The sequence below is a fragment of the Oncorhynchus mykiss genome, chromosome 2 (assembly GCF_057628025.1).
Source record: "Oncorhynchus mykiss isolate SJ-2025 chromosome 2, ASM5762802v1, whole genome shotgun sequence".
NCBI classification, from domain to species: Eukaryota; Metazoa; Chordata; class Actinopteri; order Salmoniformes; family Salmonidae; genus Oncorhynchus; species Oncorhynchus mykiss.
The window spans coordinates 76176323-76313745 of NC_143023.1; the positions used below are offsets into that span (position 1 = coordinate 76176323).

Here is a 137423-nt window from a genome sequence, read left to right on the forward strand (position 1 = left end):
TGGGAGCAATTATTAGGAAATGGAAGACATACAAGACCACTGACAATCTCCCTCGATCTGGGGCTCCACGCAAGATCTCACCCCGTGGGGTCAAAATGATCACAAGAACGGTGAGCAAAAATCCCAGAACCACACGGGTGGACCTAGTGAATGACCTGCAGAGAGCTGGGACCAAAGTAACAAAGCCTACCATCAGTAACACACTACGCCGCCAGGGACTCAAATCCTGCAGTGCCAGACGTGTCCCCCTGCTTAAGCCAGTACATGTCCATGCTAGAGAGCATTTGGCCTGGAAACAAGGCAGATACAGTGCCTTGCGAAAGTATTCGGCCCCCTTGAACTTTGCGACCTTTTGCCACATTTCAGGCTTCAAACATAAAGATATAGAACTGTATTTTTTTGTGAAGAATCAACAACAAGTGGGACACAATCATGAAGTGGAACGACACTTATTGGATATTTCAAACTTTTTTAACAAATCAAAAACTGAAAAATTGGGCGTGCAAAATTATTCAACCCATTACTTTCAGTGCAGCAAACTCTCTCCAGAAGTTCAGTGAGGATCTCTGAATGATCCAATGTTGACCTAAATGACTAATGATGATAAATACAATCCACCTGTGTGTAATCAAGTCTCCGTATAAATGCACCTGCACTGTGATAGTCTCAGAGGTCCGTTAAAAGCGCAGAGAGCATCATGAAGAACAAGGAACACACCAGGCAGGTCCGAGATACTGTTGTGAAGAAGTTTAAAGCCGGATTTGGATACAAAAAGATTTCCCAAGCTTTAAACATCCCAAGGAGCACTGTGCAAGCGATAATATTGAAATGGAAGGAGTATCAGACCACTGCAAATCTACCAAAACCTGGCCATCCCTCTAAACTTTCAGCTCATACAAGGAGAAGACTGATCAGAGATGCAGCCAAGAGGCCCATGATCACTCTGGATGAACTGCAGAGATCTACAGCTGAGGTGGGAGACTCTGTCCATAGGACAACAATCAGTCGTATATTGCACAAATCTGGCCTTTATGGAAGAGTGGCAAGAAGAAAGATATCCATAAAAAGTGCCGTTTAAAGTTTACCACAAGCCACCTGGGAGACACACCAAACATGTGGAAGAAGGTGCTCTGGTCAGATGAAACCAAAATGGAACTTTTTGGCAACAATGCAAGACGTTATGTTTGGCGTAAAAGCAACACAGCTCATCACCCTGAACACACCATCCCCACTGTCAAACATGGTGGTGGCAGCATCATGGTTTGGGCCTGCTTTTCTTCAACAGGGACAGGGAAGATGGTTAACATTGATGGGAAGATGGATGGAGCCAAATACAGGACCATTCTGGAAGAAAACCTGATGGAGTCTGCAAAAGACTTGAGACTGGGACGGAGATTTGTCTTCCAACAAGACAATGATCCAAAACATAAAGCAAAATCTACAATGGAATGGTTTAAAAATAAACATATCCGGGTGTTAGAATGGCCAAGTCAAAGTCCAGACCTGAATCCAATCGAGAATCTGTGGAAAGAACTGAAAACTGCTGTTCACAAATGCTCTCCATCCAACCTCACTGAGCTCGAGCTGTTTTGCAAGGAGGAATGGGAAAAAATGTCAGTCTCTCGATGTGCAAAACTGATAGAGACATACCCCAAGCGACTTACAGCTGTAATCGCAGCAAAAGGTGGCGCTACAAAGTATTAACTTAAGGGGGCTGAATAATTTTGCACGCCCAATTTTTCAGTTTTTGATTTGTTAAAAAAAGTTTGAAATATCCAATAAATGTAGTTCCACTTCATGATTGTGTCCCACTTGTTGTTGATTCTTCACAAAAAAATACAGTTTTATATCTTTATGTTTGAAGCCTGAAATGTGGCAAAAGGTCGCAAAGTTCAAGGGGGCCGAATACTTTCGCAAGGCACTGTATATGAAATTGACACAGTAAAGTCAGAGACTTATTCCCATTGTGGTTGCCATGAAGGCCTCACCATGTCTCCCAGTCCTGTCTGGCTGCCAGCAAGCAGTGCACCATGGGACAGTTTCTCCCTCTGAGCACTGATGGTGGCCAGGCTGGTGTACAGACCCATCAGCCGCAGGGTCTCCCTGTCCAGCCTGCAGGGGCAGAGGGACACATTCTCACAGTCAAGGTTGTGATTGGCAAAATGTTTTTGCCTCTTGGTAAGGGCAGTTATTGTGGATTTGAGGTGTGCGTGTTTCGTTGTGTGTACCTCTTGGCCAGGGCAGTGAGTGTATTTGTCTGGTGCTCAAGGCTGGTGTGTATCCGAGTGAGGAGGGAGATGGCTGACCAAGATTCCTCACTGGGTTTCTCCCAATCAGGACAGCCCCTCAGAGACACGCCCTCATTTGCGCCTGTTAATCATGTCATCACATGATCAGAGAGGTAGCCATCTGCTGCACCCACACTGGCTCATCCATAGGTTTCCCACTCAATTAAATTACTCCTCTATATCAACTCATTGTGTATAATTGTTATGCACAGCCTAAAACCACCTTAAGCGTGTGTGTTACCTGTATATCTTGAAGGCTCCAGGTAGGTCAGACTGATTCAGCATGTCACCTGACTCCTGACTTTCCTCCCATCGCAAACCTAGCTCCACCCTCCCACGGCAACAGCGTCTCCCAGGCAACCAGCCCTGGGATATCAGAAACATGATGGGATCTTCTGCGTATACACATGTGATGTACTGTGTTTGTGTGTGTGTGTTTGTCTCACCATGGTGTTCATGCAGCATCTCTGTGTAGAGTGTGTGTGTGACGGCGTCATACTTTACTCCCACCAATAGGAGGCGCTCTGAAAGAGCAACCCAACACCTGACCTCTTACCCACGTCTGACCACAGCTCATAGATGGCAGGGCTCCGCACACACCCTCCTGCACCAGCCTGGACACACACACACACACACACACACACACACAGTGTGTGATTATGGGTGAGAGAGGGATAGAGAGAGAGGGAGACAGTCTTACAAACTGTTACGGATACAGGTATTTTGTGTGTATCCTGTGTATGTATTTATTTTCTCTCCTTCTCCCCTCCCAGGTGGCAATCATCATTCCCCCATCAGTCATCAATCAGTCGCTAATCAGAAGACACACCTCCTCCTGTTTTCATTACCCTATCACACTCCCTTTCCCTTGGTTTAAAACCCTGTCTGTTGTTTGCTCTAGAGCTCAATTTCTCTGTCAATGCCATCTGTCTGTAGATCTCTCTGTCAATGCCATCTGTCTGTAGATCTCTCTGTCAATGCCATCTGCCTGTAGAGCTCTTGTTTGGTTTTTGCAACTACATGTCACTTTGTCCCCACCTGTGAGTATTGGTTTTGTTATGGTGTTTGTATGACGGTGGGAAAAGGGGGTACCAAGATAAGTCACTCATGGGCATACATTACCCGTAGGAATACTTTGTATAAAAACACTAGTTAGAACTGGGCGGACCACCCACTGTATTTTTGGTTAGTTAGTTAGCTGTTGGTGAAGTAGGCTAGTCTAGCTTAGGGGTGTTTTGGATACTTATTATTTCTTTCCTTGGGTCCAGCTCAGCCCCATTACTGTGTGTTTTCAAATAAACCATGAGTGTTTGACTGTAATTTAGTTGTCTGTGGTTATTTTGTCTCACTCCTACTTTTTCACTATTATAATTAGCATGAATTATGTTACGGGTCTTGTTACCTGTACCCCCTGTATATAGCCTCGTTATTGTTATTTTGTTTACTTTTTATAATTTGTTACTTTATTTGATCAAATATTTAACTCTTTCTTGAACTGCACTGTTTGTTAATGTGACCATAATAGGTGTCAAATATACAAGTGAGTGAGCTAACATGTGCTTTATTGACATTTTAAGTTTAATAAGCTATATGAACTTAAGAAAACGGGATGGACAGTTATACTTTTCTTATTTACTGGCCTATGTGAGACCTAGCTAGCTAACTCTATTTTATGATTAAACATTGAGGTAGTGTTCTGCTTAGTCAGCTAGTTCAGTTTAGCGTAGCCTTATGTTTCTGCCCCCAGGAAAGGATAACAGTCCATTACAATTTATTTTTTTTGCTCATATAGCTTATCAACAAAAGAGGGAGGGGAGGTTTTTACAATACAGCTGGGCAATAATAACAGATTTGCCTGTCAAACCTATTGAATTGAAACGAGTAGAGTAGACTATACACAAACACAACCTAACTTTATACCTTTTTGTGTGTTTCAAATTCTGTATAGCTGTGTGTGTCCTCCATGCCAGTGTGTTTGTGGAACAGAACACACACATCCTGAGAAAGCTGTCCCAGAGAACAACCTATAAACTGGTGAAGCCTACCTACTCACTGCTCCATAACACCCTGGAGAGAACACACTGGCTTACACATCAAACATTGCACACATGGATACACACACACACAATACGAATAAGACAGTACTGAGGAAAATAAACATTCTCAGCCAGTGTCTTAGCTGTTCCATGTTTACGCCATTGACTGATGAATTATACACACTCTTGGCATGGTTACATCAGTCGCCCCGACAACAGATGGATTTGTTTACCAGGAAACAACAGTGAAAGTTGTCTGTCAGCCTCAGACAGGTGACACCTGACCATGTTACTGGTCTCACCTAGGAGCAATTAGTTCCCCTGGCCTTTACAATGAGGTAAAACACACCCAAAAACCACATGTTGGATAGTTATCTTTATTTGTTGTGAAATGGCAGAGGGAATGTGTCCAATATTGTCTTTGTAATCTGGCATAACACATACCTACATTAAGGGACAAAGAAACATAATATATTCAAATAATTCCCTGTGGATACAACCGAGAATGAGGTTTATACAGTAAAAGCACCTGGGATGTAGTGGAGTGTAACAACATGCTAACATTGTTACCCACCTTTTTATTTTCTCAACAGTGTTTTCCCACTACATCCCTGCAGAGCACAATAGTGTATCAGCAGCCCTATCCTGAGCGTTAGAGGCACAGAGTGGTCACATCACAAACACAACAGTAGAGTCATAAAATACAGAGCATTCATTACAATGTTGATAAAAATGAATTCAACTTCACAGAATGTTAATATAAAACAAAGTCCACAGGTGAGTGAGACACCTCCTCAGACAGTTCATTCACACTGTCAGAGTTGGGAGAGGTCCATGCAGTCCTTAGGAATTTGTGTGGGTGTGTGTTAGGACTTGCCATGTATGATCTTGGGGCATGTCTCTGGTGGTACACAGTGGTTGTTGTGTAATACCAGTCCAGCAGGACACTGGCAGCCGGGCACACAGGGTTTAAAACAGTGACTCTCTATCACCCCTAGTGGCACGTCACGGTTAACACAGGTCACTGGACATGGGGGACCACATTCATCAAACACGAAACCACGCTCCACTGGACAGCCCACCGCTAGATCGAGAGAAAGAAATGGGCAGGGAGAGAGGGAGAGATTGTCAACACAGAGAGATGGGGCCCTTTACTGTGGTAAAATAATGTTTTATACTGTGGTTTTGTGTTTGTATTTACCACACAGTGAGGAGCTCCTCCAGGACAGTCTAGCCCCAGCCTCTCTGCACTGCGCTGCGTAGGCCTCCAGGGCATCACACAGACACTCGTCAGCGTTGGCTCCGCAGGCACACAGGTCATAGACACATGCTGCATACCAGGGCTCTGGAGCCACCAAGTGGTGGCAGGTATGGAACACTGCAGACTTTAGAACCCTGAGGAACAAAGGTCAATCAATCAATCTAGCAAGCTCAAGCGCAGCTAATGTTTTTGAAAAGTCTGGTGTGTGTGTTACCTGCAGCGTGCATTAGCCGACTTCCTGGCCTGGTAGCCTGCTGCCTTACAGGGGTCAATATCTTCCCCAGGCTGACATGACAGGCTGCTGTTACCACTACCCACCTACAGGGGGAGATAGCGATACTAGGGTCTGTGTATGGCTGCTCTGACAAATCAAATCAAATTTTGTGCCGAATACAACATACCTTACAGTGAAATGCTTACCTAAGAGCCCCTAACCAACAATGCAGTTTAAAAAATACAGATAAGAATAAGAAATAAAACTAACAAGTAATTAAGAACCGCAGTAAAATAACAATAGCGAGACTATATACAGGGGGGTACCGGTGCAGAGTCAATGTGCGGGGGCACCGGTTAGTTGAGGTAGTATGCACATGTAGGTAGAGTTATTAAAGTGACTACATAGATGATAACAGAGTAGCAGCGTTGAAAAAAGGGGGGTGGCAATGCAAATAGTCTGGGTAGCCATTTGATTAGATGTTCAGGAGTCTTCTGGCTTAGAGGTAGAAGCTATTAAGAAGCCTTTTTGACCTAGACTTGGCGCTCCAGTACCGCTTGCCTCTGCGGTAGCAGACAAAACAGTCTATGACTAGGGTGGTTGGAGTCTGACAATTTTTAGGGCCTTCCTCTGACACCGCCTGGTATAGAGGTCCTGGATGGCAGGAAGCTTGGCCCCAGTGATGTACTGGGCTGTTCGCACAACCCTCTGTAGTGCCTTGCGGTCGGAGGCCGAGCAGTTGCCATACCAGGCAGTGATGCAACCAGGATGCTCTCGATGGTGCAGCTGTATAACTTTTTCAGGATCTGAGGACCCATGCCAAATCTTTTCAGTCTCCTGATGTGGAATAGGCATTGTCGTGCCCTCTTCACGACTGCCTTGGTGTGCTTGGACCATGTTAGTTTGTTGGTGATGTGGACACCAAGGAACTTGAAGCTCCCAACCTTCTCCACTGCAGCCCCGTCGATGAGAATGGGGGCATGCTCGGTCCTCTTTTTCCTGTAGGCCACAATCATCTCATTGTCTTGATCAAGTTGAGGGAGAGGTACTGGCACCACACGGCCAGGTCTCTGACCTCCTCCCTATAGGTTGTCTTGTTGTTGATCAGGCCTACCACTGTTGTGTCATCGGCAAAATGAATGATGGTGTTGGAGTTGTGCCTGACCGTGAACAGGGAGTACAGGAGGGGACTGAGCACGCACCCCTAAGGGGCCTGTGTTGAGGATCAGAGTGGCAGATGTGTTGTTACCTACCCTTACCACCTGGGGGCGGCCTGTCAGGAGGTCCAGGATCCAGTTGCAGAAGGAAGTGTTTTAGTCCCAGGGTCCTTAGCTTATTGATGAGCTTTGAGGGCACTATGGTGTTGAACGCTGAGCTGTAGTCAATGAATAGCATTCTCACATAGGTGTTCCTTTTGTCCAGGTGGGAAAGGACAGTGTGGAGTGCAATAGAGATGACATCATCTGTGGATCTGTTGGGGCGGTATGCAAATTGGAGTGGGTCTAGGGTATCTGGTATGATTGTGTTGATGTGAGCCATGACCAGCCTTTCAAAGACCTTCATAGCTACAGACATGAGTGCTACGGGCCTGTAGTCATTTAGGCAGGTTACCTTAGTGTTCGTGGGCACAGGCACTATGGTGGTCTGCTTAAAACATTGGTATTACAGAATCAAACAGGGAGAGGTTGAAAATGTCAGTGAAGACACATGTCAGTTGGTCAGCGCATGCTCGCAGTACACGTCCTGGTAATCCATCTGGCCCCGCGGCCTTGTGAATGTTGACCTGTTTAAAGGTCTTACTCACATCGGCTGCGGAGAGCGTGATCACACAGTCTCCCGGAACAGATGGTGCTCCCATGCATGTTTCAGTGTTATTTGCCTCAAAGCGATCATCAAAGTAGTTTAGCTCGTCTGGTAGGCTTGTGTCACTGGGCAGCTCTCGGCTGTGCTTCCTTTTGTAGTCTGTAATGGTTTGCAAGCTCTGCCACATCCAATGAATGTCAGAGCCGGTGTAGTATGATTCAATCTTTGTCCTGTATTGACGCTTTGTTTGTTTGATGGTTCGTCGGAAGGCATAGCGGGAATTCTTATAAGCTTCCGGGTTAGAGTCCCGCTCCTTGAAAGCGGCAGCTCTAGCCTTACTACTCAATGTCATCGGAGGAATCCCGGAACATATTCCAGTCTGTAGCTTAGCATCTGCTTCATTTGACCACTTTTTTATTGATCTAGTCACTGGTGCTTCCTGCTTGTAATTTGTAAGCAGGAATCAGAAAGATAGAATTATGGTCAGATTTTCCAAATGGAGGGAGAGCTTTGTATGCGTCTCTGTGTGTGGAGTAAAGGTGGTCCAGAATTTTTCCCCCTCTGGTTGCACATTTAACATGCAGATAGAAATTTGGCAAAACAGATTTAAGTTTCCGTGTATTAAAGTCCCCGGCTACTAGGATTTCTTGTTTGCTTATGGCGGAATACAGCTCATTAAATGCTGTCTTAGTGCCAGTCTCTGACTGTGGTGGCATGTAAACAGCTACGAAAAATACAGATGACAACTCTCTAGGTAGGTAGTGTGGTCTACAGCTTATCATGAGATACTCTACCTCAGGCGAGCAATAGCTCGAAACTTCCTTAGATATCGTGCACCGGCCCCTTGTCTTACCAGACACCGCTGTTCTATCCTGCTGGTACAGCGTATAACCAGCCAGCTGTATGTTGATAGTGTTGTCGTTCAGCCACGACTCCGTGAAGCATTACAGTTTTTAATGTCCCGTTGGTAGTTTAATCTTCCGCGTAGGTCATCGATTTTATTCTTGAAAGATTGCATGTTTGCTAGCAGAATGTAAGGAAGCGGGGTTTATTCGATCGCCTACCAATCAGAAGGCAGCCTGCCCTTTGGCCCCTTTTTCTCTACCTCCTCTTCACGCAGATCACAGGGATTGGGGCCTGTTCCCGAAAAAGCAGTATATCCTTCTCGTTGGGCTCTTCAGACTCGTGAAAGGAAAAAAAAGGATTCTGCTAGTCCATGGTGAATATTCACAGTCCTGATGTCTAGAAGTTATTTTCGGTTGTAAGAGACGGTAGCGGCAACATTATGTACAAAATAAGTAAAAAATAAGTTACAAACAAAAAAACACAATCGGTTGGGGACACGTAAAACGTCTGCCTTCCTCTCCGGCGTCATTTTACACAACTACAGGAGTTTTGGTTAACACTCTACCTACAAAGGAGACAGACGCACACTCACCTTCCAGCTGTTTCCAAAGTCGGCCTCTGATTGACTGACTTTTCCTGCAGGGGTTCGTAGGTCGTCCTGGGGGTAGTTGTTGAAGTTGCCACAGAGACCACAGGTGTGACCTTTATACGACCCCGGAATACTCACTTCCAGGTGTGACCGCCCACTCCACAACACCTGAGGAGTTCAGACATGTAAGAGTTAACACAGGTAAGGGTTTAGACAACTTAGAGTAAATAGATAGTAGTTTTAGTACCTTTAGTCCTATATTAGTGTTGAGTAGGATGGTATTTGTCTGGCGCTCCAGGTAGATGTATGGTTCTTTGAGGAAAGGCAGGGTGACAACCTTGTAGTCCACCTGGAATAAAAACACACCTCCGCTAAGATTGGCTCTCACCTCTTATACACATGTTTTGATTGGCTCGCGGCTAGAACATCCAGAACCAGAAACCCACTCACCCTAACAACCCAGTCCTGGAGTAGCTGCACTACCACATCTCCTATGAAAACAGTTACTTCTTTGGTCCAGGACACTCCCTTTCGACCACGGTCATCATTGGTCGCATGGATACTGGACACGCACAGGTGTAGACAAATTAGTTCAAATCAACCAAATACCAAACCTTGCATGAATCTTGTTAACAGAAAAAGCATTGCTTTGTACCTGAAGTCCCCTCCGTCACAGTCCTGGGACAGTATGTAAGTGCAGGCCCCCTGGAAGTGGAGCATGCGGCCATCGAAGGTCCTGTAGTGGGGATCCCCAAACGCTACGCAGGTGGCTGGCCGTGGTATGCAGTGGGGACAACACACACCTGGGATCACAGCAGGAGTCTCATCCTGTTACACACAAGAGTCAAACGGAACACATAGTTAGACAGAACACAGAGTCAGACGGAACACTGACAGACCAGACAGAACACTAAGGCCAGACAGAACACTAAAAGCCAAAAAGAACACTAAGAGACCAGACGGAACACCGAAAAAACATACGGAACACAGAAAGAACATATGGAACACTGAGTCAGACACAACACTGAGAGACCAGACGGAACACCGAAAGAACATATGGAACACTGAGTCAGACACAACACTGAGAGACCAGACCGAACACTGAGAGACTTGACAGAACACTGAGAGACAAGTGTGTGTTATATTGACCGCTGCACAGCCTAGTGGAGGACAGCGTTGGCTGTAACAGTGTACGTCTCCAAACACACAGGTACAGCTGGTACACTCATCCACTTCCCACTGTTCATTAGACTGGTACACAGAGCCCTGGTAGACACACTGCGCCCCCGAGTCTGAAACACACACACACACACATTATATAGTGGTATATTAACAGTTTAGCTGTGTAGTGGTGATATTGCATTTTTTTTTTTACCCCTTTTTCTCCACAATTTTGTGGTATCCAATTGGTAGTTACAGTCTTGTCTCATCGCTGCAACTCCCGTATGGACTTGGGAGAAGCGAATGTCGGGAGCCGTGCGTCCTCAGAAACACAACCCAACCAAGCCGCACTGTTTCTTCACATAATGCCCACTTAACCCGGAAGCGTCTGAGAAAACACCGTACACCTGGCGACCGTGTCAGCATGCACTGTGCCCGGCCCGCCACAGGAGTCGCTAGTGCGTGATGAGAAAAGGACATCCCTGCCGGCCAAACCCTCCCCTAACCCAGACGACGCTAGGCCAAATGTGTCTCCCGGGCGCAGCCGGTTGCAACAGGCCCTGGAATCAAACCCAGAATCTCTAGCAGCACAGCTAGCAATGCAATGCAGTGCTTTAGACCACTGCGCCACTTGGGAGGCCATTGCATAGTTATATATATTAGTGGTTAGTGAGAACTGTAGAAGTGGTACCTTGGCACTCGTAACAGCATTTTCCAGGAGTCTTCATTCTGACCAGGCCCTGCTCACACTCCACAGGAACACACTCCTCTATACTGCACTCAATGTTACCCAGCTAGAATACACACACATACAACAATGGAAATTTGTGCCATTCGTGCAATTCTGTGAGTGCGTTAGCGTGCATGTGTGTTTGTGTAACTTACATTACAGGTACATGTGACGCACTCATCCTCACTGTCTGTCCAGCTCTCACCATTAGACACATGCCTCTTCTCACCCTCCATAACACACTCTGAAAGAAACACACACACACAGTGATGGAGGTTAAGGTTGGATGTTTAAGAGATGGGGTTTAGGGTGTACAAAAATGGGGTAGGGTTGAGCGTGTACTGTCACAGACGGGGCAGCAGGAATCAGCGGGTGTGTGGTGTTCTTCAGGGCGGCAGCTGAGAGGGGGGCAGCTCTGGTGTAGACACGTCCACGTCAGGTCCTGATCAATAACACACAGGGATACAGGTTATATATCACTAGTCCAACACACAATACACAGCTTTATATTATTATACCACTACTCCTACAGACAATATACAGCTTTATATTATTATACCACTACTCCTACAGACAATATACAGCTTTATATTATTATACCACTACTCCTACAGACAATACACAGCTTTATATTATTATACCACTACTCCTACAGACAATACACAGCTTTATATTATTATACCACTACTCCTACAGACAATACACAGCTTTATATTATTATACCACTACTCCTACAGACAATACACAGCTTTATATTATTATACCACTACTCCTACAGACAATATACAGCTTTATATTATTATACCACTACTCCTACAGACAATACACAGCTTTATATTATTATACCACTACTCCTACAGACAATACACAGCTTTATATTATTATACCACTACTCCTACAGACAATACACAGCTTTATATTATTATACCACTACTCCTACAGACAATACACAGCTTTATATTATTATACCACTACTCCTACAGACAATACACAGCTTTATATTATTATACCACTACTCCTACAGACAATATACAGCTTTATATTATTATACCACTACTCCTACAGACAATACACAGCTTTATATTATTATACCACTACTCCTACAGACAATACACAGCTTTATATTATTATACCACTACTCCTACAGACAATACACAGCTTTATATTATTATACCACTACTCCTACAGACAATATACAGCTTTATATTATTATACCACTACTCCTACAGACAATATACAGCTTTATATTATTATACCACTACTCCTACAGACAATACACAGCTTTATATTATTATACCACTACTCCTACAGACAATACACAGCTTTATATTATTATACCACTACTCCTACAGACAATACACAGCTTTATATTATTATACCACTACTCCTACAGACAATACACAGCTTTATATTATTATACCACTACTCCTACAGACAATATACAGCTTTATATTATTATACCACTACTCCTACAGACAATACACAGCTTTATATTATTATACCACTACTCCTACAGACAATATACAGCTTTATATTATTATACCACTACTCCTACAGACAATATACAGCTTTATATTATTATACCACTACTCCTACAGACAATATACAGCTTTATATTATTATACCACTACTCCTACAGACAATATACAGCTTTATATTATTATACCACTACTCCTACAGACAATATACAGCTTTATATTATTATACCACTACTCCTACAGACAATACACAGCTTTATATTATTATACCACTACTCCTACAGACAATACACAGCTTTATATTATTATACCACTACTCCTACAGACAATACACAGCTTTATATTATTATACCACTACTCCTACAGACAATACACAGCTTTATATTATTATACCACTACTCCTACAGACAATATACAGCTTTATATTATTATACCACTACTCCTACAGACAATACACAGCTTTATATTATTATACCACTACTCCTACAGACAATACACAGCTTTATATTATTATACCACTACTCCTACAGACAATACACAGCTTTATATTATTATACCACTACTCCTACAGACAATATACAGCTTTATATTATTATACCACTACTCCTACAGACAATATACAGCTTTATATTATTATACCACTACTCCTACAGACAATACACAGCTTTATATTATTATACCACTACTCCTACAGACAATACACAGCTTTATATTATTATACCACTACTCCTACAGACAATACACAGCTTTATATTATTATACCACTACTCCTACAGACAATACACAGCTTTATATTATTATACCACTACTCCTACAGACAATATACAGCTTTAAACAGACAAACACAGGTCAGGGGTTGTTGCCATGGTACCTTGCACTGGCAGGTGAAGCAGGGGTCGTCTGTAGCCAGGACCTCGTTACCGATCAGAGTGGCCGTGCAGTTACTGAGGGGCTCTACACACATGCGTGCACAAACACACAGGTTAGTGGTGCGCAGGTCATCTGTTTGTTCACCGGCCCGCAATTGCTAATAACCCATCCGTAACTGCCCAACTATATGTGATAAAGTGAAATTCTGAGGCCCGAACTCAACCCTAACTCGTTAATATGATAGAAACATGTCCTGCAGGCTACAGTCAGACGGCGGAACAATATTTTGACAGAGAGTGGAGGATTTTTTGGGGTTGATTTAGATCTATGACTGCTTATAATTTACAACATATTGGTAGGCTACTTGTTAGTCAACTTAATTAGATACATGCAGCTTCTCTTCTGTCATTATATAAGTATGTTGCCCTTGTAGACTAAATAAACCTTTGCTCACCAGAATAATGTCATGAATTGATAGAATGAATGCTTCAATCTTGACATCGATAAAGTTCTCTATCATTTCTGCTTCTTAAGTGGAGCAAAGACATTTAGGGACCAGGGAGAACATGCAATAACAAAAATATAATTAGGTGGAACATTTCCAAATGACATCAGTTTGACCGGTTGTCAGGAAATAGAAAGCTGTGAAAACAACCCAACATGTTTTGGATAAGATTTCAGTTTGGCTTGGATGCATATTTTCTGTGGTTGAAATTAGCTTTTATGATGCTGATAAAAATAGCATCTCTACAGACGGTATCTAACTGTGCATTCACATTCTCTCGACGCTGAAATAAATAAATCATAATTCTCCACTCCTGTTCCTGAGTAAAAGTTGTCTTGATAGTGTATAATTTTACAGCAAGAAATGCTTAATTCTGCAGAAGTTAATATTAAGGCTATGTGAGAGGTTATAGACCCACAGTCAGTGTCCAGATTTCAGTTTCCATTTAACCCATCAGTAGGCAGTTCCCTTGATGTATGGCACAAGGGCCTATTTAAAGTCCCCTTCTTGAAACTGTCAAATTTGTATATCGCCTCACAATCATCACATATAACATACTGTAGCCCGGCACTGCCATCACCCTCTTTTACCATTTCACTAAATCTTTCTCAAACAATACTTTTCTGGCCCTTCCTTCTCTTTATTTTCATCTCTTCATTTCGCAGCTTTTCTCTTATTGAACTCTGACATTGTCCTTTGGCTCTCGTACAGTTAGGCCTAAAGCTTAGGCTTACGTCCTAATGCCAGAAGCCTAAAATAATGAAAGAAAAACCTCAATGTAGTCTATACAGTATATACATTTGATAAATGTTTAGATTTTTAAAATATATTGTTTCTCTTTATTCAACCAGCCATCCACCCTTCATCCACACAATATTTCATGATCCTAAATCCATTATAAGTCAACCCCCACCTCATTAACACAGGTTACTGGAAGTTTTAGAGTGAGGGAGAGAGAGAGAGAGAAAAAGAGTGTGTTTGTGTGCGTGTGTTAAATTGGTGTGTATGTGTACTGACGTGCGCAGACAGGGCAGCAGGAGTCTGGTCCAGAGAACAGGATGTTGCTTTTAACACAGTCCACCAGGCTGGGACACTGCTTACGGTAACACTTCAGGTGCTGCTCTCCATCTGGCATCACCTGGACACAGGAAACAATGACATCACCTGCTACAGTACTGTATCTAGACATGCTGTGTGTGTGTGTGTGTGTGTGTGTGTGTGTGTGTGTGTGTGTGTGTGTGTGTGTGTGTGTGTGTGTGTGTGTGTGTGTGTGTGTGTGTGTGTGTGTGTGTAGTACCTCGCAGGTGCAGATGTGACAGGGGTCATCTGCAGGGTGGAAGCTGTCTCCTGGACCGTACACTAAGCCCTCAAACACACAGTCTGACCAAACACAAAGAGAGACACTGATCACAGTCTGACCAAACACACACAGAGATATTGAACTAAACAGAGGAACAGAGAAGGTAAACAGGGTGTCTATTATAGTTACCTGCACACACAGGGCAGCACTCCCCAGGTACAGTGATGGTGTTGATGCAGGGGGACAGACAGCGGACCTCCGAGCAGGTGGTCACTCCGTCCACACACATACAGCTCATACAGGGAGTAGAGTCTGCAAACCAGCTACTGCCCTCAGCATGCTCCTCTCCGTCATACACACACCCTGAGGAACACGCACACACAACATTTTACATCCACAGAGTGTGCTAAATTGTGTAAACCTGACCAATAACTTGTTAAATATATGGGAGGCAAATACAAAGCCCAAGCTGGTGTTTTACCTCTGCAGCGAGGACAGCATGTTCCTGGTTCTGTCAGCTGGTGCATACAGGTCAGCTTAGGACACTCTGGACCCACACACTGCACCTTCCCTGCCTGGAACAAACACACATTATACACACACATACGCCGCAGACACCTGCACACACACGCAAGAAAGAGAGAGGAGATATAGTCTAACCTGACAAGTACATGCTGTGCAGAGGTTGGAGCTGGGATTCCACTGCTGTCTGTCACTGTACTCCTCACCTTGGTATACACACACTGAGAGAAACAAACACACAGGGAGTTTAACAGGAATGTTTTCTAATGCACCGTAACCTGCAAAATAGTTGCATGGTGTAATTGTAACATCATACAGGAACTCAAGTCCTTTTGTTGACCTGACCTAGAATTCCTCACAATCAAATGCAGACCGTATTATCTCCCAAGAGAATTATCCTCTGCTATTGAACCAGCGTGTATATCCCCCCTCAAGCCGATACCACAACGGACCTCAAGGAACTTCACTGGACTTAATGCAAACTGGAAACCATATATCCAGAGGCTGCATTTATTGTAGCTTGGGATTTTAACAAAGCACATTTGAGAACAAGGCTACCTAATTTATATCAGCAAATTGACTGTAGTACTCGTGCTGGCAAAATTCTGGATCACTGCTACTCTAACTTCCGCGATGCATATAAGGCCCTCCCCGCCCTCCTTTTGGCAAATCTGACCATGACTCCATTTTGATCCTCCTTCCTATAGGCAGAAACTCAAACAGGATGTACCCGTGTTAAGAACTATTCAACATGCGGTGGAACTATCCACCGCATTTAACCATGTTAAGGTGACTGGGAATATGGCTGAATACAAACAGTGTAGTTATTCCCTCTTCAAGGCAATCAAACAAGCGAAATGTCAGTATAGAGACCAAGTGGAGTCGCAATTCAACGGCTCAGACATGAGACGTATGTGGCAGGGTCTACAGGAAATCACAGACTACAAAAAGAAAACCAGCCACGTCACGGACACTGACGTCTTGCTTCCAGACAAACTAAACACCTTCTTTGCCTGCTTTGAGGATAATAGTGCCACCGACGCGGCCAGCTACCAAGGACTGCTGGCCCCCCCTCTCCTTCTCCGTGGACAACGTGAGTAAGACATTTAAACGTGTTAACCCTCGCAAGGCTGCTGGCCCAGACGGCATCCCTAGCCATGTCCTCAGAGCATGTGCAGACCAGTTGGATGATGTGTTTATGGACATATTCAATCCCTCCCTATCCAAGACTGCTGTCCCCACATGCTACTAGATGGCCACCATTGTTCCTGTACCCAAGAAGGCAAATGTAACTGAACTAAATAACTTTCGCCCAGTAGCACTCACATCTGTCATCATGAAGTGCTTTGAGAGACTAGTCAAGGATCATATCACCTCCACCTTACCTGTCACCCTAGGCCCACTTCAATTTGTTTACTGCCCCGTCCACAGATGATGCAATCGCCATAACACTGCACACTGCACTATCCCATCTGGACAGGAGGAATACCTATGTAAGAATGCTGTTCATTGACAGCACTCAGCATTCAACACCATGGTACCCTCCAAGCTCATCATTAAGCTTGAGGCCCTGGGTCTCAACCCCGCCCTGTGCAATTGGGTCCTGGCCTTCCTGACGGGCCGCCCCCAGGTGGTGAAGGTAGGAAACAACATCTCCACTTCACTGATCCTCATCACTGTGGCCCCACAAGGTTGCGTGCTCAGCCCCCTCCAGTACTTCCTGTTCCCCATGACTGCGTGGCCATGCACTCCTCCAGCTCAATCATCAAGCTTGCAGACGACACAACAGTAGTAGGCTTGATTACCAACAACGACGAGATAGCCTACAGGGAGGAGGTGAGGGCACTCGGAGTGTGGTGTCAGGAAACAACCTCTCACTCAACATCAACAAAACAATGGAGATTATTGTGGACTTCAGGAAACAGCAGAGGGAGCACCTCCCTATCCACATCAACGGGGCAGTAGAGGAGAAGGTGGAAAGTTTTAAGTTCCTCGTGGTACACATTACGGACAAACTGAAATGGTCCACCCACACAGACAGTGTGGTGAAGAAAGAGCAACAGCAACAGCGCCTCTTCAACCTCAGGAGGCTGAAGAAATTTGGCTTGTCACCTAAAACCCTCACAAACTTTTACAGATGCACAACAGAGTATCCTGTCGGGCTGCATCACGGCCTGGTACGGCAACTACACCGCCCACAACCGCAAAGCTCTCCAGAGGGTGGTGCAGTCTGCACAATGCATCACCGGGGGCAAACTACCTGCCCTCCAGGACACCCACAGCACCAATGAAATCATTGGCCACTTTAATAAATGGATCACTAGTCACTTTAATAATGCCACTTTAATCATGTTTACATATATTGCATTCCTCATCTCATATGTATTTGCATCTTGCCTATGCCGCTCGGTCATTGCTCATCCATATATTTATATGTATATATTCAATTCCGTTACTTAGATTTGTGTGTATTAGGTAGTTGCTGTGGAATTGTTAGATTACATGTTAGATATTGCTGCACTGTCGGAACTAGAAGCACAAGCATTTCGCTACACTCGCAATAACATCTGTTAACCATGTGTATGTGAACAATAAAATTTGATTTGATTTGATTTTTGGAAAACATGAAATATTCCATGTTTTCATTCAGTTTGTGGGTTTACCTGCACACTGGGGGCAGCAGTCTCCTGGCAGTGTGATTGGTTGGGGGCAGGAGGTGGGGGGGCAGAAGAGAGGCATGCAAGAGACACTCCCCCTCACACAGGTACAGCGCTGACAGGGATTGGCTAGCCCTGGGGTGAGGGGTGTGGCTGCTGGGGTGAAGGTTTGTCTGTTAGGGGAGTGAGGAGAGTGTTTACAGACATCCAGCTTGTCACAGGGCCTAGACATAACAGTGAAGGTGTGTGTGTGTGTGTGTGTGTGTGTGTGTGTGTGTGTGTGTGTGTGTGTGTGTATGTGGAATTAGACCTACCTGTTAGAGTAGACCACACCCCCGTAGAGGCAGGCCTCACAGAGTGGACAGCAGCCATTGGATGATTCAAAGGGGAGGGGGTGGGAACATTGAACAGGACACAGCTTTTTATGACACGTCACCACCTCGTTCTAGAGAGGGGGGGGGGGGGAGCAAGAAAGACGGAGGGAGAAAAATATGGGACAGGGATGTGGGATAGAACAAATATGGAACAGGGAAACAGTGATATAAGAGGATAGACAGACTTCACAGAGATAGAGGGAGGGATAGGGGATGAGATAAAGCTGTCTTCTCACCAGACAGCTGCAGGTGGAGCAGGGGTCAATGGGCGGGGTGAAGGAGGCCCCAGACTGAAACTCCTCCCCCTGGTAAAGGCACACCCCTCTGCAGATGGGGCAGCACTCCCCTGGAGGGACCACAGGACGCGCACACACCACGGGTGGGCACGACCCAGACACACACACCACACCACCGTTCTACACACAGTCACATGGAAAAATTGACCAAAACTAGAGCAAATATAGTAATAACATTGTGTCTCACCAAGGACCTGAAGATTTGTGTTAGCCTCCATTACTGTCTAAGCCTTAAGTTTTATCTCAGTGGAGTATCGAAGGTTGGTCACATACAGATACAGTGTAGGTGTGTATGAAGTGTGTATGTGTGTACCAGGCATGTGCAGCGTTGACAGTGGTCTGAGGGGTGTGGGAAGCGCTCTCCATTGGAACAGTCTCGTCCGTTGAAGCGACAGCCGTCACACACACCGCACGCACAACCGTCCAGCGCAGGGTGTGGACAGGACACAGCAGGACACCTCCGCTTCACACACACTACCTCTCCTCTCTACACACACACATCCACACAAATGTAAACGCACACAAACACAAGAAAACACACCGACATCCGTCACACACAACATATAAATGCAAACATGAACACACAAATACTTCATTGGATCAGATGTCTAACTGACATGGAGCAATTATTTGTCTTTTTTTCACACGGTAACTTGTTGACGCATATGTTACTTTACGCACACATCACCCTCCCTTCACGTTTCTCACGTTTCTCACCCTCTTCTGGATCCTTCCTATAAACCAATTTGATGGACATGATGATGTAGCCCAGGGTTTCCCAAACTCGTCCTAGGACCCCCCCTGGGTGAACGTTTTTGTTTTTGCCCTAGCAATACGGAGCTGATTCAAATAATCAAAGCTTGATGATGAAGGGGTTAATGGAATCAGCTGTGTAGTGCTAGGGCAAAAAACAAAACATGCACCCAGGGGGGGGGGGCCAAGGACCGAGATTGGAAAACCCTGATGTAGTCTACATCTCTGACTCATATTTATGAACAGCCGACATAAAAACCTGCAGCAATTTGAATGAACGTACCAATATATATATATTCTGTAGGCAACCTTCTCTTTCTGTTGTAACTAAGGATACTGCAGTAGCACAATCGGGACGCACACTGTAAACCCCAAGGAATTTTTAACTCAAATACTTCTAGTAAGTTGTACTCAAAAGTCAATGAAAAGTCATTATTACTTCAAATGTTTATGTGGTACTGACTCAAAACTAAATGAGAAGTCACACCAACTACATTTTTTAAAGATATGATAACAAATAAATTTTTTCCCTAGCATGCTCTGCTGGAGGTAGATTCTTTTTGAGTCATTTTTATATCTTTGTTTTTGCATGTATCCAAGCATTACATTTTTGCACCCATTACTGAAATGGTTGATCTAGTTTAAATGGCTTAGGTAGTTTCCTCCCACTGTTCTTAACCCTGGTAGTCATTATGGATGCAGGTTGCAGGTGCATATAACTTATGCATATTACTTACACATCAATTTGCAAACCAGCATAATGTGATTTTTAGGGTTGTAAAATTCTGGTAAATGTCCCAGGTTTTCCAGAAATCCTGATTGGAAGATTACTGGAATTGTTTTTGGGAAAGTTTGTGGAATTTTGCAGGCCTGATGTGCCCTGTGAACTATGAGTTTCAGGCCACTGTATAAGGCCTTATGATATATTGTATGTAATGGTTAAATTATACTGATAATAATTCACCTAGGAACTCACTTGGTGAAGGCTACCAGACTAAATGAACGAATTCAACAACCATGTCTCTGTCAATAACAAATACAGTCATGGGTGGTAACTCTACAATTCAATCGAAAAGGCAAGGCACACTGGGAAATTATTGGAGTCGTGGCTTAGTGAGGGCATTAAATTGAAGTATACCTTAATCAAAAAACGACATTTGTATTACTCATATGAAGGTAGTACTGCTCACTGCTATTCAACTTTCTTACCAAGTCATTTTTTAGATCATCGGTTTCCTAAAAATTTTTGAGTAGCCAGAATGTATCTGGTTTTACAGTGCAGTCTACACATTGCTTTGGGGCAAAAACAATCTCAGTTTTAACCACAAATAACATACAACTGTTAAAAAATGAAAAAAAAGAACACTAATACTCCCTGTCTGCTTCCTGCTTAGCCAATGTTTGCAATGATGATTTTAAAAAAAAGAGCATCACATTGCTATTTAGACTGCCTATCTGAGTCCTGCTTGTGTTTGATATGGGAGGGAGTTGTAAAGTAGAGAAGCTCGCACATGCGCAAAAACAGGATTGCAAACGCAGCCACTTAACCTTGACCCCACCCTGAACTCTGACCCTGATACTTGACCACTCACTGAGCATGTGCAGGTTTCACAGGTTCCTCTGGTTCCAGGGAAGACCTGTCCATCAACGTAAGCCCCGCCCTGGAACACACAGCCTACACACACACACACCCACCCACCCACCCACCCACCCACCCACCCACCCACCCACACACACACACACACACACACACACACACACACACACACACACACACACACACACACACACACACACACACACACACACACACACACACGTCAGTGTCAGACAGAAAGAAATAAAGACAGACAGACAGATATGTTATAGTGGGTAGAGTACCGTCACACAAGGGGCAGCCACAGGGGCTGGTGGCAGGATGAGAGCAGGAGGCTGGAGGACACAACTTCTTCACACACCTCACTGATCCGCCCTACAGACAGGGAGAGAGATATAGAGAGGAGAGAGTGGGAGAGAGAGAAAAATATTTAAATAAAGTTACACATACAAAGTACAAATAGGTGTCTGATGAAGGCGATTACGCTGAAATGTAAGCCTGAATGTATGTCCCGTCAATAAACAATCAGATCTATGCAGAAACAGAGTGATCCTTTTTCTTTATTTCCCTGGGCAGTCACCTGTCGAAGTGTCCTGGGGTAATAATTTTGGGGGGATTTTAAAGTCCCTCAGTTGAGCACCTGATTCCATTTTTGTTCAAGCTTAGCTGATGCTTGTTTGGGTATACTTTCTTTCCATTGTGTATTAAACACTAAATAGTGTGTTACCTGGCAGCTACATTCTGAGCAGGGGTCAGTAGGGTCAAGGATTGACTGGCCACTGATGAGGACCACATTGCCATGGGAACAACCTGTCACAGGAAGAAATTGCCATAGAAACCATGTCTAAAGGAGAAACATTGTAAATATGTTACTTAGAGGAACAATGACATACGGTGTGTGTATGAGGTGTGTGTGTGTACGCACGGTTACACTCTCCGCAGCACTGGCCGGGTGGCTTGAAGGGGTGTGTGCAGTCCTGGTAGCAGGGTAGCTGGCTACACACCACATCACCTACGTAACATGTACACACTCGACACGGGTCCTGTCCACTGAGAAACTCATAGCCATCAGGATACTCCGTACCCCCATACATACAGCCTGCAGAGAGAGAGCGAGAGAAGGGGGAGAGAAGGATTTAGTCCTTCCCCTCTAATCAGGGACTGATTTAGACACACACACAATATCCCACAAGGTGTCTCACCATCACAGGCTAGGCAGCACTCTCTCTGTATTGGGTAGGGACAGCTGACAGCAGGGCAGCGTTTCCTCTCACAGTGGACAGAACCCTCGCGACACACACACACTCCACACGGGTCCGACACATCACCCCACGACTCCCCATTGGCCCGTTCCCGACCCTCATACAGACAGCCTGAAACACACACATGTGGGCTATATGTGTAATATCATGTTATGTAGGCTGTTTGAAGAGTAATGTCATGTTATGCAGGCTGTATGAAGTGCAATGTCATGTTATGTAGGCTGTATGCAGTGTAATGTCATGCCATCCAGGCTGTATGAAGTGTAATGTCATGCCATGCAGGCTGTATGAAGTGTAATGTCATGCCATGCAGGCTGTATGAAGTGTAATGTCATGCCATGCAGGCTGTATGAAGTGTAATGTCATGCAATGCAGGCTGTATGAAGTATAATGTCATGTTATGTAAACTGTATGAAGTGTCGTACCGTCACAGGTCCTGCAGCACTCCTGCTGTATGGGGTGTGAGCAGTGAGCGAGGGGGCAGGGCTTGCGCTGACATCGAGACGTCCCATTGGTGCAGAGGCATGATCGACAGGGGTCAGTGGGGTCGTAGAAACGCTCAGTGTGTCTGTAGGGCCGACCCTCATACACACAGTCAGCAGGGGGGACTGCACAGACACATAGAATAATTTATGACACCAAATAATACATTTACTTTTAATTTCAATTAGTCAATCTTTGTCCCTGGCTGTAGTTGCGTACCTGGGCATTGGGGGCAGCATTCTCCAGGCAGCAGGTTGGGGATGGAGCACGCCAGCGGTGGACACCTCCTCATCAAGCACTGGACGTTACCATTCTACAACACACACAAGGTATGGGCCTAACAGGTTCATGGTTGTAGGCATATGGGATTGTCACTCAAACCTTGAGCTACAGTAGGATGGTCATTTTAGAATGGGCAAAACACGGGATTACAGCTAACCCTCAACATTGGCGCTCATGTGTGTGTTCTTACGATACAGTGGCAGGTCCTGCAGTTGTCAGTGGGATGGAGGAACTCTTGTCCGTTGGGGTACTCTTTCCCAGCGTAGCTACACCCTGCAAAAAGGTGTTCATTACTTAGACATGGTTTGACACTATACATGTGTGTGTGTGTGTGTGTGTGTGTGTGTGTGTGTGTGTGTGTGTGTGTGTGTGTGTGTGTGTGTGTGTGTGTACCGTTACAGTTGTTCTGGCAGCAGGTCCCTGGGAGGGGGGTGGTGCAGTGAGGCCGGGGGCATTCTGATGCGTGGCAGTCAACCCTCCCTGACACACAGACACACTCCTCACACACACTCACCGGGCTGGGGAACACCTCGCCGTCCACAAACACACGGTTCTCAAAGGAACAGTCTGGAACAAACACACAGGCAAAAATACACTTAGAAAACACAGGTTTTGCATTTACAAGGTTAATATATATGTGTGTTAATATATGTGTGTGTGTTTTAGGCGAAGAGTACCTGAGCATTTAGGGCAGCACTCTCCGTGCGGTGTGTGTGTGTTGGAACAGTTCAGGGGGGGACAGGCTCTCCTCACACACTGCACCGTACCCTCCTGGGGAGTGGGGGGTAGGACCATGTTATGCAATTTTATATTGCAGTATGTTATATGTGTGTGTGTATGTTTGGCTGTGTGTGTGTCCTCTCACCAGACAGGTGCAGGTATGACAGGGTTGGTCGGGGTGTGTAAAGGTTTGTCTGTTGCTATAGATACGCTGATCGAAGGTACAGCGCTCACACTCTGCACAGCACAAACCTAGAGAGAAAGGAAAAAGAGAATGGAATGAGAATGGAAAAGAAAGATAGCCATTTCAAATAAATACCCTCAGACAGACATGCACACTCACACTGTCTTACCGGTGGTCTTCGTGGGGTGTGTGCAGGCAGTGGGGGGACAGTGGGTGTGTGTACACACCACTTCTCCGTTTAGACAGGTACAGTTGGTGCAGCCCTTGACCTGCCACTGAGAACCCTCCTCATACTTCAACCCCTCCAACACACACACTATAGAAAAAGAGAGAGAGACAGAGACAGAGAGGGGGGGGGGGGGGTGTAGGATTGATTATGTAAAGATATATTCCTGTCTTTATCTCTGTATGTATAGGATGTTATCATTGTTGCAAAATAATATGTGGTACCTTTGCAGATGGGGCAGCAGAACTGGGGGTTATTGATGGGGTTGGAACATTGGACCGGAGGACACCTCTCCTCTTGGCACCTTACATTTCCATCCTGATACATACACACACACACACACACACACACTCAGCACTTCTGTATTGTTTGTTAGGATGTGCATCAATGTGTGTATGTCTATCTATGTGTGTGAGTTCAGACCCACCTTGCAGCTGCACTGGACACAGGGTCCACTTCCAGCTGGGTTAAAAACATTACCATTAACGTAGACTCTCCTCTCGTATTCACACTCTGCAGAGACAGACACACACACAGAGGTGGGATGGATAGATAGTGGTGAAGGTTAGAAGTTAGAGTGTAAAGACTGCGGCAGGCTGAACTCACGATCACAGGTGGGACAGCACTGTCCTCTAGGCGTCGCAGGGTGGCTACAACGCAGAGGTGGACATGATGCATCCATACGCTCACATGACACCTCTCCATCCTATTGGTAAGAGAGATACACATCACATGACAACTTTCCAGCCTATAGGAGAGAGAGAAACGCATCAAATGACACCTCAACAGCCTATTCATAGACTTCCAATATGTCACTTTTTTGTTGTGGCCATACTGATTCCCGACTTGAACACGTCCACACACATAGTCAGTACTCACAGAGCAATGGCAGCGGAGACAGGGATCTGTCCTGGAGGGGAACATCAACACCTGAGAGTCATACTCACACTGCTCACACCTAGGACACACACACACAGGCGAAAGATGATGCTTATTTAACTACATGTGCTACTACAGCTATGATACTGGTGGTTTTATGTGTGTGTTACCGTGGGCAACAGTCTCCGGGGCGACGGACAGAGTTGGGGCAGGAAACCGCAGGGCAGGGTCTAGGCGAGCAGAGGACATCTCCATTCTGAGGAGAGAGAGGAGAAACACACACACACACGTCAGGGTCTGTTTTAGACACATACTGTATGCACAAATATTTGACATACAGAGACACAGAGCTCTCTCCGAGTCTTACCATACACACACACTCCTGACAGCGGTCTACACTAGGGACCTGGGCTCCATTCAGGATGTCCTGGCCGTTCATTCCGCAACCTGAAACACACATAATCACACACTGTCACTGTATACTCAATTCTACGCACACACACACAGACACGCACACGCAGACACACAGAGACAGACACACGCACGCACACGCAGACAGGGTGTCTCACCATGGCAGACTGGGCAGCAGGTATTGGGTGGTGGGGAGGAAGGGTTCCGACATGGAGGGCTACACCTCTCTGTCTCACATTTAACAACACCCTCCTGGCAAAAGTTAAAGGTCAGGAAATTAATCTACAGTAAAAGTAAATTCCTGTCAGCACATGAAGCCATCTCTAGTGGATTATGAGAAATAGAAAGAACAAAAGAGAGAGAGAAAAAAGGAGAAAGAAAGGAAGCAAGTGAGAGAGAGACTCACCAGACAGTAACAGAGACTACAGGGGTTTTCTGATGGTCTCCATTTAGCTCTGTGGTGGTAATGGATGCCTGTATGGATACAACCTACAGACACCCATCACAAATAAATGCATATGTCAGTAATAAGAACACATGATTGCTTCTGTCAGAGTATGAATTATACAAACCTCTACAGCGAGGGCAGCACTCTCCATGAAGTGTCTCCTGTTCAGAGCAGTCAAGGGGGGGGCAGGAAGGTGGGGAACACACCATACTACCCTCCTAGCACAACCCACAGAAAGAAAGAGCAAAGAATCATAATTCAGTCAATGTATGTAAGTGTTGAAGTGTATGTTGGTACGTAGTGTATGTGTCAGTGTATGGCAGACATATTCACCTTGCAGGTGCAGGTCTGGCAGCCATCGATGGTGTTTACAGAGGAATTATAGGCACGACCGTCCAACTTACACCCTACAGACAGAATGAGAGAGAGGTTAGGGAGGTGTGTATGTTTGTTCTGTGTACTCGTATCTGTCAATGTCCGCATGCTAGCAAGTATGTGTGTGTATATGTTGGACGTGTTTAAGGTATACTGGGGTAGTGGGCTGTGGAGGGGGGGGGGGGGGGGGGTGAGTGTCTAGTTGTCAGCAGTATGCACTCATCTGACAAACAATCAGACCTAAGAATAAATAATACCCTGGTAATTGGAATGTGTGTTTCTGTGTGATATCCCTCCCTCCAACTCACTCTCCCTCTCTCCTTCTCTCTCCCTCTAACTCTCTCTCCGTCTCTCTCCAGAACATCTGGCTTTCCTCTTTAGTAATGACACAACAGCATGCTGCTCATATAACACACACACATACACACATGCGCACAAACACACACACACGCACACACGCACACATGCGCACAAACACACACACACACACCCACAGAGAGAGATGTTTTACAGCTGTAACCATAAACAGAGGTGCCTGCGGTGGTACAGAGTTAGAGACTGCCCCGGTGAGTACATTAACACACAATTGACTTGTCAGAGCAACAGTTTGTGTGTGTGTGTGTGTGTGTGTGTGTGTCTGTGTGTGAGGCTGCCCACCAATGCCAGGAAGCATTTCCGCCACTCATCCGAGCATGCAGGCCAATGCAGAAAGATCAAAGAGTGTATGAGTGCGTGTTTGTGTGTGTGTGTGTATGTGTGTGTGTGTGTGTGTGTGTGTGTGTGTGTGTGTGTGTGTGTCAGCTGGATGCCATCAGAAACAATTAAGAGAGATGGGCAGAAAAGAAAGATGGACATAAAAAAACAAGAGGAGACAAAGACAGTAGACAGAGAGAATGGGGAAAGAGAAAGAAAAACTGATTAAGACAGAAGATAAGAGAGAGTGGTAGGAATGAGAGAGTGTGAGGGATGGAGAGAGAAATTAAGAGAAGACGGAGAGAGAGAGGGGGAGAGGGGGGAGAGAGAGAGAGAGAGAGAGAGAGAGAGAGAGAGAGAGAGAGAGGGAGAACGAGACAGAGAGAGAGAGAGAGAGAGAGAGAGAGAGAGAAAGAGAGAGAGAGAGAGAGATTGAAGGCATAATATCATGTTTACAGTACATTCCAACAGGGTCGTTTCTATAGGGAACATGACAGAACAGAGACCCATTCGACATATACCGGCCTACTGTGTGTATATGTGTGTGTGGAGATGGAACTTGCTTTAAAAATAAGTAACCTTTTCATTTCTATAGGGAACATGACAGAACAAAGACACATTTTACAAATGCCAGGGTGTGTGTGTGTGTGTGTGGTGAATATCATGTGGTGGGTAAACAGCTTAATAGATGAAGAGTAAAAGCAGCAACAAAGAACACTAGAAACATTCACTCCCTTTATCTAATACAGTGTGGTACATTGATTACACCTCCTAATGTCTAAATATCTCCTACTTCAGTTAAATATTCAAAGGAAGTGCTACAGGGTGTGCAGACTTTCATTCCAACCCATCATCAAAGTGTATTCCAGAAAGAGAAAAGTGTCCTATCTCCAGAATTGGTAACCAGCCTTGGTAATGAAAGCTCTGATGTCGAACTGCATACGTTTTTCATGATAAAAAAGCATTTTCTAGTCATCTTCCACTACGCTGAATGACATGGGCGCCGGTCAGCACTGGTTACCAGCCCTGGCAGATGACGTACGCTCCGGTGGTTGGGTCAAGCCACTCAGTAAAGCAGGAGCCACAGTTCCGCAAACGACACTCAGCCATCGGGTTACCAAGACAACGGGCTTCACGGCAGAGGTCAGGGCAGGTCATGGGGGCAGAGCCAAGAGGACAACCGGAAAACCAGTGTAGTTCAAAACAAAACCTACAACATACACACAAACCAATGAGAAGATACAATAACAACTTCTACTCTAAAGAGATATATTCACGACTCACTGGCTACTGTTTACACCCCCTCTCTAATTGACCGATGGTTACCTGCTGTCTGGGGTGATTGGCAGCCAAATGCCCCGTCCCCTCTGTGACATCACCTTGTGGGTGTAGTAGTCATCAGAATGCTTCTGTCCCGCCCACTCCCGCTCCAGCTGACCAATCAGGGCTTGGCTCTCCTCTTGATCCAGAGCCATCCAATCCTGCAAAGGCCAGTGCTGAGGCAGGGCTGTGATTGGAGAGCAGGTTCTTGTAATGTGGTTAAGAGTGTGTTGATTGGTTGAAATTAGCTGCTGTTGGGTGTGGTAATAGAACCGTAGGTAGTGCGGTCCGTTGTAGAACCAGTTACAGCTGTCCTTATCGTAACCGTCTGGTCGAAATCCAAATGCATCAAAACCACCCCGGTCCAAACCAAAGGGGTCGAAACCATAAACATTGTAGCCACTGTCGCTAAAGAGCTCTGACATAACCTTCTCTCTTTCTCTCTCCTCCTCCTCTTTACTCTCCTCTCTCACCTCACTCTCCTTCTCTTTCTCCCCTTGAGTCTCCTCTTCTCTCTCCTCCCCCCTCATAAACAATCCATCCCAGCGCATCCCGAACCATGTAACATTGTGGCGGTTAAACCCATAGCGGTTGTATCCAGAAATGTCATAGCCCTCTCTGTCGATGTGGTCACGGTCCAAACCATCCTTACTGTAACCAAGCAGGTCCCAGCCCATGCGGTTGAAACCTTGTCTGTCATATCCATTGCGATTGTAACCACTGTGGTCAAAGCCATCATAGCTTTGTGCATTGTAATCATAGGTGCTGTGTTTATGGTTGTTTTGTGTATCTTGTCTCTTTCTGTGATAGCTGGCAGTGTCTTTCGCTCCTCTGTGGCGGCCCTTCCCTCTTTCGGCAAGGAGTGATGATGTCACATTGCAGGGAGCTCCGAGGGTTATGGGTACATACACCACACACAGTTGTTCCCGTGAAGACATCACATCATCAGGAGCAATGCCGAACGGCTTCATCTTGACGAGACGCTGCCTCACCGGGTACTTGGTGTGTAGGTGAGTGTGCCCATGAGCTTCTTCATGAGTGTGCACGTCTCTGTGCCTGTCCTGCCAGTGTGTCCAGAGCTTGTCGATGAAAGCGGCGTGTGAGAGGTAGAGGGGGTCATAGGCGGCCAGAGGAGAAGCCATGTGGCCCCCCACCCAGAGCCTAAATAGCCCAGACAGCCCCTGCAGAGCCTGGGAGAACAACAGGAAGTTTCCCTGGGACAGTAGCCTCTGGACGCTCACCGCGTCAGGCACAGACACCTGCTGAGACCAAGGGACAACGTCAGAGGAAAACATGACAGACAAATAAAGATCACTTTATTGACCTTTAGCAATGACATACAGTAATCATTTCATAGTGTATACAGCTTCAAAACATGAGGAAAATTGTAAAATCATGAGGCTAACCGAGGTGTTGAAGCTCCGTCGTAGACAGGGGGACCAGTGAAACCGTGCAGACAAGCCCTGGAAGGAGTGGTGGGGGACACAGCCTGAGACATAGTTGCTCTCTTGCTCTCCATCCCCCTCACTCACTCTATCCCTCTCTTCATCCCTTTCCCTCTCGCCATTCCTCTCTCTCTCTCCGTCCCCTCCAAACATCTCGGGCTGCCAGACAGCTGAGGTCAAAAGATCACCAGAGTCGACCGTCCACTCGAAGTACGGAACACCCAGTTGGCATGACGACACAGCCTGGAGCTCCTGCTCCACCACCCGCAGGAAGTAGCGCTGCCAGGGCAGGAAGTAGGTGTGGTCACCAGCCTGAGGGGAGAACTCAGCTCTCAGCTTGGTGAAACCATCCCATACACCTACACAAAATCCAACATGAAAACAAGACTGATACAAGGTATAATAGAGAACAAATGTCAGTTAGCTATACACTTGGGTAGTAAAGAGTTAGCTGTACATGAGTACCTGGCTAATAGAGTTAGCTGTAAAGGTGTATCTAGCTAGTAGAGTAAGCTGTACAGAGTACCTAGCTAGTAGAGTTAGCTGTACAAGTGTACCTAGCTAGTAGAGTTAGCTGTACAAGTGTACCTAGCTAGTAGAGTTAGCTGTACAAGTGTACCTAGCTTGTAGAGTTAGCTATACATGTGTATCTAGCTACTAGATTAAGCTGTCAGGTGTACCTGGTTCTTAGAGTTAGCATTAGCTGTAAAGGTATACCAGGCTAGTAGGGTGTTAGCTATACATGTGTACCTAGCTAGTAGGGAGTTTGCTATACAGATGTGCCTAGCTAGCTAGGGAGTTAGCTATACAGGTGTACCAGGGTTTCCGTTAGGGACATTTCACTGGCAGCATTTTAAGTTAAAGCTGTAAACGGATAATAGAGTAGTAGGGAGTTAGATATATAAGGTGTACCTCGCTAGTAGGGAGTTAGCTATACAGGTGTCTCTAGCTAGCTAGGGAGTTAGCTGTACAGGTGTAGCTAGCTAGCTAGGGAGTTAGCTGTATAGGTGTATCTAGCTAGGGAGTTAGCTGTACAAGTGTATCTAGCTAGCTAGGGAGTTAGCTGTACAGGTGTATCTAGCTAGCTAGGGAGTTAGCTATACAGGTGTATCTAGCTAGCTAGGGAGTTAGCTGTACAGGTGTATCTAGCTAGCTAGGGAGTTAGCTGTACAGGTGTATCTAGCTAGCTAGGGAGTTAGCTGTACAGGTGTATCTAGCTAGCTAGGGAGTTAGCTGTACAAGTGTATCTAGCTAGCTAGGGAGTTAGCTGTACAGGTGTGTCTAGCTAGCTAGGGAGTTAGCTGTACAGGTATCCAGGGTTTCCGTTACGAAGATGTGGCGCCGGACATTTGACCGTCAGTCTTTTAATTTAACGGACATTTGACACATTAACCTGATTAGGGCGTCCACCCAAGATGCTTAGAATGACAGAAATCACCTTCATGTTTATTCATCTTAACAGAATATGCAACTAGAAGATGCAACGGCGGTGTCCGAATTCGCGTGCGCACTTTGAAGATGTTAGAATAACTGCCACATTTACTTTTCCTCAGCCATCAAGATGGGTAACGAACAGCAAAATCACTAGCCTATGTCAATCTAATATCCCCCATAGGAGAAAAGTGTACCTATTCTATTGGTCAGCTTGTTGTTCTGTGTAAGAAAAAATAGCCTATTCCAAACAGACTCTGGGACAGTTGTGGGACGATAGATCCCAAAATTATGCAACCAGTAGGCCTAGACTACATGAAAAGAAAACTTGAAAAAGCAATGAGGCTGATGCAACAGATCAGATCGTTTAGCTTAAAATGTTGACAAACTATTATTTCTTCATATTTTAAGTGCAGCAACGCACACAAGGCAGTACGTTTACACGCATTATTCTACAATGTAGAAAATAGTAAAAATAAAGAAAAACCCTGGAATGAGTAGGTGTGTCCAAACTTTTGACTGGTAGGTATTGTATATACAGTTGAAGTCGGAAGTTTACATTCACTTAGGTTGGAGTCATTAAAACTCAGTTTTCAACCACTCCACAAATTTGTTGTTAACAAACTACAGTTCTGGCAAGTCAGTTAGGACATCAACTTTGTGCATGACACATGTACTTTTTCCAACAATTGTTTACAGACAGATTATTTCACTGTATCACAATGCCAGTGAGTCAGAAGTTTACATACACTAAATTGACTGTGCCTTTAAACAGCTTGGAAAATTCCAGAAAATTATGTCATGGCTTTAGAAGCTTCTGAGGCTAATTGACACAATTTGAGTCAATTGGAGGTGTGGATGTATTTCAAGGCCTACCTTCAAACTCAGTGCCTCTTTGCTTGACATCATGGGAAAATCAAAAGAAATCAGCCAAGACCTCAGAAAACAAATTGTAGACCTCCACAAGTCTGGTTCATCCTTGGGAGCAATTTTCAAACGCATGAAGGTACCACGTTCATCTGTACAAACAATAGTACGCAAGTATAAACACAATGGGACCACGCAGCCGTCATACTGCTCAGGAAGGAGACACGTTCTGTCTCCTAGAGATTAACGTACTTTGGTGCGAAAAGTGCAAATCAATACCAGAACAACAACAAAGGACCATGTGAAGATTCTGGAGGAAACAGGTACAAAAGTATCTATACCCACAGTAAAACGAGTCCTATATCGACATCACCTGAAAGCAAGGAAGAAGCCACTGCTCCAAAACTGCCATAAAAAAAGCCAGACTACGGTTTGCAACTGCACATGGGGACAAAGATCGTACTTTTTGGAGAAATGTCCTCTTGTCTGATGAAACAAAAATAGAACTGTTTGGCCATAATGACCATCGTTGTGTTTGGAGGAAAAAAGGGGGAGGCCTGCAAGCTGTGGAACACCATCCCAACCGTGAAGCACTGGGGTGGCAGCATCATGTTGTGGGGGTGCTTTGCTGCAGGAGGGACTGGTGCACTTCACAAAATAGATGGGATCACGAGGGAGGAAAAGTACGTGGATATATTGAAGCAACATCTCAGGACATCAGTCAGGAAGTTAAAGCTTGGTCACAAATGGGTCTTCCAAATAGATAATGACCCAAAGCATTCTTCCAAAGTTGTGGCAAAATGGCTTAAGGACAACAAAGTCAAGGTATTGGAGTGGCCATCACAAAGCCCTGACCTCAATCCTATAGAAAATTTGTGGGCAGAACTGAAAAAGCCTGTGCGAGCAAGGAGGCCTACACACCTGACTCAGTTACACCAGCTCTGTCAGGAGGAATGGGACAAAATTCACCCAACGTATTGTGGGAAGCTTGTGGAAGGCTTTCCGAAATGTTTGACTCAAGTTAAACAATTTAAAGGCAATGCTACCGAATACTAATTGAGAATGGGAATGTGATGAAAGAAATAAAATCTGAAATAAGTAATTCTCTCTACTATTATTCTGACATTTCACATTCTTAAAATAAAGTGGTGATCCTAACTGACCTAAATGTCAGGAATTGTGAAAAACTGAGTTTAAATGTGTTTGGCTAAGGTGTATGTAAACTTCCGACTTCAACTGTATATATATATATTATTATATATATATTTAAGTATATTTTCCGTTATTATTTTCCCAGAACCCTACCACCCCTCCCCTAATTGGAGTAAACTAATGGACAACAACACTTAGGCTTTTACTTCCAGCTTCTACTATACATACTATGTACATTTTACAGACACAATGTAGTTTACAATATTCATCTTTTGTTTGTTTTGAATCTCATTCTTCAGCTAGCCTCAACCCCTCCCATCTATCTCTGTTGTTTCACAAAAGTTCTGAACCTACAGTATATACATTTTACAGACACAGTATATTTTACATTAGTTACCTTGTTGTTTTTAGTCGCAAAAGTTCTTTGCATAATGCAATTAGCGGGAACACACTGTTGTCAAAAGCTCGCTGCACATGCGAGAGGTTTTATGTGAGAGAGATGAAAATATCTGTTCGAAATTTAGAAAGAGGGGAGATCTAAAGATGCAACAACTAGCATGGATTGCTAATATGACTAGGATCGTGCCTATGGCTACTGGACAATGAAAGAAAGTTGATTTGAAAACCAATAGAACATGAGACAAATAAGCTCTGGTGTCAATAGCATATGGAAGTATTTTTTTAAGGTCAGATTTTACTTTGAAGCAAAGCAAGACATGCCTCATAATATTCATTAAAATGTTCAGGTTTCAAACAATTAAGTATATGTGTTCAAAATGCATACTGCCTCCAGCTCATTGTAAGTTGGTGTGTGACGTGATGAAGCCTGCCTACCGTTGCCTATGCACTTGAATAGCGAATTGGAAATGTGCTTCAATTATCAGTTGAGAAATTTAAATAGCAGCGCTTTTTAATCGTGGCCATCAAAACAGTTTTTAACATACGATTGAATTTATAATTGTTGCGCAATGATTGGGCTTATAAAACAATGTTTCACTCTTGCAGTAACAAATTCGCTTTTTGAGGAGCTGTAGCAGCAGCTCGCACTGTCTGACAGAATAGGCTCTGTAGCTGTATGCTGTGCATGTGTGATAAACATAACGACTAACAAAAATACACAAGCACCAATTTAATTCCACGAAATTATGTAAATTAACCTATAGACTGATAAGCATGACCAGTTAAATGTATTTCCATCGACTGGTATTTCCATCAATGATTAGGCTAAAAAAGTATTATTTAGTAATGCAACATTTTCTTTCTCCCGGCCAATTGACCGGCGGCAGTTTTATTTAATCGGCTTTTCATTATTTTTTTTGGGGGGGGGCAAAAGACGGCTATTACTAGCTAACGGAAATCCTGAGGTGTTGGGACAGTGAATTTTTGTAGTTGGCTCTGTACTCCAGCACTTTGGATTTGAAATTATACAACGACTAAGAGGTTAAAGTGCAGACTGACAGCTTTAGTTTGAAGGTATTTTCAACCATATCGGTTGAACCGTTTAGAAAAACTTTTAGACCAAAAGTATTAGCACAAATTAATTTACATGTGTATTAAAGAAGTAAAAAGTTAATTATTTGGTCCCATTTTCATAGCACGCAAAGCCACATCAAGCTTGTGACTCTACAAATTTGTTGGATCCATTTGCTTTTTGTTTTGGTCATGTTTCAGATTATTTTGTGCCCTATAGAAGTGAATGATAAATGGTATTGTGTCATTTTGGAGTAACTTTTATTGTAAATAACAATAGAATATGTTTCTAAACACTTCTACATTAATGTGGATGGTACCATGATTACGGATAATCCTACATTAATCGTGGATAATGATGAGTGACGAAGTTAGACACACAAATATCATACTCCCACAAAAATGCTAACCTCCCCTGTTACATGACACTCATCATGACACAAAAAGTGCAGTAATTTCTACACGGTGTACCGACATGGATGAAAATACCCCTCAAATTAAAACTGACAGTCTGCACTTTAACCTCATAGTCATTGTATCACTTCAAATCCAAAGTGATGGAGTACAGAGCCAAAACAACAACAGTTGTGTACCTAGCTAGTTGAGAGTTAGCTGTACACAGGTGTACCTAGCTAGTTGAGAGTTAGTTGTACACAGGTGTACCTAGCTGGTTGGGAGTTAGTTGTACACAGGTGTACCTAGCTGGTTGGGAGTTAGTTGTACACAGGTGTACCTAGCTGGTTGGGAGTTAGCTGTACACAGGTGTACCTAGCTAGTTGAGAGTTAGTTGTACACAGGTGTACCTAGCTAGTTGGGAGTTAGTTGTACACAGGTGTACCTAGCTAGTTGAGAGTTAGTTGTACACAGGTGTACCTAGCTGGTTGGGAGTTAGTTGTACACAGGTGTACCTAGCTAGTTGGGAGTTAGTTGTACACAGGTGTACCTAGCTAGTTGGGAGTTAGTTGTACACAGGTGTACCTAGCTAGTTGAGAGTTAGCTGTACACAGGTGTACCTAGCTAGTTGAGAGTTAGCTGTACACAGGTGTACCTAGCTGGTTGGGAGTTAGTTGTACACAGGTGTACCTAGCTGGTTGGGAGTTAGTTGTACACAGGTGTACCTAGCTGGTTGGGAGTTAGCTGTACACAGGTGTACCTAGCTAGTTGGGAGTTAGTTGTACACAGGTGTACCTAGCTAGTTGGGAGTTAGTTGTACACAGGTGTACCTAGCTGGTTGGGAGTTAGTTGTACACAGGTGTACCTAGCTAGTTGGGAGTTAGCTGTACACAGGTGTACCTAGCTGGTTGGGAGTTAGCTGTACACAGGTGTACCTAGCTGGTTGGGAGTTAGCTGTACACAGGTGTACCTAGCTGGTTGGGAGTTAGTTGTACACAGGTGTACCTAGCTGGTTGGGAGTTAGCTGTACACAGTTGTACCTAGCTAGTTGGGAGTTAGTTGTACACAGGTGTACCTAGCTGGTTGGGAGTTAGTTGTACACAGGTGTACCTAGCTGGTTGGGAGTTAGTTGTACACAGGTGTACCTAGCTGGTTGGGAGTTAGTTGTGCACAGGTGTACCTAGCTGGTTGGGAGTTAGTTGTACACAGGTGTACCTAGCTGGTTGGGAGTTAGTTGTACACAGGTGTACCTAGCTGGTTGGGAGTTAGCTGTACGCAGGTGTACCTAGCTGGTTGGGAGTTAGCTGTACACAGGTGTACCTAGCTGGTTGGGAGTTAGCTGTACGCAGGTGTACCTAGCTGGTTGGGAGTTAGCTGTACACAGGTGTACCTTGCTAGTTGGGAGTTAGCTGTACACAGGTGCAACTATCTAGTTGGGAGTTAGCTGTACACAGGTGTACCTGGCTGTGCGTAGAGCCTCCTGATGGCTCGTTGGTACTGGCGTCTCTCTTTCAGGGTCAGATCTCGTATCTCCTTCCGCTGTGTCAGTTGACTACACCCACACTGCACCGCTCCGCTTTGATCACACAAACACTCTTCACAGCCATGCCTGAACCTCTCCCCGTAGCTCCGAGGCAGGCTATGGTAGAGGCAGCCACAGGCGTGGACGCAACCCACCTCAGAGCAGCGCTGGCCGGGGGAGAAACTCACAGCCTCTCCCTCTCCCTGCAGGTCCCTGACCCTGGCCTGACAGGCTGACACAGACAGGTACTCACAGCTGTAGATGAAATCAGCATCTGTCCCGTCAAACCCACGAGCATTTTTCTCTCTCCCTCTCTCCTCCTTTCTTTCTCTCTGCTGGTCTGGCCTGGTCAGGTTGAACCACTGGTAACCAAAGTGATCAGATCCGTCCTCCTCCAATGTCCTCTTGTCAGTTATTTCTCCAAACCATGCCTCTTCCTCCTTTTGGCCCCTTCCACTCTGCTCCTGGTTGGAGGTTGTGTTGTATCCATGGCGACCGTTGCCCTGGCTGTCGTAGCCAATGAGAGGGCTCGGTTTGGGCAGGCGGAAGCAGCAGGCTCCCATCATGCACTGCTCTTGGCAGGCCTCGAGGGAGAGGAAGTTGTTGTTGCTGTTTCCTGTGCAGAACAGGAAGTGGTCACAGCGGCCATGGGCGGGGCTGAAGGACCAGCGACGCTGAGGCAAACTCTGACCTCTACAGCTGCCCTCTGGACGGGGCTGCCAGCATGCCTACACACACACACACACACACACACACACACACACACACACACACACACACACACACACACACACACACACACACAGCGCCTTTAACCCTCCCTAACTCAGTGCAGCATTCTCCATCAAACATCAGGACAATGCTAGTCTAATGTTAGGCATTAAGTACTACAAAGCAGTGCGAGTTTCCAGAAAACCTCGTAGATAAAGTGGAGTTTTTCTCTCAACAACCTAGCCGCACCAGGCCTGAGAGAGTAACAATTGAGAAATGTATTTTTGACAATGAATGAAGCACTTTGTTTAAAAGACGATTTGTACTTGATCCAGCAATGCGGTCAGGAGGTTTCCGTACGGCGGGTGTGATTGCAATTGCTAAGCCTCAAGAGGATTACAGAGGCCAAATCGAGCTCCATACGGTGACACCGTGCACCTCCCAAATTTAGCAACAATGCGGAGGGCCCTGCATAGCTCCGTATAGTGCCGTATTGAAATGATTGGTTGATGGTTGGTGGGGGTGGTACATCCTGTATAAACACAAACTAACTTCCTTGACAACTTCCTTGACAACAAACATGGATAACTTTTATGAAAGGCTATCAGAACCACAGGAGGTTAGTGGCACCTTAATTGGGAGAACAGGCCCCTGGTAATGGCTGGAGTGGAATCAGTGGAATTGTATCAAACACATGGTTTCCATGTCTTTAATGCCATTCCATTCACACTGTTCCAGACATTATTATGAGCCGTCCTCCTCTCACCACTGTTAAGAACAAGTTCACAAATAAAATACATCTTTATGATACCTCGTGTAGGAATTTAAAAGACACCAACATGAGTTTGAACGCCTGGAAAGAGATCGGGCGAGATAATGGGGATAGATGCGGTAAAGAGGTCAATGGAGAGCAGATAGTGGGGGATAGAAGGATGCTGGATTGGCACACATTCAACAAATCTGATCTAACAAAGTGGATATTTGTCAAATCCGTCATGATTGATATATTGTAACAGGCCCAGTATATGGTTACCAAAATCCCATTTGGATATATTTGGCTGTTTTCACTGCATAACATTTAGAAGTTGTCCCTTTTCAGGTTTGTAAAAAGTGGTGGTGGCAGTCAAAGTCGGTTTTAACAGTAATGCAGTTGATTGATAACGATGACATGAACATGTGTTGGGGTTTACATACAATCAAGCATTATACTCTGATTGTTACCTCAACATAGTGTGAAATACACATATAAACAATAGCCTAAATCTATGCTATTTTTTGCTGGGGGGCAATTGTGAGATTCGGGATGGAGATGCAGGTGGGAAAACTGTGCAGCCTTTAACCCTCATGCTATCTTGGCTGAGCTCCTATGTCAAGTGCTGGGAAACGGACTCCAACATCTCAGAAGAGGTCATGTTTTGTCTTTTCGTTTAGGCAGTTGCTCGTAATTAGCTGGATGGCTAAAGAGATTATATCTGAATCACTACGAGTGGTGTGTTGCAGACCAATTTATTGGATGCGTATGACAGCTCCCCGAAGTGCAAGAAGTATGAATGTTCTGACTTCTGCAGAGGCCGCATTGCTGTAAATGCTATGTGGCCACTGCAGATCTCGGATTGACCATAAATCGACTTTCAGAGTAATTTGGGTCTCAGTCCTTGAGAGAAAAGTACAACTTTAGCTATGAAGGCTTTGGGAAACTCAACCCAGATTGTTTACCAACACAGCACTACCCCACAGCAGACCACTACACGCTATTTACATCTTAGGAAAAATCTACAAAACTAACTACTCAGCATGCAAATCTACAGCAAAGCAAAACTCTAGAAAACACAGCTCTGCAGCTCACACGCAACTCTACAACACAACTCTACAGCAGTGGTTTTTAACTTGTGGTATGCGGAGGTACTGTAGGTGGGCCTCAATTGTTTTAATTTGTTTTTCTTCCAAAAATAATAACTTCGGTCGCCAGCTGTACGACAGATTGGTGCGGCTGGCTTCCGGGTTAAGCAAGCAGTCTGTCAAGAAGCAGGGTGGCTTAGTGGGGTCATGTTTAATCTGTTACATTCGCTGTAAAAATGTACTCTAAATTTGACCGCTAAGATATTTTATGTTAAATAAAAATTGCGACTGTTAATGGTGGTCCTCAAGAGCTTTTGACAGTGATTTCCCCGGAAAGGAAAAAGTCGTGAATCGCTGCTCTACAGTACTCACACACATCTCTAGAAAACACACAGCTCTGCAGGACACAAGAAAACTCTACAACACACAACTCTAGAAAACACAAAACTCTATAAAGTGGTGTCCAAACCTGTCAGAGTTCTGACCCACCTCAAGCCTGTCAAATGTTCTGCTGACCTGTCAGATAAACCAAGCAGCCACAAGGATCACACCAACACACTACACTAGTATGGTCAAGTTTTGTCTAGTCTAATACACTAATCTATAATAGTTTAAATGTCTATTCTATGTGGTAGTACCTGTGTTAGCTGTGTTTCACAGTATGTCCCGGTGGTATAGGGGGGGCAGAGGCAGCGGAACCCAGCAAGGTCAGAGGTCAAAGAGACACACACACCCCCATTACGACACGGGCGGGATTCTGGGGGGGCAGCAATGTATGCCTCTGTTTGTTTCACACATTGGATGCTTGTGTGGGTGAGTGTTGTTTGTGTCTTGTGCATGTGTGTGTGTGTGTGCAGTGTTTACCCATATTCATAAAACGTTGCCGCCACTCCCAAAAATCTGATACTTAAACCAGATATACGGTACAGTGCCTTAGGAAAGTATTCAGACCGCTTGACCTTTTCCACATTATGTTAGGTTACAGCCTTAATCTAAAATTGATTAAATCATTTTTTCCCCTCTTCAATCCAAACACAATACCCCATAATGACAAAGCAAAAACGTTTTTTTTTTATACATTTTTGCTAATTTATAAATAAAAATAAAACTGAAATATCACCATTTACATAAGTATTCAGACCTTTTACTCAGTACTTTGCTTAAGCACCTTTGGCAGCTATTACAGCCTAGAGTCTTCTTGGATATGATGTTTTTACAAGCTTGGCACACCTGTATTTGGAGAGTTTCTCCCATTCTTCTCTGTAGATCCTCTCAAGCTCTGTCAGGTTGGATGGGGAGCATTGCTGCACAGCTATTTTCAGGTCTCTCCAGAGATGTTTGATCGGGTTCAAGTCCGAGCTCTCGCTGGGATACTCAAGGACATTCAGAGACTTGTTCCGAAGCCACTCCTGCGTTGTCTTGGCTGTGTGCTTAGGGTCGTTGTCCTGTTGGAAAGTGAACCTTCACCCCAGTCTAAGGTTCTGAGCGCTCTGGTGCAGGTTTTCATCAAGGATCTCTCTGTACTTTTCTCCTTTAATGTTTGCCTCTGACTAGTACCAGTCCCTGCCACTGAAAAACATATCCACAGAGAGATGCTGACGCCATCATGCTTCCCAGTAGGGATGGTGCCAGGTTTCCTCCAGACGTGACGCTTGGCATTCAGGCCACAGAGTTCTATCTTGGTTTCATCAGACCAGAGAATTTTGTTTCTTATGTTTGAGAGTATTTAGGTGCCTTTTGGGCCTTTTACTGAGGAGTGGCTTCTGTCTGGCCACTCTAACATAAAGGCCTGATTGGTGGAGTGCTGCAGAGATGTTTGTCCTTCTGGAATGTTCTCCCACAGAGGAACTCTAAAGCTCTGACAGAGTGACCATTGGGTTCTTGGTCACCTCCCTGACCAAGTCCTTTCTCCCCCGATTGCTCCAGCTTTAGGAAGAGTGTTGATGGTTCCAAACTTCTTCGATTTAAGAATGATGGAAGCCACTGTGTTCTTGGGAACCTTGGAAAATGTGTTGGTACCCTTTCCCAAATCTGCGCCTCGACACAATACTGTCTCTGAGCTCTACGGACCTTCCTTTGACTTCATAGCTTGGTTTTTGCTCTGACATGCACTTTCCAAGTCATCTCTAATCAATTGAATTTACAACAGGTGGACTGCAATCAACATCTCAAGAATGATCAATGGAAACAGGATGCACCTGCGCCCAATTTCATGTCTCATAAAAAAGGTTCTGAATACTTATGTAAATAAGCTATTTCAGTTTTTATGTTTTTGCCTTTGTCATTATGGGGTATTGTATGTAGATTGCTGAGGACCATTTTATTTTCTATATAATAATATAATATATAATAAGTCTGACACGTAACAAAGTGTGGAAAAAGTCAATGGGTCTGAATACTTTCTGAAGGAACTGTGAAGTATATAATGGAGCTACATATTTTAAATAGGATCATCTTTGAGACCTAACAATCACCAAAATAAAAACAAACCAAAAATGTCCTGGCATGGGGCCCCCATTGATTTTGTTATATGTTTGAGTGACTCAGATAACATAAGAACACGTCAAAATCCACACGGTGATTGAATCAACGTTGATTCCACATAATTTTAATGAAATGACATTGAACCAATGTGGAAATACATTGAATTGATGTCTGTGCCCAGTGTGAAACCATGGCAAAATGTGTAGAATTGCAAGAAATTTGCTTTAAAACAGCATTTTTTTCATCTTAGCCCCATGAAAAATGTGTAGAATTGCAAGAAACTAGCATTAAAACTGTGAAAATGTATCTCTGCCCCATGGCTAAATGTGTATATTCCCCACCACCCGCACTTACTTTGCCACTGCTGCTGAAACAAATCTTAGTGTGAAACACTTGTATGCCTGTGTTTGTGTGTGTGCAGTACGGTACCGACCGTCAGTAGGAGCAGAGCAGGTGACCTGTCCAGAGGTGCAGGTACAGAATGTGTTCCGGTGCGTCTCCCAGCGATGCCCCTCCTCCACCTGTCTCCCCTCCCACACACACCCACGCCTCACACACTCACACCCCTCCAGATACTGCACACGCGCCTGCAGGTCCACATTCTACACACACACACAGAGACACACACACAGAAATACATAGTCAATAGTCAGTCTTGCGTGAATAAGGATGAGTATACCTCAATTGCCCATTGAAATCTTTAAAAAAACATCACATTATATAATACATGACTTTGCTGTGGCTACCTGGGCCTTGACCATGTCCAGCATGCGCTCCAGGCCCTCTAGCCTCTCCTCCAACCCCCTCAGCCAGTCCTCGCCCTGGGACTGAGACACAGGTTTCACCCCATGGGGTGCTGGAGGACCCAGAAGCACCCCACCCCTCTGGGGCTGGTCACCCTGGGGATGATGGGGGTGGAGAGAGGGGTTATGTGGCTGGTAGTTGGCTATATCCTGCTGAGGTTCCAGCCCAGGTCCACTGTCAACCCTGTCTACTGGAGCAGAGTTATTGAGCTGGGCATGGGGAGGGCCATGCAGAGAATCTGAGAAAGAGGGGAAGGGTGAGGGGAGAAGAACAGAGAAAGAGAGTGAGTGAGGGGGGATGAGGGGAAAGGGGAGCGAGAGTGAAAGAGGGAGAGGAGGAAGCCAGTAATCAGTTGATCTAATACAAAAACAGTAGTTAATCCGTCTGAAAATGTGAATTAACAGTTAGACTCTAAACTTAGAACTCATTAATAAACAACCTATAGGAAGTAGCCGGGGGACCACGGATAATATCTACACTAGTCCCCAGAGCCCACAGCGCACACACACGCACGAGCATCTACAAGAGGACACACACACACGAGCACACATGCCCGCATATGTTTTACTATCCTTGTGGAGACCTAACATTTATTTACATTCAAAATACTATTTTCCATAACCCTAACTCCTAACCCTAATTATAACCCTAACTCTAATTGTAACCCTAAACCTAACCCCTAAGCCTAAAATATCCTTTGTCCTTGTGGGAACCTGGTAAATGTCCCACGAGGGAGAATTTTCCTTGTTTTACTATTCTTGTGGGGACTTTTGGGGTTTTCCACAAGGATAGTAATACAAGCCCCCCCCCCCCCACACACACACACACACGTCTTTCTGTGATTGGGTGGTCTGGCCTCAGGGTGGTCCTGTCAGAGTGAGATCAGAGAGGACTAGAGGTCAAAGAGGTCAAAATTCATGACCCTGTTCCAGCCAATCATAATGGCTGGATTATTATATGACAGGGAGTGTGAGGAGCTGAAGGAGGGCTAATACTACAGTAATAGATTAGTACACTCAGTTCCTCATTCGTAGAGAATGACATGGACTTGTCTTAATGGCAAAGTAGCCATAAAACCAATAGCCAGGTTAAAAAACCTGTACCTGTAATGTTGTCACATTGCCACGGACGCCTCTGATACGCTCTGGTAGAGATCTCAGCTATCTGCACATAACCCTACAGAGAGACAGTGATGGAGCAATAGAAGGGGGGAGAGAGAGGGAGAGAGAGAAAGAGAAACAGTTATCGAGTGCATACTTGCATGTGTGTAAATATATGTGTGCAAGTGTGTTTACTCACAGTGAACTTGCTCTCCATGTCACCCTGTGTGCTGGCCAGTGTGATGACTAGGTCTGGGGGCAGCTGTAGTTTGACTCTCTCCTCTTTGTCTCTCTGTATAACCACTGCCTCTCTACAGTCTACAAACAGAGACACACGGCCAGCCTCCAGGGCCAGGGCCAACCGCACCCAGCCTCCCCCAGAGAAGGGACTTCCTCCTGGGAACAGGACACTGGCAAGTCCCTGGCCTTCCAAGCCAGCCTGGTGGTCCAGACGCAGAGATTTGGAGCGGGTAGAGGAGTAGAGTTGGAGGAGGGGCGAGGAAGAGGAAGAGGAGGAGAAAGAGAGCAGAGTGCCACTGGAGTCTGCACCCTGACGTGCCATCAGGTGAATTCCCAGACTGCCTTGCAGTGAGGAAACAAGGTAGTGGGAGTATTGTTCGGGAAGGGTCAGGTGAGGTGAGCGGGGGCGGGGGCGGAGTTTGTAGGCCTGGGTTCCAGGCCACTCCCCCTGGACTTTGGATACACCCTTTAAGGGGCGGGACATGTTGAGAGCCTCCAGTAGGTTGATCACTGAGGGACAGACAAGACAATGAATGAGAATTGACAGAAAGATCAACAAGCGAGCCAATCAAAATATACACAAACACAAACATATATACACACACACACACACACACACACTGTCAGGTTGGCTAATACACACTCATGCATCATAACAAGTCTGATACGACATGATAAACAGATTTCTGGGTCTGAAAGAGACAGAGCCACCAGAAAACATGTGGCGAGACAGATTTTGCCCTTGTACTTTTCAATCTGGTGGGGTACCTCCACACCAATTTCAAAGCAGCATCCCCGAATGCGTTTATCAGACATTAATTAGTTCACATCATAGAAAAACGTTTTGCAATGGAAAAGAAAGAAGTTAACCCCCACGCTCGTTGCGACAGGTGGATTCACAATGGTCTCCTAGCTACACCCTATACAGAGCCTCATCAACTACGCCTTTAAACAGCTGTTTGTTTGCACCAGCACCTCGTTGTTTAACTCTGCACTTGGTTTCTTTCTTCGATCACGCTCCTCTCCGGTCTGTGGAATCAGCTGTGTGTTATCTAGTGGAAGAAACCCTCCTATCCTGCATGCCTGGTTGCCTGCCTTATGAGAGAGCAAACACACATTTTCATGGAAAATTGCAGTTAATAAAAGCAGTTTAATCATCCTCTAAAACTAGCTAGAATGGTCCAGTCTATAGCTAGCTAACACAACTACTAACGTTAGCTTTAGAGGAGCCTAGCTAGATAGCTAGCTAGCTAACATTAGCAGCTAGATTGATACAATCATGCAGCCAGCTGCTAATGTTAATAATTTAGACTCACTGAATAAATGTGTTTGGCACAGGATAAAGAAGATGAAATGATCTGCTGCTGCTACCCAAGGCCAAGGGATACTGAAGTTCCTGAAAAGGTTAGTCAGCCAGTTTGTTAGTCCAGTAATGTTTGTTGGTATATTATTTTATTTTCACTACTTGTCTTTTTTTTTTTCAATTTTACAAATGTTTGTGGTGCAAATTTCACTGTCTTAAAAGTAAAAAACGTAAAACTTCCGCCACAGAGCAGTCTACACAGACAATATAAACGCATTTGTCCAACCATAACAGATTGATGGCTAATGCAGAAAGAGATCATTTATTTTCTAGCACCACCATAACTTTCCCATATATAGAGAGACAGCCATAATGGTGTCAGTCTTTGATCTTCTTGGCCTTCCTGTGACACCAGGTGTTGTAGATGTCATGGAGGGCAAGCCGTGTGCCCCTAATGATGTTGTGGGCTGACCACACCACCCTCTGGAGTGCCCTGTAGTTGTTTATGTGAAGGGACCATTAGGTCATCAGTTATGTGCAAGCAGAGGAACATAAAGCTTTTGACCGTTTCCACTGTGGCACGTCGTTGAGGATGCGGGGGTGCTCTCTCTCTCTCTGCTGTGTCCTGTAGTCCACGATCAGCTCCTTTATTTTGTTAACGTTGAGGTAGAGGTTATTTTCCTGGCACCACTCCACCATGGCTCTCACCTCCTCCCTGTAGGCTGTCTCGTCATTGTTGATAATCAGGCCTACTACTGCTGGGTCATCTGCAAACTTGATGATTGAGTTGGAGACGTGCGTGGCCACGCAGTTATGGATGAACAGGGAGCACAGGAGTGGGCTGAGTACGCACCCCTGTGGGGCACCCGTGTTGAGCATGAGCGTGGTGCAGGTGTTGTTGACCACCTTCACCACTTGGGGTCAGCCCATCAGGATGTTCAGGGCCTAGTTGCACAGGGAGGGGTTATGACCTAGGGCCAAGCTTAGTGATGAACACTACATAGGTATTTGTCTTGTCCAGGTGGGATAGGGCAGTGTGCAGTGCAATGACGATTGCTTCATCCTTGGATCTGTTGGGGTGGTATGCGAATTGTAGTGGGTCTAGGTTGTTGGCTAAGGTGGAGGTGGGTGGGTCCTTAAATATCCTCTCAACGCACATCATGATGACAGATGTGAGTCCTACATGTTTTTTTTTAGATAGTCATTTAGTTCAGTTACCTTAGCTTTCTTGTGTACAGGAACAATGTAGGACATCTTGAAGGAAGTGGGGACAACAGACTGATTAAATATATGGATTTGACAGGCAATCAGTTCCTACAGTGAGCGCCAGGGAATAAACTTCTGGTGGGCCAAATCAGAGAGGAAGAGGTGAAGCGAGAGAGATAACTGGGTCCAAAATCTGTCTACTCCAGCTGTTGGCATTTTATTAATTATTTTCTTTCACCAAGCGAGGAGTTTTTTTGTGATGGTCAATGAGTGTCGAATTTGGTTAACAAAATATGGAATGGCTTATTTGCTATGTGTAATCAAGAGAACCATTGCACTCTCCCAGAAGCTTGAGTGGTGTGTAAATACTGCAAATTCAGACAAAGGAAGTGGCGGAAGTGGCGAACTGGGGAAACCTAGTCAGTTGTACAACGGAATGCCTTCAACTGAAATGTATCTTCCGAATTTAACCCAACCCCTCTGAAGCAGAGAGGTGCTTTTGGAAAGGAACTTTTGACGATACAACTTTGACTATACAAAGAATATATCACATAATCGGCTGCCATAATCGACATCCACGTATTCGGCGCCTGGGGAACAGTGGGTTAACTGCCTAGCTCAGGTGCAGAACGACCTTGTCAGCTCAGGGATTCGATCCAGCAACCTTTCGGTTACTGGCCCAATGCTCTAACCACTTAATGGGTTCGCAATCAAAAAGATGTTGCATAAAGCTTACTTCATTATTCAATGTTTTTAACTATTTTCCCCGCATCAGGGATAGCATTCTCAGACGTTTCGGCTTTACAGCCTTCTTCAGTGTGTGCCTTATTGCTATGCATGCCTTATTTGATCGAATGTAAGTTTTGTAATGTTTAGATTGTTAAGAGTATACTGATATAAATAGGACACACTGGCTAAAATGGTCCCACCTGATCTAGCCTCCTCCTGACTGCCTTCCATTTATTAAGAAATTTATTTTCATTGTTAGAGTGGCCACTAGAGTATCTGGTCAATATAATGGATAATCTGCGGCCAAATGGAGACCAGGACAACAACACAAGGTTAGTGGTTTTATGACTTGCACATACTGTGTGTAGTGTTACATGTAACCCTGCCTTGTTACAGAGTCCACTGTGTAAAGTGTTACATGTAACCCTTTCTCACATAAAGCTTACATAATGAATAATTCCAGAAAAGCACCGTGATCAGATGAACAAAAAATATGTATTCTGACATAAAATTCAATGACGTTTCTGCATTGAAACCTGTCTGTCTTTTTTATTTTTCAAATCTACTGCTTAACATTGTGTGTATGTATAGAGTTAAAGTGACATTATAACCATTATTTGCATAACATTCAGCCCTGCTAAGTAGTTCACTAAACTACAGAGTACTGTATGTTGTCTATTGAAGTGGTTGTCTCTGGCTCTTTTGATATCAGATTCAGAATGAATAATAACAAGGTTTCTGGTAGTTTGAAAGGGTTTCATCCACCTGAGGCCAGGAGTGTTTCCAATTCACTTAACCCAACAAGAAAAACCCCTGTCCTATAGTCATAGCACAGATGAAAAGGGACGCTATCTAAAATAATACTTGTTTTTCATAGCCTACGGATGGGACCCATAGTTTTACCTCACTAAGTCATGAGATCACTTTTAAACCTGTGGTGCCAGATCTGGATAGAGAGGTAGAGAGAGAGAGAGAGAGAGAGAGAGACTGTGCGGTCTACACAGTGTCAATGTTCCAATGATGTAACTGACCCTAAATTAATGCAAAAAGTAGTCTAACATTTCAACACAGTCACTGATTGATGAGATACAATGACTAACAGATCCTGGCAGACATACTTTTAATCTTATCATCAAATCATGTTACACACATACGCACACACACGCACACACATACACCGTGCAACCTAACCATTGTTCTGAGAAACAGTTTTGCGGGAGTCAAAATCGTAAACACATACCGTTCTCATGGTTTTTATCTATAGGGTGGGCTCGAAGGGACGAACACACACTCAACCACACACACAGCAGGGTCTTCAGCCAGCGGACCTCCATTCCCACACGGCTGGTTGTGAGTGTGTGAACACCTCGGCAGAAAGAAAGTTCCCCTTCGATTCACACTTTGCGCGCCTCAAATCCGCATGAAAAGTTACTCCATAGTAGTGACAAGGAATTTAAATAGCCTAGTTAAATGCGATAATTTGACATTCAAATCGATTCATTTGGAACGTTAATTTGACAAACAAAGAAACGCCAACAAGTTATGTCCTTTTTCCAACACGGTCTATCTGAACTGCGTCCACCCGGACTTCAGCTCCTCTTCCCCGATGTCAACGAGCGATGCGCGTCACAGAAACACGAAACATCTGGATGCAGGCAGGCTCTCTATCTCCGGGGAGGCTATACGGACACGCCTGGTGTATACGAGTTGAGTGGGGACGAACGGATTCGGTTTAGTCAGTTTAGTCAGACGTCCTAATGAGCCCTCCACAGCTAGGTAGTTATACTAGTTTATGCTTGAGGCTAGAATTTGAAACTTGTCTGCCGAAGTCAGGACTTGAGTGTTCAGAATCATGTAGATTTCAAAAGCAATAAATGTGCTTTTGCTGTCACACTGGTTTGGTATTATCTATCTAGCTACCCACTGGGCACAGACTTCATATCAATATGTAGTTTTGATTTACATTTGGTTGAGTTGTCAACTAACGTGAATTCAACATAAAAACCAATTTTAAAAATCATCATGTCATTGGATGTAGGTTAAACGTTGGACGAAATTCCCTTAAATTGCTAACTTTTTTCAAATCCATTCAATTTTCCACGTTGGTTCAAGGTGATCACATATTTTGGGGTTGTTGAAATTACGTGCAAACAACGTTGATTGAACCCGTTTTTGCCCAGTGGGTTATTACAGGACAGCAGTGCTCAGCAAGCTCGGGCATAAGGACACACTGTGCACCTTGTTGTGTTTCCGGCAGCGCAAACTCTCCTTATTGACCAGCGGTAGCCAGTAGGCCTACCAACTGGGCACAGACATCATATCAACTTCTATTTGACGTTGGTTCAACATAATTTCAATGTGGAAACAATGTTGATTCAACCAGTGTGTGCCCAGTGGGTAGACTATCAACCCAGTATCACAGATTACTGTGAAATTATAGGAAATTCGTGACAGGCACACTGTAGTATACAGTGAATTTCAATCACAGATCAAATCAAAGTTTATTTGTCACGTGCACCAAATATAGTGAAATGCTTACTTACAGGCTCCAACCAATAGTGCAAAAAAGGTATTAGGTGAACAATAGGTAAGTAAAGAAATAAAACAACAGTAAAAAGACAGGCTATAAACAGTAGGGAGGCTATAAAAGTAGCGAGGCTATATACAGACACCAGTTAGACAAGCTGATTGAGGGAGTATGTACATGAATGTATAGTTAAAGTGACTATGCATATATGATGAACAGAGAGTAGCAGTAGCATAATAGAGGGGTTGGGGGGGGGGGGCACACAATGCAAATAGTCCGGGTAGCTATTTGATTATGGCTTGGGGGTAAAAACTGTCGAGAAGCTTTTTTTCCTAGACTTGGCACTCTGGTAGTGCTTGCCATGCGGTAGTAGAGAGATCAGTCTATGACTGGGGTGGCTGGGATCTTTGACAATTTTTAGGGCCTTCCTCTGACACCGCCTGGTGTAGAGGTCCTGGGTAGCAGGCAGCTTAGCCCCAGTGATGTACTGGGCCGTACGAACTACCCTCTGTTGTGCCTTGCGGTCAGAGGCCGAGCAAGGCAGTGATGCAACCAGTCAAGATGCTCACGATGTTGCAGCTGTAGAACCTTTTGAGGATCTCAGGACCAATGCCCAAACTTTTTAGTTTCCTGAGGGGGAATAGGCTTTGTCGTGCCCTCTTCACAACTGTCTTGGTGTGTTTGAACCATTCTAGTTTGTTGTTGATGTGGACACCAAGGAACTTGAGGCTCTCAACCTACTCCACTACAGCCCTGTCGATGAGAATGGGGGCATGCTCAGTCCTCATTTTCCTGTCGTTGTCACGACTCCCGCCGAAGGCGGCTCCTCTCCTTGTTCGGGTGGCGTTCAGCGATCGACGTCACTGGCTTTCTAGCCATCGCCGCTCCATTTTTCATATATCCATTTGTCTTGTCTTGTTTTCATACACACCTGGTTTTCATTTCCCCAATCAATCTACTTGTATTTAACCCTCTGTTTCTCATCATGTTTTGTGTGTAATTGTTTTCATGTCAAGTGATGTTCCTTTAGCGCTTTACTTTATTGTTCCGTTTTTTGAGCGCGTTTGTTTTGTTGTGCTCCCGGTTTGGAACTATAATAAAGTGTGCTTTATTTAATCATACTCTGCTCTCCTGCACCTGACTTCTTGAGGGATAGGTTGTTATTCTGGCAGGTCTCTGACCTCCTCCCTATAGGCTGTCTCATCGTAGTCGGTGATCAGTGTCGTCTGCAAACTTAATGATGGTGTTGGAGTAGTACCTGGCCATGCAGTCGTGAGTGAACAGGGAGTACAGGAGGGGGCTGAGCACGCACCCCTGGGGAGCTTCAGTGTTGAGGATCAGCGTGGCAGATGTGTTGCTACCTACCCTCACCGCCTGGGGACGGCCCATCAGGAAGTCCAACTGCAGAGGGAGGTGTTCAGTCCCAGGATCCTTAGTTTAGTGATGAACTTTGAGGGTACTATGGTGTGGAACGCTGAGCTGTAGTCAATGAATAGCATTCTCACATAGGTGTTCATAGGGTTTCTGGGACAATGGTGTTGATGTGAGCCATTACCAACCTTTCAAAGCACTTCATGGCTACGGACGTGAGTGATACGCGTCTGTAGTCATTTAGACAGGATGCCTTTGTGTTTTTGGGCACATTGACTATGGTGGTCTGCTTGAAACATGTTGATATTACAGACTCAATCAGGGACATGTTGAAAATGTGTGTATTTTGACCTGTTTAAAGGTCTTACTCACGTCAGCTACGGAGAGCGTGATCACACAGTCGCCCGGAACAGCTGATGTTCTCATGCATGCCTCAGTGTTGCTTGCCTCGAAGTGAGCATAGAAGTGATTTAGCTCATCTGGTAGGTTCGTGTCACTGGGCAGCTCGCAGCTGTGCTTCCCTTTGTAGTCTGTAATAGTTTGCAAACCCTATCACATAAGACGAGCGTCGGAGCCGGTGTAGTAGGATTCAATCTTAGCCCTGTATTGACACTTTGCCTGTTTGATGGTTCGTTGCAGGGCATAGCAGGATTTCTTGTAAGCTTTTGGGTTAGAGTCCCGCACCTTGAAAGTGGCAGCTCTAGATAAAAACAGTAGATGGCTGAAAACCTCTCTGGGATAGTGGGACACCTGTCGACAACTTCCGGAGAAATTTGAATATTTTCAAATAAATTGGAATAAAATTATTCAAATAAATAATCATAAAAACTATGGATATTAAACATCTAGGTACATACAAGTGTCATATCGGTTAAAAGCTTAAATTCTTGTTAATTGAACTGCATTGCCTGATTTACAATAGGCTTTACAGCAAAAGCATGCCATGCGATTGTTTGAGGACGGCACCCCAAATCAACCAGCACAGGCTTCATAAGATCACAGATATTGATTAAATATTTGTCACGTTCTGACCATAGTTCTGTTATTTATTCTTTGTTTTAGTATGGTCAGGGCGTGAGTTGGGGTGGGCAGTCTATGTTTGTTTTTCTATGTTGGTTTTTGTGTTCGGCCTAGTATTGTTCTCAATCAGAGGCAGGTGTCGTTAGTTGTCTCTGATTGAGAATCATACTTAGGTAGCCTGGGTTTCACTTTTGGTTTGTGGGTGTTTGTTTTCCGTGTAAGTGTTTGGTCCACACAGTACTGTTTCGTTTTTCGTTTTGTTCACATCGTTTATTGTTTTGTATTTCAGTGTTCAGTTTGTTTCATTAAATATTACATAATGAACACTTACCACGCTGCGCTTTGGTCCGATCCTTCTTCCACCCATGAATGCCGTTAAAATATTCACTTACTTTTTTGAAAATCTTCCTCTGATTTGCAATCCAAAGGGTCCCAGCTACAACATGCATGGTCGTTTTGTTAGATAAAATCCTTCTTTATATCCCAAAAAGTCAGTTTAGTTGGTGCCATCGATTTGAGTAATCCACTCGTTCAACATGCAGAGAAAGGAATCCAAAAAGGTACAGCTAAACTTTGTTAAAACAAGTAAAAATGTGTTTCTATCTAATCCTCAGGTACTCTAAAATGTAATTAAACTATAATATTTCATACGGAAAGAAGTATGTTCAATAGCAAAGTAAAATTAGCATGTGTATGTCCTCTTCGTCACGCTCGCACAGACTGATTTCCAACTCTGACTCCCAGTACCAAAACTCTAAATTCTTCCTCGTTTGGGAAGAAGCAAGCCTGAAACCTTGAACAATGACTGTTGATATCTAGTGGAAGCCATAGGAATTGCAATCTGGGAGCTGGAATTGCATATGACCCATAGCTTTCCATTGTAAGAGCATGGGCTCTCTCTCAAAAAAAAATACTGGTTGGTATTTCTTTGGATTTTCTCCTAGCATTTCAATTGTGTGATAGTCTCATGTTTTCTATCTAATGGTACCAATTATATGCATATCCTGGCTTCTGGGCCTGAGTAACACGCAGTTTACTTTGGGCACGTCAGTCAGACAGGAAGTGGAGGAAAATAGACCCTAGCCTGAAGAAGTTTAAAACAGAAAAAGGAGGGAGGTTGGTCGGAGGATGGGTAGGCATATAACGCAAACGTCAAGCAACCTAAAGGTTGCGTGTTCGAACATGAACATCTAGCAAACCATTTTAGCTAATTAACAACTTTGCAACGACTTACTACTTTTTAGCAACTTTGCAACTACTTAGCATGTTAGCTAACCCTTCCCCTAACCTTAACTATTTAACCTAACTCCTAACCTTAACCCTAACCTTAACCCTTTAACTACTTAGCTAGCATGTTACCTAAACCTGATCTTAACCCCTAAACCTAACCCTAACCCCTAACAATCCCTTTAGTTTTAGCCACCTAGCTAGCCTAGCTAATAGTAGCCACAACAAATCGTGTAATGTACACGAATGCGTTATGATGAAAGAAAATCGTGCAATACACACAAAATGCGTTGTGATCAAAATCGTGTAAAAATGGACTTTCTGGTGTACCGGTCACACATTTTGAATGAGTAATTTGGGTCTATTTCACAAGACGCTGTGATAGTGTGTTGAGACTGTATCGCAATGACATCCAGATAGTTACTACCATATTACAAGTTATTTCTCGCGTAGGCTGTTAACTTACTCTAAATATAATCACGTTCAATGGAACGAATTGGTGACTTTAGCTACCGCCTGCAACATGTGATACAGCTGCCCAGGGAGAAGCATCAGTGGGAAGCACCTAGATACAACACAGTTGATCTGGTCATTCACACCGGCTTGTCATTAAGTTAGCTAATTGCCATCTCACGGTGTTATCAAGATTCCAGATGTTGACCAATACTGTAAGTTATTTCTCCCTCGCCCATTAAAATAAACATCACTATCTTTTACAAGTTTTGACTTTATGTTCGTATTCTTAAATGGTATTATTTCTTATTGTTGTTGCATTGTTGAGAAGGAACCTGCAAGTAAGCATTTCGTTGGACGGGTATACCATGTGTATCCTGTACATACGACTAATAAAACTTTTAACTAGCGCCACCGCTGTTGTCGTTGCCAGCTAGCCAGCATAAACTAGCTTGCTGGGAATGGCTCATCAGAACAACTGACTGAACTGACTAAATCCATTAGTTTTCACTTGGCTCTCAGACAAACAAGTCATCAATTTAGGCACAAGGCATGTCTGGGTATCCTCTCCCCTCTCTTGCATGCAAGCGCGCGCGCACGCATGCACACACACACACTTTGCCTGAAGGTAAACTCCCTCAAACTTCGAGCCATACCATGAGCACACCGAAAGTCGCAACATTATGCACTGTGTGGGTTAACTTGCACAGAGCTGAAGAATTAGCCCCCTCCAAAAAACATTTTCAATGAGAAAAGTATTTCATAATTGGTGTCTAGCATTTGGCTAGACACATTTGTATGGGCTGTTTTTAGTGTCACAAATAACTCTGAAGCCTTGATGTGGGAGACCGACAGCGCACAACACAGTTTGGGACTTAATGGAGTGGAATAACTCTGCAGCTCAGGGCCTCACTCTGCTCTGGTCTCTATATCCTTCTTTAAATGAACTACCTCTATGTACTCCTTTCTCTGTATGCCTATCTATCCCTCTTTCCATACGTTTATCTGCCCAGGATATTCTATTTTGTTCATAGTGTCAAAGACCCACTTCCGCTGCCCCCGCCCCAGGGACAACTCTTTTCTTCTTTTGTACCTCCCCTCTTTAAAGAAAACATTCAGCTGAGTGTTGTGGATTCCTGCTCTGGTTGACCTAAAACCTGGCTCGGCTTTTTAGACTGGAGGGGAGCCAAGGACTGACGTGTGTGTGTGTGTGTGTGTGTGTGTGTGTGTGTGTGTGTGTGTGTGTGTGTGTGTGTGTGTGTGTGTGTGTGTGTGTGTGTGTGTGTGTGTGTGTGTGTGTGTGTGTGTGTGTGTGTGTGTGTGCATGGGGGAGTGAGAGGGGTGTAAACGGATGTAGTGATTCATGTCATCATGTTTCTTCTCTGAAGTACTGAAACATTGCATCCTCCAACATTCTGCCTGAACAGACTGATCAGCAGACCTTTCTTCTGTCATATATCTCTCTCTCTCTGCCCTCCTTTATCTCTCTCTCACTCTGCCCTCCCTCCCACTCCCACACTCTCTCTCTCTGCCCTCCTTTATCTCTCACTCTGCCCTCCCTCCCGCTCCCACACTCTCTCTTTCTCCCCCTCCCTCTCTTTCCCTCTCTCATTAGTAAAGACAATACTCTGGAGGAGAATGAACCCACATTAGGATCACACAGTGCTGCCAGATACTGCTACAGGCACACACATGCTCTCAGTGAGGTGGGTGTTTCAACATGTTATGTGTTCCAGTGAGGATGTTTGATCAGACAGACACACAAGTCCTGTTATCAGTTGTACCCCTCCAGGGACCAGCATCTGATCTATCTGAAAGCTGTGGGTCTACCTGACTAACCTAGGCAGCCACAACCACATCCTAGACAAGACCTCCATGAGCCACTGGACTAGTTAGCTTTATGCAGGTCATCAGCTCTGGTCTGGGTCTGTGTCGGGTGTCACTGTGTATACTGCAGGAACCCGTGGAACAATTGGAATGTGGGGATTGTTTGTTTGGGGACCTTTTTCAATGTAACACCACACGGAGAGGATAATTAAAGGCGGTGTGACAGATGACACACTCTTTTTCTCCCTCTCTCTCTCTCTCTCTCTTTCTCTCTCTCTCTCTCTCTCTCTCTCTCTCTCTCTCTCTCTCTCTCTCACACACACACACACACAGACTGTTACGGACAGTGATCACACACCAGTTCGTGTGTTCCATAAGGGTTCCATAAAACGGTCACAATAACGACACAACAGATGTGCTGTCACCTTATGACAGCTGACTTTACACTGTCACAGCAGTTTCCTCTGCTACAGGTTATGTGGTTCAGACAGATAATTTATTCTAATGTCCTCTTAATGAGGATAAGTAAACTCCTGTGTAAACACCAGCTGGTGGAGAGGTCACGGAGGAAAGAGAGGGAGCGAGAGAGAGAGTAAGAGAGACGGTTACCTCTGAATACAGCTATAGGTCCGACATCTAGTGGTGACATGTCATAACAGAAGGTAATAAAATCAACACTGACAATGATGCCCAACCCAGACATGGATCATTATGTAATTATGTTAATACTTGAAAGGACTATTTCATTGGTTCCATTATACTGGGCAAGCTAAATTAAGTGCAGCTCAAGTATCTGAAATTATCTGACATGTTTGATCAAAGCCTGGGCTTGATGGACATGGTTATTCATAATCAGAGCAAGAGATCTACATCCAGCCATCACAACAAGTGACTGGTCTGGTGTCCAAACATTATATTAAATTAAACTTAATAATCTCTCTCTCTCTCTCTCTCTCTCTCTCTCTCTCTCTCTCTCTCTCTGGTGTCTGGAGAAGGGGGAGGATGTCAGGGTTAAAAGCCAACATATGATTGGTAATCCCTTGTCAGCCCGATTAGCATGTTCTCTCTAAAGCCTGATAATCAGACGCACTCGCACATGCACACAGACACTGGCTCAAACAACTCCCTTATAAGACGTGTGTCCCTTACCTCCACTGTGACCAGATCATTAATAGGTCTGATCGGTCACATCTTTATATTCACGCCACAACCCAGACCTGTAATGCCTGATGGAAGACACACTCAACCACCAGAGATTCCAGAGAAGTATGTGCAGATAGTCAAAAGGGAATAGTCAGGTGAGTTTTGACCCCTGTCTCTAACCTCCATGCTGTTTTAGTACGTTCTTTCTAGGCACCTCGATTGGCTAGTGCTCTCTAAGTACTCTGATTGGTCATAAATCCCGCCCCCAGGGTTTAGCCTCTGAGCCGAAAGTTATCCTCAGGAAACGCTTCTTAAGCTGCTGTCTAGTTTGTGTGTGATTTTTGTGTTCAAGTGCTGTCTTTGTGAGTGTGTTTGCGTCCCTGTTTCTTTCTGTACGTTTGGTGGTGTCTGCTTGTGTATCTGCGCTTATGTTTCTTAGTTTGTGTTTATTATTGTGAGGACACACACACTCCCTGGGTCTGCGTGGAAGGCTGTGTGTGTTCCCATGGTCCAGCAGGTATGTTGTGTTCTCTAGGCATTAAGAACAGAAACCACTGAGGATCTCACACCTACAGGTCAGTTAACACAGGTAAAGGTGGTGTGTCTGTGCCTGTGTTTGTGTGTGTGTTTACTTTAGAGGCTCTTGTGCGCAGGGTAATATTTGAGCGGCGGGGTGACAGACAGCATGTTTGAGGCCATGTGTGTGTGTGCATGTAGTTGGGTAGTGTGGTGGTATTGCTGGCACGTTGTTAGTGTTTCTAGGTTCTCAGAGGGCAAGTCGACTAAATAATGGGCCCCTATTAAGAGATACTAATGATCTGAATGGAATGCAATGGAACTGTCATGTCACCGTGATTTCAAATTTACACATGGATGATTTATTTGTTGGCATTTTTGTTTCCCGTTTGTTGATTTGGAATGGAGTGTTCCCTAACCCTAACCCTGATAGGCACCAGAATTAGGCCACGTGGAAGGAGGTTTGTTGGAATCAGAGCCAAAAAACAGGATTAGAGGAAGAGTGAGTTAGAGGATGGTTTGATGAAGGGTGAGCGGCAGTTGTCTGTCTCTGAGTCAAGCAAGGGAGGGGTTCAGGGAGGGCTGAGGTGGGGGAGATTAGGGCTGAGGTGGGAGAGGAGAGTGACAGGGGAGGTTAGAGGTGAGGTGGTCTGTCAGAGAGGGAAGCTGAAGAGAAACCCACTTACAGAGCATTTAAAGGAATTACTAAAGAGAAGCCTTCAACCTCGTCAACTGTGTGTGAGAGAGAGTGAATGGAAGAGTGAAACTGCGTGTGTGTGCCTTTTTTTAAAACATTTATTTGACACCACCAGCTACATCTGGTCTCCCATCCAGGGACTGACCAGGACTGGCCCTGCTTACCTTCAGAGGCAAACTAGTAGTAGAATGCAGGCTGCTATGCTGCTGGAATGTGCCAAAACTTGCAACTGATAAAAAGGCATAAAAATTGCATGAAAGAGGGAGATGTATTTAATCACGTTATCATAAAAAAATAGCACAGTGGGCTTCTTGACAATATGATCTGGTAATGAAATTACATGACAAGTACATTATGTTTTCCATGTTAAACCAGCCATTTCAAACAATACAAGGAGCTTGAAGTGGCCTACTTGAATTTGGAGCTCAGAAATTCAAGTACCGAAGTAGGCCTACCTTGAAAACCAGACGTTTCCTCAGTTGGGTGCCTGAAAATATTTATTATTGTATCCATTTTATAGGTTCTCCTGCTCCCTTATAATGTTTCCCAGATTTAAAAAATTGCAGCATCCATCCACCCTTATAATGTTTCCCAGATTTAAAAAATTGCAGCATCCATCCATTTTGCATCATTTGTTACCATATTTCAAAATGATTTCCTTGCAATATTGTTTTTTGCTGTCAATACTTTTGGGTTTATGTTTTGCTTTCAATATCATTATTTCTGTTTGCAATACTAACAATTTTGTTCTTGACTTTTGCTTGAATTTAATTGCACAAAAGTAACTCACTGATAGAGGATTGTGCCATATAATAACACTATTACTCTAGGCCTATTAAAGGTGTTTAAAGCGGCAATCCTGAATTGAAACATTCGTGTTTTCAATGCCTCAGTTTCAGTAAAAAGTTGAGGATTGGGGCTGGAGAAATGCAACCACTTTCATAGACTATGCTATGGATGCAAGGACTGACCATCCATGATATCAAAATGAAAGATTTAACCATGTTTTTAGGCTTTACAGTGGTTGTTTACATTTACTTTGTTTACAAACTTTGGAGTAAAACCTTATATTTTGGGTTCTGACGGACACGACAGTAGAACTAAGCATTTATACGTTATATTCTTCAAGAATCAATAGGCACACATTCTCTGATAGCCTGCAGATTGTACATGTTTTTTTGTAAGTGTGTGTGTGTGCATTGTGTGTTAATAATCACAGTAAAGCCATGTGAGATCAGACTTCTGTAGTGATGTAGCGCTGATCTCCAACTAAACATTATTGTGGGAAGCTCCATGTTACATTCCAATCTCCCTATCATATCTAAGCTGATATGACACCAATGTTGATGAAAAATCAACTTGATTGGAGGTACACAACACACTCCCCACCTCTCGCCATGAGCCATCCGGCCATTACCGAGAGCCACATACCAGATTTTCAACAGGGTCATTAGCATTTGGAAAATAAACATTTATTGCCCCGACCTAGCTCAATATCTAGGAGTCGGATAAGAACAAGACTACAGCGTTCATAAAGTGACCATTAGACATACCACCTTTTGGACTGAATAAGTTTTTGGGGGCAACAGTTTTGATGAAATGTATAATTTATCGCTTTCACACGTGCTACCTTTCTGTAGCATTTCTGGCAATGCTAACATCTTTTCAGCCGAATCTCAGTTCTAAAACCGGACCAAAGCACTTGGGTTGCGCAGCAACAGCGCTATAGGAGCTAGCTAACACCAGTCTGATGAGAGGCAAGCTACAAGCAAAGGAAGATAGTTATATTTAGCTTTGGATGTTTTTTCACATTTCTGAAGTCATCTGTGTAAACTGTTGGCCTGCCTTGACACTTGCGTGTAATCAGAGCATAAACAAATAAGCACAAATAAGATAGTGAACGTCCTTGGCTGCTATTGCCAGTTAGCTAGGCAACTAACGTTAGCCAATAAGCCATCAAGGCTGTAACAATAGTTGTATGGACAGATTGCAATGTACCAGCACAACTCAATGTTAATAATATCTCCTATATTCTTCCACAAAGCACAGCTAGCTAAGTAAAGTTCATAGTCAACATCAAACTTTGGTAACCTGCCACGCTGCTAATGGGTCTTTCTATAAACTAGGGTACCAGTGAGGATTCCTACACTGAACAACTTGTTACAGCAGTTGATAAGTCATTGATAATAATCTGCAATTTTTTTTCAGGTCATTACATTAAGATATAAGGGGGATCATAGCTATATTCAATACAATTCATGAGATTATTTAAAACCTGTTTAGCCCTCTATCATGGTTGGTGGCTTGATGTGAGACATAAAACATTACTTTTCTGTCCTTGCATTTATGGCAATGTAAATTGTCATTATATAACATATTAAGCATTAATCGGTTAAATTAGACATTGAACATGAACCCTGCAAGAATCGTGGATCTTGCTGTCGGACAGTTTTTTAATAGAGATCTCAGAAATGCAGTGTAACTAACTAAATAACATTTCCTGTCTCCTTATGTTACAGGGTGAAAACAGTTTTCATCGGCACAAAAATCCAAAATAATTTATGCATTGCTTCTAACTGAAAGAGTCACATTACCTTAATACTTCAAACCTAAATTGATACTGTAATTAACACGATTCTTCAGTAATTATGCAAAATACTTGTTGGATGCACATTTGGTGTCCAGCTGGTTAGGTATGCCATGATATTTTCACACATCATCATCTGATCCAGGAAGGAATTTTCAAATAACTGTCAAGTGACTAACAGCTGTTGTGATACAGCATGCGATGAAATGACAGCCAAAGTGCTGGGAAAAAGGTGTTTGCGAGGAATATCCAGAATATTTTGGTGTCTCGCGGATGAAGACAGTTGTGCTGCTGAAGACAGTTGTGCTGCTGAAGACAGTTGTGCTGGTGAAGACAGTTGTGCTGGTGAAGACAGTTGTGCTAGTGAAGACAGTTGTGCTGCTGAAGACAGTTGTGCTGATGAAGACAGTTGTGCTGCTGAAGACAGTTGTGCTGGTGAAGACAGTTGTGCTGGTGAAGACAGTTATGCTGATGAAGACAGTTGTGCTGCTGAAGACAGTTGTGCTGATGAAGACAGTTGTGCTGGTGAAGACAGTTGTGCTGCTGAAGACAGTTGTGCTGGTGAAGACAGTTGTGCTGCTGAAGACAGTTGTGCTAGTGAAGACAGTTGTGCTGGTGAAGACAGTTGTGCTGGTGAAGACAGTTGTGCTGCTGAAGACAGTTGTGCTGCTGAAGACAGTTGTGCTGGTGAAGACAAAGACAGTTGTGCTGCTGAAGACAGTTGTGCTGCTGAAGACAGTTGTGCTGGTGAAGACAGTTGTGCTGCTGAAGACAGTTGTGCTAGTGAAGACAGTTGTGCTGCTGAAGACAGTTGTGCTGGTGAAGACAGTTGTGCTGCTGAAGACAGTTGTGCTGCTGAAGACAGTTGTGCTGCTGAAGACAGTTGTGCTGGTGAAGACAGTTGTGCTGCTGAAGACAGTTGTGCTGATGAAGACAGGTGTGCTGGTGAAGACAGTTGTGCTGGTGAAGACAGTTGTGCCTGGATCCACATGGGATCTAATATCTCCCAATTGATGTTGATTATCTGTTTTTGTCTGCTTGATTTACGTCAGGGTGTTGTTAGATTTAACAGAGAAATGTAATGACTTCACGTTTTCATAATGTGTGTTTTTTTGTCCCTCCGATTGGACAGAGAGTTTACTGTGTGCAAAATAGGATAGCCCAACACCCAAAACTATTCCTATTAATGAAATATTCTGTATATAATGACAACAAATTACATAGCTTATTCACAATATGGTCTGGTAATGAAATAACATGACAAATGTATTATGTTTTCCATGCTACTTTAGACAATACAAGGGGCTTGAAGAAGCCTACTTGAACTCGGAGCTCAGAAATGCAAGTACTGAAATAGGCCTACCTTGACAATCAGACATTTGCTCAATTTGGTACTTGAAAAGTTGTTGTAATTATTGTAACCAATTTATAGGTTCTCCTGCTCTCTTATAATTATCCGTGATTTCATTTTTGATCAGTTTTTGTCAGAGATGTGCCCACTTTAGTGTGTTTCCTGCTGCTTCAAATGAAGGTTGTTGCGCTACTCTGTTGCAGTAAAACCACATGTGGTTATTATGTGGTTATTAACAACATCTAATGTTGGCTTTACCTTAGCTTTCCATACAAATCGCTACATTAAAAAAGAAACCTGGTTTTGGTATGTGAACACCTGCTCATCGAACATCTGACTCCAAAATCATGGGCATTAATATAGAGTTGGACCCCCCTTTGCTGCTATAACAGTCTCCACTCTTTTGGGAAGGCTTTCCACTAGATGTTGGAACATTGCTGCAGTGACTTCAATTCAGCCGCAAGAGCATAAGTGAGGTCGGGCACTGATTTCGGGCAAATAGGCCTGGCTCACAGTCAGGGTTCCAATTCATCCCAAAGGTGTTCGATGGGGTTGAGGTCAGAGCTCTGTGCAGGCCAGTCAAGTTCTTCGACACCGATCTCTACAAACCATTTCTGTATGGATCTTGCTTTGTGCATGGGGGCATTGTCATGCTGAAACATAAAAGTGCCTTCCTCAAACTGTTGCCACAAATCTGGAAGCACAGAATCGTCTAAAAATGTAATTGTATGCTGTAGAGTTATTATTTCCCTTCCCTGGAACTAAGGGGCGCTAGCCCAAACCATGAAAACCAGCCCCACACCATTATTCCTCCTCCCCCAAACTTTACAGGTAGCTTTCTCCTGGCATTTACCAAACCCAGATTTGTCCGTTGGACTACCAGATAGTGAAGTGTGATTCATCACTCCAGAGAATGTGTTTCCACTGCTCCAGAATCCAATGGCTGCGCACTAATGCATGCATGTTGATCCTGTACCCCCACACCAGACACGATCAGGACACACAGGTTGAAATATCAAAACAAACTCTGAACCAAACTTTCAACCACACAGGTTGAAAAGCCTTAAACATTTACGGCAATTTAGCTAGCTAGCTTGCTGTTGCTAGCTAATTTGTCCTGGGATATAAACATTGGGATGTTATTTTACCTGAAATGCACAAGGTCCTCTACTCCCACAATTAATCCACAGATAAAAACGGTAAAACAAATTCCTTTCTAGTCATCTCTCCTCCTTCCTCAGGCTCATTTTTTTTACTTCTTTGGACTTTATATGGCGGTTGGCAACCAACTTTACACTGCATTACTGCAACTCACTCGAGTGTGGACATCAGTTCATCTTTCAATCACCCACGTGGGTAAATGCTTCTAAAAACCAATGAGGAGATGGGAGAGTCCGGACTTACAGTGCATTGAGCATCACAAATAGAACCTAGCATTGAGCTTCACAAATAGAACCTATTTATATTTTAGCACCTGGCCGCGCAGACGGTTGCTGAAGCACGCAAGCAGTGTGGATGCAATGATTGAATAACATGTATGTATACATTTATTTTACAATGCTCGCGCACGTGACACGAGCGGTGTGGTCAGCATGTAAGGCTTGTGTGTGGCTGCTCGGCCATGGAAACCCATTTCATGAAGCTCCCAACAAACAGTTATTGTGCTGACGTTGCTTGCAGAGGCATTTTGGAACTCGCTAGTGAGTGCTGCAACCGAGGACAGACGATTTTTACGAGCTATGCACTTCAGCACTAACTCGCTCACGTTCTGTGAGCTTGTGGGGCCTACCACTTCATGGCTGAGCCGTTGTTGCTCCTAGACGTTTCTCTTTACAATACCAGCACTTATAGTTGACTGGGGCTGCTCTAGCAGTGCAGAAATTTGACAAACTGACTTGTTGGAAAGGTGGCATTCAATGACAGTGCCACGTTAAAACTCACTGAGCTCTTCAGTAAGGCCATTCTACTGCCAATGTTTGTCTATGGAGATTGCATGGATGTGTTATCAATTTTATACATCTGTCAGCAACAGGTGTCACTGAAATAGCTGAATTCATTCATTTGAAGGGGTGTACACATACTTTTGTATATATAGTGTATATTCACATTTATTCCTCTAAGTACTACATGAAAATCCTTTTCATTTTTGTTTCAAACCATTTAGATACATTGATCCCAGTGTCACACATTGGCCCCAATATTTATAGGACCTCTATACCAGGCGGTGTCAGAGGAAGGCCCTAAAAATAGTTATCTCTGCTACCGCACGGCAAGGGGTACCAGAGCACCAAGTCTAGGTCCAAGAGGCTTCTAAACAGCTTCTACCCCCAAGCCATAAGACTCCTGAACAGCTAATCAAATGGCTACCCAGACTATTTGCAACCCCAGACTAAATAGCCACTTTAATAACTCTACCTACATATACATAATTACCTCAATTAACTCAACACCGGTGCCCACGCATATTAATACATTGACTACGTACCGGTACCCCCTGTTATTGTTATTTACGGCTGTTCTTTAATTATTTGTTATTCTTATCTTTTACTTTTTTTAAAGGATTTTCTTAAAACTGCATCGTTGGTTAAGGGCTTGTAAGTAAGCATTTCACTGTAAGGTTGAATTCGGTGCATGTGACAAATAAAATTAGATTTGACATACTGTATATCATTGGTCTGTATGTATTTTTAGATATAGGCCTATTGTGAATGTGTATTATTGTTGCATCACCATCTTTTTTGAAAAAATAAATACAACTGTAAGCTACATATTCACTTGACAGAGGTAATAAACTGCCAATTGATCAGCACAATAACTGATAAAACAGGACAATGTTTGCAAAATAAGTGTTTCTGAGCTTATGTCAGCATTACACAGGTAAGCTAACAGTTAAAGAAATCAGGAATGCAGTCAGGCTCTATAGACCTTTAAAGTATACAGTTGAAATCGGAAGTTATCATACACTTAGGTTGGAGTCATTAAAACTCGTTTTTCAACCACTCCACAAATTTCTAGTTTTGGCAAGTCGTTTAGGACATCTACTTTGTGCATGACACAAGTCATTTTTGAAACAATTGTTTACAGACAGATTATTTCACTTATAATTCACTGTATCACAATTCCAGTGGGTTAGAAGTTTACATACACTAAGATGACTGTGCATTTAAGCAGCTTGGAACATATTTTGGTGCGAAAAGTGCAAATCAATCCCAGAAGAACAGCAAAGGACCTTGTGAAGATGCTGGAGGAAACAGGTACAAAAGTATCTATATCCACAGTAAAACAAGTCCTATATCGACATAACCTGAAAGGCCGCTCAGCAAGGAAGAAGCCACTGCTCCAAAACTGCCATAAAAAAAGCCAGACAACGGATTGCAACTGTACATGGGGACAAAGATGGTACTTTTTGGAGAAATGTCCTCTGGTCTGATGAAATAAAAATAGAACTGTTTAGCCATAATGACCATCTTTGACCCCCCTCAGCTCCCAGCTGTGCCCTGGACACCATATGTGAATTGATCGCCCCCCATCTAGCTTCAGAGTTTGTTCTGTTAGGTGACCTAAACTGGGATATGCTTAACACCCCGGCAGTCCTACAATCTAAGCTAGATGCCCTCAATCTCACACAAATCATCAAGGAACCCACCAGGTACAACCCTAAATCTGTAAACAAGGGCACCCTCATAGACGTCATCCTGACCAACTGGTCCTCCAAATACACCTCCGCTGTCTTCAACCAGGATCTCAGCGATCACTGCCTCATTGCCTGTATCCGCTACAGAGCCGCAGTCAAACGACCACCCCTCATCACTGTCAAACGCTCCCTAAAACACTTCTGTGAGCAGGCCTTTCTAATCGACCTGGCCCGGGTATCCTGGAAGGACATTGACCTCATCCCGTCAGTTGAGGATGCCTGGTCATTCTTTAAAAGTAACTTCCTCACCATTTTAGATAAGCATGCTCCGTTCAAAAAATGCAGAACTAAGAACAGATATAGCCCTTGGTTCACTCCAGACCTGACTGCCCTCGACCAGCACAAAAACATCCTGTGGCGGACTGCAATAGCATCGAATAGTCCCCGCGATATGCAACTGTTCAGGAGCCAATACACGCAGCCAGTCAGGAAAGCTAAGGCCAGCTTCTTCAGGCAGAAGTTTGCATCCTGTAGTTCCAACTCCAAAAAGTTCTGGGACACTATGAAGTCCATGGAGAACAAGAGCACCTCCTCCCAGCTGCCCACTGCACTGAGGCTAGGTAACACGGTCACCACTGATAAATCCATGATTATCGAAAACTTCAACAAGCATTTCTCAACGGCTGGCCATGCCTTCCGCCTGGCTACTCCAACCTCGGCCAACCGCTCCGCCCCCCCCCGCAGCTACTTTCTCAAGCCTCTCCAGGCTCTCCTTTACCCAAATCCAGATAGCAGATGTTCTGAAAGAGCTGCAAAACCTGGACCCGTACAAATCAGCTGGGCTTGACAATCTGGACCCTCTATTTCTGAAACTATCCGCCGCCATTGTCACAACCCCTATTACCAGCCTGTTCAACCTCTCTTTCATATCGTCTGAGATCCCCAAGGATTGGAAAGCTGCCGCAGTCATCCCCCTCTTCAAAGGGGGAGACACCCTGGACCCAAACTGTTACAGACCTATATCCATCTTGCCCTGCCTATCTAAGGTCTTTGAAAGCCAAGTCAACAAACAGGTCACTGACCATCTCGAATCCCACCGTACCTTCTCCGCTGTGCAATCTGGTTTCCGAGCCGGTCACGGGTGCACCTCAGCCATGCTCAAGGTACTAAACGATATCATAACCGCCATCGATAAAAGACAGTACTGTGCAGCCGTCTTCATCGACCTTGCCAAGGCTTTCGACTCTGTCAATCACCATATTCTAATCGGCAGACTCAGTAGCCTCGGTTTTTCGGATGACTGCCTTGCCTGGTTCACCAATTACTTTGCAGACAGAGTTCAGTGTGTCAAATCGGAGGGCATACTGTCCGGTCCTCTGGCAGTCTCTATGGGGGTGCCACAGGGTTCAATCCTCGGGCCGACTCTTTTCTCTGTATATATCAATGATGTTGCTCTTGCTGCGGGCGATTCCCTGATCCACCTCTACGCAGACGACACCATTCTATAAACTTCCGGCCCGTCCTTGGACACTGTGCTATCTAACCTCCAAACGAGCTTCAATGCCATACAACACTCCTTCCGTGGCCTCCAACTGCTCTTAAACGCTAGTAAAACCAAATGCATGCTTTTCAACCGTTCGCTGCCTGCACCCGCACGCCTGACCAGCATCACCACCCTGGATGGTTCCGACCTTGAATATGTGGACATCTATAAGTACCTAGGTGTCTGGCTAGACTGCAAACTCTCCTTCCAGACTCATATCAAACATCTCCAATCGAAAATCAAATCAAGAGTCGGCTTTCTATTCCGCAACAAAGCCTCCTTCACTCACGCCGCCAAACTTACCCTAGTAAAACTGACTATCCTACCGATCCTCGACTTCGGCGATGTCATCTACAAAATTGCTTCCAACACTCTACTCAGCAAACTGGATGCAGTTTATCACAGTGCCATCCGTTTTGTCACTAAAGCACCTTATACCACCCACCACTGCGACTTGTATGCTCTAGTCGGCTGGCCCTCGCTACATATTCGTCGCCAGACCCACTGGCTCCAGGTCATCTACAAGTCCATGCTAGGTAAAGCTCCGCCTTATCTCAGCTCACTGGTCACGATGGCAACACCCATCCGTAGCACGCGCTCCAGCAGGTGTATCCCACTGATCATCCCTAAAGCCAACACCTCATTTGGCCGCCTTTCGTTCCAGTTCTCTGCTGCCTGTGACTGGAACGAATTGCAAAAATCGCTGAAGTTGGAGACTTTTATCTCCCTCACCAACTTCAAACATCTGCTATCTGAGCAGCTAACCGAGCGCTGCAGCTGTACATAGTCTATCGGTAAACAGCCCACCCATTTTTACCTACCTCATCCCCATACTGTTTTTATTTATTTACTTTTCTGCTCTTTTGCACACCAATATCTCTACCTGTACATGACCATCTGATCATTTATCACTCCAGTATTGTTAATCTGCAAAATGTTAATTATTCGCCTACCTCCTCATGCCTGTTGCACACAATGTATATAGACTCCCCTTTTTTTCTACTGTGTTACTGACTTGTTAATTGTTTACTCCATCTGTAACTCTGTGTTGTCTGTTCACACTGCTATGCTTTATCTTGGCCAGGTCGCAGTTGCAAATGGGAACTTGTTCTCAACTAGCCTACCTGGTTAAATAAAGAAAATAAAAAATATATATTTATGTTTGGAGGAAAAAGGGAGAGGCTTGCAAGCCGAGGAAAACCATCCCAATCATGAAGCACGGGGGTGGCAGCATCATGTTGTGGGGGTGCTTTTCTGCAGGAGGGACAGGTGCACTTCACAAAATAGATGGCATCATGAGCAAGGAAAAGTGTGTGGATATATTGAAGCAACATCTCAAGACATCAGTCAGGAAGTTAAAGCTTGGTCGCAAATGGGTCTTCCAAATGGACAATGCATTCTTAAAAAGTTGGCAAAATGGCTTAAGGACAACAAAGTCAAGGTATTGGAGTGGCCATCACAAAGCCCTGACCTCAATCCCATAGATAATTTGTGGACAGAACTGAAAAAGTGTGTGCGAGCAAGGAGGCCTACAAACCTGACTCGGTTGCCCCAGCTCTGTCAGGAGGAATGGGCCAAAATTCACTCAACTTACTGTGGGAAGCTTGTGGAAGGCTACCTAAAATGTTTGACCCAATTTAAACAATTTAAAGGCAATGCTACCAAATACTAAATGAGTGTATGTGAACTTCTGACCCACTGGGAAAGTGATGAAAGAAACAAAAGCTGAAATAAATAATCTCCCATTTAAGGCTTGTTTTCATATCATAAAAAAGTTTGAAAAGGTAGTGGAGTTGGATTAGTGTGGTATGTGAAGAATCCAATACTTTAACTTGCATGCGGTACAAATCACATCATTTTGGGACCACCTACATTAAGAATATGAATTAGGCTGTTTGAGAAGGTAGCGACTCCCAAACCCGCATGCGGGAGCGTAATTATCGCCTGAATCTAATTAGCATAACACAGCGGATATAAATATCCCTAGAAAATGTTCCTATTCATGAAAATCACAAATTAAATATATTGAGACACAGCTTAGCCTTTTTTAATCACCCTGTCATCTCAGATTTTCAAAATATGCTTTACAGCCAACGCTAGACAAGCATTTGTGTACGTTTATAATAGCCTAGTATAGCATTATGCCTTGCTATCAGCAGGCAACCTTGTCACGGAAATCAGAAAAGCAATCAAATTAAATTGTTTACCTTTGATGAACTTCGGATGTTTTCACTCACAAGACTCCCAGGTAGATAGCCAAAGTTCATTTTTTCCCAAAATATTATTTTTGTAGGCGAAACAGCTCCGTTTGTTCTTCACGTTTGGCTGAGAAATCGCCCGGGAATTATTTCCAAATTAGCTCCATAATATCGACAGAAACATGGCAAACGTTGTTTAGAATCCATCCTCAAGGTGTTTTCCTAATATCTATTCGATAATATATCCGTCGGGACAATTCGTTTTTCTCTAGGACCGATTGGAGTAATGGCTACCTCTGTACTTTACGGGAGAATCTCTCTCGGAGCCACCATATGACCACTTACGCAATGTGGCCGCCTACGGCTATTCTTCAACAGAAATGTGTAAAACTATGTCACAATGCTTTAGACACCTTGGGGAATACATAGAAAGCGTAAGCTCGTTGATGGTACATTCACAGCCAAATAGGGAGTCATTGGAACGCAGCGCTTTCAAAACCTGGGGCACTTCCGGATTGGATTTTTCTCAGGCTTTCGCTTGCAATATCAGTTCTGTTATACTCACAGACAATATCTTTACAGTTTTGGAAACGTTAGAGTGTTTTCTATCAAAAGCTGTCTTATTAAATGCATATTCTAGCATCTTTTCCTGACAAAATATCCTGTTTAAAACGGGAACGTTTTTTTTCCAAAAATGACAATAGAGTTCCAAGAGCGACCTGCATACACTATTGTTTGAAGTACAATAGACCAACATAGCTACTGTAGTCGGTCAAGGCTGTGTGCTGGAAAACCTTGGTAGAGCATGGGTGGAGTAGACATTGTGATGCTTGTGAATTTCCTTCTTTTTCAGCTTAAGACCAATGCCTACTTCTCACTTAAAACATAGTTTTTTGTTTTTAATCAATTAACACTTTATTAAAGACCTTAACTTGGTAAGCGAAGCAGGACCAGGAATCCCGATTTGGCCAATGCTAATTTGTAAAGTAAAGCAAAGTAATCACACTAAAGAAAGTGTAATGTGAAAAGGTGAGGGACACGAAACAACAGACAACTAAGTAATGTCAATACAGAATGCTAGGTAGTTAGCCTAGCATTGCTCAGTCATGGTGACCACCATGACAAAACAGACAGCAATCTAGCCATAATTAACCTAGCATCCTTCAGTTTCAGCCATGTCAATACAGACATCTGGCTAGCCATAGTTAGCTAAGCATTGCTCAGTGACCAGTAAGTCAGACAGACAGCTAGTTGTAGCTATCATAACATTGTTCAATGACAGCTTGCGTATGTCAATAAATACAGCACAGATAGCTAGCAATAGTTAGCCTAGCTTCACTCATTTAAGTTACACCCATGTCAATACAGACAGCTAGCTAGTCATAGATAGCTTAGCATTGCTCAGTGACAGTGGCAAAACTGTTTGGTTGTTTAACAACAAGATGGCTCTTATTTTACCACACTTCTCTTTCTCTTATTCCAGGTTAGGGGTGGTGGTGTGAGAGACTGGGACCGGAACTTGGAGCTGTGCTAAGGAAGGTCTGGTTCTAGATACAGTGCTAGGGGCTGGGACTGGAACCTGGTGTCTGGTTGAGGCTGTAGTGATGCAGCAGCAGAGGTCTTGTCTGTGGAGGTGGAGGGTCCTACTCTGGTCCACACTACTCCTCCTCATTCCCCTCAGTGCCACAGGTAAAACCCATCACCTAACCCTGACTGTCTACATCTAAAACCCATGTAAGGAGCAGGATAGCATTCTGTTTAATTGTGTGTGCCTGCACGTGCGCATGCTCGTGCTTATACGCGTGTGCGCGCCTGTGTTTATTTGTGTAACATCTCACATAAAAAAATACGATAGTATGCTATGGTCTAAATACTGTAGTATTACTATATTTACAGTATATACTCTAGTATTCACTGTAGTGTTTTTGTGGACTTTACTATAGTGTTCAATGTAATATTTACTGTAGTGCTTTTGCAGAGATGACTGTAGTATTCACTATAGTGGTTTTGCGAACATGACTGTAGTATACTATAGTATTCACTGTAGTGTTTTTGTGGACATGACTGTATGTGACAATCAGGGTTGGGGAGTAACTGAGTGGCTCTGTGGTCTGAGGCATCGCTACAGACCCTGGTTCGATCCCGGGCTGTATCACAAGCGGTCGTGATTCGGAGTCCCACATGGTTGAGTACAATTGACCCAGTGTCATCCGGGTTAGGGGAGGGTTTGGCTAGGGTAGGCAGTTATTGTAAAAAAATGATTTGTTCTTATCTGACTTGCCTAGCTAAATAAAAATGTGAGGGATTACAAAAAAATGGTAACTGTTACATTACCAGCAAAAATACTGTAATCAGATTACAGTTAATTTTGAAAAACTAGATGATTACTTTGAGGATTACTTTTAAATTCAGAAAGGATGTTTGTGAAAAAATACCTTTCACACTTCTCTGTTTTCTTAATGACATTCAAATCAGCATTGAAAAAAGGCACAAGTTTAAGTTTGTTCCACCTGAGCGAGGTAAGGATGACAGCAGTGGTGTAGTCTACGGCGACACGGATATCACTTATTATTGAGATTTACAAATCAAATCAATTCAAATTTTATTTGTCACATGCCCCAAATACAACAGGTGTAGGTAGACCTTACCATGAAGTACTTACTTACAAGCCCTTAACCAACAATGCAGTTCAAGAAATAAAGACAATAATTACAAAATAAACTAAAGTCAATAAATAAAATTAAAAAGTAACACAAGAAAATGACATAACAATAACGAGGCCATTTACAGGGGGTACCGGTACCAAGTCAACATGCGGGGTTACAGATTAGTCGAGGTCATTTGTAAAGTGACTATGCATAGATAATAAACAGCGAGTAGCAGCAGTGTTTAAACAAAGGGGAAGGGGGTGGTCAATGTAAATCAAATCAAATAAAATGTTATTGGTAACATGCACATGGTTGCAGATGTTATTGCGAGTGTAGTGAAATGCTTGTGCTTCTAGTTCTGACAGGGCAGCAAAATCTAACAAATAATATTTAACAATTCCACAACAAATACCTAATACACACAAATGTAAGGAAAGGAATGGAATAGGAATATATACATATATATATATATATATATATATATATATATATATATATATATATATATATATATATATATATACGTATGAGCAATGACAGACCGGCATAGGCTAAGATGCAATAGATAGTATAAATACAGTGTATACATATGAGATGAGTAATGCAAGATATGTAAACATTATTAAAGTGTCATTATTAAAGTAACTAGTGTTCCATTTATTAAAGTGGCCAGTGATTTCAAGTCTGAATGCTAGTGATGGCTGTTTAACAGTCCGATGGCCTTGAAATAGAAGCTGTTTTTCAGTTTCCCGGTCCCAGCTTTGATGCACCTGTACTGACCTCACCTTCTGGATGGCAGCGGGGTGAACAGGCAGTGGCCCGGGTGGTTGTTGTCCTTGATGATCTTTTTGGCCTTCCTGTGACATCGGGTGCTGTAGGTGTCCTGGAGGGCAGGTAGTCCTGAAGGTGTTGTCGTGCCCTCTTCACAACTTTCTTGGTGTCTTTGGACCATGAAGGGCGACTCCGGCAGTGCCTCGTGCTTATCGTGGAGAGAGGTTGACCGGGCAGGCACTGTGTTATGCGGTGAGGCGCACGCATAGCCAGGTGCGCTACATCGCAGCTCCTCGTATTGGCCGGGCTAGAGTAACCAAAAAAGTGTTATACAAATCCAAATCACTTTTATATTTGAGATTCTTCAAAGTAGCCACCCTTTGCCTTGATGACAGCTTTGCACACTCTTGGAATTCTCTCAACCAGCTTCATGAGCTAGTCACCTGGAATGCATTTCAATTAACAGGTGTTCCTTGTTAAAAGTTCATTTGTGGAATTTCTTTCCTTCTTAATGCATTTGAGCCAATCAGTTGTGTTAGGGGTGGTATACTGAAGATAGCCCTATTTGTCACGGATGCCTCCGGAACTGTCATTACGCACACCTGGTCCCTATTCCCATTTGATTAGTAATTGTATAAGTGTGCCCTTTGTTCACCATTGTCCTGTCGATTATTGTTACAATGTCCATTGGTTCGTGTGAGTACCTGTGCTATGTTGTTTTAGCTTTCGTGCCACGTATATTGTGTAGATGATTACGGGTCTCGTCCCGTGTGATAATCATTGTGCAACTTTGTATTTATTCGAGGTACTCCTCACTCTTTTGTTTGGGTTTCTACCCTGTGTTTTGTATAGTGTTTGTTTGGTCTTCATCCCCGTGCCTTTACACGGCACGCTGTAATTTGGGAAATAAAAACCCCTATTACGCATTCCTGCGCCTGTCTCCTGATCCTTCATACCGACGTGACACTATTTGGTAAAAGACCAAGTCCATATTATGGCAAGAACAGCTCAAATCAGTAAAGAGAAACGACAGTCCATCATTACTTTAAGACATGAAGGTCAGTCAATCCGGAAAATGTCAATAACTTTATAAGTTTATTCAAGTGCAGTCGCAAAAACCATCAAGCGCTATGATGAAACTGGCTGCAGAGGTTCATTAGAGTTACCAGCTTCAGATTGCTGCCCAAATAAATGCTTCACCGAGTTCAAGTAACAGACACATCTCAACATCAACTGTTCAGAGAAGACTGTGTGAATCCAGCCTTCATGGTCGAATTGCTGCAAAGAAACCACTACTAAAGGACACCAATAATAAGAAGACACTTGCAAGAAACACGAGCAATGGACATCAGACCGGTGGAAATCTATCCTTTGGTCTGATGAGTCCAAATTTGAAATTTTTGGTTCCAACCTCTGTGTCTTTGTGAGACGCAGAGTAGGTGAACGGATGATATTTGCATGTGTGGTTCCCACCGTGAAGCATGGAGGTGGGATAGTGTGGGAGTGCTTTGCTGGTGACACTGTCTGTGATTTATTTAAAATTCAAGGCACACTTAACCAGAATGGCTACGATACGGCATCCCATTTTGTTTGCGCTTAGTGGGACTATAATTTGTTTTTCAACAGGACAATGACACAAAACACACCTCCAGGCTGTGTAAGGGCTATTTGATCAAGAAGGAGAGTTATGGAGTGCTGCATCAGATAACCTGGCCTCCACAATCATCTGACCTCAACCACATCGAGATGGTTTGGGATGAGTTGGACCTCAGAGTGAAGGAAAAGCAGCCAACAAGTGCTCAGAATAGGTGGGAACGCCTTCAAGACTGTTGGAAAATAATTCCTCATGAAGCTGTTTGAGAGAATGCCAAGAGTGTGCAAAGCTGTCATCAAGGCAAATGGTGGCTACTTTGAAGAATCTAAAATATATTTTGATTTGTTTAATACTTTTTTAATTACAACATGATTCCACATGTGTTATTTCATAGTTTTGATGTCTTCACTATTATTCCACAATGTAGAAAAACCCTTGAATGAGTAGGTGTTTCCAAACTTTTGACTGGTACTATATCCCCTGATTCTTGAAGAATGTGACTTATAAATGCCTCATAAGCTTAGTTCAACTGTTATACTCCACTAGAACCCAAAATATAAGCTTGTTTTCCGCCAATGTTTGTAAACATTGTAAATGTAAACAAACGCTGTATAGCCTCGTAACATGGTTAAAACAATAATGCTGAAATCATGGATGGCCAGTCCTTGCGTCCATAGCTCTGTCTATTAATCTCAGAGTGGTTACATTTCTCCAGGCCTTTCCCTCAGCTCTTTACCAAAACAGAGGCGGGGCGACCGTTTTGTTTTTGTTGCATATTATGAAGATATCAATGTATCACCAACAAAAAGGTAAACAATAGGCCAATAGCAATTGCAGCATATATGGCATTCATTTTTCACATGTAAATAGCACTGTTCAGTAGTGCTCAAAGCATGCCATTCCATGAGCACAGCATTTATTTTTCAACTTGAATCAATGAGCTGTAACGGTTTTCTTGAGGTGAAGGAGAGGCGGACCAAAACGCAGCGTGGTTTCTATTCATGGTTTTTTAATAAAGACAATACATGAACAGACTAACAAAACAAGAAAAGTGAAAACCTAAAACAGCCCTATCTGGTGCAAACACAGAGACAGGAACAATCACCCACGAAACACTCAAAGAATATGGCTGCCTAAATATTGTTCCCAATCAGAGACAACGATAAACACCTGCCTCTGATTGAGAACCACTCCAGACAGCCATAGACTATGCTAGATGTGCTAAGCCACAAACCCAATACCTAACAAAACCCCAAGACAAAACACACCACATTAAAAAACCCATGTCACACCCTGGCCTAACCAAAATAATAAAGAAAACACAAAATACTAAGACCAGGGCGTGACATGAGCCCAATCAATCCTCCATGATAACTAAAAAACAGAGTAGGGCTGGCTAATAAGTCCTTCGTTTTGGGGTTAGGATCTGATAAAACAATTTGGCTCATATATATTTCCATATTTCCAAGTCCTATTCTTTAAGATCAAGGGGTATAACATTTATGGGAATGACTGGAATTCTGATAGACTTTGGTTTTTAATGTAAAGATATCATTTAATCATTTAATTTTATGTATTAGAAAACAATGGGTTAGAGGCCTACATAACCAACCCATAAAGTAAAATTGAACATCCATATATGGCCAGCTATGTAAACTTTAATATTGATTTATCATGCAATAGATTTTGTTCAATTGCTTATATACATTTTTGTCTTCTTTTAATGTATCTTAAGAGGAAAGTCATCTAAAAGTAACAGAACGTAATCAGATTATTTTACTGAGTTTGGGTAATCTTAAAGTTCCGTTACTGATTACAATTCCGACAGGTACTTAGTAACCGTAACGGATTACATTTCGAAAGTAACCTACCCAACCCTGGTGACAACATATTTGTGTATACTATTGTGTTTACTGTGGTGTTTTTGCGGACATGACTGTAGTATACTACAGTATTCTCTGTAGTGTTTTTGCAGATACGACTCTAGTATACTGTAGTATCACTGTTGTGTTTTTGCAGACCTTACATCAGTATTCACTGTAGTGTTTTTGCAGATACGACTCTAGTATACTGTAGTATCACTGTTGTGTTTTTGCTGACTTTACTGTAGTCTTCACTGTAATGTTTTTGAGGACATGACTCTAGTATACTGTAGTATCACTGTTGTGTTTTTGCTGACTTTACTATAGTATTCACTGTAATGTTTTTGAGGACATGGCTATAGTATACTATAGTATTCACTGTAATGTTTTTGAGGACATGGCTATAGTATACTATAGTATTCACTGCAATGTTTTTGAGGACATGGCTATAGTATACTAAAGTATTCACTGTTGTGTTTTTGCAGACTTCTCTGTATTAGTCAACATAGTGTTTTGCACCCTCGACTGTAGTATATTGTAGTAACACCTGCTGACTAGGGTTAGCTAAAATGGCACAACTACCAGACTATGCCAGTTACTGTTTAACGAGAGGAACAACTGAATCAGAACATAAGACACACAGGTTCGTGACAGGCCACCTATTGAGTTGGGTCAGTTCTGAGCAATGCAACAAACCAGACAATACCTTTCAAAGATATATACATTTTTATTACAATTGTAACATTAACATTAATAACATTACATTTTTATAACAATTGTAACATTAAATGTTAGATGCAGGTTCTAGGCCGATTAAAGGGAAACAGTACACAGGCAGATATAAAGAACAAGATCAGTTTATTCAAGTTATAGGATTAGGTTTGCTTGTTTGACACAGATAAACAACACAAACAATTATAAATATGTGTTTCCCTGGCAACCTTATTAGGGGAGGACATGCAGTACATATAAAATCACTACAACATACAGTAAGCACCACTCGATCGAGGGATACTACAGTGTGTAGTATAGTATTCTCTAGTACACAAAAACATTATAAAGCAAGCACTACACAATCAAGGTATACTATAGCATGGAGTATAGGATTCTACAATATACTACAGTTTACTACAGAATTATATAGAACAGTTGAAGTCGGAAGTTTACATACACTTATGTTCGAGTCATTAAAACTTGTTTTTCAACCACTCCACAAATTTCTGGTTAACAAACTATAGTTTTGGCAAGTCAGTTAGGACATCTACTTTGTGCATGACACAAGTAATTTTTCCAACAGTTGTTTACAGACAGATGATTTCACTTATAATTCACTGTATCACAATTCCAGTGGGTCAGAAGTTTACACACACTTAGTTGACTGTGCCTTGGAAAATTCCAGAAAACTATGCCATGACTTTAGAAGCTTCTGAGGCTAATTGACATAATTTGAGTCAATTGGATGTGTGCCTGTGGATGCATTTCAAGGTCTACCTTCAAACCCAGTGCCTCTTTGCTTGACATCATGGGAAAATCAAAAGAAATCAGCCAAGACCCCAGAAAAACAAATGGTAGACCTCCACAAGTCTGGTTCATCCTTGGGAGCAATTTCCAAACGCCTGAAGGTACCACGTTTATCTGTATGAACAATAGTATGCAAGTATAAACACCATGGGACCACGGAGCCGTCATACCGTTCAGGAAGGAGACGCATTCTGTCTCCTAGAGATGAATGTACTTTGGTGCGAAAAGTGCAAATCAATCCCAGAACAACAGCAAAGGACCTTGTGAAGATGCTGGAGGAAACAAGTACAAAAGTATCTATATCCACAGTAAAACGAGTCCTATATCGACATAACCTGAAAGGCCGCTCAGCATGGAAGAAGCCACTGCTCCAAAACCGCTATAAAAAACTATATGGAGAAATGTCCTCTTGTCTGATGAAATAAAAATAGAACTGTTTGGCCATAATGACCATCGTTATGTTTGGAGGAAAAAGAGAGGCTTGCAAAGCCGAAGAACACCATCCCAACCGTGAAGCACAGGGGTGGCAGCATCATGTTGTGGGGGTGCGTTGCTGCAGGAGGGACTGGTACACTTCACAAAATAGATGGCATCATGAGCCAGGAAAAGTATGTGGATATATTGAAGCAACATCTCAAGACATCAGCTTGGTCAAAAATGGGTCTTCCAAATGGGCAATGACCCCAAGCATTCTCCCAAAGTTGTGGCAAAATGTCTTAAGGATAACAAAGTCAACGTATTGGAGTGGCCATCATAAAGCCCTGACCTCAATTCTATAGAAAATTTGTGGGCAGAACTGAAAAAGCGTGTTCGAGCAAGGAGGCCTACAAACCTGACTCAGTTACACCAGCTCTGTCAGGAGGAATGGGCCAAAATTCACCCAACGTATTGTGGGAAGCTTGTGGAAGGCTACCCGAAATGTTTGACTCAAGTTAAACAATTTAAAGGCAATGCTACCAAATACTAATTGAGTGTATGTAAACTTCTGACCCACTGGGAATGTGATGAAAGAAATAAAAAAAACTTAAATAAATCGTTCTCTCTACTATTATTCTGACATTTCACATTCTTAAAATAAACTGGTGATCCTAACTGACCTAAGACAGGGAATTTTTACTAGGATTAAATGTCAGGAAATGTGAAAAACTGAGCCACTACACCTTAGCCAAATATACAGTGCCTTGCGAAAGTATTCGGCCCCCTTGAACTTTGCGACCTTTTGCCACATTTCAGGCTTCAAACAATAAGATATAAAACTGTATTTTTTGTGAAGAATCAACAACAAGTGGGACACAATCATGAAGTGGAACGACATTTATTGGATATTTCAAACTTTTTTAACAAATCAAAAACTGAAAAATTGGGAGTGCAGAATTATTCAGCCCCCTTAAGTTAATACTTTGTAGCGCCACCTTTTGCTGCGATTACAGCGGTAAGTCGCTTGGGGTATATGTCTATCAGTTTTGCACATCGAGAGACTGAATTTTTTTCCCATTCCTCCTTGCAAAACAGCTCGATCACAGTGAGGTTGGATGGAGAGCATTTGTGAACAGCAGTTTTCAGTTCTTTCCACAGATTCTCGATTGGATTCAGGTCTGGACTTTGACTTGGCCATTCTATCACCTGGATATATTTATTTTTGAACCATTCCATTGTAGATTTTGCTTTATGTTTTGAATCATTGTCTTGTAGGAAGACAAATCTCCGTCCCAGTCTCAGGTCTTTTGCAGACTCCATCAGGTTTTCTTCCAGAATGGTCCTGTATTTGGCTCCATCCATCTTCCCATCAATTTTAACCATCTTCCCTGTCCCTGCTGAAGAAAAGCAGGCCCAAACCATGATGCTGCCACCACCATGTTTGACAGTGGGGATGGTGTGTTCAGCTGTGTTGCTTTTACGCCAAACATAACGTTTTGCATTGTTGCCAAAAAAGTTCAATTTTGGTTTCATCTGACCAGAGCACCTTCTTCCACATGTTTGGTGTGTCTCCTAGGTGGCTTGTGGCAAACTTTAAACGACACTTTTTATGGATATCTTTAAGAAATGGCTTTCTTCTTGCCACTCTTCCATAAAGGCCAGATTTGTGCAATATACGACTGATTGTTGTCCTATGGACAGAGTCTCCCACCTCAGCTGTAGATCTCTGCAGTTTATCCAGAGTGATCATGGGTCTCTTGGCTGCATCTCTGATCAGTCTTCTCCTTGTATGAGCTGAAAGTTTAGAGGGACGGCCAGGTCTTGGTAGATTTGCAGTGGTCTGATACTCCTTCCATTTCAATATTATCGCTTGCACAGTGCTCCTTGGGATGTTTAAAGCTTGGGAAATATTTTTGTATCCAAATCCGGCTTTAAACTTCTTCACAACAGTATCTCGGACCTGCCTGGTGTGTTCGTTGTTCCTCATGATGTTCTCTGCGTTTTTTACGGACCTCTGAGACTATCACAGTGCAGGTGCATTTATACGGAGACTTGATTACACACAGGTGGATTGTATTTATCATCATTAGTCATTTAGGTCAACATTGGATCATTCAGAGATCCTCACTGAACTTCCGGAGAGAATTTGCTGCACTGAAAGTAAAGGGGCTGAATAATTTTGCACGCCATATTTTTCAGTTTTTGATTTGTTAAAAAAGTTTGAAATATCCAATAAATGTCGTTCCACTTCATGATTGTTTCCCACTTGTTGTTGATTCTTCACAAAAAAATACAGTTTTATATCTTTATGTTTGAAGCCTGAAATGTGGCAAAAGGTCGCAAAGTTCAAGGGGGCCGAATACTTTCGCAAGGCACTGTATATTTGGCTAAGGTGTATGTAAACTTTGGACTTTTGTCATTTGTAGTATTTTGTTGATGTCGGCTGGCATGCCAGCAGCAAGTGTTCCACGTCGTAATTAATTAAGGGCGGAGTTTCCAATTAAGCTGTGTATAGAGGTTGACTGTTTTGGTTTGTTCAGGGCATCTCTTTGCCATTGTAGAAGATGGCGTGTCTTTGGAGGATGGGAGTGGTGACCCTGGTTTAGACCAAACTGTGAGAGGAGAAAATTGTAAGTACCGGCATATGTTTATGGCAAATGCACCCATCGTTCCGCTAAGCTTCTCCCTTGCTGTAGATCTGTGTGTCATTATTGCTTTGCCAGAATGTCTCTTTTTATTGATTTAAATCTATAATGTGAAATAACCTATAAATACCTATACGATGTGTTTGTTGTCAGTAGAAATTGTGTTCCCTGTGTGGCTTATTCCTAAAAGGTTCAACAAGTCATAAAAAGTGTCTGGCTGCACATCTGACTGGCTGACTTACTGCAAGTTAAGAAATTATGTGACTAAACTCAACAAAAAGAAGAATAAACTGTATTATGAAGCCAAGATCAATTATATACTTTAAATTAAATGATGGGCAGAAAGACTAATTAAACTCCATCTTTCATCGAATCAGATGGCTTATTCATCACAAAACCATAAGATGTTGCCAATTATTTTAATAATTTAATAGAGGACAGTTTTTGTTCTCAGGCCTGGAGGGAAGCCAAAGTCATTCATCTACTCAAGAGTGGTAAAGCGGCCTTTACTGGTTCTAACAGCAGACCTATAAGCTTGCTGCCAGCTCTCATCAAACTGTTGGGAAAATTTGTGTTTGATCAAATACAATGCTATTTCACTCAACTGACACAAATTATGATTGGTTGAAATAAATTGATAATAAGGAGATTGTGGGAGCTGTACTGTTAGATTTCAGTACAGCCTTTGATATTATTGACCATAACCTGTTGTTGAGAAAACGTATGTTTTATGGCTTTTCAACCTCTTACTACTAGGCAGGTAGCCTAGTGGTTAGAGTTTTGGGCCAGTAACCAAAAGGTTTCTGGATTGAATCCCCGAGCTGACAAGGTAAAGATCTGTCATTCTGCCCCTGAACAAGGCAGTTAACCCACTGTTCCCTGGTAGGATGTCGTTGTAAATAAGAATTTGTTCTTAACTGACTTGCCTAGTTAAATAAAGGTTAAATGAAAAAACTCTTCCATATTGTGGATTCAGAGCTATCTAGCTACTAGAACTCAGAGGGTTTTCTTTAATGGAAGCTTATCTAATATCAAACATGTAAAGTGTGGTGTACCGTAGGGCAGCTCTCTAGGCCCTCATATTTTCTATTTTTACCAATGACCTGCCACTGGCATTAAACAAAACATGTGTGTCCATGTATGTTGATGATTCAACCATATATACCGCATCAGTAACCACAGCTAATGAAGTCACTGAAACACTTAACCAAGTGCTACAGTCAGTTTTGGAATGGATTGCCAGTAATGGTTATGAACATCTCTAAAAGTAAGAGCATTGTCATGCACAACACATATAGATTCAATGGTTGTACAGATGGGGAGAGGTCCGTCTGTAATGAAGAGATGCTCTGCTTTTTTGACATCACTCTCCACAAAGCCAGTAGGTCCAGTAGGTTCTAATTTGATCTTATCTTGATTATTGTCCAGTCATATGGTCAAGTGCTGCAAAGAAAGACCTAGTTAAGCTGCAGCTGGCCCAGAACAGAGCGGTACTTCTTGCTCTTCATTGTAATCAGAGGGCTATATGAATAATATGCACGCCAGTCTCTCTTGGCTAAGGGTTGAGGAAATTCTGACAGCGTCACTTCTGGTTTTTATAAGAAACATTAATGTGTTGGAAATTCCAAATTGTTTTCATAATCAACTTACACACAGCTCTGACACATACACTTACCACATCAGACATGCCACCAGGGCTATTTTCCCAGTTCACAGGTCCATAGCAAATTCAAGGAGACGTACAGTATTATATAGAGCCATGAGTGCATGGAACTTCCTTCCATCTTATATAGCGCAAGTGAACAGCAAACCTGTATTCAAAATACAACACCTCACGGCACATCGCCTCTCCCCCATGTGACCTACTTGTTGTGTGTATGTACTGACATGTATGCGTAACTAATAGATGCACACACACACTACATGTTCATGTTTTTAAATATATGGAAATTATAAAAACATTTGTCTGTAATCTCTTTTTTGTCATGTAAGACTAGCTGTTCCCATGGGGATCCTAATCAATCACATCAAACTGTTTGTCTGATTGGCTACTCTGCTAATCACAAGCTTGTCTGATTGTCAGGGAACCCATGTCTGGAGGGCCATGATGTGTTTTCCAAGGTCAAAGAGAACAGCATGATAGGAGAACTCATCGCTGAGCTCAACACTGAGCTGACAGCCAATGATGTTGTCTGGAGCTTAACTGGGGAGGACGCTGATTGGTTCTTCCTAGAAAGGCGGAGCATCAGACTCAATGCCCCATTGGATAGAGTTCTGGACCGGGAGGTAAAAACGTTATCACAACTTCCTCACAATGATGACAGGGTTCTGTCTTGGTTTAGTTGACTCAAAGAACAACACTCAGCAGGGTCATGTGCAGATATGAAGCATTATATATGTTGTGTGTGTGTGTGTGTCTCAGGTGCAGGGCCCAGTCCTGATGGCAGCGTTGACCTGCTATGAGGAGGACACTGTGCAGGTAGAGACTGTACATATCTGGAAATATATTTGTCCTTTATACCAAAGTGATATTACTATGGATCCAAAACTTCTAAATGTGTGTGTGTGTGTGTGTGTGTGTGTGTGTGTGTGTGTGTGTGTGTGTGTGTGTGTGTGTGTGTGTTTCAGAGTGAGTACAGGATCATGGTGGAGATTCTGAATGAGAATGATAACACTCCTGAGTTTGTGGAGAGCACCATACAGCCTCGCAGCATCAGTGAGGTAAGTAGGCTACACTACATACATGCTCACGTACGCACACATATACAGTACACACATATACACACATATACACACACGCACGCACACACACACACACACACACACACACACACACACACACACACACACACACACACACACACACACACACACACACACACACACACACACAGACATAAACTGAAGCCGATTTTTGCTTGATGTCCATGTCTAGCTGGCTGAGGTGAAGACAGTGGTGTTTACAGTCCAGGCCACAGATGCAGATGGCGACACCATAATGTACTCCATCGACCAGACCTCGGTACTGTATCAATAAAGTTTTATACTTAAATAAATACCAGATCTCCTTACTGTATCAAATAAATAAAAAATACTTCTGCATTGAAATGAGTGAGTACAGTATTTGTGTGTGGTCTCTGTTCCAGCCTGATGCTGCCTACTTCAGAGTGGATCTCCCTAACAGTGGAGAGGTGATACTGGCCAAGCCTCTGGACTACGAGACTAAAACACAACTGAAGATCACCATATATGCTTCGGTACCCTAAATGCACCTAGCCTATAGTTACAGAAAAACGTGGCTGTGCCTACCATCTGCTTGATATATTTTGTGAATAATGCACACCTTTAACCAATCAAATTGTATGACTGGAACTAATATCTCAGTCTGATATACGGTGTGTGTGTGTGTCTGTGTCTGTGTGTGTGTGTGTGTGTGTGTGTGTGTGTGTGTGTGTGTGTGTGTGTGTGTGTGTGTGTGTGTGTGTGTGTGTGTGTGTGTGTGTGTGTATATGCCTGTCTGAGTGTTTGTGTGTGTGTGTAGGAGATGAACACTGTGGAGAAGTTCAACACTAGTGCCATCCTGACCGTGAATATCTTGGACGGAGATGACCAGTACCCACAATTCCTGCCGTGCATGCCCCCCTCTAATGACCAATCGAATCGTGTCTGCAGCAACCCTGTCTACACGGTTAACATCACAGAAGGCGAACAGGTTAGTGCCCAGGGTTAGGGTTAGGTGTTGGTGGTAGGTGTTAGGGGTTAAGGACTGATGTATTCTGTTAATGTTGTCCCTGTTATAGGACGTTCTTCTGGACTTCTCTCCTGGGCCGATCAATGCTGTGGATGGAGACAGAGGCCTCAACTCACCTCTCAGCTATAGCATTCTGTCAGGTACAACACACACACACACACACACACACACACACACATACAAACCACCATTGTTTATCTTCAGAATGAAATGCAACGTAGTATTGGGAGTTTATAAACAGTATAGTTTACAAGGCTACCAATTACTTCATACTGGAAAAAGTTAAGCTAAACTAAACTTACTCTTAAGAAAATTATAGTTTACTTAACTAAAGTTACTCTGAAAAAGTAGTTCACTACATCCAAACTACTTGATGAAAAATGATCATATGTAAATATGTTATGTCACTGACTACAAATTGCAAGGACAGATCACTTTGGGGTCATATGTTAGCAGAATGAGCAATTTAGCATATTAAACACAAAAATTATGTTGTAAGTGAGAATTAGGCAGGTCTGAAGCCAATGAAGGAAATGATTGCCAACTTCACCCAAATGTAATTAAATATTTGCAAAACAATGTGTGTAGTTCCAGTAGTTAGCTACACTGCTACTTGGCAAAAAAAAGTAATTAAAAACTGAAAACACTACCTAGATTTGAATTTAGTTCAACTACCACCAAGCTCCTGCAAAATGTAGCTATATTACTAGTTTAACTACATGTAGTTCACTACTCCCCAACACTGTTGACAATATATGTTGTCAGGGGCTGATAATGGGCGTTTTGTGATGGATGAGGTGACAGGGGAGGTGCGTCTGATGAAAGAAGTAGAGAACAGACTACTGACACCCACACTACGCCTACGGGTCATGGTGAGACACACACACACACACACACACACACACACACACACACACACACACACACACACACACACACACACACACACACACACACACACACACACACACACACACACACACACACGACTACAGAGACTCTAAATAACTGAAAACTCTCTCCCCCTCCTCAGGCGTACCAGAGGAATGACCCTAGGAAGTACTCAGTTGCCACAGTGGTGATCCGTGTTGTGGCTGTCAACCGCTTTCCTCCCCAGTTTGGTCGGGCCGAATACCGTGGTTTTGTCACTGAAGGCAACAGCCCTGCCTCACTGGTCAACACTTACGGAAACACCGTGCTGCTGCTACAGATACAGGACAGGGACTTCTCTGATGTATGCATACAAACACACACACACACACACACACACGCTCATACACACAGCTGGACTATGCATCGTGTAATATTCTGTAACTTCAACTCTCTCTTCCCTTAATTGGTAGGGGATTAATCCCAAGATGCACTACTCCCTGAGGTCCTCGTCCAATCACACAGAGTTTTACCACATCACACAGGAGGGGCTTCTGATCGCCAGGACCAATCAGCTACGGCCATCACAGAAACACAGTCTGAAGGTGGGCTTTGATTGGACAGAACAGTATTTGAGAGAACAACGTAATGATGGACAAGCTAAATTGTTGTTGATGATGATGATGATGATGATGATGATATCATGCAGGTAGTGGCTGTGGATCTGGAGTCAGGTGACATGGCCACGGCTCTCATAAAGGTGGAGGTGCTGTATGAAGGACAAATAGGTAACACAGCCACACACACATACACACACACACAATTACAATTTGTGTGGTCGTACTTGCTCTCAGTGTAAGTGTGCATACAGTACCAGTCAAAAGTCTGGACACACCTACTATTTCAAGGGTTTTTCTTCATTTTTACTATTATCTACATTGTAGAACAATAGTGAAGACATTAAAACTGTGAAATAACACATTTGGAATCATGTAGTAACCAAAAAAGTGTAAAACAAACCCAAATATATTTGAGATTTGAGATTCTTCAAAGTAGCCACCCTTTGCTTGATGACAGCTTTGCACACTCTTGGCATTCTCTCAACCAGCTTTACCTTTACAAACAGTCTTGAAGGAGTTCCCACATATGCTGAGCACTTGTTGGCTGCTTTTCCTTCACTCTGCGGTCCAACTCATCCCAAACCATCTCAATTGGGTTGAGGTCGGGTGATTGTGGAGGCCAGGTCATCTGATGCAGCACTCCATCACTCTCCTTCTTGGTCAAATAGCCCTTACACACCCTCTAAATAAATCACAGACAATGTCACCAGCAAAGCACCCCCACACCATCACACCGCCTCCTCCATGCTTCACGGTGGGAACCAAACATGCAGAGATAATCTGTTCACCTACTCTGAGTCTCGCAAAGACACGGCAGTTGGAAGCAAACATTTGGAGTCATCAGACCAAAGGACAGATTTCCACCGGTCTAATGTCCATTGCTCGTGTCTCTAGGCCCAAGCATGTCTCTTATTATTATTGGTGTCCTTTAGTAGTGGTTTCTTTGCAGCAATTCAACCATGAAGGCCTGATTCACACAGTCTCCTCTGAACAGTTGATGTTGAGATGTGTGTGTTACTTGAAGTCTGTGAAGCATTTATTTGGGCGGCAATTTCTGAGGATGGTAACTCTAATGAACTTATCCTCTGCAGCAGAAGTAACTCTGTGTCTTCCTTTCATTTGGCGATCTTCATGAGAGCCAGTTTCATCATAGTGCTTGATGGTTTTTGCGACTGCACTTTAATAAACTTTCAAAGTTCTTGAAATATTCCATATTGACTGACCTTTATGTCTTAACGTAATGATGGACTGTTGTTTGTCTTTGCTTATTTGAGCTGTTCTTGCCATAATATGGACTTGGTCTTTTACCAAATAGGGCTATCTTCTGTATACCAACCTACCTTGTCACAACACAACTGATTGGCTCAAATACATTAAGAAGGAAAGAAGTTCCACAAATTAACTTTTAACAAGGCACACCTGTTAATTGAAATGCATTCCAGGTGACTAGCTCATGAAGCTGGTTGAGAGAATGCCAAGAGTGTGCAAAGCTGTCATCAAGACAAAGGGTGGCTACTTTGAAGAATCTCAAATATAAAATACATTTTGATTTGTTTAACACTTTTTTGGTTACTACATGATTCCATATGTGTTATTTCATAGTGTTGATGTCTTCACTATTATTCTACAACATAGAAAATAGTAAAAAAAATAAAGAAAAAAACCCTGGAATGAGTAGGTGTGTCCAAACTTTTGACAGGTACTATATGTGTGTGCAGTCCCTCAGGGCCCATTGGGGGACGGGCGTCTCCATGGTAGCTGTGCAGTAGGCAAGGCTATGGGTGTGGTCATCCTGGGGCTGACTCTGTTAGGCTGCGCTCTGTATGCACTGCAGCATGTCCTCCGGACATACAGAGGACTGAAGGACCCAGAGGACAGGGGCTGTATTGCACAGGGAAAACACCCCAATGTGGTGAGATATACTGACACTTCACCCTGACCCCTACCCTTTTAACTTTTAACCTCTAACATTTAGACATTCTAGTCCTGTGCACTGACCTGTGTGTCTCTCTGTTTGATCTACCCTGCTGGTCTAGAGATTACAATGGTTCCAACTGGTGAGTCTCTGTGTGTGTGTGTGTGTGTGTGTGTGTGTGTGTGTGTGTGTGTGTGTGTGTGTGTGTGTGTGTGTGTGTGTGTGTGTGTGTGTGTGTGTGTGTGTGTGTGTGTGTGTGTGTGTGTGTGTGTGTGTGGGTGTGTGTGTGAGACCTTTCCAACTGGTGAGTTAATAGACAAAGGAGCAAGTGAGCTAACATCACATAGTGTATCAGTGAGACAGTCAGTCAGCCATGTCGATTTGTGTCTTTTCTCCCCAGGTGAGTCACAGTAGCCACATGCCAGTCCTTGATGAGGTGAAGTTCAAAAAGGAGGGTCTAAGCACCTCCACCTCCACCTCCAAGCTACTGGGCGGTCAGAGCATTTACACACCTGCAGACTCGGACCCTTCTCCATTCAACGCTTTACCCATAGCTACACCCTCAACAACCTACATCCAGCCTATACTAGCCAACTCCACCCATACACCTGCTACAACCATCACACCTGAACTACTCAAGACATCCACTCAACTCCTGGGCAACTCCAGCTCTAGTACACCCCCACACCCATCACCTACACCTACCATGGATCAGACAGACTCGCCTTTAGCTACACACCCCTCCCCTGTTGCAGATCCAATAGGTACACACACTCAGATAGAAGAGACACCTACCTCACCTAACCATCAGCAGGTACACACACCTTTACCTCCTCCCACTCCGATCAACTCACCCCCTCACCCCACACCCCCTCCTACCTCACCTACCACACCTCTCCCTTTCTCACCTACTCCAGGCCCGGTATACAATCCTGAATGTACAGGATATAATCACACACCTTTACTTACTCCCCCCTGTCCAGAGCAGGACAGGGTAGGGACACCCCCACCTAAACCCACCCCAGGGCAAACACATACCCCTGTACTGACCATCACCTGCCCAGAGCAGGTAGGACAACCAGGGTACCCTGAGGAGCGCAGACCCTCCACCCACAGCCCTGAGACAGCCTCCATCGGTGATGATGACTGCTTCCTGGGGGATGAAGAGGCCACCAGGAACAGTGATGATGATGAGGATGAAGAGCTGGTGAGACTCTATTCTCACATACAGCCCACATTCCTGATAACAGACTATGACAATGACATCACGACTGAGATCCCTGCCAGTGGTGGAGAGGAGGAGGGGACTGGGAAGAGCGAAGGAGTGGAGAGAGAGAGGGTTTGGATGGAGGGAAACAAGGGAGGGGCCGGGAGAGACAGGGATGATATGGAAGGAAAGGGGGGTAAATTAGAGAGCGAAGGGGAGAGTTTGAAACAGGGGAGTCCATCATTTCAACCCTGTGATACAGAGCAGGAAGTATCAGTGGGCCAATCAAAGGAGTGATAAACAGTAACCCAGCAACACTCTCTAGTCACTGAGGCCAAACATTTAAGAACACTCTGAAACACGCTTGCACAAATACACACAGACACACACACACGTACACTGATGATATTAGAACACCCTAGACTTGCCTCAAGCAAGTGTAGGTGAAACACAACACAACTGGCCATGTGTCTGAGATATAGGCCACACTCCTCTTGTAAGGCCTTTGACTTGAGTCTTTTGTGTTACTGTGTTTTTGTTGATGTTCTTATTTTGTTCTAAAATGGTTCAAGGGACTCCTGGACACTGTGTGTAGGCCTACTTCTGTCCTCCCCTTTGCCCATTCTTATTTAGTTTTTACAAGAAACACCCCTGTGATAAAATGTTACCTACTTCATTGCTAGCCATGAACTTCATGCTTCTCACATAGTTCCAATGTCCACAACACAGGATGTGGAATGATGGTCACGAGAAATTGCTTCAGCAAATATTTTTGTTGTTTGGATTGTGTGTTCTTCTACTGTATTTCTGTGTAGCGTGATGTAAAATATGATGACCAGAATTTTCAGGTTACATCAACTGTCTCAGTCTGTCTCTACAGTATATATCAGTAAAGCCATCATGTGACTGAAGCACTGGTTCATGGGAGTTGTGCTTCTTATACCCTGGAGACTAACACACACACACACACACACACACACACACACACACACACAGAGGGAGACAGATAAATGCTCAGTCAAATTCATATATACTGAACAAAAATATAAACGCAACATGCAACAATTTCAAAGACTTTACTGAATTACAGTTCATATAAGGAAATCAGTCAATTAAAATAAAATCATTAGGCCCTAAATGGATTTCACATGACTGGGAATGCAGATATGCGTCTGTTGGTCAAGAGCATCCTAAACATGTGCATCTCTGTGCATTCAAAATGCCATCGATGAAATGCAATTGTGTTCGTTGTCCTCAGCTTATGCCTGCCCATACCATAACCCCACCGCCACCATGGGGCACTCGGTTCACAATGTTGACATCAGCAAACCACTCGCCCACTTGACGCCATACACAGGGCCTGCAGTTGTGAGGCCGGTTGGATGTACAGCCAAATTTTCTAAAACGATATTGGAGGCGGCTTATGGTGGAGAAATTAACATTCAGTTCTCTGGCAACAGCTCTGGTGGACATTCCTGCTGTCAGCATGCCAATTGCACACTCCCTCAAAACTTGAGACATCTGTGGCATTGTGTTGTGTGACAAAACTGCACATTTTTTAGAGATACACCTGTGTAATGATCATGCTGTTTAATCAGCTTTTTAATATGCTACACCTGTCAGGTGGATGGATTATCTTGGAAAGGAGAAATGCTCACTAACAGGGATGTAACCAAATTTGTGCACAGAATTTGAAAGAAATAAGCTTTTGTGCATATTGAAAATGTCTGCAATCTTTTATTTCAGCTCATGAAACATGGGGCCAACACTTTACATGTTGCGTTAAAAAAAAAAATTCAGTGTAGCATGACTGAGGCTACACGAGACAGACAGACAGAAGGGGGCGCTGGCCCTTCAACAACAGCCTTGGAGAGGTAGGCTATAGTGTGCGTGTGTGCGCGTGTCTGATGTAGAATGATTCACTTTTGGGACAACGTTAAAGCAGCCCAGCCCACCAATATCAGTCATGCTCGTGTGCGCTGTCCATTAATCCGTTTATTAATTTATCAAACTATCTATTTTATTACTATCACGCGATTTGCAGTTGTCCAGAGAGATGACGTTATTACTGCTTATACATTACGTAATGCACCGGCGGCTGGGAATCCCAATATTCATATTAAAAACAGAATATTCATACATTCAAACATACCGTTTTTAGCTTCTTCTGATAATAGTCTAATCTGTTCATATGGTATAGATCTGTCATAACATGTGGCTTTATATATACATTTTGTAGTGAGTGTTACGTTAAATGAAGAAGCGATACAGTGAGAGTGAGACATTCAGAGAAAAAGAGCAGGACAGGACAGACCGACAACCGCTTGGTCTCGCTCTGGGGTGGACCGCTACACGCGCACGAGACGCGGCAGAGCAGCGGCAGAGAAAGACTCAGCGGAGAACGGATTCCTCTGTGTACTGTACACCATAATAATTATTAGTATTAAAATTGTCGTTTCGCGGGTTCGTTATTAATAACCGTTTAGCGGGTAGAGTAGAGGAGAACTGTGCCGCTGTAACTAGAGTCTCTATGGCCGCTCTATCAGGAAGTGAGATGTGCGTCAAATACCTGATGTTCGCTTTCAACCTAATTTTCTGGGTGAGTCACTACTGTTCTATTAAAGCACCTGTGTTGGTTTGTGTGTGTGTGTGTGTGTGTGTGTGTGTGTGTGTGTGTGTGTGTGTGTGTGTGTGTGTGTGTGTGTGTGTGTGTGTGTGTGTGTGTGTGTGTGTGTGTGTGTTTGTGTGCGTGCGTGTGCGTGCGTGTGTGTATGCATTTGTGTGTGTGTGTGTGTGTTTGTGTGTGTATTAGTGTGGCTCGCAGACAACAGCAGGTTCATTCATAGAAATGTTATTTCTAAGGGTTTATTCCACACAGTATGGAGGTGGTGTACAGCAAGAGGATGATACAAGTGAGTGCGTGCGTAAGAACGATATACAGACTGACATATAAAGAGACATAGCGTGAAAGAGTGCAGCTGAGTGCAACTGTTGCATGTACTAACCTGTTCCTGGCATAATGATAGCCTACTCTCAACCCTTCAACATACTGTAGCAACCAAAAGATAGAGGCTATCTGTGTGTGTGTGTGTGTGTGTGTGTGTGTGTGTGTGTGTGTGTGTGTGTGTGTGTAGATGTATCTGTCTTGGAAGGGTTTGTCAGTATCTGCTTGGGGGAATTGGAATGATTTAGCTGGCCATGACTGGACTGAGAAGTGGCATCTTGTCTGTGACCGGTGGAATAATCTCCCTCACACACACACACGCACACGCACACACACACACACACTGGCCGAATAATCCCTGGTGGCTAAGTGACCCAGTTCTAGTGTGCACAGCATTTCAGTAATTCGACCTTGGTATGTGGTTGTGTCTGTTTTGTGTTTTGTCTTGGTGGGGTGTGTGACTGCGTGACACTTGTATGTGCAATACAGATGAATGTTTGTGTGTGTGTGTGTGTGTGTGTGTGTGTGTGTGTGTGTGTGTGTGTGTGTGTGTAGGGTAGTCTGTAGTGTGTGTACCCAACTGTGTGCAAGCAGCATAAATAGATTAAACAGACTAACTCAATCACTCACAGAGTAGACCAACTAAATCACTCACAGAGTAGACCAACTATATCAATCACAGTGTAGAACCCAGGTCGTCTGCATCCCTCCCTCCCTCCCTCCCTCCCTCCCTCCCTCCCTCCCTCCCTCCCTCCCTCCCTCCCTCCCTCCCTCCCTCCCTCCCTCCCTCCCTCCCTCCCTCTACCTCTCTTATCAGGTGACTTCAGGGTGTGACTTATACTCTCTACTACTTTCTCTGTCTATCGCTCTTTTGCTCTCTTTATCTCCTCTTTCTTTGTCTCTCTCACTCTCCATGAGGCTGTCTAGGGAAACAGGAGAGAAGTGTTCTGCTCTGTTACAGACAGAGATCACGTTAGTAACATGGCAGTGTTCGGAGGGATCAGGTGTGTGAAGTACATCATGTTTATCTTTAACTTTTTCTTCTATGTACGTCTACTTCACTTAGTGTGTGTGTGTGTGTGGGGGGGGGGGGAGACAGACGGATAGAGACGTAGCGTGAGAGAGTGCACCTGAGTGCAACTGTTGCATGTACCAACTTGCTCCTGGCATTATGATATTCTCAACAATACTTTAGCAATCGAAAGACAGAGGCTAGGTGTGTGTTTGTGCGTGTGTGTGTGTGTGTATGGTGAATGTTCACTTCCTCTTGAACTAGGCGATTTTCTCAGAGGGAAAACAGGTTCTGAGTAATCTACCGCGCCTCATTGAGTTTATCTGGCCTTTTTAGGTTTGGTCTGATCAGACATGTTATCCACACTGCTGAACAAGCACAAGCATATGCAAACGCACATACACACATGCACACATACACACACTTTGGTATGTGGTTGTGTGTGTGTTGTATGTTGTCTTGGTAGGGTATGCGACTGCGCGTGACGTGTGCATGCTCAATGCAGATGAAAGAACAGTGCGCCCCCTCTTGCATGATTCAGAGCATGTGTCTGTTATGTCTGCACACTGTGTTTACGGTGCTGAATTGAGACTTACTTTAGCACACAGTTAGACAGTGCTGTTATTGTTGGGTTATGCCTGATGTATTGTGATACGTGATTGATTGCTTCGTTCTGTAACGGTCAATCGAGTTTGAGATAAAGAATAACATGGTTGATTAGAAATCGCTGTCATGAAGTTAGCATGACTGTAGGTTGTTATGTATGGGTGTGTGTATCTTTTTGATAATTTCTGCAGCTGTTGACATTGTATTAGCAGTAGTGTGTGTGTGTGTGTGTGTGTGTGTGTGTGTGTGTGTGTGTGTGTGTTAAGGGTAGCCTATCTGTGGTCAGTAGAGTGTGGGCCTAACTGTGTGCAAGCAGTATAATTAGATTAAACAGACTATCTTAATCACTCACAGAGTAGTGTCTTAATGCAAATATAGTGTCTTATAAGCTAATGTGGGCTGGGCATACTGAAGATGCACGACATTATAATAATAAAATCAATCAAGTCAACCAAATCACAGAGTAGACCAACTAAATCACTTACAGAGTAGAACCCAGGTCGTCTGCAATCTTCTCTCCCTCCCTCCCTCCCTCCCCCTCTCCTCTACCTCTCTGATCAGGTGACTTCAGGGCGTGACTTATACTCTCTACTACTTTCTCTGTCTATCGCTCTTTGCTCTCTTTATCTCCTCTCTCTTTGTCTCTCTCACTCTCTGTGAGGCTGTCTAGGGAAATAGGAGAGAAGTGTTCTGCTCTGTTACAGACAGAGATCACGTTAGTAACATGGCAGTGTTCGGAGGGATCAGGTGTGTGAAGTACATCATGTTTATCTTCAACGTCTTCTTCTGGGTAGGTCTACTTAACTTAGCTTGAGTGTGTGTGTGCAGTGGCGTAAAATACTTTTACTTTACTACATTCCTAAAGAAAATAATGTACTTTTTACACCCTACGTTTTCCTTGACACCCAAAGGTACTTATTACATTTTAAATAATTAGCAGGACAGGAAAAGTGTCCAATTCACACACTTATCAAGAGAACACGTGGTCATCCCTACTGCCTCTGGTCTGGTGGACTCACTAAACACATGCATTGTTTGTAAATAATGTCTGAGTATTGGCGTGTGCCCCAGGCTATCCATACATTTTAAAAACGAGAAAATAATATTGTCTGCTTTGCTTAATATAAGGAGTTTTAAATTATTTATACTTTTACTTTTACTTTTGATACTTAAGTATATTTAGAACCAAATACTTTTAGACTTTTATTCAAGTAGTGGTTTACTCAGTAACTTTCACTTTACTTGAGGAACTTTCTATTTTGGTATCTCAAGTACGACTTTTGGGTATTTTCCCCACCACTGTGTGTGTGTGTGTGTGTGTGTGTGTGTGTGTGTGTGTGTGTGTGTGTGTGTGTGTGTGTGTGTGTGTGTGTGTGTGTACAGTGCATTCAGAAAGTATTCAGACCCTTTACTTTTTCCATATTTTCTTTGTTACAGCCTTATTCTAAAATGGATTAACTAAATAAAAATGATCATCAATCTACACACAATACCACATAACGACAAAAGCGAAAACAGTTTTTTTGACATTTTTACAATTCATTAAAAATATTAAAACAGAAATACCTTATTTACATAAGTATTCAGAACCTTTGCTATGAGACTCAAAATTGAGCTCGCATCCTGTTTCCAATGATCATCCTTGAGATGTTTCTACAACTTGATTGGAGTCCACCTGTGGTAAATGCAATTGATTGGACATGATTTGGAAAGGCACACACCTGTCTATATATGGTCCCACAGTTGACAATGCATGTCAGAGCAAAACCAAGCCATGAGGTCGCTCCAAGACAGGATTGTTTCGAAGGAACAGATCTGGGGAAGGGTACCATTGAAGGTCCCCTTATGTAACCAAGATGGAACTCATTGGCCTGAATGCCAAACTTCACGTCTGGAGGAAACTTGGCACTGTCTCTATGGTGAAGCATGGTGGTGGCAGTATCATGTGGTGGGGAAAGATGAACGGAGCCAAGTGAAAGATGAAAACCTGCTCCAGAGCCCTCAGGACCTCAGACCTCAGGACAATGACCCTAAGCAGGCAGCCAAGACAATGCAGGACTGGCTTCGGGACAAGTCTCTGAATGTCCTTGAGTGGCCCAGCCAGAGTCCAGACTTGAACCCGATCGAACATCTCTGGAAAGACCTGAAAATGGCTGTACAGCGACGCTCCCCATTCAACCTGACAGAGCTTGAAAGGATTTGCAGAGAAGAATGAGAGAAACTCCCCAAATGCAGGTTTACCAAGCTATGTAAATATGATATTTTACTTTTTTAAATTTCTAAAAACCTGTTTTTGCTTTGTCTTTATGGGATTTTGTGTGTAGATTTATTAGGAAAAAGTGAAGGGGTCTGAATTCTTTCTGAATGCACTGTATGTGTGTGGGAGTTTGTGCGTGTGTGTATGGGACAGAGACATACAAATAAATAAAGAGAGTCGCACACTCAATATACAAGCTCCCAGTATTTTATATGGGTGAACCACCATTGTTTCGGCATCAGTGTGCTATCACTGTGCCTTCTTCACCCTAAAGTGGTTTACCCAATACATTACTTGGAGCTTGTATATTGAGTGTGCGACTCTCTTTGCTTATTTTTATAGCATACAGTTTACTCCCCGTTAGTCAGCATCTCTACCAACGTCTTTTGGGTGCTCGCCAGCCCATGCTTTTTATTGGACAGAGACATACAGACAGATGGATAGAAACATAGTGTGAGAGAGTATAACTGAATGCAACTGTTGCATGTACCAACCTGCCCCTGGTGTAATGATTGCCTACTCTCAACAGTACAACAAAAGACAGAGGCTAGCCCATTAATCAAATTCAATGAATTATTACATTGTTCTCTACAATATTACAACCTTAATATGCTTGTACTTAACAATGTTGATTAAATAAGAACGTTAGTTTATTGTGACCATTGCTAGTTTAGACCGTGCAGCTCTTGGTTGCATATTTTGGCAACTGAAAACTGGAACCTACTTTTTTCGGGGAGGGTAGATATTGGAATACAGTCTGTTAGATTTTTTGAGGATAATATATATATATATAGGCTAAATCATGTTTTGTATTCTGCAGATTTCATTTAGAAAAAGCCCATGTTATCACAAGCGAACATGAAACCACAGCTTGTCAGTTGACGTTGGAAGTTAGAGCTGTTCTATTTAGCAGCATTTTGACCATGGCCGTAAAAACATTATATTCTCTCTAATCATGCTAAATTCTATGACTAAATCGTTGGTAACTTTTGAACTACATGTAGGGTTTGGACTATTATTTTTCAGATACAATGTTCTATTGAATGAAACGGTAATTTTATGGGTGAACACTAGGCTTGTGCGGTGTACCGTATACTGGGGTATTTGGAAAAAGTCACAGGATGGTTTTTCAATACTGTCAACACGTTTTTTTGTACATTTGAATATTTGTAGCTACTTTTTAAGTAAATACCTTCAGTCAACTTGTGCAATACGTCAGGAGATAAAGAACATTGCATTCTTAATTTCACCTGTTACATTATTATGAAGTTTATGGTAGTTCCCAGTCACATGTCACTTAGTGTTTGTTTACAAGCATACAACAGAGACTGGAGCCTTGTGAGTCACTCTGTTGTGCAGCATGCACCAGGTGATCTAATTACAGTATGGAATTCACAACTAATTGTTTGCGAGTTAGACATCTTATAACTATTAAGGTAACTGTCTAAAATGTGCTAAATGCTCTGCCGTTTTGCTAATTTAGTAGCTAGTTAGCCATCTAGCTAACGTAAACTCACCCCATTCTGTACAAATGTGCGTAACCGCGACATTCAAACGAGGCTGCAATGAAAACGAATGGGACTGTAGTGACTGTGTTGGCATCAAAATCTGGGATGTGAACTAAATTTCGATTCAGTGTTGATTGACATGGTAATGGACTAACAGTATTTGAGAAAAGATAAAAAAAACTGACCTCTGACGCTGTACGTTACATCGTGACGTGTCGCTACGTAACGCAGGCTGTAACAACAATATGTGGAAAAAGTCAAGGGGTGAGAATACTTTCTGAAGGCACTGTATATTTTTCTATGTGAGAGGTTATATACCTACTGTCAGTATATTAGGCTATGTGAGAGGTTATAGACATACTGTCAGTATATTAGGCTATGTGAGAGGTTATAGACCTACTGTCAGTATATTAGGCTATGTGAGAGGTTATAGACCTACTGTCAGTATATTAGGCTATGTGAGAGGTTATAGACCTACTGTCAGTATATTAGGCTATGTGAGAGGTTATAGTCCTACTGTCAGTATATTAGGCTATGTGAGAGGTTATAGACCTACTGTCAGTATATTAGGCTATGTGAGAGGTTATAGACCTACTGTCAGTATATTAGGCTATGTGAGAGGTTATAGACCTACTGTCAGTATATTAGGCTATGTGAGAGGTTATAGACCTACTGTCAGTATATTAGGCTATGTGAGAGGTTATAGTCCTACTGTCAGTATATTAGGCTATGTGAGAGGTTATAGTCCTACTGTCAGTATATTAGGCTATGTGAGAGGTTATAGACCTACTGTCAGTATATTAGGCTATGTGAGAGGTTATAGACCTACAGTCAGTTATGCTATATTCTATTTAACCCATCTGAATAGTACAGTTTCCTTGACTTGCCATTTGGAAGTCCCTGTCTTGTGATTGTTGAATTTGTATAGCATCTCACAATCATCACACATAACATATCCGGCACAGCTATGATCCTCTTTAACCACTTCACCAAATCTTTCCCAAACATTAGACTACTAATGATTTTCAACTCCATTTCGCAACTTTTCTCTTATTGAACTAAACACACACATCTTCCTTTTTGCCTCAGATGATCGACGTTAGGCAATTGGTGTTTATTTGGGACGCTAAAGTCAGGGGGGGGAGTCATCAGGCAAGGAGTCATCAGCAAGGTAGTCCTGCATGGTCCTAGGGCTCAGGTCGCGAGAGAGAGAAAGGAAGAAATAAAGAGAGAGAGAGTTAGAGAGAGCATACCGGTACATAAATTCACACAGGACACTGGATAAGACAGGAGAAATACTCCAGATATAACAGATTGACCCTAGCCCCCGACACATAAACTACTGCAGCATAAATACTGGAGGCTCAATATAGCATATAGATAGGAATTGCACAATAATTATACATTCATGGATTTTAATGCATTGTTTTCTATTTATTCAACCCGCCCGCCACCCACCTGCCCTTCAGCTACACAATATTTCATGACCCTAAACTTACCCGCTCATCACTAATGCTGATACACTCATACACACACACACCCTGGAGCAGATCACTATTCTCCATTGAGGCTAAAGTTAATAATTAGACTAAGGAGGCGGTTTGAGGAATGTGTGTGTGTATGTGTGTGTGTGGGACAGAGACATACAGACAGATGGATATAGCGTGAAAGAGTGCAACTGTGTGCAACTGTTGCATGTACCAACCTGTTCCTGGCTTAATGATACTCTCAACAATAAATAAAAATCTAGTCAGATGATAGAAGATGCCACATTTTTTTATTTTAAAGACAAAATTGGTGAGAATAGGAGTCACCCTTGGAAGTTGTTGCCCTCCCTGAAACAGTTGGGATATAGTGATGAACAGAAAACAAATTGCAAAAGCTTGGGTCTTGAGGTCAATGTGGAAATCACGTTTGACAAGGAAGTGGTTGCTGACAATCTCAAAACTTTTTTCACAACAGTTGCCTCAAATTTGGTTGAGAAGCTACTGGTTGTACTGGAGTGTATGGGAAGGGTCAGGTCGTGGGCTTTTACTCCAAGTGATTGCCTTTTCCTTTACAGCAGTGTCTCAGGTTGAAGTTGTCAAGAGACTGTCTGAACTAAACTGCTCTAAAGCTACAGGCCTCAACAATATCCCTGACAGGTTTTTAAGAGATGGAGCTAGACTTATTGTCCCTTGTGTCACCCATTTAATCAACATCTCTATTGAGCAGGGTAGTCCCCAAGTATAAAAAACTAGAGTGATCCCTATCCACAAGAAGGGCAGCAAAACAGACAAGGGAAACTATAGACCTGTATCCATTTTGAGTGTGCTGTCTAAAATGCTTGAAAAGTAATGTATGAAAGATTGAGGAATATACCAGCAAGAATAATCTTTAAAATGAACTACAGTCTGGTTTTAGAAAGTCCCACTCCACTGATAGAAATATCTGTGGAATGGTAATGCTGGATCTGCAGGCGTTTGGTATGGTTGATTATCGTATCAAATCAAATCAAAGTGTATTTGTCAAGTGCGCCGAATACAACAGGTGTAGCCCTTACAGTGAAATGCTTACTTACAGGCTCTAACCAACAGTGCAATTTCTAAGTAAAAAAATAAAGAAATACTAGGTATTAGGTGAACAATAGGTAAGTAAAGAAATAAAAACAACAGTAAAATCACAGTGAAAAATAACAGTAGCGAGGCCATATACAGTGGCGAGTCTATATACAGTAGCGTGGCTATATACAGTAGCGAGTCTATAACAGTAGCGTGGCTATATACAGTAGCGAGTCTATAACAGTAGCGTGGCTATATACAGTAGCGTGGCTATATACAGTAGCGTGGCTATATACACTAGCGAGTCTATAACAGTAGCGTGGCTATATACAGTAGCGAGTCTATAACAGTAGCGTGGCTATATACAGTAGCGTGGCTTTATAAAGGCACCGGTTAGTCAGGCTGATTGAGGTAGTATGTACATGTAGATATGGTTAAAGTGACTACGCATATATGATGAACAGAAGAGTAGCAGCAGCGTAAAAGAGGGTTTGGGGAGGGGGGGGAGACACACAATGCAAATCGTCCGGGTAGCCATTTGTTTACCTGTTCAGGAGTCTTATGGCTTGGGAGTAAAAACTGTTGAGAAGCCTTTTTGTCCTAGACTTGGCACTCTGGTACTGCTTGCCATGCGGTAGTAGAGAGAACAGTCTATGACTGGGGTGGCTGGGGTCTTTGACTATTTTTAGGGCCTTCCTCTGACACTACCTGGTATAGAGGTCCTGGATGGCAGGCAGCTTAGCCCCAGTGATGTACTGGGCCGTATGCACTACCTTCTGTAGTGCCTTGCGGTTGGAGGCCGAGCAGTTGCCGTACCAGGCAGTGATGCAACCAGTCAGAATGCTCTCAATGTTGCAGTTGTAGAACCTTTTGAGGATCTGAGGACCCATGCCAAATCTTTTTAGTTTCCTGGAGGGGAATAGGCTTTGTCGTGCTCTCTTCATGACTGTCTTGGTGTGTCTGGACCATTTTAGTTTGTTGGTGATGTGGACACCAAGGAACTTGAAGCTGTCAACCTGCTCCACTACAGCCCCGTCAATGAGAATAGGGGCGTGTTCGGTCCTCCTTTTCCTGTAGTCCACAATCTTCTCCTTAGTCTTTGTTACGTTGAGGGATAGGTTGTAATTCTGGCACCACCTGGCCAGGTCTCTGACCTCCTCCCTATCAGCTGTCTCATCGTTGTCTGTGATCAGGCCTACCACTGTTGTGTCGTCTGCAAACTTAATGATGGTGTTGAGTCGTGCCTGGCCACTCAGTCATGGGTGAACAGGGAGTACAGGGGGAGACTGAGGACGCACCCCTGAGGGGCTCCAGTGTTGAGGTTCAGCATGGCAGATGTGTTGCTACCTACCCTCACCACCTGGGGGTGGCCCGTCAGGAAGTCCAGGATCCAGTTGCAGAGGGAGGTGTTTAGCCCCAGGATCCTTAGCTTATTGATGAGCGTTGAGGGTACTATGATGTTGAACACTGAGCTGTAGTCAATGAATAGCATTCTCACGTAGGTGTTCCTTTTGTCCAGGTGGGAAAGGGCAGTGTGGAGTGCATTAGAGATTGCATCATCTGGGGATCTGTTTGGGCGGAAAGCAAATTGGAGTGGGTCTAGGGTTTCTGGGATAATGGTGTTGATGTGAGCCATGACCAGCCTTTCAAAGCACTTCATGGCTACGGACGTGAGTGCTACGGGTCTGTAGTCATTTAGGCAGGTTGCCTTCATGTTCTTGGGCACAGGGACTATGGTGGTCTGCTTGAAACATGTTGGTATTACAGACTTAATCAGGGACATGTTGAAAATGTCAGTGAAGATACCTGCCAGTTGGTCAGTACATGCACATGTCCTGATAATCCGTCTGGCCCTGCAGCCCTGTGAATGTTGACCTGTTTAAAGGTCTTACTCACTTCAGCTACGGAGAGCGTGATCACACAGTCGTCCGGAACAGCTGATGCTTTCATGCATGCCTCAGTGTTGCTTGCCTCGAAGCGAGCATAAAAGGGATTTAGCTCATCTAGTAGGCTCATGTCACTGGGCAGCTCACTGCTGTGCTTCCCTTTGTAGTCTGTAATAGTTTGCAAGCCCTGCCACATAAGACGAGCATCTGAGCCTGTGTAGTACGATTAAATCTGAGCCCTGTATTGACACTTGTCTGTTTGATGGTTTGTTGGAGGGCATAGCGGGATTTCTGATAAGCTTCCGGGTTAGAGTCCCGCACCTTTAATTTTTGCTTGTAAGCAGGAATCATGCAGATAGATTTGTGGTCGGATTTACCAAATGGAGGGTGAGGGAGAGCTTTGTACGTGTCTCTGTGTATGGAGTACAGATGATCTAGATTTTTTTTTAAACTCTGGTTGCACATTTAACATGTTGATAGAAATTAGGTAGAACTGATTTAATTTCCCTGCATTAAAGTATCAGGCCACTAGGAGCACCGCCTCTGGGTGAGCGGTTTCCTGTTTGCTTATTTCCTTATACAGCTGACTGAGTGCGGTCTGTGGTGGTAAATAGACAGCCATGGAAAGTATAGCTGAAAACTCTCTAGGCAAATAGTGTGGTCTGCATTTTATCACAAGATACTCTACTTCAGGTGTGCAAAATCTAGAGACTTCCTTAGTATCATGCTCTACAAGTGAAAAGCCTTTGGTTTAAATAGCAGGGCAATTGACTGGGTTAAGTCCTATTTAACAAGAAGAGACTAAATGGTGTATGTTAATAGAAAACATTCTAGTGCAAAGGGGATTAGCTGTGGGGCCACAGGGAGCATCCTTGGCCCTCTTCTATTCCTACTGTACATTAACAATATGAAATCAGCCTGCTCTCGTTATTTGTTTTTGCATGCTGATGACTCTGCTCCACTGGTGTCCCATGTGTCACGATCGTTATAATAAGTGGACCAAAGCGCAGCGTGATCTGGGTTCCACATCTTTTTATTACTAAGTGAAACTCACAGCAAAACAAAACAATAAATCTCAACTGAACCGTGCCGCTAACAATAGTGCTAACAGGCAACTATCCATAGTCAAGATCCCACAAAACACAAAGGGAAAATGGCTGCCTAAATATGATCCCCAATCAGAGACAACAATAAACAGCTGCCTCTGATTGGGAATCATACCAGGCCAACAAAAATATAAATCACCTAGATGACCCACCCTAGTCACACCCGACCTAACCAACATAGAGAATAAAGAGCTCTCTATGGTCAGGGCGTGACACCATGAGAACAAAGCCTCAGAAGAAGAGATCCTCAGTGCAGAGTTATCCAATATCAGTAAATGGCTTTCAGATAATAACATTTAAAAAATGATCTGCATCTTAAAAACAGAATCCATCTTATTTGGTTCCAGAGTAAAGCTTGCAGGGTCCCCTGGTTTAAGTATCAAAGTGAGCAAGTGCCAAACTCATTCCACGAAGGGATGAGTGTCTGCGGATTTTCACTCCACCCTTGTACTTGATTGATTAATTAAGGTCACTAATTAGTAAGGATGTCCCCTCACCTGGTTGTCTAGGTCTTATTTGAAAGGAAAAAACTAAAACCCGCAGACACTCGGCCCTCCATAGAATGAGTTTGACACCTGTTGTGGAAAATTACATAAAACATTGTTACATACATAACATGCTATCCAGTGTTTTACTGCATAAAGAATAGTCTGGTTTTATGCCAGTGTTTTTTCTAACCTGATACAAACTTGTCTTTGTGTGACTTAGTCAATAGACTGGGCGTATAGCTAAGATCCATTTAGGTGCGACCTCAGCATGTGAGACATCCTGTGTGTTTACTATCTGCAGGAAGTCAGCTATGTGGAACCTTGCAGGTAGGATCACATTATAGTGTGAACTGTGACAAAACGCTGTTATACTGTTGAGCCCTTGTGCTATCAACCTCGGCCTCTTAATCTGCACAGACAAACCAATCGCCTTTTACACTTTATTCCGCCCCTGTTTCCATCTGCTAATCTGCCACATAATCAAAAGAGGTTGTACTTTTTCAATAAAAGCAGAGACCCGTATAAGGGCACAAGGCAAGACCCAGATGCAGACACAGGAGGCAAATGGTTTGAGTCATTCCAAAAGGGGTTGGCAAGAGAACAGGCAAAAGTGGACAGGCAAAAGTCAAAACCGTTCTGAGTTGAGGTACAGTGTGGCAGACAGGCTCGAGGTCAGGGCAGGCAGAATGGTCAGGCAGGCGGTACAGAGTCCAGAAAACAGGCAAGGGTCAAACACAGGAGGACTAGTAAAAGAGAAAAGAAAAGGCAGGAGCACAGGAAAAACACACTGGTTGACTTGGAACATACAAGACAAACTGGCACAGAGAGATAGGAAACACAGGGATAAATACACTAGGTATAACAAGAAACACCTGTAGGGGGTGGAGACTATAACAAGGACAGGTGAAACTGATCAGGGTGTGACAACCCGACTATGTTTAGCTTTCAACACTGAACCATTCCTGGCGATGGTGGATTGCATACTTTTTGCAAATCTAATAATATTGTTGTTTTAAGAATCTGCAGTCTCTCTTCCTATAGAATTTCTCTGACACACATCTGCCCTAAAGGTTTTAACAAAGATAAACCACAAAATTACATTCCTAACTCTGACCTTAAAATATCTAGAGCTGCCACTTTCAAGAAATCCCGCTATGCCTTCTGACGAACCAACAAACAGGCAAATCATCAATACAGGACTAAGATTGAATCGTACTACACCGGCTTCGACGCTCGTCGGATGTGGCAGGGCTTGCAAACTATTACGTACAACAAAGGGAAGCACAGCCGCGAGCTGCCCAGTGACACGAGCCTAACAGACAAGCCAAATCACTTTTACAGTGGCATGAAAAAGTATGTGAACCCTTTGTAATTACCTGTATTTCTGCATAAATTGGTCATCAAATTTGTTCTGAACTTCATCTAAGTCACAACAATAGACAGACAGTGTACTTAAACTAATAACACACAAATTCTTGTATTTTTCTCGTCTATATTGAATACATAATTTAAACATTTACAGTGTAGGTGTGACGGTCGTCATAATGAGAAGACCAAGGCGCAGCGTGATAAGGGTACATCTCTTTTAATAAAAAGAACGAACACTGAACAAAACTATACAAAACAACAAAACGGACCGTGACGCTATATGACTAGTGCAAACAGGCAACAAAACATAGAATAACAACCCACAAAATAACAAAGAAATATGGCTACCTAAATATGGTACCCAATCAGAGACAATGATAAACAGCTGCCTCTGATTGAGAACCAATTTAGGCAACCATAGACATATAAACACCTAGACTAGAAAACCCCTAGACATACGAAAACCCATAGACATACAAAAACTAAACAAACCACCCTTGTCACACCCTGACCTAGCCAAATAATAAAGAAAACAAAGATGACCAAGGTCAGGGCGTGACAGTAGGCTAGAAAAAGTATGTGAACACCTAGGCTAAGGACTTCTCCAAAAGCTAATTGGAGTCAGCTAACCTGGAGTCCAAACAATGAGACGAGATTGGAGATGTTGGTTAGAGCTGCCTTGCCCTATAAAAAACACACAAAAAAATGGTTTGCTATTCACAAGAAGCATTGCCTGATGTGAACCATGCCTCGAACAAAAGAGATCTCAGAAGACCTAAGATGAAGAATTGTTGACTTGCATAAGGCTGAAAAGGGTCAAGGGCCAATTGAAGCTCAACAGAAGTTGGGTAATGCAACAGGACAACGACCCAAAACACAGAAGTAAATCAACAATAGAATGGCTTCAACAGAAGAAAATGCGCCTTCTAGATTGGCCCAGCCAGAGTCCTGACCTCAACCCAATTTGAGATGCTGTGTCATGGCCTCATTAGAGCAGTTCACACCAGACATCCCAAGAATATTTCTGAACTGAAACAGTTTTGTAAAGGGGAATGGTCGAAAATTCCTCCTAACCATTGTGCAGGTCTGATCCACATCTACGGAAAATGTTTGGTTGAGGTTATTGCTGCCAAAGGAGGGTCAACCAGTTATTAAATCCAAGGGTTCATATACTTTTTCCACCCTGCACTGTGAATCTTTACACGGTGTGTTCAATAATGACATATAATTGTTTGTGTACTATTAGTTTAAGTAGACTGGGTTTGTCTATTGTTGTGACCTAGATGCAGATCAGATCAAATGTTATGACCAATTTATGCAGAAATCGAGGTATTTCCAAAGGGTTCACATACCTTTTCTTGCCCCTGTATGCACACTTCGAGGCAAGCAACACTGAAGCATGCATGAAAGCGTCAGCTGTTCCGGACAAATGTGTGATCACGCTCTCCGTAGCCTATGTGAGTAAGACCTTTAAACAGGTCAACATTCATAGGGCCGCAGGGCCAGACGGATTACCAGGACATAAACTCCGAGCATGCGCTAACCAACTGGCTATAGTGTCTTCACTCACATTTTCAACTTGTCTCTGACCGAGTCTGTAATACCAACATGTTTCAAGCAGACCACCATAGTGCCTGTGCCCAAGAACACGAAGGCAACCTACCTAAATGACTACAGACCCGTAGCACTCACGTCTGTAGCCATGAAGTGCTTTGAAAGGCAGGTCACGGCTCACATCAACACAATTATCATAGAAACTCTAGACCCACTCCAATTTGCATACCGCCCCAACAGATCCACAGATGATGCAATCTCTAATCATCAAATCAATAATTTGCACACCACACTTCCCTTTCCCACCTGGACAAATGGAACACCTACGTGAGAATGCTATTCATTGACTACAGCTCAGCGTTCAACACCATATCACCCTCAAAGCTCATCACTAAGCTAAGGACCCTTGGACTAAACCCCTCCCTCTTCAACTGGATCCGGGACTTCCTGACGGGCCACCCCCAGGTGGTAAGGGTAGGTAACTACACATCTGCCACACTGATCCTCAACACAGGGGCCCCTCAGGGTACGTGCTTAGTCCCCTCCTGCACTCCCTGTTCACCGATGACTGCATGGCAAAGCATGACTCCAACACCATCATTAAGTTTGCCGACGGCACAACAGTGGTAGGCCTGATCACTGACAGCGATGAGACAGCCTATAGGGAGGACGTAAGAGACCTGGCCGTGTGGTGCCAGGATAACAACCTCTCCCTCAACGTGATCAAGACAAAGGAGATGATTGTGGACTACAGAAAAAGGAGGACCGAACACGCCCCCATTCTCATTGACGGGGCTGTAGTGGAGCAGGTTGAGAGCTTCAAGTTTCTTAGTGGCCACATCACCAACAAACTATCATGGTCCAAACATACCAAGACAGTCGAGAAGAGTGCACGACAATGCCTGTTCCCTCTCAGGAGACTGAAAAGATTTGGCATGGGTCCTCAGATCTTCAAATTCTACAACTGCACCATCGAGAGCATTGCATCACTGCCTGGTATGGCAACTACTCAGCCTCTGACCTCAAAGCACTACAGAAGGTAGTGTGTACGGCCCAGTACATCACTGGGGCCAATCTTCCTGCCATCCAGGACTTCTATGCCAGGCAGTGTCAGAGGAAGGCCAAAAAATTGCCAAGGTCTCCAGCCACCCTAGTCATAGACTGTTCTCTCTGCTACTGCATGGCAAGAGGTACCGGAGCGCCAAGTCTAGGTCAAAATGGCTTCTTAACAGCTTCTGCCCCCAAGCCATAAGACTCTTGAACAGTTAATCTGTTTATTATCCATGCATAGTCACTTTACCTCTACCTACATGTACATATGACCTCAATTACCTTGGCTAACCGGTGCCCCCATACATAGACTCTGTACCGGAAGCCTCTGTACCAGAACCCCCTGTATATAGCCTCGCTGCTGTTATTTTATTGTTTCTCCTTAATTATTTGTTATATTTCTATTTGTATTCATTTTTTCTTAACTGCTTTGTTGGTTAAGGGCTTGTCAGTAAGCATTTCACTGTAAGGTCTACTACACCTGTTGTATTTGGCGCATGTGACTAATTTCTGAAAACCTGTTTTTGCTTTGTCATTATGAGGTATTGTGTGTAGATTGATGAGGGGAAAAAAATAAGGGGTCTGAATACTTCCTGAATCCACTGTAGGAATCGAAGGATAGAGGCTAGCTGTGTGTGTGTGTGTGTGTGTGTGTGTGTGTGTGTGTGTGTGTGTGTGTGTGTGTGTGTGTGTGTGTGTGTGTGTGTGTGTGTGTGTGTGTGTGTGTGTGTGTCTCACCTTGCCCTGGAATAGGTATGTGTGTGTATGATATCTAATATTTTGTGTCTGTGTGTCTGTGTTAGCTTGCAGGTACAGGAGTGCTGGCTATAGGGTTGTGGTTGAGGTTTGACCCAAAGACCAGAGGGCTGTTTGAAGGAGCAGAATCTCCCCATGTCTTCTTCACAGGTAATGCACACACTCACACATTTACCCACGCGCACACACACAAGCATGCACACACATACATGATCAAATATCACTGCAGGTGCTCTGATGGTGGTGTGTGTGTGTTTTTGTGTGTAGGTGTATATATCCTCATAATTGCAGGGTCATTAATGATGGTTGTTGGGTTCTTGGGATGCTGTGGAGCGATTCAGGAGTCACCGTGTATGCTGGGGCTGGTGAGTTAACCTCTATACCTCCTCTCCTCTTCTATCCTCTCCTGTCTTGTCCTCCCCTGTCTTCTCTTATCCTGTCTTCTCTCCTCTCCTCTCCTGTCCCCCTCTCCTCTCCTATCCTCTCCTGTCTTCTCCTCCCCTGTCTTCTCTTATCCTGTCTTCTCTCCTCTCCTCTCCTCTCCTCTCCTCTCCTCTCCTCTCCTCTCCTCTCCTGTCCTCCTCTCCTCTTTATCTTTATCTTTGTAGTCAGTTGGACTGTTGACTGTTGGGGCTGATAGTCTGATACTCTGTAACTTCAGTATACCACTGGTTACAGAACAGGTTCAAGGCCAGATCTCAGTGTCTCTGTCTTTCTGTCTCTCTGTCTCTCTCTTTTTTTCTCTCTTTCTATTTATAATTCTCTTTTCCAAAATCCCCCCTCAGCAGTGGTTTGTGTCAGGGGGCACATACACACACAAATGTTATATGCGTATCTCTCTCTTGCAGTTCTTCTTCTTCCTCCTCATCATATTCGCCATCGAGGTCGCCGCTGGAATCTGGGGGTTCTCCAACCAAAGCAAGGTGCCAAAACATGTTACATCCCCCGTTCTGTGTTACATTAAATCCCTTCCCCTGTTCTTCTCTTTGTTACATTAAAACCATTTCCCTACATTTTGTCACATTGCAACCCTTCCTCTACAGGTGGTTGATGACATCACTCAGTTCTACTTGGAGACATATCAGAACTACAAGAACACTTCACAGGACACACTGAGAGAGACACTCCGTCTCATACAGACTGGGGTAATCATGTAGTTAATGTGTTTGCTTGTGTGTGTATTGCCTAGGGGGTTGAGAGCAGAAACAAATGCCTTCCACATAAAAACAGTTGGACAAATAAGGTACCATTCTATTCTACCCTGTGTGTGTTACAGTTGGACTGCTGCGGACCAACAGGTTCCTTTGAGGACTTTGCCAAAGACACCTGTCCCCCAAGAGATGGGCTGGACAGCCTCATCACCAAGGTAACACCCTGATCTGTGATTGTGTTTGTGTTCAGGTGTTCCTCCTTCCACTTTGTGTAATGTCTACAGCCCCTCTGTGTGTGTGTGTGTGTGTGTGTGTGTGTGTGTGTGTGTGTGTGTGTGTGTGTGTGTGTGTGTGTGTGTGTGTGTATTTATTGCAGAGCTGTCCTGATGCTATAGATGAAGTGTTTGACTCCAAGCTGCACATCATAGGAGGAGTGGGCATCGCTATTGGAGTCATCTTGGTGAGACACACACACACACACACACACACACACACACACACACACACACACACACACACACAGTGAAACGGAAGACCATGTTAGCCCACAATGCCCCATTACTGACATACAGATAGAAAGGCTGACGGACAACCTCCCTACAATAGAGAACTCTTCATTTATTCTGCATTTCCCATTCTATTCCCCAGGTGTTTGGGATGATCTTCAGCATGCTGCTCTGCTGTGCCATTAGGAAGTCACGGGAGATCGTCTGATGATGTTATCATTACCATGACGATGCCTTTTAATGTTGCATGATGTCATTCCTAGTCACATGACTTTTGTTTACTTGTTGAGAAAGGTCGGCCAATGAGTACTTTAGATCCCCTAACCTCTGTAACAAGGATCTGTACACCTGGTGATCCAGGGGTTTAGCCTGAGGACGGTGCTGCGCAGAATCACCCTGTATCCTAAACATCTACTCATGAAGTGATCTAGGTTAGCAAATATGTGCAGTTCCTTTCTCAGGCTGATCCTCTCTAACATGGAATCTGTCCAGTGCTAAGGTCGACACTCCTAAATCATCATGGTGATGTCACTGTTCACTGATTGGCCCTGTGAGAAACTGGTTCAGGAAGTGAAATAAACATAACACATTTGTGATTTATGATGAATTAAGAGATCTATGAATAGTAGTCTAGAGGTGTCATAAACAAATGTTTTTGTAATATGAACAGACTTTCAATTACCACAACTGCTCAATGATTTAAATTAAACTCTTGATGAAATAATGTCATGACAATGTAAGCAACATGTATTCTATTAATGATTGTAATAATATTGTATTGTGATCACATTTCTACCAAAATAACATCTGAAGGACCAGGGGCGGTCCTAAGACAACTCCCTATAGCAAAGCCACTCAATCTATACCATTCCTTAGCAAGAACCAATTAAATCAGCACATTGTGACAAGTTCCCAATGATATTGCAGGCTGTGGTCTGTGGTGAACGTGGTTCTAAGTGTTATAGAGGAGCAGCCTGGTCGCTCCAGTAGAGTACAAGAACCCCTCTTTCTCTTGATCTCTCTCTCTCTCCCTCTCACACTCTCTCTCCGTACTCTCTTTCTCTACCCAATTTGAAAACGCCTTGAAGTCTCTGACTCTTTTTATAAAGTTTATTTTTATTTGTGACCAAGTTTTTGGTGAGTTGTAGTCAGTTTTACAGTATATTTAGATCTCTGTTAGATTACAGTGACTTTTATAACATCCATGCCATTTCACACTGGTCTGGTTGGTTGATGCACCAAAACAAATGAGCCAAATAAACTGTAACCTCTGAACCTAATTCTGGTCTTGTGTGTGTGTGTGTGTGTGTGTGTGATTGAGAGAGAGAGTAAAACATGTCTGTCAGCTTTCACAGCTTCCTGCTACTGTGGAAAATAACAACCTGATCTCATTAGCCTCTCCTTCTTTTATCGCTCTCTCTCTCTCTCTCTCTGTAATGAGTTACACGCACGTGTGTGTAGTTAGAGTTTAACTTGAGTGTTTAGTTTAGATCCATGTGTTGGCTAAACCTCAGCCTTGGTAACAGTTGTTAGGGCTGGAACCGGTAAGACAGTTGGGCGTCAGCCTCCACGTCCTTATAAAAGACCACACATCAGTGTGTGTGTGTGTGTGTGTGTGTGTGTGTGTGTGTGTGTGTGTGTGTGTGTGTGTGTGTGTGTGTGTGTGTGTGTGTGTGTGTGTGTGTGTGTGTGTGTGTGTGTGTGTGTGTGTGTACATTAACCCTAACCATACAGTGTACTTACAAATGTCTGTGCAAGAGTGAAGGTTTCCTGTGAGGGAGTAACGGTTAATGTGATTAGATGTTAATTATTTGACTAGGCTACCTGTATTTAACATTGTGTTGTTATTTTGCTGAACACTAGATGGTTTAATTTAATTTTTGGCAGTGAAACGAGGCTACTCAGGATAGAAAAACCTCATCCAAATGTATAGCCCCGTTGGAAAATATAAATGTACCGTTTGAAAATGTGAAGAAAAAAAACATGTCATTTTATATTTTGTAATTTTTAAAATGTGAATCACATTTTTATTTGGCGTACCCCCAACGGCATTGCGCGTACCCCTGGGGAATGCCAGTTTGGGAATACCTGCTTTGGAACAATAACATCTTCAGCTTTCTAATTGTGCACGTATGTTGCAATATCACACTCACAGCAACACTTAAAGACATAATAAAAAACATGTCCAGATGGCTGAGACAGATACGTTTCGTATGTGTGTGTGTGGCCCTAATCTCAGCTTTAGGCTGCTCTTAGGCTATGTTTGGAAAACCCTTTTTACAACAGATACTGTACACAGGCCTACTGACCTTTCATGGACACTGCCTGACATTGCATGTGGTCTTAATAAAAGGAATTACGCTCATGTTTATGTCTTTACTGTGATAGAACTGACCCATTCAAATGTTGTGTATTTAGGAACAGAATAATCATCAGGTTTTAATTGAAGAGAATTAACACAGTCGACTTTGACAGTAAATACCTTTTATTGTGCTAATGTCAAATCAACAATGGTGGACCAATACATATAATTACATATTATGACTAATTTAGTCGGAAGTCTTTTGAAAAATAACATCTTCAGCTTTCTAATTGTGCATGTAGGTTGCAATATCACACTCACAGTAACACTTAAAGACATAATCAAAACGTGTCCAGATGGCTGAGATACGTTTTGTGTGTGTGAGAGAGAGAGAGAACGAGAGAGAGAGAAAGAAACATTGAGCTTTTCTCTCTCAGAGATGTCCCCAAAAAGGGAAGACAAGATACAGAGGAGGGTATAGTTTGAAATGAATCAACAATCCTATGGAGATGATTACGATTAGTCAATTAAATCACAGTTGATAATGAGAATGTATTGATGGAACTTTAATAATGCAAGTACATTTGCATGGTGCCTCACTAATATGTTATTATCATCCAATTTGATCTATCAAATACTTGCACTTTAAGCAATGGACCGTCGTGGTTTGAAGCTGGAGGCTGCTTGGTCTAGTCAATAGAAGGTTTATTACAATGTTAAACAGTATGTTTCTTTAGCTATTCGCAACATTTACTGATTTTTTACTGATTTTCTATTTTCTTTACTTTTCCAATTGTATAAGCAACTGGACTCTTCATTACCACACAGTCTCACACAGGTGCAGAAGGGGAAGTTCGCCAGGTGGCCATTCTGGGCTGTAATCCTACAGAGGCTCTGTCAGTCACTTCTGACCTAACCACCTGCAGGTGTAGCATATTTCCAGATTAACCAAGTTGTTGTTGTTGAGGCGGGCATATTGACTTTAGATCTCCCCATGAGGCTGAGCTAAGCCCTGTTAGGTCTTACTCAAGGTACAGACAGGACAGACACTGATAAAAGCTCAAACCAGATTTATTGCACCCAACTGGATGCTCAGCTGCATAGCATAACATACAAGTCAGAGAGTGAGAGCGAGAGAGATATGTTATTTTCTTTTTATACATATATTTAAAAACAAATGTGAATCACATTTTTATATTTATAACCACCACACTTAGCGGAGTTCCCTCCCTTGTATGGCTAAAAAAAAACAATGTTTTGCTGGGAAGAAACTAGGTCAGCTCCTCTTTGTCGGTGTTGTCGAGTCTAGAACTTCCGTGGGCAAGGATGTGTGTGCATGTGAAATAAGGCTGCAGTTAGAGTGTTGTTGAGGGTGGCCTCTCTGGCCCACTTCCAAGATGTTTCCTCCCTCTTCAACTGTTGTTCTTACATCAATGTTGAGTTCCACCACCACTTCCCCTTGCCCTACAAGTCACAGAAACTAACTTGGCTTAACAGGAACCAAGACCCGACTGTTGCTATTTTGCCTAGTAGAATCTTAATATACAGCATTTACAGTGTTCGACCTGCGACTTTCTGTACTTTCCCTTGTCTCTACAATAACACACATAAGCTCCTCATAACAAGATAACTACTACTAATGAGCTAATAATACAATACAAAATGGGCTCAAGTCAAATGGTTTCCATTAGTTTGTACCCCTGGAAGCTGGACTGCATCCCATTTCCCCCTCCCACTGCCCATCTTGTCCCCCTGGAGGTAAACAAACAACTTCAGGTGTCTGCATTAGGTCAGGCTCCACTGGACAAAGGCTCTAGCTTGTCCTCCATAGGGTTCAACAACTGACTTTAGTTTTATGGTTTAACCCTTCTCCTACAATTTACATGACACCATGGAAATCTAAATATCATAATAAAAACATCCCCATCAGAATCTATCTGTTTAAGCTAGAGATAACAGTTTGTATGGGCTGCATCTCAATCCACCACATCCACCGATATCGCCCTTCTTCATCTGCGGTGAAAGGTGACAGTGCTAGAGCGGTGTTTGTCAGATCATGAGACATCCTGAAAAGCGGTCTTCTCACAAAAATGTCTAAAGCGTCCAAACTGGTTGGCCCACCTCTATTAACCTCTCTGTGGAACATTGAGACTCTTACGAACCCCATGTTGTTCTTCGTTTTTCTCTACAACCCCCACAAGTGTCTTGGGACTCGTCTGAAGTCGGTACAGCCTCTTTTGCCAACTTCTGTCTGTAGTATCCAAACGCTTTGGGCTACACATTAATATGTTAGCTTAGTAGAACCCCGCCTCCCCCGGCTTAGACAGGGCTTACACTCTGTGAACTACCCCCGCTATGGTACATAATGGTCCATTATGGTCCATTATGGTCCATTATGCCCATGGTGCCGGTGCTACGGCTAGCCTACTCCCAGGTCAGAGAGAACCTGGTGAAGCCCTCCCACCCAAGATCATCTGCCTCCTGGCCTGTGGAAGACTGGACTGCCGCTACGAAGGACCAGCCAACAAACTGTACAAGGACTCTACTCACACTGGTGAGGGGCTGGGGGTGGGGAAGAGCGGGAGAGAAGGAGAGAAGGAGAGAAGGAGAGAAGGCGAGAAGGAGAGAAGGAAATTGGGGAGAGAGAGAGAGAGAAAAAGAGAGAGGATTAGATGTTCTATATTCATTGTGATTGTGTACTGTTGTCAGGGTGACTGATGACATTGTGGCTATGGCGAGATCCTCCTCTCACATCATCAAGAAGAACAGCATCATAGAGCAGTTCCCATGCTTAATTGTCATGTATGTGTTTATGACTGCCTGCGTGTGTGTGTGTGTGTGTGTGTGTGCACGTGTGTCCAACCTGTGTTTCTAACTGATCTTTTTATGTCTGACCAGGCTGAACATCAAGTCCATCATCAACATGCTTTCACCTGGGGAGCATGCTCACTGTGGCCCACCTCTGCAGCCAGACACTGGATTCACCTACTTCCTACAAACCTTTATGGAAAATGATAGTACGACTGTACTGTATTGATACCTATCTCTAATACACATAACATGAGGATAGTCTCTGAGGTCTTATGTAAATTAAATATGTGTTTGTGTCTATTTTTCTCTGTGTGTGAGCTTATGTTGTAGCCTTCATTTTTCTTCAATTTTGGCATGCCAGACTTTGATGTGTCGTCTGTCATGGGGATGATGGATGGAGTGAAGATGCTAACCTATGGTGTGAAAAAGGGGAAGGTGGCTGTGCACTGTCGAGCAAGTTTGGAAAAGACGTGTGGGAATTTTACTGTATGATAATACAGTTCTCAGTACATAAATAGTCTGTTTATATTGTTTAGCTCATTTAGAATATACAGTACATTTGTATTTGTATTTATCAAGGATCCCCATTACTCTTCCTGGGGTCCAGCAAAATTAAGGCAGTTATATACAATAAAAAATATTACAAGACATTACATTTCATAACACTTTACCCAATACATTTAGTGTGTTCTTTCAGGTCACTACTCTACTATCACATATTTACAATACAACATCCATGTGTACATGTGTGTAGAGTGCATGTCTTATCATGTGTTTATTCAACAGGTGGTTCTAAACCTGAATTCTGATTGGTTTAAACAGCATTCCAGTCGGTATCTATTCCACAAGATACCTCAGGCTAAATCTATTACATTAAAATACCTATTTACTCTGCTCCATCTGACAGCGCAATCCAATGTTTCATCAGCCCAGCCAGGCAATTTATAAACTTGATTATAAAAAGTATCTAGACATTATCTCACATTAATTTTAGACTAACATTTAGTTTTCAACAGCAGAGATTTTTATAAACCTTGCTGTCTGTCTCTCTGACATTTGCAACATTGATTCAATATTAAAATTTGATCTCCAGCTGTCCCATAGTAATGAACGTGTCAAGAGTCGAGATGAGACAGACAGGCAGGCAGCGTTTCTCAGGCAGGCAGCGTTTCTCAGCCAGTCAAAATCATGAATCAGCTGGCATAATTTTTCTAGATATATACAAAGAAATGTAAATTTAATAAAGGTAAAACGAGGTACAAAGTGCAGCTAGTTTGCAGTATTTCCAGCCTCAGTTTGAAGTGAATGTGTTAGCTGTGTTGTTGGCTACCTCCTCTGAACAACAGTGTCGCGCCTCAATAGCTGATTGTTATGGATATTCATTGGGGCAAAAAAAGTATTTAGTCAGCCACCAATTGTGCAAGTTCTCCCACTTAAAAAGATGAGAGAGGCCTGCAATTTTCATCATAGGTACACTTCAACTATGACAGACAAAATGAGAAAAACAAATCCAGAAAATCACATTGTAGGATTTTTTATGAATTTATTTGCAAATTATGGTGGAAAATACGTAATAAGTATTTGGTCACCTACAAACAAGCAAGATTTCTGGCTCTCACAGACCTGTAACTTCGTCTTTAAGAGGCTCTTCTGTCCTCCACTCGTTACCTGTATTAATGGCACCTGTTTGAACTTGTTATCAGTATAAAAGACACCTGTCCACAACCTCAAACAGTCACACTCCAAACTCCACTATGGCCAAGACCAAAGAGCTGTCAAAGGACACCAGAAACAAAATTGTAGACCTGCACCAGGCTGGGAAGACTGAATCTGCAATAGGTAAGCAGCTTGGTTTGAAGAAATCAACTGTGGGAGCAATTATTAGGAAATGGAAGACATACAAGATCACTGATAATCTCCCTCGATCTGGGGCTCCACACAAGATCTCACCCCGTGGGGTCAAAATGATCACAAGAACGGTGAGCAAAAATCCCAGAACCACACAGGGTGACCTAGTGAATGACCTGCAGAGAGCTGGGACCAAAGTAACAAAGCCTACCATCAGTAACACACTACGCTGCCTTGGACTCAAATCCTGCAGTGCCAGACGTGTCCCCCTGCTTAAGCCAGTACATGTCCAGGCCCGTCTGAAGTTTGCTAGAGCTTTTGGATGATCCAGAAGAAGATTGGGAGAATGTCATATGGTCAGATGAAACCAAAATATAAGTTTTTGGTAAAAACTCAACTCATCGTGTTTGGAGGACAAAGAATGCTGAGTTGCATCCAAAGAACACCATACCTACTGTGAAGCATGGGGGTGGAAACATCATGCTATGGGGCTGTTTTTCTGCAAAGGGACCAGGACGACTGATCCGTGTAAAGGAAAGAATGAATGGGGCCATGTATCGTGAGATTTTGAGTGAAAACCTCCTTCCATCAGCAAGGGCATTGAAGATGAAACGTGGCTGGGTCTTTCAGCATGACAATGATCCCAAACACACTGCCCGGGCAATGAAGGAGTGGCTTCGTAAGAAGCATTTCAAGGTCCTGGAGTGGCCTAGCCAGTCTCCAGATCTCAACCCCATAGAAAATCTTTGGAGGGAGTTGAAAGTCCGTGTTGCCCAGCAACAGCCCCAAAACATCACTGCTCTAGAGGAGATCTGCATGGAGGAATGGGCCAAAATACCAGCAACAGTGTGTGAAAACCTTGTGAAGACTTACAGAAAACGTTTGACCTCTGTCATTGCCAACAAAGGGTATATACCAAAGTATTGAGATAAACTTATGTTATTGACCAAATACTTATTTTCCACAATAATATGCAAATAAATACATAAAAAATCCTATAATGTGATTTTCAGGAATTTCTTTTCTCATTTTGTCTGTCATAGTTGAAGTGTACCTATGATGACAATGACAGGCCTCTCTCATCTTTTTAAGTGGGAGAACTTGCACAATGGGTGGCTGACTAAATACTTTTTTGCCCCACTGTATCCTAATAAATGTCACTAGAAAACAGCTTAAACAAATGCAAATGCAGGTGATAATGTGATAATTCCATCGATGCTAGTGTTTGGAGGATGTATTTGCACGGTTTGACAACCTTGTCTCGGGCCTAACAACACCTGTGCCAATATATCCTCCAAACACCGTCTTCTCGGGCGTTATCACTTAAATGTATGTCTGTGTCTGTGTGCGTCTCTTCACAGTCCTTGCTGTTCCTAAGGTGTATTTTTATCTGTTTTTTAAAATCTGATTCTACTGTTTGCATCAGTCACCCGATCTGGAATAGAGTTCCATGTAGCCATGGCTCTATGTGGTACTGTGCACCTCCATAGCCTGTTCTTGACTTGCTGATTGTGAAGAGACTTTTGGTGGCATTTCTTGTGGGGTATGCATGGGTGTCCAAGCTGTTTGCTAGTAGTTTAAACAGACACCTCAGTGCATTCAGCATGTCAGCACTTCTTACAAAAACAAGTAGTGATGAAGTCAATCTCTCCTCCACTTTGAGCCATGAGAGATTTACATATTAATGTTAGCTCTCCTTGTACATTTAAGGGCCAGCCGTGCTGTCCTCTTCTGAGCCAATTGTAATTTCCCGAGGTCTACCTTTGTGCCACCTGACCACACGACTGAACTGTAGTCCAGGTACGACAAAACTAGAACCTGTAGGACTTGCCTTGTTGATAGTGTTGTGTTATGGACAGTGCTTTATTATGGACAGACTTCTCCCCATCATTGTATTTATTTAATTAATGAATTTAACCTTTATTTAACCAGGAAGGGCTCATTGAGATTAAAATCTCTTTTTCAAGAGCGCCCTGGCCAAGATGGGCAGCACCAAGTCATTACAAAAAAATTGCAGACAGACATGAAAAACTACAAGTAATCTAGTAAAAACCATTGAATTCACAAGAGTATAAAACAGCAAATTAAAAACATTGACAGGTCAGGGAATCAGCCTCAAAATCATTCATCAGTGATTTAAAAACACCAATCGGGACAAGTTCTTCCAGTTCAAAAGTATTTTGTAAGGTGTTCCAAGACGATGGCGCAGAGTACATAAAAGCCCTTTTACCAAATTCAGTTCGGACATTTGGAACAGTTAGCAGGATAAAGTCCAGCGAACGAAGAGAGTACCCACCACATTTCTGAACAATAAAAGTGCACAAATAAAAAGGTAGTAAACCCCAAATGGCTTTGTAAATAAAAGTATACCAGTGACTGAGCCTACGAGTGACTAGAGAAGGCCAGCCAACCCTGGTATACAAAGTGCAGTGGTGCGTAAGGGTTTTGCAGTTTAAAATAAATCTCAAAGTGCCATGGTAAAGAGTGTCAATTGATCTCAAACACTGAGCGGAAGCATTCATATATAAAATATCCCCATAGTCTAGTAAAGGCATAAATGTAGCTGATACTAGCCTCCTTCTGGCTTCAAAAGAAAAAGGCCTTATTCCGAAAATAAAATCCCAATTTCAGCTTCAATTTTTTTGTAAGTTGTTGAATATACAACAACTTACAGAGAGGCCGTCATCAATTAAAATTCCAAGATATTTATATGAGGTTACAACCTCCATCTCCTTGCCCTGACAGGTAGTAATAGGTGAAAGGTATAGAGGTCTATTTCTTGCATTAGAAAACACCATTAGTTTAGTCAGTATTGAGGATAAGCTTCAATTGACACAAGGTATGTTGGACAGTATAAAAAGCAGTTTGCATGTTCTGGAAAGCTTTTGTAAGAGACGAGGCACAACAGTAAATAACAGTATCATCAGCATAAAAATGAAGTTGTGCATTTTGGAAATTTTTGTCTAAATACAGTACAGAGCCTTGGGGCACTTGGGGCCTTGGGGCACACCATTGAAGACAGACAATTTAACAGACATAAGCCCATCAAATTGAGTGCACTGAGTTCTATCAGACAGATAATTAGCAAACCATGCAACTGCATGCTCCAAAAGACCTACACTCGACAATCTCTGCCTTAGTATAGCATGATCAACTGTATAAAAAAAAAGCCTTAGAGAGATCAATAAAAAGTGAGACACAGTGCTGTTTTTGTCAATGGCTTCAGTGATATCATTTAAAACCTTCATGGCTGCTGTAATTGTGCTATGCTTCTTCCTGAAGCCCGATTGGTACATTGATAAAATAGAGTTAGTAAATAAAAACTATTTTAGCTGTTAATTTACAAGGGTTTCAAGTATTTTCACCAGGGGTGACAGATTTGAGATTGGCTGTCACGGTCGTCCTCCTCTTCATCTGAAGAGGAGAGGCGAGAAGGATCGGAGGACCAAAATGCGGTGTGATATGTGTTCATGTTGAATGTTTAATTAAAGAAAGAACTGAACAATGAAACACTATACAAAAATAGTAAACAAAATAACAACCGTGACGCTAATGCGAGCTGCGCTGAAACAAGCCATCAACATAGACAATCACCCACAAACAAACAGTGCAACCCAGGCTACCTAAGTATGATTCTCAATCAGAGACAACTAATGACACCTGCCTCTGATTGAGAACCATACTAGGCCGAAACATAGAAATCCCCAAATCATAGAAAATAAAACATAGACTGCCCACCCAACTCACGCCCTGACCATACTAAATAAATACAAAACAAAGGAAATAAAGGTCAGAACGTGACATTGGCCTATAATTATTTAAAAGAGTTGGATCTCCCCCTTTTAAATGTGGTAGGACACATGGTGATTTCGAGATCTTTGGAATTTCATTACATTCCAGGGTTAGATTGAACAGAGATGTAAGTGGTTCAGCTATGAAATCAGCTGCCAGATTTAAAAACCACACCTACATGGAATTTAGATTTTACATATATAGCCACACCCCCACCTTTCTTAACCCGATCAGTGCGATAAACATTGTAACCACTTATACAAATATCCTTATCAAAAGACTGCTGAGCCAGGTTTCAGAAAACACAATTACATCAGCATCAGTTGATTTAGCCCAAATCCCAAGCCCATCAATTTTTGACAACAGGCTGCGTACATTTAAATGAAAAATACCAAAACCAGATCTTGATTTAAATCAGAGGGGGTTTGGAGACATTGCATGTCAGGGCCAGGGTTCGGTTGCACGTTACCTGATATCAACAAAAGAAGAATAACTAGGCACCTCTGTTTAATAACCTTGTATGGCTTCTCTTTTTTAAGAGACCTACTGCAAGCGAATTCTACAAGTGAGTTTCCAGACAATACAAAACAGTCATTTAAAACCGTTAGACTTTGGTAGTGACACAAATTCGTACTGTTCACATCATGCCACAAATACATTGGCACTTGGACGAGTGGACCGAGTGAAAAAGAACGAGTTCCTGCAGACAAAATGTCCAATGGACGGGAGAGCACATTGTCAAATGTCATCACCCAGCGACAATGTTCGTTTTCTCCAGAGTTCAGTAAAGTCAGTGCACAAAGCAATACCACGAAAACTGTCATTTTCTCAGACAAAAAAATTATAATAATTAGAGGCCAACGAAGATAAGGGGAGAGAGAGACAGCATGTATGTATGAGTCTGAATGTGAGTGTTTGCACGTGTGAGTAGATTGGGTGTTGAGGTCTTAGCTACTGTTGTATCCACATGTTTTGACCATGACATTTTACAATCCAGGTTTTCTCCAAGCAGTTTAGTCACCTGAACTTGCTCAATTTCCACATGATTTATTCCAAGATTTTTTTGAGGTTTAGGAGTTAGTGAATGATTTGTCCGAAATAAGATGCTTTTAGTTTTTGAAATATTTAGGACTAACTTATTCCTTGCCACCCATTCTAAAACTAACTACAATTCTTTGTTAAGTGTTGCAGTGAAAACATGTGGCTTTACTCAGGCCAGCGGCATCAAATCAAATCCAATTTTATTGGTCACATACACGTGTTTAACAGATGTTATTGCGAGTGTAGCGAAATGCTTGTGCTTCTAGTTCCAACAGTGCAGCAATATCTAACAAGTAATCTAACAATTCCACACAACTACCTAATACACACAAATCTAAGTAAAGGAATGGAATAAGAATATACAAATATGTAGTTGAGCAATGTCAGAGTGGCATAGGCTAAGATGCAATATATAGAATAGAATACAGTATTAACATATGAGATGAGTAATGCAAGATATATAAACATTATTAAAGTGATATTATTAATGTAACTAGTGTTCCATTTATTAAAGTGGCCAATGATTTCAAGCCTGTATGTAGACAGCAGCCTCTCTGTGTTAGTGATGGCTGTTTAATGGTCTGATGGCCTTGAGATAGAAGCTGTTTTTCAGTCTCTCGGTCCCAGCTTTGATGCACCTGTACTGACCTCGCCTTCTGGATGATAGCGGGGGGAACAGGCAGTGGCTTGCATGGTTGTTGTCCTTGATGATATTTTTGGCCTTCCTGTGACATCAGGTGCTGTAGATGTCCTGGAGGGCAGGTAGTTTGCCCCAGTGATGCGTTGTGCAGACCTCACCACCCTCTAGAAAGCCCTGCGGTTGTGCACGGTGCAGTTGCCGTACCAGGTGGTGATACAGCCCGACAGGATGCTCTCAATTGTGCATCTGTAAAAGTTTGAGAGGGTTTTAGGTGACAAGCCAAATTTCTTCAGCCTCCTGAGGTTGAAAAAGCGCTGTTGTGCCTTCTTCACCACACTGTCTGTGTGGGTGGACCATTTCAGTTTGTCAGTGATTTGTACACCAAGTAACTTAAAACGTTCCACCTTCTCCGTTGCTGTCCCGTCGATGTAGATAGGGGGGTGCCCCCTCTGTTGTTTCCTGAAGTCCACAATCATCTCCTTTGTTTTGTTGATGTTGAGTGACAGTTTTTTTTCCTGACACCATACGCCCAGAGCTCTCACCTCCTCCCTGTAGGCCGTCTTGTCGTTGTTGGTAATCAAGCCTACTACTGAACTGTTGTATCGTCTGAAAATTTGATGATTGAGTTGGAGGCATGCATGGCCAAGCAGTCATGGGTGAACAGGGAGTACAGGAGGGGCTGAGCAGGCACCCTTATGGGGCCCCAGTGTTGAGGATCAGCGAAGTGGAGTACCTTCACCACCTGGGGGTGGCCCGTCAAGAAGTCCTGGACCCAATTGCACAGGGCAGGGTTCAGACCCAGGGCCTTGAGCTTAATGATTCGTTTGGAGGGTACTATGGTGATGAATTCTGAGCTATAGTCAATGAACAGCATTCTTACATAGGTATTCCTCTTGTCCAGATGGGATAGGGCAGTGTGCAGTGTGATGGCGATTGCATCGTCTGTGGACCTATTGGGGTGGTAAGCAAATTGAAGTGTGTCTAGGGTGACAGGTAAGGTGGAGGTGATATGATCCTTGATTAGTCTCTCAAAGCACTTCAGGATGACAGAAGTGAGTGCTATGGGGCGATAGTCATTTAGTTAAGTTACCTTTGCCTTCTTGGTTACAGGAACAGTGGTGGCCATCTTAAAGAATGTGGAGACAGCAGACTGGGATATGGAGAGATTGAATATGTCCGTAAACACACCAGTCAGCTGGTCTGTGCATGCTCTGAGGACGCAACTAGGGATGCCGTCTGAGCCGGCAGCATTGCAAGGGTTAACACGTTTAAATGTCTTACTCACGTCGGCCACGGAGAAGGAGAGCCCACAGTCCTTCGTAGCTGGCCACGTCGGTGGCACTGTGTTATCCTCAAAGCGGGCAAAGAACGTGTTTAGCTTGTCTGGTGTCCACGACGTGGTTAGTTTTCCTTTTGTATTCCGTGATTGTCTGTAGACCTTGACTTATCCATTTCGTGTTTGAGCCTTTGAATTGCGACTCCACTTTGCCTTGATACTGACGTTTGCCTGTTTGATTGCCTTGCGGAGGGATTGACTACTCTGTTTGTATTCTGCCACCTTGCCATGGTTAAATGCGGTGGTTCATACCTTCAGTTTTGCGCGAATGCTGCCATCTATCCACGGCTTCTGGCTAGGTTTTAATAATCACAGTGGGTACAAAATCTCCTATACACTTCTTGATAAACTCAGTACCGGAGCGTCAAGTCTAGGACCAAAAGGCTCCTTAACAGCTTCTACTACCAAGTCATAAGACTGCTGAACAATTAATCAAATGGCCACCGGACTATTTACATTGACCTCCCCCTTCCATTTGTTTGTACACTGCTGCTACTCACTGTTTATTATCTATGCATAGACACTACCTACATATGCAAATTACCTCAAATAACCTATACCCTGACTCTGTACCTGTACCCCCTGTATATAACCTCGTTATTGTTATTTTATTGTGTTACTTTTTATAATTTTTTACTTTATTTTATTTTGTAAATATTTTCTTAACTCTTCTTGAACTGCACTGTTGGTTAATTGGCTTGTAAGTAAGCATTTCACGGTAAGGTCTACACTTGTTGTATTCGGCGCAAGTGACAAATAAAGTTTGATTTGATTTGAACACCTCCATATTATTCTCAGAAGCTACACAATCAAAAACATCTTGAAGCGTGGATTCTGATTGGTCAGACCAATGTTGAATAGTCCTTAGCATGGGTATTTCCTGTTTGAATTTCTGCCTATAGGAAGAGAGGAGCAAAATGGAGTCGTGGTCAGATTTGCCGAAAGGAGGGCGAGGGAGGGCCTTCTATGCATCCCGGAAGTTAGAGTCACAATGGTCCAGTGTTTTTCCACTGGACCACTGGACCATTGTGCAGCCTCAGGATATATGACTTCCAGTTTCATGTCATTAGAATAGATTGAAAAAAGTAAGGGGCCTAGACAGCTGTCCTAGGGAATTCCTGATTCTACCTGGATTATGTTGGCGAGGCTTCCATTACAGAACACCCTCTGTGTTCCTCATTTTGTCTAGGCTACCTGAGGCGGCAGGTAACCTGGTGGTTAGAGCATTGGGCCAGTAACTGAATGTTTGCTAGATTGAATCTCTTTTTATTTTATTTCACCTTTATTTAACCCGGAAGGCCAGTTGAGAACAAGTTCTTATTTACAACTGCAACCTGACCAAGATGAAGCAAAGCAGTGCGACACAAACAACACAGAGTTACACATGGGATAAACAAACGTACAGTCACTAACACAGTAGAGAAGTCTATATACAGTGTGTGCAAATGTATGGCAATAAATAGGCCAAATAATTACAATTTAGCAATTAAACACTGGAGTGATAGATGTGCAGAAGATGAACGTGCAAGTAGAGATACTGGGGTGCAAAGGACCAAAAAATAAATATCAATATGGGGATGAGGTATTGAAAGGTGAGGATTGTCTGTTAATTGAATGATTAGAATATTCCGCCCTGAAACATATAATTGTTTGGAATTGATTAGAATGTATTAAATCATAATCAATAAATGTGTAGTCCTAGTCAGAATTAGGGTAAAACAATATGCCTTTATGGTATTTTAAACACAGACTGTCTGAGCTTGATGCCGACCTGACTAGAGGTTTGGGAGAGAACGGGGGGAGTACGTCTCAAGGACAAGGTCACTATCTCTGTCGGCTGGGAAGTGAGAAGGACAGTGTGTGCGTAGCAGGACATGTGTGTGCGTATGTTTGTGTGTATGTGTGTGTGTATGTTTATGTGTATGTGTGTGCGTATGTTTGTGTGTATGTGTGTGCGTATGTTTGTGTGAATGTGTGTGTGTATGTTTGTGTGTATGTGTGTGCGTATGTTTGTGTGTATGTGTGGGCGTGAGAAGTCAGTATAAAATGAATTGTTTTGTATTCTTGACTTTAGAACGTTCTCTGAATAAACTGTACTAACCTTTTGTATAAGCTGAGTCTTTGACTAATTATTATTATACCCATGGTCTTACAAACCTCGGGAATTGGTCAGAGCTAATGATTGATTGTTATTATCATTGGGATTGGAAATTCTCTTATCAGCTATTTACAGATGGGCTGTGTACAGGTGCAATGATCGGTAAGCTGCTCTGACAGCTGATGCTTAAAGTTAGTGAGGGAGATATAAGATTCCAGCTTCAGTGATTTTTGCCATTTGTTCCAGTCATTGGCAGCAGAGAACTGGAAGGAAAGGCGGCCAAAGAAAGAGTTGGTTTTGGGGATGACCAGTGAAATATACCTGTTGGAGTGCGTGCTACGGGTGGGTGCTGCTATGGTAACCAGTGAGCGGAGATAAGGCGGGGCTTTACTTAGCAAAGACTTATAAATGACCTGGAGCCAGTGGGTTTGGTGACGAATATGAAGCGAAGGCCAGCCAACGAGAGCGTACAGGTCGCAGTGGTGGGTAGTATATGGGGCTTTGGTGACAAAACGGACGGCACTGTGATAGACTACATCCAATTTGCTGAGTAGAGTGTTGGAGGCTATTTTGTAAATGACATCGCCAAAGTTAAGGATCGGTAGGATAGTCAGTTTTACGAGGGTACCGTTGGCAGCATGAGTGAAGGATGCTTTCTTGTGAAATAGGAAGTCAGTTCTAGATTTAATTTTGGATTGGAGATGGTTAATGTGAGTCTGGAAGGAGAGTTTACAGTCTAACCAGACACCTAGGTATTTGTAGTTGTCCACATATTCTAAGTCAGAACCACCAGTAGTGATGCTAGACGGGTGAGTTGAAGAGCATGCATTTAGTTTTACTTGCATTTAAGAGCAGTTGGAGGCAACGGAAGGAGTGTTGTACGGCATTGAAGCTCGTCTGAAGGTTAGTTAACACAGTGTCCAAAGAAGGGCCGGAAGTATACAGAATGGTGTCGCCTGCGTAGAGTTGGAACAGAGAATCACCAGCAGCAAGAGTGACATCATTGATCTATACAGAGAAAAGAGTCGGCCCGAGAATTGAACCCTGTGGCACCCCCATAGAGTTCGCCAGAGGTCTGGACAACAGGCCCTCCGATTTGACACACTGAATTCTATCTGAGAAGTAGTTGGTGAACCAGGCGAGGCAGTCATTTGAGAAACCAAGTCTGTTGAGTCGGCCAATAAGAATACGGTGATCGACAGAGTCGAAAGCCTTGGCCGCACAGATGGCTACACACTATTATCTTTTATTGCTGGCGGTTCTGATATCGTTTAGGACCTTGAGCGTGGCTGAGGTGCACCCATGACCAGCTCGGAAATCAGATTGCATAGCGGAGAAGGTACAGTGGGATTCGAAACGGTCGGTGATCTGTTTGTTAATTTGGCTTTCGAAGACTGTAGAAAAGCAGGGTAGGATAGATACAGGTCTTTAACAGTTTGGGTCTAGAGTGTCTCCCCCTTTGAAGAGGGGGATGACCGCAGCCCCTTTCCAATCTTTAGGGATCTCAGTCGATACGAAAGAGTTGAACAGGCCAATAATAGGAGTTGCAACAATTGCGGTGGATAATTTTAGAAAGAGAGGGTCCAGATTGTCTAGCCCAGCTAATTTGTAGGGGTCTAGATTTTGCAGCTCTTTCAGAACATCAGCTATCTGGATTTTGGTGATGGAGAAATGGGCAGGCTTGGGCAAGTTGCTGTGGGGGGTGCAGAGCTGTTGACTGAGGTAGGGGTAGCCAGGTGGAAAGCATGGCCAGCCATAGAAAAATGCTTATTGAAATTCTCGATTGTTGTAGATTTATCAGTGGTGACAGTGTTTCCTAGCCTCAGTGCAATGGGCAGCTGGGAGGAGGTGCTCTTATTCTCCATGGACTAAACAGTGTCCCAGAACTTTTTGTAGTTTGTGCTACAGGATGCAAATTTCTGTTTGAAAAAGCTAACCTTTGCATTCCTAACTGCCTGTGTATATTGGTTCCTAACTTCCCTGAAAAGTTGCATATTGCAGGGGCTATTCAACGCTAATGCAGTACGCCAAAGGATGTTTTTGTGCTAGTCAAGGGCAGTCAAACCTGGAGTGAACCAAGGGCTACAGTTGAAGTCAGAAGTTTACATACACTAGGTTGGAGTCATTAAAACTCGTTTTTCAACTACTCCACAAATTTCTTGTTAACAAACTATAGTTTTGGCAAGTCGGCTAAGACATCTACTTTGTGCATGACACAAGGACATTTTCCAACAATTGTGTAGACAGATTATTTCACTTATAACTCACTGTATCACAATTCCAGTGGGTTAGACGTTTACATACACTAAGTTGACTGTGCCTTTAAACAGCTTGGAAAATTCCATAAAATTATGTCATGGCTTCAGAATCTTATGATCGGCTAATTGACATAATTTGAATCAATTGAAGGTGTACCTGCGGATGTATTTCAAGGACTACCTTCAAACTCAGCGCCTCTTTGCTTGACATCATGGGAAAATCAAAAGAAATCAGGCAAGACCTCAGAAAAAAAATTGTAGACTTCCACAACTCTGGTTCATCCTTGGGAGCAATTTCAAAAGGCCTGAAGGTACCACGTTCATCTGTACAAACAATAGTACGCAAGTATAAACACCTGCTCCAAAACTGCCATAAAAAGCCAGACTATGGTTTGCAACTGCACATGGGGACAAAGATTGTACTTTTTGCAGAAATGTCCTCTGGTCTGATGAAACAAAAATAGAACAGTTTGGCCATAATGACCATTGTTATGTTTGGAGGAATAAAAGGGAGGCTTGCAAGCCGAAGAACACCATCCGATCCGTGAAGCACGGGGGTGGCAGCATCATGTTGTGGGGGTGCTTTGCTGCAGGAGGGCCTCGTGCACTTCACAAAATAGATGGCATCATGAGGAAGAAGAATTATGTGGATATATTGAAGCAACATCTCAAGACATCAATCAGGAAGTTAAAGCTTGGTCGCAAGTGGGTCTTCCAAATGAACAATAACCCAAAGCATACTTCCAAAGTTGTGGAAAATGGCTTAGGGACAACAAAGTCAAGGTATTGGAGTGGCCATCACAAAGCCTTGACCTTTCTATAGAGAATTTGTTGGCAGAACTGAAAAAGCATGTGTGAGCAAGGCCTACAAATTTGACTCAGTTACACCAGCTCTGTCAGGAGGAATGGGACAAATTTCACCCAACGTATTGTGGGAAGCTTGTGGACAGCTACTTGAAACGTTTGACCCAAGTTAAACAATTTAAAGGCAATGCTACCAAATACTAATTGAGTGTATGTAAATTTCTGACCCACTGGGAATGTGATGATAGAAATAAAAGCTCTACTGTTTTTCTGACATTTCACATTCTTAAAATAAAGTGGTAATCCTAACTGACCGAAGACGTTTGACCCAAGTTAAACATTTTAAAGGCAATGCTACCAAATACTAATTGAGTGTATGTAAATTTCTGACCCACTGGGAATGTGATGATAGAAATAAAAGCTCTACTGTTTTTCTGACATTTCACATTCTTAAAATAAAGTGGTAATCCTAACTGACCTAAGACAGAGAATTTTTACTAGGATCAAATGTCAGGAATTGTGAAAAACTGAGTTTAAATGTATTTGGCTAAGGTGTATGTAAACTTCCGACTTCAACTGTATATCTGTTCATAGTTCTTAGTTCTAATCCCTGAGCTGACAAGGTAAAAATCTGATCATGAACAAGGCAGTTAACCCACTGTTCCTAGGCAGTCATTGTAAATAAGAATTTGTTCTTTACTGACTTGCCTAAAGAATTGAATTATCCCTGTAGGGGAACCCTTTTGGGTTCTACATAGAATCCTGTCGTAGAACCCTTTGATTTGTCCCTGTAGGGCAGAGTTGGGCAACTGTCGGCCTGTGCAGATCAATTTCAAAAAAAGAAAAAAGAAACAAAATGACATTTAGAAACTTACTTTTGAGAGTTAGAATAATATAATACACAAGGTGCAATTTCGAAATTTGGATGAGCATCAGCAGTTTCCCTTTTTATGTTAGTCACTGACAATCACTCAGTCAGCCGACATCGGCTAAATAAATTACCGACCAGGGGACCCCCATTGATTTTGTTTTCACTCTACTCAGATGTCATATTAACATGGCAGAATTCAGGGCAAAATGTGTAGAATTTAAGGAAATTTGCTCAAAAACTGTGAATATTTCTCTCCACCCTATGGCAAAATGTGTAGACTTGCATGTAGTATGTTATAAAATTCCTGAATCTTCTCTCTGCCCCATGGAAAAATGTGTAGAATTGCAGAAAACTTGCAGAAAACATTTTTCTCTCTGCTTATGGCCCCCAAAAGCTAGGGCTGGCTCAGACTGCATGTGTGGGTATGGATGTGGGTTTGCAGAACCGTGAGCCACTGTGGCCCCTCAAGATGAGTTCAGACTTTTGGTGGCCCCCACCCCATCAAAGCTGCCCATCCCTGCTGTAGGGGAACCTTTTGACTTCTATTTAGAACCCTTTCATGAAGACCTCTCTGGTTCCAGGCAGAACCAATGACAGGTTCTAATGTTATACAATACTTCAGGTCTGCTTATATTACACACTGTCCAAAATTACCTGTAATTTGACAGTAAGTTACCAGCTACCGAATTGCAGTGAAAATACAGAATTTTGACTGTTGAATTAAGGTTATTGTTGTTAAAGGATTTGTTGTTACAGTCACTGCACTTTGAAATGTAGGTGGGAGCAATGTGCTCTCGGAGGCTCATTCGCATATTTGGGGGCATGGCCTGAAATATGTTGTATTTGTGCCAACCATTAGTGGAAGTGTTGTACCATGTTGATGAATGTTGAGCACATCATTTGTGCACTCACAGTTCTATAATCTTTGTAAGAGCTTGTGAGAAGCAAGCGCAGCACTGTTAAGAAGTTCCTGTGCATTTTCCAGTAACTTAACTGTGGTAAGTCACTGGAAAGTTCATGTTACATTTTTTCTAACTTACTGTCAGTAGCGATGGGAAACCAAGGCTTTCTGAAAGATTTTGCACTGTCACCAAGTTGTGCTGAAACGCAGTTAATTATGCACAGCTTTATTATCTGTTCCCAATGCACATTAGTGACATCTGCTGGTCAGCAATAAATATCTCCTCTGTTTCCATCACAACTTTGTGGCACAGCAGTAAGTCATTACCTTTGTTAGCCTAGGGTGGCAGGTAGCCTAGAAAATGTGAGCATTGGGCCAGTAACTGAAAGGTTACTGGTTCAAATCCCCAAGCTGAATAGTTGAAAAACCTGCTGATGTGCCTTTTAGCAAGAAACTTAACTAACTGCTATGGATAAGAGCATCTGCTAAATGAGATGTAAATAATCAGTTGAAATACTAAGTTTACATCATGCTTCCCATTTTTGCTTTCAAGTTGACAATTTTTCAAAAACTGAATCCATGTGTCAGAGTCATGTGTATAGGTGGCAGGGAAGTCAGGCGCAGGAGAATCAATGTAATGGAGTTATCTAATAACAATAAACTAAACTAATACTCCAAACACTAAATGTAACAATAAACAAAGTGGGTACGAGGACCCGTCACGCATCAACACAACACTGAATGACAAACAATCTCTGACAAAGACATGAGGGGAAACAGAGGGTTAAATACACAACAGGTAATGAATGGGATTGAAACCAGGTGTGTAGGAAGACAAGACAAAACCAATGGAAAATGACAAATGGATCAATGATGGCTAGAAGACCGGTGACGTTGACTGCCGAGCACCGCCCGAACAAGGAGAGGCTTCGACTTCGGCAGAAGTCGTGACACCATGGCATTATTTAGGATGCTTAAGACAGAATCGTGTACTATACTAAATAAAACAAATGATTTGAACAACAGTGCAGAAAGTGTGGTTTCACAAAATAATGTCTTCAATGGGATTGAACCTCATACCCTCACCTCCCTATGTTCCCTGCTCTAAGCTACCGGCCTAACTATATTTGTAAGTACAGTGTTCAGTAAAGGTCAGTGTTTGAAAGCTGCTTAGAATCGAAGAAAGCACGGGAGCCACTGCATAATCAGTGGGATCTCGCATTTTGCAACACACAGGTTTGAAAAGGCACATGATCAAATGAAGCTTCAGACAACATTGATGACATACTTCTGATAAAGTGATACACTCATCGGCACATTGCTTTGAAGTTAGCTGCTTAGAGATTTCGACACATGCCTTGGAGCTCCAGTATCAAATGTAACATCCATAACTGTCAGCTTGCTGCAAGCAGTTATTGTAAAATGCACAGTAACTTACTGTGGCTGATCTCTGTCATGCTCACTGACCTGATGGTGTGGCAGGAAGGTCAGTTTGCTGCCAACCAAGCGGTTGAGGCCATTTGAGTCTGGGTCCCACGTGTGCTCACCACAAAGGATGCTTAAAATAGCAATGATGGGGAAATTAAGCATCCTGAAGCATTGAGGCTTTCCAGGCAATTGTGTCAAAAATAGGTTAATTACTCTAGGCTTTAATCAACACAGTCTACACTAGTGGCACCTGCTGGTAAAAATAATTTAGGCCAGCCATTATTATAGATGAAGTCCCAAAAGCTGTAGCGTGTGCGCAAAGTAGCCTTTTTGTATTCTACCGAAACCAATACCAAACCAATTTTCCACTATACTTGATTATCTGTACATATGCCTTGAAAGAAACCGACAAGCAACATGTGAGTTCTAAGTGTGCCTCTGAAAGTACCTTATGTGTACCTTTGACCATTTTGTACCCCAGGGAACAACACTTTATCCTAACCATACAGTAATTTCCAGAGTGTGTGGATATATATTTTTTGTAATAAAGATGTAGATGCTGGAACTGCTGAAACATTAATGCACTTCCGCACAAATGCTTGCAAATTCAAATCATCAAGGCATTTATACACACTTTACATCAGTGGTCACCAACCGGCCGATCGTGTTCAACTGGTCAATCTCCATGGCGTTCCTTGTTGATCACCAAATATTTATTTAAAAACACAACGATAAAGCCTAGCCTTCATGTTTTTTGAAATCCGTTTTCCACTGTTGGTGGTAGGTGCACTTGATTCAGCCGCCCTAGCTCCGGGAAGGCAAAGTCTTCCAATTTTCAACAATTTCATGTGTCTGAAGGTAAAACTCCGTCTACCCAGCAAGCCCAGAGAGCAAATCAAGTGCAACTATAGGCCTACTGCTGGCCAATCAGATAGCTCAGATCACTGTGTCTGCAATTTTCCTCGCACAATAGACTGTAAAAAATGAGCCTCAAATGCACAGGAAAGTTAATAATGTGAGATTTCAAAACGTTTAAAACCATAGAGAGAGACTCAACGAATACGGCAAAGAACTGCTGTTTTTATGAGTAAGTTCATGTTTAAATTGTTATTCAGCACTGTCAACACTTTAACACTTTTCTATGCCAAAAAATGCACATTCTCCCTATTTCCACTCACGCTACAACCAGCACTGCAGCTGCAATGAATGAGTAGAGCAAAGCGTTTCGATAAGCTTGTGTCTTTTTTTTTATATCAAAGAATGTTTTACTTTCTCTGTTCATAGGAGTAACAACATGAATTGGTGCATGAGGCAGAAGTAATGCAGTGCGACTTAAGTTTCACCATCAGCTGGAAGACTGTCCCCTTTTCTCAGCGGAGGAAGGGAGAGAGGAGGGACGGTGAGTCGGTTGAGAGGCAGCCTTACTGCTGCTCTCTCCCCTCAGACTGACCATCAAATGCAGGCCATCAGCCCAGTAAAAAAAAATAATACATATTATGCTCACTCAGCTGTGCCTCACAAGTAATACTACAAATTATCTATTAACAGTGTGATCATATACCAAACATGTTGAAATATCATTTCTAAATGGTCAGAGAAGAACAATATTGGCACGGCAATTCAAGCATAGCCAATATGCAGTGGTAATGTATTGGGCGTACTGCACAAACCTCATTGCTACAGAATTGTTTTTAATTGGTTAATGTTGCATAGGCTTAGGTTTTTAAAATTATGTTTTAAAAAAATCTGAGCAGTGTATATCAGCTTACATTTTGACTCAGTAAGTGATCTTGACTCAAAATAGGTTGGTGACCACTGGTCGAGCTGATCTGCAAAATCACACCCATCATTATCATACTTCCCAGCATGCTCTATTGCAGTTAGATTTTTTGAATTGTTTGTTTCAATATCTGTATTTTTGCATGTGCATTGATTGATTAATTAATCTTATGCTACACAAAGATAAATCACATACATGTTTTGTTAGTTGGATTTATTGCACCCTTTCCTGAAATGGTTCTTCCAGTTTAAATATATATTTGTATTTTATTTTAATATTTGTTGTTGTTTGTATTTTTTTATTATTAGTATTATTATGAATATTTTTTTTTATTCATTTTTGTTTTCGTTATATATTTTTTTAAATAGTTGATCTTTCAGATCCTGGAAGTCATTTCAGAATGCGAACCAGCAAGACGTTGATGGTGACCAGTGTATGCTGTAGTAATTGGAAGTTTGGATCATTTTACTGACTTCGATCTTTTCAGCTTGTTCATTCAAAGTAACAACTTTTTTGGGGTGATACGGCTTCTGCAGAAGTAAGGGCATTCATACTTTGTGCGCTTCGCAGAGCAGTGCAGAGTTGTTGAGCAGAGCTGTTGTGAAGGAAGTTGTCAAGGAAGTGAGTTTGTGTGTATACAGGACCTCCGCCATTTCATCACACCCTTCATACAGAATCTCTGACCACATTTTGGGATCAACCTTAAATTGGCTCCTATTGTGATAGACTTGTAAAAATATGCTTTAAACAATGTACATTTGTTGATTGCTAGGTATACAAATACATTTTTTTATTTGAAATTAGGTCTAGTTGTGGCAGCAACCGGACTAGATTGTGAACGACTCTTTGCGGAATGCATTGCTTGACTGCATTGAGGGTGTTAAGTAGCCTGACGAATCAAACTAAATGATTCTAAACTGCATTTAGCACGATGGTATGACCTCTGCAGAAGTCAGGGCATTCATACTTCTTGAGCTTCTCGGAGCAGCACAGTGCTGTTGTGATGTAATTTGTCAAGGAAGTGAGTATGTGTTTATATCTCCCGCCCTCACCTACCGTCAACCAATCATGTCTATTGGTATAAAGCATACAAGCATAAATTGGCTTTCAAACCTGCTGTAGGGCTCATTGCGGCCAGCACTAGCAGGTCAAACGAACGACTAAAATTAATGAGTTGACTAGAGTCATGAAAAAAAAGTCATGACTCTAGTCAAAATCTTCAGCAGTGCCCACTCTATCTCTCAATCCTCCCCTCTCTTCAGTACCCCATGGGTTACTGTATCTGTTTCTTAAAGCTATCTGTGTTCATTATGATCATCAACTAGGTAGTGCACCTGCTGTGTGCCCGGCCATCTTACAGCCTTGTCCTTGAGCCTGCCTGCCTGCCTTTCTGGAGGTGCATGCTGGAGAGGAGGGCAGAATGTCGGGCCTTGGGCAGGGCTGGTGGCCAAGTAGTACCTACCCCTACAGACAGCCACCCCTTGTCTTACCAGAGGCAGCTGTTATGTCTTGCCGATGCATGGAAAATCCAGCCAACTGTTTATTATACATGTCGTCGTTCAGCCACGACTAGGTGAAACATAAGATATTACTGTTTTTAATGTCCCGTTGGTAAGATATTCTTCAACAGAGCTCACCCAGTTTATCTGCGTTTTCTTCATGTGAATGATGGGGATTTGAGCCTTTCCTGATATCCAGCAGCTCTTTTCGGTCATAAGAGACGGTGGCAGAAACATTATGTACAAAATAAGTTACAAACAACGTGAAAAAAACACAAAATAGCACAATTGGTTAGGAGACTGTAAAACGGCAGCCATCTCCTGCGATGCCATTATCTTGCCGTCACTGTCACAAAACCACACCTGTCCTTAAATCCCACCTGCGTTTACAGTTCAGAGCGAGATGGTGTCTAGGTTATATAGAAATAAAGAGACTCAAATTGAAACTCATATAACAAAATAGGTGTAGATTACAACATGCATGAAGGCTGCATAGGATTTATAGTACTAATGCTACTCTGTGCATCCAATGGCAATATCCGTGATAGGTATAATACCGGGAGCCGCTTGCTGAATTGACAGCTCCAACACAGTTACACCTCCAACATCGCCTTAATAAAAACAATAAGACTGCTCTGCAGTTGTTGGTATTGCTGGATAAGGCAGATCGGATTGAATCTAGATCTGCCAGGAAGTTGCTAAGCTCCTAAAGCTTGTTCCCCGGATCTCAACATTTGGGCCCTCCTGAATTGACTAAAATGTAATAGAATTTACCATACTATGATATGAACATATGGGAATGGGATACCTTAATCTGTCATGGGCTACTCTGTCTCTCTTTGATGACTGACAGGTGCGGCAGGTAGCCTAGCGGTTAAGAACGCTGGGCTAGTAACCAAAAGCTTGCTATTTCAAATCCCGAGCTGACTAGCTGGTAAAAATCTGTCAATCTGCTCTTGAGCAAGGCACTTAAACCTATTGCTACATGGTTGCCGTCAATAATTGCTAATCCCTCTGGTTGTGACCCTACTCTCAGCGGGTGTCTGAGTGGGATATGCAACAAACACATTTTCATTTCACACCACACACACTTGTACAGGTTAGACACTTGTACATGTGTGAAACAAGACAGATATAAGAACCCTTGATTTGACAGGAGGAGCTGAATAGCAGTGAGTGGCCTGGGCTCTACTGGTCACAGTCAGATCCACACATACTTCTACTACTCTCTACTGAGGACCTGGATGGAGAAACTCAAGGTAAGAGAGATCAGATAAAGAACCATAATTTGACTACAGAGATAAAATGTCACTAAATTGCAACTGATAGCTCTCTCTCCTACTCTCTCTCTCTCTCTCTCCCTGTTTCGTTCTCTCTGCAGGAGCCTGTTCTGAGTGCCAAGGACGAAGAGGTTGACCTCAGTATCTCAGAACATGAACCATCTCTGTGTGCTGATGCAGGTGAGATCCAGTCAGACCATATACCCACGTTTAATCATATCATGGCTTACTTTAGGATCTTCAACCTCTTAAGTTCATCAAAGATGTTGAAAGCATCAGCAACTAGCGTGTGTGGTCCCAGCAGCCTCACATCATGTCCTGATTACTGGGCTTTTGTCAGGTGACCAGACTGTGTCCTCAGAGAAAGGAGGCCGTGCTACGACGCCTGATATGAGCCTTCACCAAGGTGAGAAAGAGAGATAGAACAATAGTTAGATGTCATCAAGCACTACTATGTCCAATAACGTCCTCTAGAGGAGATGGAGAGCAATGCAGCCCATGTCCAGCATCAAACAAACATTCCATAACCAAAACTCCTTCATACGGACAATAGACTACACAGCAAACTGCTCAAGAGGAGGTAATAAACTATTGAGTGGTTGATGGGTTAATCGGTTGTACAAACTTAACACACCTTTTGTATGAAGGGTCAAAGGTTTAAGTTTCTAGTGTTTTCTTTTCTATGATTAGGGGCAGTAAGCTCTTAACTGTGGTTGTGGAGCTTGGATAGAGTGTAGATACTAGGAACAGGTAAGCACGGCCATGCTCCTGATACTGGTGGTTAAATGTACAGTATACTCTGTCTTTACAGTGCATAATGCAAATATG

The 137423-nt window shown here is 43.1% G+C and overlaps 4 protein-coding genes and 1 long non-coding RNA gene across 8 annotated transcripts; 3 read left to right on the forward strand and 2 right to left on the reverse strand.

Annotated features, from left to right (window-relative positions):
• Positions 1-4687: 4687 nt before the first annotated feature.
• Positions 4688-48993, reverse strand: kcp (kielin cysteine rich BMP regulator). Its single transcript, XM_036955850.2, has 48 exons — positions 48500-48993; positions 43981-44531; positions 43785-43857; positions 42624-42919; positions 42311-42479; positions 26509-26582; positions 26300-26393; positions 26134-26216; positions 25886-25979; positions 25684-25763; positions 25487-25572; positions 25317-25395; positions 25044-25143; positions 24865-24950; positions 24662-24755; positions 24381-24527; positions 24173-24279; positions 23985-24078; positions 23701-23874; positions 23498-23580; positions 23245-23338; positions 22968-23150; positions 22483-22653; positions 22206-22379; positions 22008-22090; positions 21565-21655; positions 21276-21358; positions 19244-19417; positions 18871-19050; positions 18575-18705; positions 18267-18433; positions 15742-15824; positions 15563-15656; positions 15271-15444; positions 15079-15161; positions 14799-14919; positions 13278-13360; positions 11271-11370; positions 11084-11172; positions 10890-10992; positions 10187-10329; positions 9693-9865; positions 9488-9599; positions 9285-9386; positions 9041-9205; positions 5800-5903; positions 5526-5719; positions 4688-5408 (listed from the first exon to the last, which is right to left on the reverse strand). The coding sequence occupies exons 1-48, from the start codon at positions 48591-48593 to the stop codon at positions 5191-5193; spliced, it is 6330 nt and encodes a 2109-aa protein (XP_036811745.2). The 5' UTR covers positions 48594-48993; the 3' UTR covers positions 4688-5190.
• Positions 27966-37521, reverse strand: LOC110496468 (uncharacterized). Its single transcript, XM_090208178.1, has 4 exons — positions 36782-37521; positions 29970-30367; positions 28570-29822; positions 27966-28453 (listed from the first exon to the last, which is right to left on the reverse strand). Exons 1-4 carry the CDS (start codon positions 37407-37409, stop codon positions 28261-28263), a joined length of 2472 nt encoding a protein of 823 aa, XP_090064304.1. The 5' UTR covers positions 37410-37521; the 3' UTR covers positions 27966-28260.
• Positions 48994-57101: 8108 nt separating the features above from the next.
• Positions 57102-90085, forward strand: LOC110496485 (uncharacterized). The gene is made up of 17 exons (XM_036955859.2): positions 57102-57402; positions 70837-71042; positions 80707-80796; positions 82895-83097; positions 83234-83290; positions 83440-83532; positions 83747-83833; positions 83958-84068; positions 84353-84523; positions 84612-84702; positions 85328-85434; positions 85596-85796; positions 85906-86037; positions 86142-86220; positions 87771-87964; positions 88089-88109; positions 88368-90085. The coding sequence occupies exons 2-17, from the start codon at positions 70958-70960 to the stop codon at positions 89469-89471; spliced, it is 2826 nt and encodes a 941-aa protein (XP_036811754.2). The 5' UTR covers positions 57102-57402; positions 70837-70957; the 3' UTR covers positions 89472-90085.
• A 1010-nt stretch (positions 90086-91095) lies between these two features.
• Positions 91096-111186, forward strand: cd9a (CD9 molecule a). 4 transcript variants are annotated; one of them, XM_090208221.1, is made up of 9 exons: positions 91587-91773; positions 94407-94526; positions 108297-108399; positions 108517-108614; positions 109098-109172; positions 109293-109394; positions 109526-109615; positions 109777-109860; positions 110049-111186. In XM_090208221.1, exons 1-9 carry the CDS (start codon positions 91705-91707, stop codon positions 110112-110114), a joined length of 807 nt encoding a protein of 268 aa, XP_090064347.1. In that variant the 5' UTR covers positions 91587-91704; the 3' UTR covers positions 110115-111186. The 4 variants fall into 4 exon arrangements, with proteins under 4 accessions (XP_036811764.2, XP_090064347.1, XP_036811768.2 ...); XM_036955869.2 differs by lacking the exon at positions 94407-94526 and having other exon boundaries at positions 91096-91773; XM_036955873.2 differs by lacking the exon at positions 91587-91773 and having other exon boundaries at positions 94386-94526.
• A 3356-nt stretch (positions 111187-114542) lies between these two features.
• On the forward strand, positions 114543-115318 carry LOC149985235 (uncharacterized). Its single transcript, XR_016488394.1, has 2 exons — positions 114543-114762; positions 115107-115318. It is a non-coding gene; the product is annotated as an uncharacterized LOC149985235 (long non-coding RNA).
• The last annotated feature ends 22105 nt before the right edge of the window (positions 115319-137423 follow it).

Excerpts from the sequence above, each read along its gene's own strand:
- LOC110496468 (XM_090208178.1), bottom strand. The coding sequence starts at position 37,409 with ATGATGGGAGCCTGCTGCTTCCGCCTGCCCAAACCGAGCCCTCTCATT. Across the intron at positions 29,823-29,969 it reads GACGGAGCTTCAACACCTCG|GTGTCTGTGCCTGACGCGGT; the intron begins GTTAGCCTCATG and ends TGGTCTCAGCAG. Across the intron at positions 28,454-28,569 it reads CCAATCACCCCAGACAGCAG|GTTTTGTTTTGAACTACACT; the intron begins GTAACCATCGGT and ends TGTATGTTGTAG.
- kcp (XM_036955850.2), bottom strand. The coding sequence starts at position 48,593 with ATGGAGGTCCGCTGGCTGAAGACCCTGCTGTGTGTGTGGTTGAGTGTG. Across the intron at positions 22,091-22,205 it reads GTGCTGCGGAGAGTGTAACC|GTTGTTCCCATGGCAATGTG; the intron begins GTGCGTACACAC and ends TTCCTGTGACAG. Across the intron at positions 13,361-14,798 it reads CTGCTGCCCTGTCTGCGCAC|AGCCCCTCAGTAACTGCACG; the intron begins GTCAGTACACAT and ends GCATGTGTGTAG.
- LOC110496485 (XM_036955859.2), top strand. The coding sequence starts at position 70,958 with ATGCAGCAGCAGAGGTCTTGTCTGTGGAGGTGGAGGGTCCTACTCTGG. Across the intron at positions 84,703-85,327 it reads CAGCTATAGCATTCTGTCAG|GGGCTGATAATGGGCGTTTT; the intron begins GTACAACACACA and ends ATATGTTGTCAG. Across the intron at positions 86,221-87,770 it reads GCTGTATGAAGGACAAATAG|TCCCTCAGGGCCCATTGGGG; the intron begins GTAACACAGCCA and ends ATGTGTGTGCAG.
- cd9a (XM_090208221.1), top strand. The coding sequence starts at position 91,705 with ATGGCCGCTCTATCAGGAAGTGAGATGTGCGTCAAATACCTGATGTTC. Across the intron at positions 94,527-108,296 it reads TCTTCAACGTCTTCTTCTGG|CTTGCAGGTACAGGAGTGCT; the intron begins GTAGGTCTACTT and ends TGTCTGTGTTAG. Across the intron at positions 109,861-110,048 it reads TCGCTATTGGAGTCATCTTG|GTGTTTGGGATGATCTTCAG; the intron begins GTGAGACACACA and ends TCTATTCCCCAG.